We start from the raw sequence: 113048 nt of genomic DNA, 5'->3' as shown, positions 1-113048 counted from the left end.
GCTCCTTTCCAGTAGCTTTGTGGGAAAGCCTTTAGATTTATTAGCAATTGTCTCCAGGACTTATTTTTCACATGCACATCACATCACGTTAATTTGTTGATCATTCACCAAGAAGAAAACCCCTTTCTGTGTGCACAAGAGTTTCTCAAATTGTTCTCCACCCCCCACATTTAATCTTCCTGTTTGCATTGCCTCTTAGAGTGCCCAACCATAAGCTCGGATTAGTAGGGGAGATGTGGTCCACCAGGTTGTTTTGTGAGGCCACAAAAAGAGTTGGCCTAAGTTGGCCCAAGCGACCGACTGCTGAGGACCTCAGTAGACCTGGGAATGTGGATTCCAAGCCCTGTAAGCATCCTATGTGAAACCTGATACCCTTGTCCGTAACCAGGGGTGGCCAACGGTAGCTCTCCAGATGTTTTTTGTCTACAACTCCCATCAGCCCCAGCCATTGGCCATGCTGGCTGGGGCTGATGGGAGTTGTAGGCAAAAAACGTCTGGAGAGCTATCGTTGGCCACCCCTGCAATATACCATTTGTTAGGAATGACCCCCTTGGAGGTGTAGATCAACTGGCCAATGTCAGAACCCTTTGAAAAGGCCAAGTCATGAACACATGAACATATGACTACTTAGAGTGGCCGTTGTTCTTCAGGGTCTTGGGCAGAAGTCTTTCACATCACCTGCTGCCAGGTCCTGGGGATTGAGCCTGGTACTTTCTGCACACCAAGCAGATGCTCTGCCACTGAGCCATGGCCCCTCCCTGATGTCTGCCACTGTTAATGTCAAGTCAAATAGTAGGAGTCCGTCTCCCTGTTCCATCCTGACATCCCTCTATCAACATCTTTCCGGGCTTTACTAGCCATGTGGAATGGCTGCATGCCACATCCTGTCCTGGCCGTTTTGTAGTTGGTGGGGCCATGGAAAGGAGCTAGATTCTGGGCCACAGCCTCTTGCCTCACAACCCATCCCCAACACCACACATCTTTCTTAGTCTTTCAATTACCTTAGCTACTCTCATGCCCACAGTCCTTTCCCCCCAGCAGGTTGAATCTTCTCTAAAATGATGTCAGCAGGGCATTTTTTGTAGCAGGAACTCCTTTGCATACTCCTGATGTAGCCAATCCTCCGAGAGCTTACAGTAGGCCCTGTAATAAGAGCCCTGCAAGTTCTTGAAGGATTGGCTACATAAGAGGAGTGTGGTCTAATATGCAAAGGAGTTCCTGCTACAAAAAACTCTGGATGTCAGGATATAAGGCAACCACTAAAGTCTTTGTCTGATTCTGTATTGTGTAGCATCTTCCCCACCATGCCAGATGGTAGCTGGAGGGTGAATATGATTTGGTTAGGGTTGCCAACATCCAGGTGGGGCCTGGAGGTCTCCTGGAACCACAACCTATTGTTGGACATCAAAGATCAATTCCCCTGGAGAAAATCGCTGCTTTTAGAGGATGGACTCTGTGGCATTGTGTGTGTGTGTGTTATTTCAAAACAAAATAAAAAATAAACAACTGGAACAAATTAAAACCATATTAAGTACTTTCTGTTTCAACACCCCTTGTCAAAAGAGCTCACATTTATTCTGGGCGATAGCCTTACTTTTATCACCCAGTGAAATTGCTGTATCTCCAAGGCACTATGTGGAGAATATGTTTTTTCCTGAAATGAAACAGGAAAGACACCAGATTTCTTAGTTTGATGCCATTTTTTATTATATAACATCATGAATGAAGATGCTTCTTCCTCCTTCCCCCCCCTTTCTGATGTACAAGAAATGTGCTCCAAGACCATCTTACACTAATCAAAGTATTTGCTGTTAGTGGTTTAGAGAATTTTCTAAAAAACAGTCTGACCCATTAAAACAAGCAACTACCTTATCATGTGCATTTGTTCTCCTGCCATGTTTTACAGAGGGAAAGTGAAGCCGCCTTCTTCTGATTCTTATTCTTGGCCCTCCCCGTTTGAATTAAAGATATATATCCTGCAGACAAAACTCCTGTTGCCTCTAATGTAAACTTTCTAGGGGATTCTGTTTTCCTCGCCACTGCGCTTGATTTGTGATTTCAATAGTAAATTTTGCAAATAGTAAATGTTTGCAAAAAGCAAAGGTAGTCCCCTTTGCAAGTACCAGTGGTTTCCAACTCTGGGGTGACACCACATCTCGACGTTTTCATGGCAGACTTTTTATGGGGTGGCTTCCATTGCCTTCCCCAGTCATCTACACTTTCCCCTCAGCAAGCTGGGTACTCATTTTACTGACCTGGGAAGGATGGAAGGCTGAGTCAACCTTGAGCTGGCTACCTGAACCCAGCTTCTGCAGGGATTGAGTGAGTTTATTTTACTTGATTTATACCCCACCTTTCTCCCCAGTGGGGACCGAAAGTGGCTGACATAATTCTCCTCTCCCCCCCTTTTATCCTCACAACAACTCTGTGAAGTAGGTTAGGCTGGGAGCTTGTGACTGGCCCAAGGTCACCCAGTAAGCTTCCAGGACAGTAAGCTTCCAGGAGGATCCAAAACTGGATCTCCCAGGTTCTAGTCCAGTGCTTTAACCACTACACTTCACAGTAACAAGAAGCTGAAGGAGTTGAGTTTTCAGGACCACAGCTCCCCAAGCTTGCTGAAGAGAAGGAATTGCTGCTACAAGTCTCCATAGAATATCAACAGGAGAAAGAGATGCTATTGGAGAGGGCAGGGCAGTCACAGAACTCCGACGCACCTGGGGCTGGCGCCACCTGAGCATTTATGAACTGGGCAAGTATGAAGAATCAAGGGGGGAGGAACCTGGCCAATGGATTGAAGCTTTTAAAAAGCCTGCATGGAAAGATTATCAACAAACAAACTGAGAGATTAAACAATTAAAAACTTTTGATGGGAGTGCCGCATTGTTGAAGCACTCGTTCTGATGTTATGTCAGAAGGATGGCAAAGTTAATTGAACATTAAATGCAAACCGATTCACCACAAAAACAATATGTAAACCATTGGTTTCATTGGTTTAAAGCAGGGATGTTGAACTCATCTGACAGAAATAAGACCTTGTCGGGCCAGGCCATGCATGTCATAAAATGTAATGCCAGTTAGCGGAGATATAAAGTTTATAAAGGGCACAGACAAACAAAATTAACGATTTTTTTAAGTCACTTAAAATAAAAGATCCTTAAAAGGTTAGCACTTTTGCAATATTTTGTTTAATTAACAGTTTCTAATAACTGACACCTCTTGCTCTGAATTATTGCATCAAAGTTGGGAGAGAATGTCTGTACTGTAGCAATCTTGAGTAGGCTGTTCAGGTGTTTTTCAGGTTTGTGTTTGTAAGTTGCAGACCCACTTTATTGATTTATTGACATTCATTACAGAAATCTCCTGGTCAATGCTTTGAGCCTAAGACCCAGGGGAAAACATGAAGTGGCTGGGCATTGCGAGCTTTTGCACATAAGTTGCTTCATGTGCTGGTCAGCCAATGGAGATATAAAGACTTTGCTCTGTACTCCCAGTACGATTGGGCAAGCCTGGCAGAGCAAGATGTGATGCAGAAGGATGGAAGCAGATGACAGTGAGTTGCTTGTGGGCCTGATAGGAGCCCTCCAGGAGCCTGATCTGACCCCCAGGCCACATGTTTGAGACCCCTGGTTTAAAGTATTCTGGAAGAACATAAACATGGCAAATAGTTTGGTATGTTCAAACTTTTTTTTCAAAGAGGGTGCCAAGTGAAGAAGAATAGATGCTTTTGAGATGTGGTGCTGGAGAAGAATCTTGAGAGTCCCTTGGACTGCAAGAAGATCAAATCAGTCAGTCCTAAGGGAAATCAACCCAGCCTGTTCCCTGGAAGGTCAGATGCTGAAGCTGAAGCTCAAATACTTTGGCCACCAAATGAGAAGCGAGCACTTACTGGAGAAGATCCTGATGCTGGGAAAGACAGAAGGCAAAAGAAGAAGGGGACAGCAAAAGATGACATGGCTGGACAGCATTACTGATGTAACAAACCCAAATTTGAGCAGACTTCGGAGGATGGTGGAAGACAGGAGGGCCTGGCGTGACTTTGCCCATGGGGTCGCAAAGAGTCAGACTTGACTGTGCGATTGAACAAAAAAGTATGATTACCATCAAGGAGAAGTTTCCCAGCCACTTCGGGTATATCTGTTTTGCTTCCCAAGCAGAAATAGAATGAAGACAATCTAAGTCGGAATGGGAGAACAATTTCATAAACCCTTCATTCTCTGACAAAAAAGTAGACTACAACTGAAGTAAGGAAGAAGAGAAATAAAACCACAGGTTGATGCCAATACAACCTGCTGTGTTTTCTGTCTCTTTGAATATCAAGCACATGAGTTCATGAGAGCAAGTAATTTGTAGAGTATTTGGATTACACACCAATTGACATATCAGGAATTTGCACGTTAGGAGATATGCAAAGGGCCAATGAATAGGAGCATCCATTTCACCATCTCTGCTTTGAGACCTGCAACATGTAACTGGTGAAGTTAAAATGCTGGTACTTATCAGGCTCATAGCCGCAAGGGGCCTGGGGGGGGGGCACTGCCCCATGACTTCTAGGTTGCCCCCCCCCCAACTTCCATGGGGGCCTCTAGGGCACTGCCTGCTTCCCCCCTTTTTTGCCTCAGAAAAATTCTGGCAAGCCTTGCAGTGGATGGGAAAGGGTGCCCCTCGATTTTTTAAAAAGTCCCCCAACTTTTACAATCCTGCCCATGCCCCTGTACTTATGGATGCAACTGAGCATCTACAATGTGGGCTCTGCCCAGCCTGACCTCACATAGTAGAAAGAAGTGCCCATCCTGGAAACAGAAGAATTGACCTGGAGAAGAGCTTTTCTTTCTCAACAGGAGTGGTTGCAAGAGACAGTCTATGGCAAGACTGCAAACGATTTCTGGGAGGAGGTGGAAAGAAAAGCAGCTAGTTCTGCTGAGCTTTTTCTGAACTGAAGTCTTGAATATTATTCAGGTCACTGCAATTGCCTGGCCTGAGTTGCCCAGACTAGTCCAAGCTAAGCAGGGTCAAACCTTGGTTAGTTCTTAGGTGGGACATGGGAGACCACCAAGGGAGTCCAGGGTTGCTATGCAGAAGCGGGCAATGGTAAAGCACCTCTTCTGTTGGAAATCCCACTGGGCTTGCTGTATGTGGGCTGTGACTTGATGGCGCATACCACCACCATGATTATCTGATGCCGCTACTGACTGGGGTTTCTGTTCAGTGTGAGCAGGCCCGTAGCCCCAGGAGGGGGGCTGTTGGGGCCCTGTCCCCTGACTTCCAGACAGGACCCCCTGACTTCCAGGAGGCAGTCTGCTCTCTCTCTCTCTCTCTCTCTCTGCCATGGCTGAGCCGTCAAAGCATCACCAGTAGCAGCCGAAGCTGGGAGAGCTGGGTAGGGCACAGTGCACTGCAGCAGCAAAAGCAGCAGGTGGAAAGGAGGGAGGCAGAATGGTGGGAAGTGGAGGAAGCTGTGTGGAGTGGGCCGGGGTGGGGGTGGGGAGGGGATGGATGGCGCTGCTGGCTGCAAAGTGTTGGGGTGGGAGAAAGGGAGGTGGAAGGGAAAACCCTCTGCTCGCACGCAAGGTGCAGTCTCTTCTCAACTCCAAAGTTTTAGGGTTGGCTGTTTCGACTTGGCCCCTTTCGGAGCCTCCAGCTTTTGCCTCCACCCCAGAAAAGCTTCTGAGAAGCAGCAAGCCCTGCCGTGGATGGGAAAAGATGCCCCCTGACTTTTAAAATCCTGGCTGCAGTTCTGAGCGAGGGGCCCTCTTTCTTGGCGTCTCTGCTGAAATAACATTTGGAAACTACTCCCTGGGGAAGAGGAAGCCCCCCCCCCAAGTATTGTTGAGAACCATCATCTGCCAGCTGGTCTCATCTGTTCTGCTGCTCTGATTTATTGGAACTGTTTTATGATGTTTTAATTCTGATGTTTGTTTTTACTGTTGTAAGCTGCCCTGAGCCCACTTGTGGGATAGGGCAGGGTATAAATTAAATAAGTTAATTAAATTAAATTTTAAATTAAATCAAATCTTCTTCCAGGAAGGTGGCATGTTAGGACATTTGCTAGGACATTTGTGCTCGTGCTAGGACATTTGCCACTGTTAAGGTTGCCAACCTCCAGCTGGTGGCTGGAGATCTGTTGGGATTACAACTGACCTCCAGGCAACAGAGATCAGCTCCCCTGGGGAAAATGGCCACTTTGGCAGGTGGACTCTATGGCATTATACCTCATTGAAGCCCCTCCCCTCCTCAAACTGCACCCTCCTCAGGCTCCAACCCCAAAATGTCCAGGTGTTTCCCAACCCGGAGATGGCAACCTTACCGACAGCATCTCTACAGGAACGATGAATAAGACTGTGACTTGAAAAGGGCTTTTCTGCACCACGAGTCTCATAAAACTTGGGGAACGTCTTAACATCTTCTCCAGTGCGTGTTGTATCTTCTGTTGTTATTAAATCCATCTCTGTTGCACTACCAAGGTAACCCTCCACATTTAAACAAAGTCCTAAATGTCCTAGCAGAGGTTTGGAGCAGGAGGGAGAAGGAAGCAGACCTTGGTCTGAGCTCTAAGGTTGACCTTTTGTCAAGATCCCTTGTCATTTTGCTGTTTCTGTATACTGTGCATCGCCTGTGTAAAGTTTGGGAGGAGGGAAAAGAGCACCTGCTTCGTAACAGACATGAGCATCTTTCTACCCTGGAGATATATGTATGACCAGGGCTTCAAGGTCATTTTATCTGCCCACTGTCTGCTCTGTGAAAGAAGCTGGTAGGAAAACAGTTTGTAACATTTACATGGGCTTTTGCATTGCATTTTAAGGGGCTGCTTCATGGCTCTAGATAAGTAGTTCTGACGCTGACATGCATGCTACTAATCTATCTATCTATCTATCTATCTATCTATCTATCTATCTATCTATCTATCTATCTATCTATCTATCTATCTATCTATCTATCTATCTATCTATCTATCTATCTATCTATCTATCATCAAGGCAACTTTCTGGTAAAAGGTAAAGGTAGTCCCCTGTGCAAGCACCAGTTGTTTCCAACTCTGGGGTGATGTCACATCATGACGTTTTCGCGGCAGACTTTTTACGGGGTGGGTTGCCATTGCCTTCCCCAGTCATCTACACTTCCCCCTCGGCAAGCTGGGGACTCATTTTTCTGACCTCGGAAGGATGGAAGGCTGAGTCATCCTGGAGTCGGCTACCTGGACCCAGCTTCTGCCGGGATCGAACTCAGGTTGTGAGCAGAGAGTTTGACTGCAGTACTGCAGCGTTACCATTCTGCGTCACGGGGCTTTCTGGACTTTCTGGACCCACTTGAGGATAGTCCCAGAGCTGACACTTTTGGTGAGAGGATGCCTTGGAAGGCCACTGCAAACATCTCCTCCTGGAATTAGGTGAATGCTTTCTCAATTGGGCAGAATTAAACTTTGGAGCAACTGTTTGAAGTAGTATATTGAGATGTGATTATAGGTCCACAGATGTGATGTGCTTCTTAATGAAATTGTGTTCTACTCATCTCCCCTTGCAGTCACTCATGTGTTTGCAATTCAGACTTGTAACAGCGTTCGATTTATGCATCCGCGGGAGTGTGCCAAACACAAAGTGTTTTATGGTTTTATTTAATCTTCCTTTGCAAATGTTCTCTCTGTGCATGGCTGGAAAACGACAGACATTCTGAGATGCTGGTGAACACAGTTCCTAGACAGTAGAACAGAAAACCTTCTTTTTCATGGTGTGTGATGGGTGGGATGGGGGGGCTCTTGTAGCAAAATTTGATGCCCAATCTGGGTGGCGCTGGACTCATGGGACCTCGGAAAGAGGAGCCAGGAGAATCCTACTCTGACTTACATTGGGGAACGGGTTTTTTTATCTGGAGAGAAACCGTCTTGGATGTTCAACAGGTTTGCTGAGATGGTCCGTGTTTATTTTATTTATGTCTTTATACCCCGCTTATTTTCCCAGTGGGGAAGCAAAGCAGATTACATCCTTCTCTATGCCTCCATTTTATCCTCTCAACAACTCTGCGAGGGAGGCTGGATTGAGCGAATGTGGCCGGCCCAAGGTCACCCACCCAGCTTCCATGGGACAAGTGGGGATACGAACCTGAGTCTCCCATCATCTTCACCATTGCCCCAGACTGGCTGTCCTGTTCCTTTAAGAGTTGGGGGGAAGGCTGAGCAGACTGTGACGAGCTGAGTGTTGTGTGTTGTGCAACTCGTAAAGCTACAAGACTCCCCTCAGGACCACTGCCTGGCCCCCTCCTGGTGTTACACTTTTTGTGAATTCTGCAGGTACAGTAGGACAGCTCTGTTGCAAAAAGCTTCACAAAATTACTTGGCTAAATTATCAGAGACCATGGTGTACTTACTGCATACAGCTTGCTGTGGGTTGGATCCCATGGTGCAATCTTATATTCTTTAATGTGTGTCATGTCAGCACTTATGCATTGCTTGAGTTCTGGGCGTTTGTTTGTTTTTTAGACACACGGCTGGTTCCACAACCCGAACCCTATTCCATTGTTTCTTAAGTGCCCCCTCTTGTAGACTGTCTTGGTTCATTCCGTGTAATCTGCCCCGGTCATTTAGTCCCAGTGAGAAAGGTGGACTGATAAAGAAGGTAATTCATAAATATGAATTGAAGGCAGCCTCCACAGAGTGCTGCATTCACAGAGGAGAGGGTGTTGGAAGGTCCCGCCATCTCTGGACGCTCTGCTCTCCCTCGCACAGGTGTCTGGAGACACAGGTGAGGTTGGAGCACGCTGGTGCATGCTGCTGGGATTGGGAAGCAGCAGAAATCCCACCTTAGAACCAGCCCAGAGAACTCGGCTTGTGCCCCCACGTCTGCCTGCCCCCCATCTCCTCTCTCGTCTCGCTTCTCCCCCAACCACCACGAAGAACAAGAGAGATGCCCAAGGCTGACAAGGAGGCGAAGGGAGGGGGCCTCGTTTGGAAGAAACGGATAAAAGGGTTAAATCACTCCCCGCCCCCCCCCGCAGGAGTTGAGCTGACTTTCTGGCTCCTCCCCAGCCCTGAGTGGTGGTCGTGCTGGTGGGGGGGGGGCTTCTCCTCCTCCTTTTTCCCGGTCTGCAGGTCAATGCGAGGAGGCGAGAGAAAGTTCGCGGGGGGGGGGGGCTCCTGGCCCTGTAATCCCGTGTCCTGCATGGTCCGGCAAGCCGCCCCGAGACCCTGCCGGGAGCCTTGGGCAAGAGGCCCCCAAGGCCGGAACAAAAGCCCAGGCGGGGTGAAGGGGCGCGGCCAGCGCGGGGCGGGGGGGGGGGGGAGGAGAATCCTTCCCGAGGATTTGGATTTCCAGGGGGTGGGGTGGGGTGGGGTGATGAGAGCGAGCAAAGCAGCCCCCCCCCGTCGCCTCCCCGAGGTCAAGCAAGGAAACTCTCTGGGGGGAGCCTGGCCGCCGCCGCCCTCGCATCCCCACCCCCTGCGAGCGGGGGTCGTCCTTCCAGGCCATCGAGGGCTGCCCAAGAGCCCCCCCCCCCCCGCCCCGGGTGGCTGGCTGGCTGGCTGGCTGGGAGATGCTCCCGCTGCTCCGGGCCCCTGTTGCAACCGCCTGGCGGGAACCGGAGAAAGAAGCGGAGCTCTCCAGCACTCGCTCCAGGGACACGCAGAGAGAATTCTCTGGTAGTCTATGGCACACGTCAGCGAACGGCTGGAGGGCTCTCTGGGGAGGGGAGGCATTGCCCCCCCTTTCTAGCACAGATGTGGATAATAATAATAATAATAATAATAATAATAATAATAATAATAATAATAATAATAATAATAATAATAATAATAATAATTGCTGTTATTATTAATAATAACATTGTTGCTTTTTTATAGCAGGAATTCCTTTGCATATTGGGCCACAGACCCCTGATGCAGGCAATCCTCCTGGGAGCTTACAGTAGGTGCTGGAATAAGAGCTCTGTACGCTCCAGGAGGATTGGCTACATCAGGGGTCTGGGGCCTAATGCGCAAAAGAGTTCCTGCTGCAAAAAACACATTATTATTATTATTACTACTACTACTACTACTACTACTATTTCTGTTATTATTTGTAGTAGTGTTGGTATTATTATTGGTATTAGTGGTATTGCAAGGATTGCTTCATTTTAAAAGAATTAAAATGTGAAGTGAAAACTTGGCTTCCATATGAAAAGAGGGGTGCGGGAGAACAGGCCTGGATTTCCGAGCGGCTTCCTCCTGGCCAGGTCTCCTCGGCGCCGAGCCCCCTTTGGGTCAGCGGGCCTCCCTCCCAGGAGCCGGGATCTTGGGCTGCAGGAGAACTGGCCTTTTACTTTTTCTTTTTTGCTTCAACGCCTCCCTGCGCGGCTCTTGCTCTCTCTCGCCCACCCACCGCCGCGGGAGCTGAAACAGGGCGAGCATGTAAATGTTTGTGTCGGTGGGTTTCTTAACGTGCAGTGGGAAATGTCTCTTTTCCACATTTTTAGCTCTTTTATAGCTCCAAGTTGGTTTCCTTTATAGCTCCAAATTGGCTTCCAGCGCAATAATGCTCGACACGTGTCGTTATGACAGCCTTTGAATAAATAATATAATTTATTCCACCCATTAGATCGGAGTCCAGGACCGCCTTCGAGACCAACGAAGGTTGCAGGGGGGGTGGACTTTGGAGAGCCTGTTCTCAGGCTATCCCCCCGATGTCAACGTTTCCTCACGTAGGAAAGGCCCTGGCCCCGAGGAACATGCAGTCGAGGGAGGAAAGCGAGAGAACCAAGCATCGACTCAGGTTGCAGCCAAAGCGACATTCAGGGCGATGGCTCTCCAGGGGACTCCGCGTGGCTTTGGGACTTGAGGGCGGTGGGTTCCCCATCCCTGTTTAGCCCCGGGTTCTTGCTGGGTGGCCTTCCGCGCCAGACCTTGAATCCTGTCCTCAGACTGATTTTCCACTCCGGAATCACAGAATCATCTCAACTCCCGGGGTTGGTGTCTGTGATTCCAGGATTCAAGCGTGAAATGTCAGTTTGCGGCCAAGGCTGAGCCAGGAGGAGTCGACCTCCAGCGCAGAACTCCGGGGCGCCAAAGGGAAGGGCTTTGCCACCTGCGCGGCGATGACAGCAAGTTGCCGTCTCTTCCCAGCCCCCCCTGGGCGGGAGTCCCCAGCAGATGCCGTCGGAGAAAGACTTGCGCCGTTAAGATCACCTGCTTCATCCACTCCCCCCAAACGTCCCTTCTGCTACGGTGGAGCCGAGGGCGCCGGCCTTGCAGCTTGGCCACCTTCCCCAGATTCTTTCCAGCCGCCGCCGCCTCCCGGCTGGGCCCTGGCGCAAGGGGCTTGCGGGGTTCTGGCAACTGAGGCCCTGGCTGGACCTCTCGGTCTCCAAGGGGCGCCGCGGCTGGAATCTAAAGCTGCCTCCACCCGGCGGCTGCGGTCGCGGCTCCAGCGGCAGAGCGCCTTCTTTCGGGGGGGCGGGCGGCGCACCCAACCTGCTCGGCCTTCCAGCGCCCGTGGGAGAAGCCCCCCTGCATTGGGGGTCGCGCTCAAGCTGCATCCGGAGGCCCGCCCCATAACTGCAGCGCAGGCCCCCCAACCACAAGCCCTTTTATTCCCGAACCACCACGTCGCCGCGGAGGCCGCGGCCAAACTCCCGACTCTTCTGCCCGGGAAAGGCCCCGCTTCCCCGCAGCCCGTCCGCTTTCCCTCCCAGAGCTCTGCAGGGCTGCTTGGCTTCAGCCGGGGCGGGGCGGGGGGGGGGGGGGCTAGACGGGATGGGGAGGGCTTGGAGGGAGGACGAATTGGAGGGGGCGGTCAAAGGCGGCGGAGGCCAGGAGGCCGCTGACACGTCTCGCCTTCCCAGGGGCCCTTCTAAGCGGAGTTAGTGTGAGCTAGCTCGCGGTTATGTAGCTTCCTGCTCACACTTTTCTGTCTCCGCTCAGGAAGGCTGGCCCCGCAGCCAACTCGCTGATGCAGCAGCTCACAAAGTGGGATTTTTGCTCAGAAGACGCCGCAGCTTAGAGGGAGCTTCCTTGTCTTGGGTCTGGTTTGTGGCTGGAGGGTGAGGACCGACCCCAGGAGCAGAGGGAAGGGGGGGGGCGGCCGGGCGCTCGGAGCTCCGGAGCCACCAGTCCGGTCCCGCCGAAGGCTGCAGCGGCCTTGCCCGGCAGAACAGCCCGACTGCGGCGCCAGGGCTTCGTGGGGGCGGCCTGGGGGTGTGCCCGGCCTCCCGCTCTCCAGCGGCGGCATTCCAGGCCAGACCCCCCCCCCCCCCCCAGCGCTTTCCCCCAGCAGCGGCCCGCTCCGTCCAAAGCCGGGTTCCCTCTAAGCGGAGTGAGCGCCAGCCAGCGCACAGTTTTTTAGCCTCCGCCTCACGCATTTCGGTCTTCGCTCAGGAAGGAGGCCCCAGAGCGCACTCCTTGATGCAGCAGCTCCCCACTTCCACGCCGCTCGCTCACAAAGTAGGATTTTTGCTCACGAGGCTCCGCTGCGGAGAGGGAACAAGGGCCCAGAGGCCAAACTCCCTCGGTCAGGCGCCGCGTTTCCTTTCGGGGCTGGAGAGGGCTCCGACGGCCAAGGGCTCGCATCCTCAGCAGCGCCGGGAAACCCGAGGAGGCCAAAGCGGTCTGCCCCACCGCCGCCTCCGCCCTAGCACCGCCCCCAGAGCGGGGCTCCGGTGCCCCAGGCGGAGGACGGCGGGCCCGGGCGCAGCGCTCGGTGTAGCCCGCAGGTCTGCGCGCTCCCTCCCGGCACCAGCGGCTTGCCCGCTCCCTCGACCCCGGAAAGCGGCCTGCTGGTCCGGGCTCTTTTTTTGCCTTGGCCTTTCTGGACTTCTATCCCCCCCTCCCGGGGCCGAGGGGAGGACGCCAAAGGCCCCAAGCGGGGGCTGCCCAGCACCGCTGCGATCATGAAGCCACGAAGTCACTGCCAATAAAACGGGGGAGAGAGAGGTGACGAGGGGGGGGGGGACTGCCGCCGTCTCCTTCGGAGTCCCCCCTCCCCCCCCACGGGGGTTGAGAAGGAAAGAGGCGGAGCAGGACCCGACGGCCAGGCAGCTCCCTGGCCCCAGTCCGAAGGCGGGCGGGCGCGCGGGGTGGGGGGAGCGACCTGAAATGTTCCCCTCCCCGGGAAAGAGGCGAGAAGAGGCTGCCTGCAGGCGGAGGCCGCGGCCCTGCTTTCGACGGGACCCCTGCCCTGCTCTCCGTGGCCAGCAAGGAGCCGTCTTTGGGGCGCCTCCTCCCTATTCGCACGAGGGAGCTTTCCTGTTCAGCCTGCCATGATGGCGGCCTGTTGAAGAACCGCTTCAAGCCCAGAAAGCCCCAGATCTCCCCGGTCGCCTCCCTTCCAGTGTTCCCTCTAAGCGGAGTGAGTGTGAGCCTCCAGCTCACACATTTTGGTCTTAGCTCAGTTAGAAATGGCCCCAGAGCAAGCTAATTTGTGCAGCAGCTGCCCACAAAGCAGAATCTTTGCTCGCAGGACTCCGCAGCTTGGAGGGACAACTGCTCCCTTTCCCAGCGGGAACCCGCAGAAGAGAGCTCGGAAAGGGATTCCGGAGCGCGACAAGAAGAAGAAGAAGAAGAAGAAGAAGAAGAAGAAGAAGAAGAAGAAGAAGAAGAAGAAGAAGAAGAAGAAGAAGAAGAAGAAGATATTGGATTTATATCTCGTCATCCACTTCTAATCTCAGAGTCTCAGAGCGGCTCACAATCTCCTTTGCCTTCCTCCCCCACAACAGACACCCCGTGAGGCGGGTGGCGCTGAGAGAGCTCTCACAAAACCTGCCCTTTCCTGGACAACTCCTGCCAGAGCTATGGCTGACCCGAGGCCATTCCAGCAGCTGCAAGTGGAGGAGTGGAGATTCAACCCCGGTTCCCACAGAGTCACAGATAAAAGCCCAGGCACTTAAATCACAGCACACTGGCTCTCAGAGCGCAGCAGTCGCGCCGCTGCCCGCCCGAGGGCTCTCTTGGCCCAAGCCGGCCTCTCGCTGCCCTCCGCTTGCCTGGCGGGGCCCCCGGGCGGCTGGAAGGAAGAGGCCGGCCAGAAGCCCCCTTGGGGAGGGACGGGGCGGCGAGGGGGGGGGTGAGGGTCCTTCAGCAGCCAGCGCCCCCCCCCCCCATCGCCGCCGCCTCGGAATCAATCCCGGGGAGTTAATTCGAAGCGCCGACAAGTTGCTGTTAATTTAGTGCGGGGCGTCGGGGCTGGCAGGAGGCGCGGCGGGCTCGGCCGAGCCTCTCGGGGCTCATTAATCAGCGAGCTGCGACGGCCCGGCTTGATTACAATTTGCAAAAAAATTCATTAGCGCCGCGGCGATTGACAATTTTTCTCCCTGCCTGTGATGTGACTCATTAGGCAGCCAAATGAAAGGCCCGCGACGCCAGCATGACAGCCCCCCCCGCCCCCCCCACCGGCGCTTGTTTGTCTTCCTGCCTGGCCTCCCCCCCCCGCCCCCGCCTCTTCTCCCTTTAGGGGCCCCGGTGGGGGGACCGCGGCAGCCCCCGCCCCCAGACACACACCGAGGCCGCCGCTGGCTCGCCCCCCTCCCCCCCCCCGGTCGGTCTGCTGGGGAAAGAGGGGAAGGACTCGCCCCCTGGCCTGCCCAGATTTTTGGGACGGGGCGTCCGGTCAGATCCGCAAATGCACCCAGGAAAGGCCCGGTCCGGTTGCTTCTGGGCCGCCACCCAAAGCAGAGGAGCCCAACTTTAACAAAAAAACAACAAGCACACACACAGCTGCGCTTTCGGGGTCTCGCCGTCTCCAACCGGCGCTTTCTCCCTGCCCTAAAGTCCCGCCGAACCGGAGCGAGCCGAGAAGCTCCGACCAATTTTGCAGTAGACCTTTCATCCTGGTTTAGCCCTGGCCCCAAACTGACATCCCACACTGAAATCAGAGAACCCAACTCTAGGACTCCCTGATGTTAGTACAGAATGTCAGTTTGGGGACAGGCTGAACCCAGCATGAAAGGTCGAGCGCGACACTGGTCTTTGGGAAGCGGCCGCGGGGGGGGGGGGGTGACGGACACGTGTAGGCTCCGCCCCATCCAGATGACCCCTCCAGAACCCCAGAGCTGCAGCCCGGGCCTCCCCCTCCCCTCCCCACCCACAGCTCTGCCCCGGCCTGGCCTGCGCCCCTTCGGGAGGCCTGTCCTTTCCCAGGCACACCACCCAGGCAACACCCGAGTCGGGGAGCATCCCCACGACGCACCGGGCCGCTTCCCAGTCCCCCCAGCAGGCCTTTTCCAGCCAGTTCGTTTCGGGTGTAGTTTGGGGAGGGCGAGCGGGAGGGAGGCGGTTTCAGCGGGCCGGCGGAGGGGCCCCGGCAGCTTCGACTCTCCCCAGCTCAACCCCCCCCTCCCTCCAAAAACTCCTGGCTGGTCTCTGCGGCCCCAAATGGAGCGATCCTTGCTGCTCTCCGCCCGGAGTTGGAGCGAAGGAGCCGGCCTCGCGTGGCTGCTCTCCAGACAAGGCAGGAGCCCGGCGGCGGGAGGCCTCGCGCTCGCGGGATTCCTTTTGCTTCGGGGCTTTTTTTTGGGGGGGGGATTCCTTTGACCTCGGCGGGGCTGCCCTCCTTGCCCCCGGCTCCCCAGATCGGGCCCCATCTCCCAACTGCGGCGACGGACTGCTGCGTTTTCCGTTTGCGCCGGGCCGGATCAGGCGGGGACGGGAGCGGGCCGGGCTCTGGCGGGCGGCGCTACTCCCAAAGCGCGGCGAGGCGCCTTTCCCGGCCGGACCTCTCTGCGGTGGCCCGACTTCTCTTCCATTTGCGCCCCGCTTGACCCCGCCGGCCGCATCTCAAGGCCGCCGCTTCCCGCCGCCGCCGCCTTGGCAAAGGGAGCCCAGCCGCCCAGAGACGTTTGGCGGCGGCGGCGCTTCTCCCGGGAGCCGCAGAGGGGTCCGGCCGTTCTTGGGCGCGCAACCCGCCGCGGCTGTTTCCTGGGACGCCCGCCCGCCGCCTCCTGCTTGGCACGCCCCGTCCCCCTCCCCAAGTCACCTCCTGGCCCGCCCGCGGGAACCGCTTGGCCCCCTCCTCGGCCAGCCCAGACGCCGGGTTTTGCGCGCTTCGGCCCGGCCCGGCCCGCCAACTGCCCCTCTCCACCCAGCCCTGCTCCGGCAAACTGCCCCGAGCCATCCAGTTGGCCTCCGAAGGCAGACGAGGGCAGGCCTGGCCTCCGCAGCTGAGCCCAGCGGCTCCCTCCTCGGCCGCTCCCCCGAGCACCGGCCCTGGGCTGCCGCTGAAGGCCGAGCCCTGCCGAGCGCCGCTCCGGCCACGCCGCCCCCCGCCCGCCCGCCCGCCCCTCCGGCACCGGCTTGGCTCGCTTTCGTTTTCGCGTCTCTTTATTCACAACAGAAAACCGGGTTTGGTTTTTTCCGTTTCTCGTTTCCCCCCATAACTTAAGAAGAAAAAAAGCAACCCCGAAACCAAACTACATTTGGAAATAAATTAATGCAAACACAACCGAGGCGGGGGAGGGGGAAAGTCGTGCGCTTTCGTTGCGGGAGAGATGGCTTGCAAGAGGCCGCCGCCACCACCGTGTCCCAAGGAAGCCCAGGAGGCAACGAAAGCCAAGCCGCAGAGCGCCGGGGGCGGGGAGGGCGGCGGGAGCGGTGGCAGGAGGAGGAGCGGCCCGGCAGCCCCGCTGCTCCGGCCCCCTCGGCGCCCTCTTCCCAAGGCCGCGGAAAGAGTCCGCCCCCGAGCGAGCCGGCGAGTCCCGGCAGCCGCCGGCCGTGTCCAGAGTCCGGGTCAGGGCCGGGCTTGCTCCAGCTGCTGGTGCTGGCTCCGGATGGCGAAGCGGCTGACGTGGACGGGGATGGGCACGACGATCTTGGGGTTCCGCGAGGGCTCGCCGGTCTTGGAGTTGGCGTTGCCGGCCTTGACCCGTTTCCACTTGGCGCGCCGGTTCTGGAACCAGATCTTCACCTGCACCTCGCTGAGCTTGAGGGCGTGCGCGATCTGCGAGCGCTCCGTCAGCGACAGGTACTTCTTGCAGTGGAACTCCTTCTCGAGTTCCAGCAGCTGCTCGCTGGTGAAGGCCGTGCGCCGCCGCCGGTTCTTGCCCGTGGACGTGGCGCTGTTGGCGGCCGCCGCGCTCGGGCCGCTCTCCTCCAGCCCGTGGCCCGCCTCGTCCTCCTTGTGCGCCGCCTGGCCGCCGGGCAGATTGTCGTCGGAGCTGTAGTCCAGGTCGCTGTCCATGGAGAAGCTCTCGTCCTTGCCCTTCGCCGCCGCCGCCGCCGCCGCCTCCTCCTCGCCTTTCGCCTCGTCCTTCCCCGACGCGCCTCGCACGGCCCCTGCAGCGGAAGAGACAAGCCAGAAGGGCCCGGTGCCGCGTTACTGCCTGCCGGCTCGCCCGCTTGCCCGTAGGACGCCCCGAGAGGGGACGGCACCGCGCCCGGGGGCTGCCTGGCTACCCTCCAACCCCGCCCGCTGCGAGGAGGGACTTCCAAGGCCCGGGCAGGCCGAGGGAGCCGGCGAGCGTTGCAAGCGCCCCAGGCCCCTCCTGAAACCATCGGGCAGCCCTTCCCCAACCCAGGCGGCGGCGGGCCAGGGGGGCCCAGAGAGCAGCCCCCTCGGGAAGGGCTCCGGCAGCGCTCCCGCTTGGAGAGGCCGCCGCCGAGGTCGCCGCACGCGGGACGGGGCGCCGGGGAGAGGCTCAGTGGCCGGCCCCCGCCCGCTCCCTTGCGAGGCCTGCTCGCCTCTCCCTGGGCCTGACTTGCCAGGCTCCTGGCGGCTGGAGGGGAGGCCAGCGAGGCGGCGCCTGCGGGGAGCGCGGAGGCCTGAGGCTGCGGGGGGCGCCTGGACCGTCCCGGGCGGAGAGTAGGAGCCGCCCCCCCCCGCTGCGGGCCCTTCGGGACGGCCGTTCCCCCCCCTCCCTCCCCCGCCCCCCAGTGCCCGCGCCCGGCCAGGGACTCACCGAGGGAGGCTTGGACGGCCTCGGCGGCGGCGGCGAAGGCCAGGAGGGAGCCGTCCTTGGCCAGGAAGGCCTTGCCCTCGTCGGCGTCGGCCTGGGCGGCGTCGGCCTTGTCGAAGTTGGCGGGCGGCGGGGCGAACTTGCGGGCGGCGGCCTCGTGGTGCTGCTGGGCGGCGGCGGCGGCGGCGAAGGTGCCGGGCAGGCTGGCCATGAGGGTGGAGGTGAGCGCCATGCCCTGCGCCAGGCCGGAGCAGAAGGGCAGCGGGTGGGCGGGCGGCGGGGGCGGCGGCGGCGGCGGGGGCGGCGGGGGCGGCGGCGGGAGGACGACGGGCCGGTAGGGCATGAACATGGGGTAGCCGGCGTAGACGAAGTGGGCCGGGCTGGGCGGCGGCGGGCTGCCGATGAGCGCGTCGATGCTGAAGGCCGTGCTGCTCCCCAGAGGGCGCGGCATCATCCTGAGCGGCGGGGCGGCCCGCATAGGGAGGCCTGGACGGGGCGGGAGGGCGGCCGAGGCGCCGGGCCCCGAGGGCTCAGCCCGGAGGCATCGCGCCCGCCTGCTTCCTCGCCTGCTCGCTCGCTCTGCCCGCCTGCTCCGGCCGCCCGGCTCCCTGGGCGCAGTGGCGGCCCGCTCGCCTTTGAATCGCGCTCTTCTTTCTCATTCACCTTTTGCCAGCCGCCGAGCCGGCCCCGGCCCACGTGGGCGCCGTCCCGCCTCGCCATTGGCCGAGAGGGGCTGCGGGGAGGGGGGCGCTCGGAGGAGAGAGCTCGGCCCCGCCCCCGCCCCCGCCTCCGCCCCGCTCCCCCCTCCGCGCCCCACAACCCAGCCGCGCCGCCCACGCCTCCCGGACTCAGGTGGCAGCCGCCCGCGCCCTCCCCGTCCAGCCTCCCTGCAAAGCCCCCCTCCCCCGGCCCGGCTGAGGAAGGCGCCCGGGCGGGGGCGGGGGGCTCTTCTCTGGCGCTCCGGGAAAACTCCGCTGCCTCCACCCCCGAGTCCCCCCTCCCGCGCCCCTGGCCCTCCCCCGACGGGGAGTCCCGCCAAGCCCAGCCGGTCCAGCCAGACGCCCCCCATCGGCCGGCCCCGGGAGCGGCGGCGGGGCTTGGAGGAGGAAGGCCGCCGGGCGCAGGTGGGTCGCCGGCTGTGAAGGGGGGGGGCGACCCGGGTGTGGGGGGGGGGCGGAGTTGCAGGCGGGCAAGTGGAGGCCGGGTGGCTTCGGCTGGCGCCGCTAACAAAATGACCATCCGGCCGCAAGACGGCGGGCATCTCTTTACGCGCTCGGTTAATTGGGAAATGAAGAGCGGTCGATATTTCTGGAGGGATCGATCCGGCCCTCTGGAGAGCCCGGCGCTCTCTCGCTCCCCTCCCGCCCCCTCCCGCCCGGGCTGCTCCTTGGGGGTCCCACTTCTGGGCGGGGCCAGGCGCGCTGGGGGGCCAGAGGGCATCGTTGCTTCTCCTGGCTGCAGGAGGCCTGGTGCCCCTCCGAGGGCGCAGCCGGCCCTGGGAAAGCGAAGAGGCGGCCTGGGACTTGCCCCCTCGGCCACGGGGCCCGGCTCCGATCGCCAGCCTCTGGGGAACCCGCGCTCCCTCCCCGGCCCCTCGGGGGCGCGCTGCCGGCGCATCTGGGCGCAGCTAGGGAGCCGCGACTTGCCTCCTGCCCGGCGGGGGGGGGGTTGGCTTGCCCCTGTGGCCCCGCTTGCCTTCTCCGGCGCCCCCAGCGCCCCTCCCGCGCCCCCCGGCACCGCCTCGTCGTCCTCGGCCAAGCAGCTGGCCGCCTGCCCTTCCCGGGGACTCCGCTGGAGCCGGACTTGCCTTCCCGGCGCTGCTTCGGGGCGCCCCGTCCTTTGGCGGCGAGTTGTTGGCTCGGGCCGCCTCCTGCCTGGCGAGGCAGAAGGCCCTTCGTGGCGCTCCAAGCCGGCCTGCCAGCGCCGGGCGGGAGTCCCACAAAGGCCTCCTTGTGTCGACGCGAGAGACTCGCCGCAGCGCCAGCAGCGGACACACCAATTTGCCAGAAGCGGCCACTCGCTCGCCATTTACAAAAAAACCGCTTTTATTCACGCTTTCCTTTCTTTTTCTTTCAAACAAAACAAGAAAAAGGAGAAGAAAAAGGCAGCAGCAGCAGCAGCAGCAGCAAACGCGAGGGAAGCGGCGGTCCCCGCAAGCCCCCCAAATCGACTCCATGCGGCTTCCCCAGCGAAGGCGGCCTTCTCGCTCGCCTTTCAAAAGGCCTCGGGCAATTATGCCAAGAAGTTATTCAGGAGCGCTGCGGCGTTAAAAGGGACCGAGCCTGCGCCTCTGCCCCCCTTCCCTTCCCTTCCCTTCCCTTTCGGCGGGCGGGCGGGCAGGGCCTCTCCTGTGTGCGCCTTTCAAAGCCCTTCCAACACGACGTCTTTCTTCAGGACAAAAGGCAAGGCCGGGGGAGAGGAGGGGGAGGGGAGGGGGAGGCAAGGGGGAAAACACCCCCCAACTTGTAAATTGAACGTCAAGGGAACTTTCCACAATTTAGAGCCCATAAATAATGGCGCGGGGGCCAGGCGAAGAGGCAAGCCCCTGCCATTAAGGGCGATTTCCCAAGCAAAGATCAAGTGGTTTTATTAAAAGGAATAATAAAAGCGGGAGAAGAAGCAGGAGAAGAGGGATTGATTTGCATTCCTCTAATTTGGGAGGGTCTTTAAAAACAACAACAGGCCAACGAATTTCTTTTGCTCGAGCCGCGGAGGCGAAGGAAACGAATGGCCAAAGAAAATAACCCCTTTCACCGATTATTTCCTCTCTTTTTCCGCCCGGGTGGCAACGCGGCGCTCCCTCTCTGGCCTCCCTTTCTCCCCCCCTCTCCCTCCCGCGGCCTTTTCGCTGCCTCGCCACCCTTCTCGGCCTTCCTCCCCGCCTGGAAACTTGGGGGGGGGGGCGCCTGCGGGGCAGTGCAGTCTCCAGGCGGCGCAGCGGCTTGGGGGGCGCGCTTGGCAAAGGGGCCTCGGGGTTTGGGCGAGGTGCGTCTCCGGGCCGGGCTTCTTTGGGAGTCAAAGGACGGAGCGTCCGTTGCTCTGCCTTGGGCTCCTTGACAGCAGCTCTCCCTCCCCCGCCATCCCAGCCCCGAGTCCCTCCGCCGGCTCCTTCCTTAATGGCTGGGGTGGAGCCGCCGGAGAGCCCCCGAGGGAGTGACCCTCCTGCCCACTAGTCACGGATCACTCTGCCCCCGCCGCCCTCCCCCCCCCTCGCCGACGGGGCCCACCGGCGTCCCCACAGAGGCGCCCAAGCCAAGGCCGGCGGGGGCTTTGCTCTTTCTGAGCCGGACGGCGCGTCCGTCCCCGGCCAGGACTGGTTTGCGGGCCGCTCCGCTGAGCGGCGAAGTCTGCGGGGCTGGAGGCAGAAGCGACCTGCCTGGGGGCTGGGCATGGTGGGGGGAACGGGCAGCGCCGTCCGCAGGAAGCCTGGCGGATTGGGGGGGCGCTTTGGCGGGCACCGAGGAAGCCCCTGCCGCCCCTGGGCCTCCGCAAGCGCCGCCGCCGCCTTCAGGCTTGCGGAGCGCAGGAGCCCGCCCGGCCTCGCCCTCGCCCTCGCCTCCCCGCCCCAGGGCAGCCAGAAGGAGCCCGAGCGCCGAGCTGGCGTCCCCGGCAGGAGAGGAGCGCTCGGCCCGCTCAGAGTCTCGGGGGGCGGCTTGGCTGGCGGCAGAGGAACAGGCTCGGCGCTGGGGGGGGGTTTCTCCAAGGCGCTGCGGACGACCCCCAACTCCCCCCCCCCGCCGGGGTCTTTGTTGCAGGCAGCAGTTGAGCCGGCTCGGCGGGGGGGGGGGGGAGCCCGGGATCCAATCCAGGCCGGGGGGGAGATCAAATGGTGGGGAGGCGCCGGCCGAGCCCCCCCCTCCAGCCCTGGCTCCCCAGAGCGTCTGAAGCGGGGGGAGGCGCCCCACTAGGCCGGCCAGGCGACGGGCAGCCCCGCGATGAGTGATGGGCCGCTGGGACTCCCTCCTCCTCCTGCGGGCCTGGAGGCAGCCGCGGGGGAAGCGGCAGGCAAGGAGACCAGCAGCCGCCGCCTTCCCTTCCCTTCCCTTCCCCGGAGCCGCAGGCAGGAGGGCCCGCAGGAAGGGCTCCGGGGCCGGCGGGAGGAGAGTCCAGCTGCCCCAGGCGCAGCACCCCGGGGCCGGGGGAAGGACCGCGGCGGCGGCCTCCCTGGGTCTCCCCCTGACCGGGTCCCGGCTGCTCTCCGGACCGGCTTCCCCGCAGCCTGGTCGGGCGGCCCAAGCCAGCTGGGAGGGAGGCCCAGTCTCGGCGCGCCTCGAAGGCGCAGAAAAGCTCAGCCGGCGTCAAGAAGGAAGGAAGGAACTCCTGGAAAAGGAACTTGTCTGCGCTCCGGCACTTCGGAGTCCTCTGTCCCCGGGTCTCTCCTTGGAGACGCTGCCCCGACGTGGGGGCCACCGCGGACGAACTTCCACCGCTCCTAGGCTGCTTTCGGAGCCCTCCGCCCGGCGCCCCGCTGCTTCCCTCCCTGCCTGCCCCCCGCCTTCGTCTTCGCCAGCCTCCTCCTCCTCCTGGGCCGGGGAGGGAAAGCGCGCCCGGCTTTGGGCTCCGCCACCCGCGGGAACCTCGCGCGCCCCCACCGGCATCGCTGGCCTTTCTGGCCCTTCGGATGCTGCTGCCGGGCGGGAGCGGGCTGGGGAAGCCTTTCCTCTGGCCTTGCACCCTCTGGGCGCCCCGAAACCCAGCGGCCTCCAAACCACCCTTCAGCCCGACGCCCCGGCCCCGCCCCGGCTGCTCTCTCCGCCCCGAGGTTGGCGCTGCCCTTGATCCGCCCGGAACCCACTGCGACCCTTTCCCCGCTTTTCTGTTCCCAGAAACCCCGAAGGCTGTCTGGCAAAGGCGTCCGGGGAACCGGGGCAGAAAGCCCTTCTTTGCACCGGGTTTGATCCGCAGGTCCCCTTCTGGAAGGGAGGAGGGGGGAAGGCCGGGCAGGGCAGGGCAGGGCAGGGGGGGCGGAGGGGAGAAGGCAGCAGGCCGGGGGTGGGGAGGGGAGCGCCGCCGAGGAGGCAGCAAAAGGGGCCGCCCTTATTGGCGAAGGGCGCCGTCACTCTCCCGGCTTCAGCTCAAACCGCCAACCACCCCCCCGCCTTCCCCCCCCCAGGGACCCCCAGAGCAAAAGGCAAAAATCCCACCAGCTGGCAGCACCCACCGCCTCCTCCCCGAGCAATCTTTCTTTCTTTCTTTCTTTCTTTCTTTCTTTCTTTCTTTCTTTCTTTCTTTCTTTCTTTCTTTCTTTCTTTCTTTCTTTCTTTCTTTCTTTCTTTCTTTCTTTCTTTCTCTCTTTCTCTCTCTCTTTCTCTCTTTCTCTCTTTCTCTCTCTCTCTTTCTTTCTTTCTTTCTTTCTTTCTTTCTTTCTTTCTTTCTTTCTTTCTTTCTTTCTTTCTTTCTTTCTTTCTTCTCCTTCCTTCCTTCCTTCCTTCCTTCCTTCCTTCCTTTCTTTCACCATCTTCCTTCTTTCTTTCCTTCCTACTTTCTCTTTCCTTTTTTCTATCTTTCTCTCCTTCCTTCCTTCTTTCTTTCTTGCCTTCTTCCGTCCTTCCTTCCTTTTTCCTTCCTTCTTTCTTTCTTTCTTTCTTTCTTTCTTTCTTTCTTTCTTTCTTTCTTTCTTTCTTTCTTCCTTCCTTCCTTCCTTTCACCATCTTCCTTCTTTCTTTCCTTCCTACTTTCTCTTTCCTTTTTTCTATCTTTCTCTCCTTCCTTCCTTCTTTCTTTCTTGCCTTCTTCCGTCCTTCCTTCCTTTTTCCTTCTTTCTTTCTTTCTTTCTTTCTTTCTTTCTTTCTTTCTTTCTTTCTTTCTTTCTTTCTTTCTTTCTTTCTTTCTTTCTTTCTTTCTTTCTTTCTTTCTTCTCTCTCTCTCTCTTTTTCTCCTCTCTCCCTCCCTCCCTCCCGTCCTTCCTTCCTTCAAGTGTTTTTTTGGGGGAGAGGCTGGGGGGGGGGCAGTACAAGGCAATTATTTCATTCCCGTTTCGGCAAAAGCAGAAGCCATGTGTGCAGCCTCCCCCCCCCCGCCCTTGTGCCAGGGCTGGGCCTGCTCCTTTTGCCGAGCGGGAGCTGCCTGGCGGGTGGGGTGGGGGGGGCGAGGGTTGGGCTGCTGGGGAAGCGCTGCTGCCCCCCTTCCCCCGTGGGCCGGAGCCGGGCGCGGGGACAATGAGCCTGACCCGCGGCTTTGGGGGCCGGGCGGGCAGGCCAGATGGCTTTGGGCTCCCCCGCCGCCTTGGGCGGTGGCTCGGAGCAGGGGCGCGCCATCCCCGGCAGGGGCCCGGCGTGGACAGCAGCAGGCGGCCCCGGCTGCGGGAAGGAAAACCGCGGAGCAAAGTTCCTTGGGAGCAAGAAGCGCCGGAGCCTGCCAGAAAGGAGGCAAGCGCGGAAGAAAGAGCCGCGGTGGGGAAAAGCTCCGCACTGCTTGTGGGAACTCCTTGGCGGAAGGGGCCTCATCCACTGGGAGCGCCCGGGCTTGGCTGGCGGCTGCAGAGGCTGGGCAAGGCCTGGATGCCGCCCGAGCGAGGCGCGGCAGGCGGCGCAAAGGGCAGGGCCTCGGGGCTGGGGGCCCCGAGGAGGGAGGGAGGGAGGGAGCGGCGCCTTGGTTGTTGACGGTCCTCGGAGCAGAAGGGAAATACCAAAAACGTGCCAAGTTCCCAGGATTTTAAAAGACTTCGCTGAAGCATTAAAGCCCTTGCCTGAATTGTGCAATTGGAGCAACACCTGGTACATTCGTGGCCCGGCAGCAGAAGGACCTGGGACGGCTGACAGCAGAAGGACGTGGGCGGCTGACATAAGGATTCTCAGGAAAGGTAAATGGGAAACTGCACCCCCAACCGCAAGGGACATTCACAGCAAAGTGACCCCCAAGGGAGCGCTGTTCACAACAGAGGAACCTCCGGTTAGTCCGTTGTCTCGAGAACAGGCCAGAGATCCACAGCAGCCTCTACGAGGCACGGGGCATGCTCAGTGTGCGCCTGGCCCTGGGATCCGAAGGTGTGAATTCAAGGGAGCCGTAATCGTTCCCTGTTTTCCCAGCTGAAGGAGGGCCCTAGATCGTGCTGCCCTTTGAAACAGAGGCCGTGAAGACGGGATCATAGAACAGAAGCAGAATTCGGTTTCCCCAGAAGTGAAAAGAAACTGGTGGTCTGTTAGGTCCCTGGATACTAGGATGGGAGTGGAACCCAAGAAAAGGAATACGGTTTCTGCACTTGCCATAGTAATGATGTGGGGACCAGAGGTAGCAATGGACCAGAACATATCACTCCCTTAGCAAATGTAGGGTGGGTGAGTGGGTTTTTGGTTTTGCAGTGAGGAATAACAAATTGAACCACTTGTAGTGAGGAATAACAATTTCCAACAAATTGGGAGTGGAACCCAAGAAAAGGAACACAGGTTTCTGCACTTGCCATAGTAATGATGTCATGGATGTCATCTATCTGGATGCTTAGATTCTGGGAACGGACAGCGCAGGCTTGAATGTGTTCTGCCAGTGCTATGAAATATCTTGAGAACCAGGGCTTTTTTTGAGCAGGAACTCAGTCCTAGCTGGCTCGATGTCAGGGGTGTGTGGCCTAATATGCAAATGAGTTCCTGCTGACATCGCCATTGTTTCACACAGGGCTTTTGGGGTAGAAAAAGCCCTGCACGAAACAATGGTGATGTCGGGGGGGGGGGTGTGGCCAAATATGCAAATTAGTTCCCGCTGGGCTCTCTCCACAAAACCCCTGTGTGGAACAACGGCGATGTCAGGGGGTGTGGCCAAATATGCAAATAAGTTCCCGCTGGGCTTTTTCTTCCAAAAAGCCCTGTGTGAAACAATGGTGATGCCAGGGGGTGTGGCCTAGCATGCAAATAAGTTCCTGCTGGGCTTTTTCTAAAAAAAAAAAAGCCCTGTTGAGAACAGTATGAATGTTCTCTCAATTAAACCAAGAGAAAAGAAGAAAACAAACAGAATTGAAGGAAACATTGGAAGACAAGCCTCTTCACTGCTGACTGTTTCCTGTTGTTGCCTACGTTTGCTGTCATTGCTGTCTGCTAAATTGTCTGTTATTGCTATTTGCATTTATTGCATTTGGATGGTGTGACTGGCCATGGGTGGGGCGGGGTTCTGGAATGGGCTGAATGCCTGGGATGTTGTGGCTTTTGCAAGCCAGCTAAGCTACATGCCTCTTGCTGGGGAATCACCAGGCCCCCTCCTCATCTCCTACCGCAGTACCATATTTACAGTAATGCTGATGTGAAGGCAGGGAAGACCCCATAGATAGGAAGGGGTGGACGTTGCCCAGCCTCAGGGCTTTTTTCTGTAGCAGGAACTCCTTTGCATATTAGGCCACACACCCCTGATGGAGCCTGATCTTAGTACAGGGCCTGCTGCAAGCTCCAGGAGGACTGGCTACATCAGGACTGTGTGGGCCTCATAGTTCCTGCTACAAAAAAAGCCCTCCCCAGCTTCCTCCTGTCAATTCTATCCCTCTGCTCCAAGAGGTCATTGGGAGAACCCACTGGCTGAAGAAGATTATGGTCTCCTCCTGACCCATCAATTCTCCCTGTATTTCCCCACATTTGTTATCTTGTGTGTGTGAGCCAGAGGCCATGCTGCCTCCGTGGATTCACTTTATTTTACTTATGTTATTTATAGTCCACCTTTCTGAAGGCAGAGGATATCGAGTGAGCATGCCCAGCCAACAAAATGGGACTCTCCATAAGCAATGCAATATAAGATTAGGGTTGTAGAAGTCTGGAACCCACCAGAAATCTCAACGGCTGAACTGAAGCAAAGCTGAAGGATTCACATGACATGTTAAACAGTGGAAAAAATTACATAGCAGGATCCTTCTTCCAGTACCCTTTTATAGCAGTGCACAAGCCACCAGCCCTAATCATTTATCCATAGTTAGGTTTTACTGACTGACCGACCGACCGACATTATTTATGGTCTGCCTTTCTCACAGGGATTGAAAGTGGATGACGTATAGCGAGCATGCTGAATAAAGCTTTGTTGGTCTTAAAGGTGCCACTGGACTCCAACTTTGTTACATAGTGAGTCAGTACAATTGACAAAATGGGACATTCAGTGACCAGTGTATTAGGATTTTGGAAGCCTGGAAGCACCAGAAAGAGGTGAAGCAGAGCATAAGTATTCATTAGGTGGCACAGAAATTGCATAGCTGAGCTATACACAGCAGCCTAGACCAGAGTACCTAATCATTTCTCCAAGCAAAAGTCGTAAAACCATTTTGTACCAGTGCAGCCCTATTCCCCACACAGGAAAGCCCTCTTGGATTGTTCAGTTTTGCATTGTTTGCAGAAAGCCGGGTGGGGGGGTTGGGTGGGCTTCCTGACCTTCTTGAGCGGGCTATTCCAGGAGTGGGGGGGGGGAGGGGGGAGAAAGCCCATGAAGTGAATAGCCCTGTTTCCTGGGAAGCATTCCTGCCTGCCCCTTAGCAAATGCAATCACATGCACCATGTTTCCATGTTTTGCCTACTCATGGACAGTGCTGGATTAAACCCCAGGGAGGCCTAGGCAGTCAAAATCTTGGAGGCCCCCTTGCAAATTATCTCAGAGTCTGAGTGCCCACCTCATCACCCACAGCCCCCGCTGCAGGGGAGAGGCAGAGAGAGGCAAACTTGGTAACGATGTCAGGCAAGTCGGGCAGAGTGGCTCAGTTGCTGGCTGCATGTGCAGGCTGGGAGGTCTGCAAGCAGGGGGGAAACCAAGGGGGAAAAGCCAGCCTGGGGCCCCTAAAGGCATGGGGGCTCATACGTCAGCGCCTGCTTGGCCTAATTGTTAATCCTGCTCATGGACCCGCCTCTCGGTGACAGTGATGGCAGCAACGCATGCACACTTTTCCGGCACCCATGCAGCTACAGATAGCTGCCTGGCAGAGCTGTTCTGAGTGGGGAAAGGGCTTTTCTTCCTGAAGCTTTCTGAAGATGTTGGCAGCTTGCTGGGACAAGTTTCTGAGGCATTTTGCTGACAGACCTTCTTGCCTCCATGCTCCGGGCAAGTCCATCAGAAGTTCAATAACAGGAGGCTCCAGAAGTCCAGTAGGGTCATAATTCATTGGAGAAGAGCCTCCAGTTGCAGATGGGATCTGCTTGAGAAATGTATGTTGGAGGGCAGAGTACCTCTAATTCTCACTAGGGAGAAAGCTGAGCAGCTGGGGGGAGGGAAAGGAAGGCAAGTATAAGGCTTGAACTGCTGACCAATCAGCTCTCCAGGTCTTAGGGGATGTTCCACTCTCCTTGAAGAGTTGGACCTCACCTCTCTTCTTTAGGCTGGCCTTCAAAGGTAAGCCAATGGCTTTGACTTCCACCAATGGAGAAGGCAGGCTGTGGAAAGAGGAGGATGGGGTGAACCTTAAACCTCTCACCCTTTTCATGGCTGAGGCCTGAAAACAATCAATTATGGGGTCTGGTGGACAGGGCATTGGACGACAGGAATTAGGGATGCCAGCCTCCAAGAAGGCACTGGAGATTTCTGGTAATCGCGACTGATCTCCAGCTGACAAATATCAGTTCCCTGGAGAAAATGTCCACTTTGTGGCATTCTTGCCCTGATGAGGTTCCTCCCTTCACTAAACTGTGCTCTCCCTGGGCTGCACCCCCCAAGTCCCAAGAAATTTCTGAATTGAGCTGGTCAATCTAGGTGGATGGAAGCCTCAAAGAGAAAACTGAAATTCATATAAAACCCAAAGCATGTGAAGGGAAAAGTTCTCTCACTCTCCCTTCCCTTTGCTTTTTCTGAGCAAAACTGTGAAGAAACTTTTTACCAGATTCTTGTCCTCCCTGCCTCGCCATGGGCCTGCTGCCAGGCACCTTTGCTATGAGACACCCAACTATTTATGAATCAGACCCGCCAAAAGGAGAAGAGGAAGAGGAGGGGGGGTTGGGTTCAATGTTCCCTCCCAGCAGTAGAGTCTTGTGATCAAAAATTATATTTTGTGAGCTACTGGCATTAAAGTTGTGAGCTACTGTGTAAATTATTGTGCTCTGGGGTCATCTTCCCTGAGCTAAGACAAAAATGTTTGAGCTAGAGGTTAAAAATCTGTGAGCTAGCTCATACTAACTCAGCTTAGAGGGAACACTGGTTGGATTTATACCCCACCCTTCACTACCTGAATGAGTCTCAGAGCGGCTTACAACCCCCTTTCCCTTCGCCTCCCCACAAAAGACACCCTGTGAGGTAGGTGGGGCTGAGAGAGCTCTGTCAGAAGCTCCTCTTGAGAGGAACAGCTCTGTGAGAACTTGTGACTGACTCAGGGTCACATCAGCAGCTGCAAGTGGAGGAGTGGGGAATCAAACCAGGTTCTCCCAGATGAGAGTCCATGCACTTAACCACTACACCAAACTGGCTCTCTAGCTAGTTGTATTTTATATATTTACCTTTTTTAGAAATTAGAAATTTAAAGTTGTTAGTGCATAAGAGGAGATTTGGATATTTAAAATACATAAAAAAATAAAATGATCTCCTACATGCCATAGGTCAGTGTAACTTATTGTTTATTTATTCAGTGTAACTTATTGCTTATTTACAGTGTGACTTCATTCATTCATTCATTCATTCATTTCTATTTGTATCCTGCCCTCCCTGCGAACAGGCTCAGGGCAGCTAACAGCATATTAACATCATAAAATACAATAATCTATTATAAAATAATATTAGTATAAAACATTAAGCAATTATTAAAACCATAATATATAAAATTAACTTCTTTGGTGCTATATCTGCTGATATGTAATGTATAAGATAAGCAGATAGATGGACGGCGTCCCATAGTTCTTCATGGTTTCTCATAGTTTCCAGATATGCTGATGACCTAGGTCAGTGTCTCACAAAAGTACAATGATCGTCACATAAATATATCTGGCTTCTATTCATTGCTTATTTGCTCAGGAGTCAGTCCCCTTGGTGGGCCTGATTCATAGAGAAGGGTGCCTAGCCCAGCCACTGGGCCTTTCCCTTGTAATCCTGAGCTGCAACAGTGGCAAGAGAATGTGAGGATTGCAACTCAAGCCCCGTCTCTTACTTCTGTCCGCTCCTGGATTTCTTCTCCCCAAGGCCTGAGCGCTTACAACATCAAATTCGGTAGCTTCTCCACTCCCCTGACAGTTTTTCAATTTTAGAAAAGAAAGACACGTTGCACAAATGTTGTGTTAGCCGTTCCCTCATACAAAACCCCAAAGTGATCGCTGTTGCTGTCCGTCGCCCATTCCCTCGGTGGTTTTCTGCTGAATCAGACAGCGTTAAATGGTTGAGGTCTCTGAGCAACACAGCAGAGTGATGAGTCTGCAGAAAGACTGGAGCAAAGGTTGCCTCCACAGGAGGAGCCCAGGATTCCTTTACGAAGAGGCTCTTTTTCAGTGGTGGGAGCATTAGTGACTATTGCACACACAGCTTTTTAGCCAGTGTAAATTATTCCCCATGGGATGTGTCACTCTGCAGCCTGTGATTCTGCTGCTCCCTTTGGGCTCACAGACAATTTCCCTCCCTTGAGCTCAGTAGACTGTGACGCTGAGTCTTCACAGCCCCACTTGCAGCAGGTTAAAAGAGCTTGGGGGTGCTCATGGACCCAGTCTTGCTGTCTGAGAAGCAGGGCGGCACAGTGGCCAAGAGGAAGAGAAGACTGGATTTATATCCTGCTCTTTACTACCCAAAGGAGTCTCAGAGTGGCTTACAATCTCCTTTTCCTCTTCCCCCCCTCAACAGACACTCTATGAGGTAGGTGGGGCTGAGAGAATTCTGACAGAAACTGCTCGAGAGCAGAACAGCTCTGTGAGAATTTGTGACTGACTCAAGGTCGCATCAGCAGGTGCAAGTGGAGGAGTGGGGAATCAAACCGAGTTCTCCCAGATAAGAGTCTGCACACTTAACCACTATAGCAAACTGGCTCTCAGAGTGCCTTCTCTTAGCAGCATCTGGTTTGCCAGTGCCAGCTCTTTGCCCTGTTGTTGGACTTCCAGAGGAATTAGCAGGCCACTGTGTGAGACAGGATGCTGGACTAGATGGACCCCTGGTCTGATCCAGCAGGGCTCTTCTTAGGTTTTTTTTTTTTTAATTTTAGTTCTCTCCTTTCTTAGATGTAGTTGATCTGGCCATGCCGGTCTGTGCTCCTGTAGTCTCATGGTTAGATGTAACAGCCTTGGGTTGCCCTTGAATATAACTCAGAAACTGAAGCTGTCCAGAAGAAGATGAAGAAGATATTGGATTTATATCCTGCCCTCCACTCTGAAGAATCTCAGAGCAGCTCACAATCTCCTTTACCTTCCTCCCCCACAACAGACACCCTGTGAGGTGGGTGGGGCTGGAGAGGGCTCTCACAGCAGCTGCCCTTTCAAGGACAACCTCTGCCAGAGCTATGGCTGACCCAAGGCCATGCTAGCAGGTGCAAGTGGAGGCGTGGGGAATCAAACCCGGTTCTCCCAGATAAGAGTCTGCACACTTAACCACTACACCAAACTGGCTCTCCAGAATATGGCAGCCCAAATATTGTCAGGGTCCAGCAGGTGGAAACATATGCTGCTCATCTGAAAGTGGTCTGTTACCTGCCAGTTTGCTTCTGAGATCAACAGGGCCAGATTAACAGTTAGGCCAAGCAGGCACTGGCCTATGGACCCCCACTCCTTTAGGGGCCCCAGGATGGCTCCCCCCAGTTTCTTCCCTGCTTGCATTCCACACCTGCATGCGCAGCTAGCAACTGAGCCACTCTTTGCCCGATTTGCCTGGCGAGGCTGCTGCTAGCGTCGTTGCCAGGTTTGCCTCTCTCTGCCTCTCCCCCGCAGCTTTGTCAAAGGGGTTTTTGAGAAGGGGCCTGCAGGCTGCAACAGGGGCCATCGGCAGCAGGGCAGGTGCTCAGACTCTGAGATAATTTACGAGGGAGCTTCAGAGATTTTGACTGCCTAGGGGCATCCACAGGGTTCAATCCGGCGCTGGACATCAATTCAAGGTGCTGCTTATGATTTTCAACTGCCTCGGGCCTGCATATTTTGCCTCATCGTCTGTGCTCCCACGCACACACCAAGGATGGGCTTCAAGCAGCCACTTGCTAGTTGTTTCCCACCTGGCACTGGTCGAAGCTCAGGCCTTTCAGAGGAAAAGGTGAGGGGGACCCCCCTCTCTGGAGATCTGCAAAAGGCACTGCAAGCCTGTTCCGTTTCCTAGGGCTTCTGATGACCTAAGGGCAGCAGGAATCTTTGGGGGACAGAGGTAAGCATTTGGGGTTTGTTGTTTTATTTGAGTGGGTTTTTTTTACTTTGTACAGTTTTGATTATTACTGTGAGCCAAGAGGAAAGGCAGGGTAAAAAACACCAACAACAATACTGCTCGGCCCCCAACTGGCTGCAAAGTAGCAAGCAAGCGGACAGTTGGGCCTACCAGAGAGAGAGCCACCCCATAAAATGAGACAGTGCAAGACAGGCTGAAAAAGGCCCTCACAGATGCCCTCCACCAAGCAGCCCAAGTAGAGGACAGCTAAAGATCCTCACAGCTGCTTTCCCCAGGCCTGCCATTCACCTCAGGGGGCTGCTTGGGATTGTCATGCAAAGGAAGGGTAAAGGAGAGTGCAAGTGTGTGTGTGTATGGGGGGGGGGAGGTTAGGAGATAGAGGAATGCTGGTGGGAGGGACACTTTAAGCTTTCCTTGAGATGCGCCAGGGAAGAGGAGGGGTCAAAATGAGACACTGGAAGGCAGGCTGAACAAGCCCCTCACAGATCATCTGCATCACGGAGCCCAAGTATGTGCTCGGGGTTTTTTAAATGCATAGTTTGCTTTTGCTTCTGCTTGTGTGATGGCTTGTTTGTTTGTTATGTAGAAAAAGCTCAGCAGGGGCTTGTTTGCATATTAAACCACACCCCCTGATGTCACCCTTGTTTCACACAGGACTTTTTTTGTAGGAAAAGCCCAGCAGGGACTTATTTGCATATTAGGCCACACCCCCTGACACCAAGCCAGCTGGGACTGCACTCCTGCTCAAAAAAGGCACTGGTGGGAAATGTCAAATCACAGCCGGCAAGAGATGTTCAGAGGTGGTTTGCCATTGCCTGCCTCTGCGTGTACCTTGGGCTTCCTTGGGGCTCTCCCATCCAAGGACTAGCCAGACCGACCCTGCTTAGCTTCTGAGATCTGATAAGATTGGGCTGGCCTGGGCCATCCAGGTCAGGGTTCAGTTTGTGTGGGAGGCTGTAACTGCCGCGGCATTTTGTCTGAGTTACTTGTTTTCTAATTACTAATTTTTTAATTTTTTAAAGATTTATTTCTAGATGGTTGATTTAAAAAAAAACTCTTTCATGATCCTATTCCTTTTGCTTTATGGATATTTTATTGTGATTTGGATTTGATTTTAATTGGAAGCCTTCCCAAAAACTATGAGGTGGAGGGGCAGAACTGAATACTCCATGCCCACACTATTTTAGGACTGAATTTCTCAGATGTCCCAAACTCCTATAATGTGTCCCAAAGGTGTATTGGGGAGAAAAGATCTCCCATAGCTGGGTAGTGGTGGTATCCCCTGTGGAGGGAAGGCCCAAGAGGACTTCATAGGTGGCCAAAGACCTCATGGATCCTCCCTCAGTGGACTGCTTTGAGGGAGTCCCTTACTATTCCCAGTAAATGGAGTGGAAGCTTCTGTTGCTACACAAATGACAAAGTGTTCCATGAGATCCTAAATAGATGATCTATTGCAGCAGTCCCTAACCTTTTTGGCACCAGGGACCGGTTTTGTAGAAGACAATTTTTCCATGGACTGGAGGGGTGGGATATGGTTTCTGGATGATACAATTGTGCATTTTATTTCTATTAGTTTGGTGTGGTGGTTAAGTGTGCGGACTCTTATCTGGGAGAACCGGGTTTGATTCACCACTCTTCCACTTGCAGCTGCTGGAATGGCCTTGGGTCAGCCATAGCTTTCACAGAGTTGTCCTTGAAAGGGCAGCTGCTGTAAGAGCTCTCTCAGCTCCACCCACCTCACAGGGTGTCTGTTGTGGGGGAGTAAGGCAAAGGAGATTGTGAGCTACTCTGAGTGGAGGGCAGGATATAAATCCAATGTCATTTATTATTATTATTATTATTATTATTATTATTATTATTATTATTATTATTATTATTATTATTATATTGTAATATATAATGAAATAATTATACAATTAATGGCCCAGTTGCTAACAGGCCACAGACCGGTACTGGTCCACGGACCGTGGGTTGGGGACCCCTGATCTATAGTAAATATACATAGACAGGTGATGGCAAATGCCATCAGGTCACAAATGACTTATGGCAACACCACAGAGTTTTCCAGGTAAGATGTGAACAAGGTAAGATTGCTGTTGACTGCTTCTGCACTGCAGCTCTGAGCATTAGGGTTGCCAGGTCCACCTCAAGAAATATCTGGGGACTTTGGGGGTAGAGCTAGGAGACTCTGGGGGTGGAGCCAGGAGCAAGGGTATGACAAGCACGACTGAACTCTGAACGGAGTTCGTGCCTTTTTAATGTCTTCCCTCCATTTTGAATTATTGAAGGATTGGGGTACATCTTTTGGGGCTCAAAAAACAGAACCCTCTGGTCCAACCTTCCCAATGTTCCCTCTAAGCTGTGGAGTTTTGTGAGCAAAAATTCTGCTTTGCGAGCTACTGGCATTACATTTGTGAGCCACTGCATAAACTAGTTTGCTCTGAGGCCATTTTTCCTGAGCTAAAAATGTGTGTCAGGGGTTAAAAAACTGTGAGCTAGCTCACACTAACTCAGCTTAGAGTGAACACTGGTGGCGACCCTAAAATGAACTGAAGATTGTTGCACACGCAGCTGATCCCTGGAGATCCAGGACCCATGGTGCATGGAACGAATTTGACTTCATTTCGTTCACTTGCTGTATTACTTTGCACACGTTGCCCATTCATCACAGTAAGCCAGAGAGAGTGGGGCTGTAGAAAACTGTGCATCCCCTTTACTCCACTCCTTTAAAGCTAGCAGGGAAGACTTAATTGGCTAGGGTGCTTAGCACCCAGTTATAGGCATGTCCAGTTGTTCGCACAACTGTACATTGAAGAGGCGCACATCACAGTGTAATGTTTCTGTCTCTCATTGTGCAACTAGCATAAGCTTAATGACATGCAATTTCTACTTAATTGTGTAAGGAACCAACGAGAAATGAGATTCTATGTAGCCAAAGGGCAAAACAAAGGACAATGCATTTTTAATGGTTCCCATCCAAAGGGCCATTCTATACCAAGGCTCTTTTTTTTTTTTTGGCACCAGCCTCTTGGGCTTGCTGATCTAGTACTGGGATGCTGATGGTTCTGGGAGGGTGAGCAGAGGGACCTTCAGAAAAAATCCTTTGGTGGTAACAAGAAAAAGGGCCATATTTTTGCTTCTCTCTCTTTTGCTGTCAAGTCTCAGTCAAGTTATGGCGACCCTGTAGAGATTGTTGAGAGGTGGTTTGCTGTTGTTTTCCTTTGCATTGTAACCCTGGACTTCTTTGGATAGCCACCCAAGTATGAACCAGAGCTAACGCTGTGTAGCCCCCAAGATCAGGCTGGCAAATTCCACTGAGTGAGTTGATTTGACAACAATCATAGTGACCAGGGCTATTTTTGTAGAGAAAGCCCAGCAGGAACTCATTTGCAGGTTAGGCCACACCCCATGACAAGCTAGCCGGAACTGCATTCCTGTGTGTTCCTGTTCAAAAAAAGCCCTAATAGTGACCCTTTGCATCACTTACTGCAAACGATAAGGTCACTTTCAGGGTGCCAAAGAGTTGTCTGGATAGGTGAGATTTAGTTGTTTGCACAGAACTGCGGATTTAAGGACTTCCAGTGCGCAGCGGTCAAATAATGATCCGGATCCCCATAGCGTAATCTGTGCCCCCCCCATTATTAAAACTCCAACTTCTTCACATTTTTTCTTGAACGTTACCATTTAATGAGGAATGATGGACTAACACACTGAATGTAATGAATTTTAATAATATGGAACATTTGCAGACTGTTCCTTGATGACCTGGATCATTATATCCATGTGCAAAGAAATCCCTACATTTGCAGTTTTGATTTTTTTTTTTAACAAAAAGCTTTTTAAAAAAATCTTACATTTGCACACGACCTCAGCAGGAAAAAAGGAGCAATCCAAAACAAAGTCAGTCCAACACAGGGTTAACTCCCTTGAAGTAAGCGTTACTCAATGCAACAGGATGGAAGACATCCAGGATCTGGGTACACAGGGCTTTCTCTGAATTTAGTTAATATGCGTGCATAGGAGAGCAGCAAGAAGCCTTCACTTCCATATAGTGCATTCCCTCACATTTGGAGACCTTCCCCTGGCTCCTCAGAGCATGCTCAGTGGCTGTCTCACACTACTTGGGTGGAAAGCTTGGGGTGACTTCAGTCACACCATCAAGGCCTGGAGTGTCAAATGTGCGGCCCAAGGGCCGGATCAGGCTCCCAGAGGGCTCCTATCAGGCCCCCGAGCAACTCACTGTCATCTGCTTCCTTCTCTTTCTCTTGCTTCCTTCTGCATCACATCTTGCTTTGCCAGGCTTGCTCAATCGCACAGAGAGCAAAGCCTCGATTTTCTCCATTAGCTGACCAGCATAGGAAGCAACTTATGTACCAAAGCTCACAATGCCCAACCATTTCAAGTTTTTCCCTGGGTCTTAGGCTCAAAGCATTGACCATGAGATTTCTTTAATGAATGTCAATAAATCAAAAGTAGGTTTGCACAGCTGAGCAACACCTGAACAGCATACCAAGACTGCTACAGCACAGACACTGTCTCCAGATTTTGATGCAATAATTCAGAGCAAGAGGTGTGAGTTATCAGACTGTTAAATAAACAAAATAATGCAAGAATGCCGTTTTAAGTTTTTAAAAATCTTTGTGTTTGTCTGTGTCTTTTATAAAGTTTATATCACCATTACATTTTATGACAGTCTCATTTATGTGAGATCCAGCCCTTATAACAAATGAGTTTGACACCCCTGATCTAGCCCATAATATTTACTCTAACCATCAGCAGCACCTTAAGGTCTCCAGTGCATCAGGAGAGGGACTGTGGCATAGGGGAAGAGCCTCTGCTTTGCATGCCGAAGGTCCCAGGTTCAATACTCAACATCTCTGGTTAAAATGGACAAGGAAGTGATGTGAAAGACCTCTGCCTGGGCCCCTGGAGAGCTGCTCCCAGTAGACAATACGGACCTGGACAGACCAAGAGAATGATTCGGTGTAAGGTAGCTTCATGCATGATCAGGATCTTTCCCAGCCAAGAACTGAACCTGTGTTCTTCTACACCCAGATCTGGCTTGAACAGTGGACCATGCCCCTCCAGAACACTTCCGTGATTCTAAAAAACAGATGCTTTATCAATTGGGCACTGCCTTGCGCTCTTGTTTAGCCTGGAGTTGTGGGAGAGATAGCTCTCCAGTGTGCCCACCGTCTAGAGGGAAAGAAGAGAAGCTCTCTGTGTGTGATGTCCACTTCACTTGGAGAGCCAGTTTGGTGTAGTGGTTAAGTGTGCGGACTCTTATCTGGGAGAACCGGGTTTGATTCCCCACTCCTCCACTCGCACCTGCTGGAATGGCCTTGGGTTAGCCATAGCTCTGGCAGAGGTTGTCCTTGAAGGGGCAGCTGCTGTGAGAGTCCTGTCAGCCCCACCCAACTCACAGGGTGTCTGCTGTGGGGGAGGAAGGTAAAGGAGATTTTGAGCCGCTCTGAGACTCTTGAGCAGAGGGCGGAATATAAATCCAATTTCTTCTTCTTGGGACTCCACACTGCTGAAATTCATATATATATGTTTTGCATGAAATTCCAACCCTTGAAAGTTGAGTCCAGCGGCAACTTTAAGGTATGAGTTTTCATAACTTTGTCAGATATAATGAAATGGATATAATGAAATTCTTCCATTTCATTGTATCTGAAGAAGTGTGCCTGCGCATGGCAGCTCTAACTTTGTTCTACTGCTTCAGACCAACATGGCCACCCACCTGGATCAACCAGGGTTTTTTTTTGTAGCAGGTTTTGGTTTTGGGAGAATAACTACATTGTTCTAAGATTGTGCACACTTTCAAGCAAGCAGAACTCTTCCAGAAGCCAGGTGGGAAAGCAGCTGGGTCAAAAGGGATTCTGGTCAATGAAAACTCATGATACGATAAACATGTGCTGGCCTTTAAAAGTACAGTTACTTGTTAATACAATATAGATATTGCAGGCATTTAGGTAGTGCAATGTAACAAATAAAAATTGTGCAAGATTACGGAAGCATATAAACAAAATGTTAGTCAGAAGAAAAACATGTTTGCTTTTATTATTGTTATTTTTTGCAGATGCCAGAAACAAGCTGCCAATTTTTCCCCCTGGCTGGGCCTTACAATTACACATCTGGAGGAAATCAGCAAAGGCAACAAAATGGGAGTCAAGTTGCACCTTTAAGACCAACTTAGTTTTATTCAGAAAGTAAGCTTTCGTGTGCTCTAAGCACACTTCATCAGACGAGGAATCTGGTACAGTGAGCAGAGCCACACATAGCTCATAGGCAGTGGCTCAGAATGCAAAATGGTACAAATTTAAGATCCAATGACAGAATAGTAAAATTATCTGGTAGGCAGGGAGAAAGTTCAGCTCCTCCGTGTTTCTTGTAACCAGGGGTGGAATTCTAGCAGAGGTTGCTTTGCATATTAGGCCACACACTCCTGATGCAGCCAATCCTCCAAGAGCTTACAAGGCTCTTTTTTGTGAGCTCTTGGAGGATTGGCTACATTAAAGGAGCTCCAGCTAGAATTCCATCCCAGAAGAAAAGCTCTACCAGCTCCGCGTCTCATCCAGCCAGATGTTCTGGGGAGCTCCAAGGCTCACTCATAGTTCTGTGAAATTCTGGCTGAGGACTTGGTCATCTGGGATTTCTCACTCAATCAAGCCAACAAAGGTGTAAGTGCGGAGCAGGAGAGGTGGGAGGCATGGTTCCTGGAAGGGGCTCGTTTTCACAGGGCTGTAAGGGAAAGTGAGAGGCACCCTCCAGCAATACAGTCTTTCCAAAGGGCTGCCAGAGAGCAAGAGGGATCCAGATGCTCACCTTGGCCTCAAACCACCCCTTAATTCTATCCTGCTTTTCCCTCCAGTGGGGATACAGAGCGGCTTCCAGTGGAGATACAGAGCGGTCTCCAATCCTCCACACTATCCTCACAACAATACTGTGAAATCAGTCAGGCTGGCCCAAGGTCACCCTGCAAGCTTCCATGGCAGAGGGTGGATTCGAACCTGGGTCTCCCAGATCCTAGTGCAACACTCTAACCACCTGACCACACTGTGTGTCTTTGTGAGGCATGGCAACTGCAAGACACCCCCCCCCCTGCCCCGTAACTCTGGGAAGCAAGGTTAGCCCACTAGGTCTCACTTCCCCACCAGGGCTGGCACAGGAAGGGGGTGGTGACTGCAGAAGGGCATCTCCTCCTGGCTAGGCCCCACCTGCCTCTTCGATTGAGCACAGTTCTCCCTTGCTCTTGGAAGATGGGGGCAATCTCCAGGGCTAAATCATCTAACCAGGTTCCAGCATGGGGGGTGGGGAGAGGCCCAAGGAGCTGAAAAGCAGAGAGGGGGGGGGAGAGGAGCAGCTGTTGGGGCTGGCATTTGGGGAGGGGGTCATTTTTGAGTGGGGAGTCTTTCTCCCCCTGCAAAGCAGATGCGGGGGGGGGGATCCTATGGTCAGCCCTGGGCAAGATGGGGAGCTGCAGGAGCAAATTGCATTTTTGTAGTCAGGGGCCGGTGGAATGGGTTCGGAGAAAACCCTCTGGATCTGGGCTTGGGTTCGAATTTCACCCAGCCGGAACCCCGCCCCCCGCCCGGGCCTCGGTGGTCGATCGGGTTCTCCCCCCTGGGCGCATCAGCCGCCCCCCCCCCTCTCCGTTCCCTTCCTCTGCGAGGCAGCCATCGAAGCCGGCGCCGTCTTTTTCAATTAGAGCGGGCGAATTCAATCAAAATTCCATAGATTAGGATGAAATGAGGCGTGGGTCATTTACAGGGGGATTTAATTGCGGAGCCATTAGACAAATAGTATATTTGCCATTCGCGCTCCATCCATCACCGCAGACGTCGGGGCGACGCTCCTGCCCGCTCTCCCGAGGCCCCAAAGCCCGCCTGGCTCGACGGCGTCTACGAGGCCACGATGCCCGTCATCACCGTCAGCAGGGCCGTCGAGGGAGGCTGCCGGGGCTTAGCGGGGGGCTCCGAAGGCCAGGCCAGGCCCCCCTGGAGGGCGGGAGGAAGGTGGCTCGAGGGGGCGCCTTTTGGAGCTGCTCCCAGCCCAAATCAGGGGGCAGCGGCGAGGACGCCTGGGCAAAGCTGCCCAGCCCCGGAGCCCCCTACGCGCTCTCTCCGAGGGCCTCTGCCTCCCTCCCTGCGGGGACCCTTGGCTCCCCGCCGCCGCCCCGCTTCCCCCTGGGGTCTTCCTCTTGCCCGTCCGATCGCAGGGCCGGGGGGCGTCGAGCCCAGCGGCGGGAGGGACCCGAGTCTTTCAACGCCCCCCTGATTTGCTCGCCGCCCGGCAGGGGGAAGGCAGGCAGGGCTTGTGCCAGCCGGATTCCCTTTCGCCGCCGGAAGAGACTTTCCGTGCAGGTCCCCGCGGGTGCGGGCCCTTCGGGCGGCCAGCTGCAATGCCGGGTCTGCAGCAAAGGGCATCGCCAGGACAGCCCGGGAGGGAGGGATGGTGGAAGCGGCTGGGCGGGCGGGCCTCGGCGGTGGATGGCGCGTTGCAGCGTCCCGCTCCCCGGAGCCTCCCTGCCGGACTCGTCCCACGTGCGGGGCTGGGGGCGGCTCTGCTGGGGCAGAAGCGCCGCCCTCCCTCCTTCCCGCGCCAGCCAACCGCAGCGGGGACTCCTCTGCAAACGCCACGGCCGGGGGACAGGCGCCACCTGCAGTCGGTCTTGAGGAACTGCGCGGACATGTGCCCGCCCCCTTCCTGGAGGAGGCAGCTCGCTTTCAACTGCTAAAGGCGCAAAGGAAAAGGGTTCTGCCCCGGGGGCTCCATACGATGTGACTTCGCTCCTGCTCCGCCCCCCCCCCCCCCCCCGACGCCGTACGATGCTACAAAATTGGTTATATTTTATGAATCTTTAAGTCGCTTACAACGCACAGGCTGCAATCCCACACATTAAATAATGCATTTTAGTGCCCTTTCCAAATGGATTTTACTGTGTGAACTGGCTAAATCCAGTTGGAAAGGGCACTGAAGGTGGATTGAAAGTGCATTATTTAGTGTGTGTGATCACAGCCACACGCAATCAAAAACGAATTTAATTCTTGCACTTAAGTCCTGGCTACTCTTCAGGGATCCCCAATGTGCACCTTGGACTGCCGACTGGTATTGGCTCTGGGTTGGGAAATTCCAGGGGATTTGGGGGTGGAGCCCCAGGAAACCAGAACTGGGGAGGGGAGGGATTTCCAGCGGTACAAATGCTGCAGCGTCTGCCCAAGGAACAGCCATTTTCTCCAGCGGAAGTGGCCTCTGTAGTGTGGAGATCTGTATTCTGATCTTTGTCAACTGCCGATGACTTGTCATTCCTGGAGATCTCCAGGTGCTACCTGGGAGTTGGCAGCCCTATATCACTGCCAAACAAATTTAGTGTCTATTGGCCTGGCTGTGGCTGCCTGCCTTCTGGGAAGGCACGCCCCCCTCCCCAAGCTTAAAACAGCCACTGTAGCTGGAATAAAAGTGGCTATGTAAAAAAGACAGAAAACTGCTCCTCTTGGAAGCCACCCCCCCATTGTTCACTGGATGTAAAACACGTTCAGCTGACTCCCTCTTGCTTTCTATGTATGTCAAGGCCAAAACACCTGAGTCACATTCTAGCTTGGGGGTGTCAAACGCATTTGTTATGAGGGCCAGATCTGACATGAATGAGACCTTACCAGGTCAGACCGTGTGTGTCATAAAAATCAGCATCTTTGAGTAAGGGTCACCCAAGCCGGCTTACCTCCCACTTTGCCACTGGATGTCATCATCAGTGTGCGTCCCAAGGGTTCCATAGGAGGGCACGCACGCATGCATGTATTCCGCACAAAGGTTGGTATCACACACACCTCTCTGAAATGTTCATATCTGCAATCAATTCTATTAAACAATAGTTTGCCCGTTTTCATTCTAGTCTCAGTGAATTCCCTGACTCCATACTGTGGTGGTGGAAGGTACTATTAAGTCTCAACAAATTTATGGCGACCCTGTAGGGTTTTCAAGAGGAGACATTCAGAGGTGGTTTGCCACTGCCTGCCTCTATGTAGTAACCCATGTGCCCACAGCCTTTATAACCTATTTGTGCTGTGGTGGAAAAGAAGTCAACAGATTGTGTTCTGCTTAGAGTTGCCAAGTCCAATTCAATAAATATCTGGGGACTTTGGGGATGGAACCAGGAGCAAGGGTATGACAAGCATAACTGAACTCCAAAGGGAGTTCTGGCCATCACATTTAAAGGGACTGCACATCTTTTTAAATGCCTTCCTTCCATAAGAAATAATGAAGGATAGGGGCACCTTCTTTTGGGCCTCCTAGAATTGGACCCTGTGGTCCAATCCTTTTGAAACTTGGGAGGTATTTTGGGGAGAGGCACTGGATCCTATACTGAAAATGTGGTGCATCTACCTCAAAAAACAGCTCCCCCAGAGCCCCAGATACCCGCGGATCAATTCTCCATTATTTCCTATGGGAATAAGTCTCCATAGGGAATAATAGAGTTCCCAGCAGACATTTCCATCCCCTCCCCCCACTTTCTGTTGACCTCCAAACTGGGGGATCCTCTGCCTCTACCTGGAGATTGGCAACCCTAGTTCTGCTAACTAGAACACGGCTCACCATTATAGGATTAGGAGCAAAATGCCGCTGGACCAGATATTACACAAAATTTTACGAGTTATTGTACCTTTGCGATCCATGTCAAAAGAAACCGGTTTCAAACAATCCATTGTCACAAATGCATGCCTCTCCCCAAGTCTATTAAGTTTTTTAAAAAAGCATTACATTTGTAAAACATTTATACCATGGTCATAACAATCAACCCAATGTTTTATAGTTTTGCTAATCCATTTGATTGTCTAAAGGCGGGAGGAGGGTCAGAGGCAGCTTGTGACTCAAGAGTCAAGGTTGCTGTGTGGTGAAAAGCAAGGAGTGAAGAGCAGTATCTGCTAACCTGAACTCTAGGGACAAAGGTGTCCTAGTTGGGGTCAGGAGCCATGGGAATCATAACAGCAAAGGAGAGTGGGTAAAACATGGGTTTTTGCAGAGTGGGTAAAACATATTTTTACATGTTTTACCCACTCAGCGTATTGCAGAGTGGGTAAAACGTGGGTTTCAATCAGTGTTTAGCCTTGCAGTGTGATACAAAAGAACAGAGTATTGGGTGAATCCGTATTCTGCAAAATAACTGCATCTCATCATGAAATGCAGTTGCTGATCTTTCTGCACTGCATCAATATATCAAATATTCTCCCAGAATGAGCTGGGAGAAGCAACAAGATTTTCTCTGTCTGACATCTGCAGAGTTTTGCCTGCTCAGAACATGTTATAGAGATTCTTGGTTCCACTGATGCTACATTGCTTAGGCTCATAAACTTCAGAGTCACAGAACCTTTATTGGCATAACAACAACAGTATCAAATCAAGGAAGCAGGAAAAAAGGTGGTTAATTAAACATTCTAAACAGACTTCTCTTCTTATAAGCACAGTAAAGGATGTTTGCCACCACTTCAGTGGTTTCAGCCTTATTTGAGGCTAGTAAGCTTACTATCTTGCTTTCATCAGATTTACTCTCCAGGGATTGCAATATAGGATCCAAATAAGATGCACATAAATCACAGTAGAATCTACAGGATAAAAGTACATGGTCTGTTCCTTCAGTTTCCTTCAGCCCACAGGGGCATAGCCTATCAAAGAACGGTATTTTTTTAAACCTCCCATATAACATGGCAGAAGGAAGCACATTAAAATGGGCTAACATAAACACTCATAAATAATTTTGCTGCTGTGAACTCAGTAGCTGAGCATACTGATTCTTTCTATCTGCGTTGCTGTATGGGTTTTAGTCCAGAAAGAGTGGATTCTTTTTTAAATCTTCCATTTGGAAACCACTGGATTGTTTGGGCTGCTATGGGATTCTGAGGAGGTGCTGATGGACTTCCTTGCCTTTGTTCTGCTTTCTCTTTTGTAAGAGCCAAGCCATCTTCATTTGCTCTTGATGGTGGCTGAGTTTGCAAACATCTCATTTATTCCATCCACAGGGTGCATTGTTTATACGTGGGATACATTACAGATTGGCTTGGAGAGAGCTGGAGTCCAAGACAAAGAGACATGATTGAGCTATATATCTATTTGTACACACACGCACAAACTGTTCAGCATTTAAACACATACAGTCATAACAATTCTTTATGTTTTAAGGTTTATTGCTATTGTGTGGAAGAGCTTTGTGTTCCTGTTCTGTTTTTAACTTTGCTTGCTTCATCAAGGACTAAGGCATTCATACCTGGGCTGGGCCTAATTCCTAAGCTGTGGCTAGATAAAATTTGCCCTGACCTGGATGGCTCAGCATAGCTTGATCTCATATAGATCTCAGAAGCTAAGCAGGGTCGGTCCTGGCTAGTCCTTGGATGGGAGACCAACGAAGTCCAGGGTTGCTGTGCAGAGGCAGGCAATGGCAAACCATCTCTGTTCATCTCTTGTCTTGAAAACCCCATGGGGTCACCTTAAGTGGGCTGTGACATGACCAGATTGTCGTTGGGGGGCAACAGTGGGAGGGCTTCTAGTGTCCTGGCTCCACTGGTGGACCTCCTGATTGCACCTGGTTTTTTTGGCCTCTGTATGACAGTGTTGGACTGGATGGGCCATTGGCCTGATGCAACATGGCTTCTCTTATGTTATGTTCTTAAAATCTGTACGAAGACAGCAACCACCCAACAGGAGGTGACTTCCGTTTAATCTTTAATGTAATTTGGGAGCAGGTTCCATCTATTCTGGGGTACATCCTCATTATTTACTCTACAAGTTTGATAATCTGATTGCTGTACGTGGCGAGACTTCCTCCCACTCTTAAAGTTCAGCTGCAACAGTTCATGGTGGCTCATCAGGTGCAAAGGAGCACCCCACAAAAAAGTAATCTTCAGTGGAAGGGAAGGTGCTCAAAATTCTCAGAGATTTTTTGGTGTCGGAAATGAATGTCTCAAGGAAGATGAGGGAGCAAGATCTTGGAAGCTATGCAGGCTTGGTCCTGGTTTGCACTTGAAAGGGTTTACACCAAGGCAGTCCAGGGGCACTGTGCAGAGGCAGGCGATAGCAAAACACCTCTGAATGTCTCTTGCCTTGAAAACTCTATGGGATCACCAGGCCTCGGATTCAGCAGGAGCTCAGAGGAACGCAGCTCCTGAACCTTTCTGAAAGTTCCACCTCCTTCTCACCTTGTCCATTGAATAGTAGGTGCAGCTGCATAACAATCCCTGGATGAGCTCCACCACCTAATTTTCTACAAAATGACCCCTGGGGATTGCCATAAGTTGGCTGCGATATGATGGCCTTTTTCACTACCACAAAATCAGTTTGGCTGATTTTTTTAAAATTAAAACTTGTAGAAAAGATTGTCTGTATAATATAGTTCATTCCCACTTTATTAGCCCTTTACAATCCAATTCTAAACAGTTTATGAACTCAATAATCACTGACCTTTTACCAGAGACCAACATATCAACAGCAAATGCTTTATTCTGAAATGCTCCCAACCCCTTACTATTCATGCCCTATGCTGTTTATATTGTACTAATAGATCACTGAAGAAGAAATCTATGAAGCAATAAGCAACAAACCAGTGCGGCTGCAAAGTAAAATGTACACAGAAAAGCCATATCATAAAAAGAAAAGCTTTGACTCTCTGTAAGGCCATACCCTTGTATGAACGCAGAAAGCATTTTATTTATAGCAGAAGTGGAAACCATGGGCAGACAAGCAGCGAGGTCTGTTGTACATCAATGGAGACGAGTCAGCAAAAGGACACAGTACTGAGATTTGGAGGAGGACTGCAGAAGGACCTTCAGAGAAGGACTCCCTCTGGTTCCAGCAGAAGGTAGTTTCGCAAGGACTGGGGCACAGAGAGCAAGGGAATGAGACAATGGCATCTCCCGCCAAGCCTTCGTCTGATGGTGCAGCGACACAGATGTTGCAGGGTCCGCACTGTGTACATCTGACGGAAGAGGGATTCGTAGAAAGGCTGATATCTCTGAACAGAAACAGAAGGTCAGCTTGTGAGGCAAGGCACCCGGAAAGGAGGTTTCACCAGAATAAGGAGGCAAAAGGCATTTCTAGATAGTTGGTAACTGGTGATTGTGTTTAGCAGTGCCTCATTTTGGATGATGAGGGTTTTTTGTTTTTTTTAAGGATGATTGACTGTGATTTTTAAAATACATAAAACCTGTCAGCGCTTTTAATATCCAAAGGTATTCACGGGGCCTATAAGATGTTCCACCAGGCCTTTGGGTAAGGTGGTGGGCGTTGAACCATCTTGACCTCTCCTGCTTTCTGGTACCTGTTCAGTGGCCAGATACTGCTTATTATGTGTGGGGCACTGTTGTACAACAGGGTACCACCACCATCTGATTAAAAATGATTACAATACAGGCTGTTTACCTTCGCCTGTGAAATGTTGAGGGAGATTTGGGTTACTGGTATTTTACTGCTGCCTTATTTTAAATTGTTGAACTGTTTGATTGCTGTATTTTATTGGCTTTACTGTAATCTTACTGTGTTGGGAGCTGCCCTGAGCCCACGTGGGGTAGGGTGGGATATAAGTTAAATAAATAAAATTCACAGGAAGGTGAATATATAAAGTGGTGCCTATGGGCACCATCGCATCCATCAACACCTTTCCAGGTTCCCACCAAGTATTTTTAGAACATGGGGAGGGCCAGGTGGGGCTTTTGGCAGATGAAGGTTTCTCATCAGCCACTGGGGATTTGATTGGTTGTGCAGATTTAAAAAAAAACACTGCTTTGGCAGCAGCTGCCACCACAGTACAAGAAGCTTCACAGTGTGGTGTGACTGAAAGTAAACTGTGGCAGTAGGCTTCCCAACCCTCCCGCCCTGGCGGGGGACCCTCAAATTTTTAGCCTCCTCCCCCGCTCTTAAAAAATCTGGGGGCGGGGGGAGAGAGAACATACCTGTAGGCATCATGTTGTTTTACAGCTTGGGATCCGTTTTTAAAATGTGTCCCTTTAAGGCTGCACAGGAAACAGGAATGGCCCCTCCCTTTCTTTTCCTGTGCAGCCTTACTTTCGTTTTCACAGTGAGCAAATTCTGCTGGAAGAAGACCAAGTACGGTAAGTATTTGTGTGTGTGTGTGTGAGAGAGAGGGAGGGGGCAGGGAGGGGGGATTCCCTGGTATGGAGGCCCTCCCCCCCTTTAGAAAGTGTGGGGTGGGGAGGGAAATGTCTACTAGGCACTCTATTATTCCCTATGGAGAACATTCCCATAGAGAATAATAGGGAATTGATCCATGGGTATTGGGGGCTCTGGGGGGGCTATTTTTTGAGGAAGAGGCACCAGATTTTAGTATAGCAGCTAGTGCCTCTCCCCAAAATACCCCCCAAGTTTCAAAAATATTGGACCAGAGGGTCTAATTCTATGAGCCCCAAAAGATGATGCCCCTATCCTTAATTATTTCCTATGGAAGAAAGGCATTTAAAAAGGCGTGCTGTCCCTTTAAATGTGATGGCCAGAATTCCCTTGGAGTTCAATTATGCTTGTCGCATCCTTGTTCCTGGCTCCATCCCCAATGTCTCCTGGCTCCACCCCCAAATTCTCCTGGCTCCACCCCCAAAGTCCCCAGATTTTTCTTTAATTGGACTTGGCAACCCTATGTGGCAGCCATTTTGTAGCTGATTTAACTTCCTGTGACAGCCATTTTGTGGTTGTACCTACCGTGCTAAGTCAGAATTCCAAAAGTGCCTGCAGGTTGAAAAGGGCTGGGAACCTGTGCCCTAGATACAGTTCCTAATGCCTCCTCAAATGGTAGATTAAATAAGCCCAAATATCATAGCAGGGAGGACTAGGGTTGCCAAGTCCAATTCAAGAAATAGCTGGGGACTTTGGGGGTGGAGCCAGGAGACATTGGGGTGGAGCCAGGAGCAAGGGTGTGACAAGCATAATTGAACTTCAAGGGAGTTCTGGCCATCACATTTAAAGGGACCACACATCTTTTAAATCCCTTCCCTCCATAGGAAATAATGAAGGATAGGGGCACCTTCTTTTGGAGCTCATAGAATTGGACCGCCTGGTCCAATCTTTTTGAAACTTGGGGGTTATTTTGGGGAGAGGTACTGGATGCTATGCTGCAAATCTGGTGCCTCAACCTCAAAAAACAGCTCCCCCCCAGAGCCCCAGATACCCGCGGATCAATTTTCCATTATTTCCTATGAGAATAAGTCTCCATAGGGAATAATCGAGTTCCCTCCCCTCCCCCTGCTTTCTCTCTCTCACTCACACACACGCTTAACTGTCTCTGGTGCAAGTTGGCAGCCGTGTTGGTCTGAAGCAGCAGAACAAAGCAGGAGTCTCTGGTGCCTCCACAACAAGGTCTGGAAAGTACAGGGGCTACGCTGCTCTTTTACACGCACACTCACTTGTCCAAAAGGAAAGCAAAACAAAAAGAGGGGCTGCACTCTCAGGAGATCTGCTGTTGCTAGCCCTTCCCCATGAAGTACTTCTTGCTCCAATTTAAAGGCACAAACACAATTTAAAACTATACCTGTTTGCAGGTCCTGCCCAAGATCTAGAGGTACAGGGTGGCTGTAGGGGAGGAGCTTCCCGTGCAGGCCAGCTGGATGGGGAAAGCCTGTAAAACCAGGAATTCCTGGCTGGGACCTGGGGATTGGGAAGCCTAAGGGGAAGGGAAGGGGCGAGGAGAAGCTGCTGCGATTGGGGCTGGGTGGGAAGGGAAGGGGCGAGGAGACTCTGCTGCGATGGGGCTGGGTGGGAAGGGGCAAGGAGAAGCTACTGCGATTGGGGCTGGGTGGGAAGGAAAGGGGCGAGGAGAAGCTGCTGCGATGGGGCTGGGTGGGAGGGGAATGGAAGGGGCGAGGATAAGCTGCTGCGATGGGGCTGGGTGGGAAGGAAGGGAAGGGGCGAGGAGAAGCTGCTGCAATGGGGCTGGGTGGGAAGGGAAGGGGCGAGGAGAAGCTGCTGCAATGGGGCTGGGTTGGAAGGGAAGAGAAGGGGTGAGGAGAAGCTGCTGCGATGGGGCTAGGTAGGAAGGGAAGGGGCGAGGAGAAGCTGCTGCAATGGGGTTGGGTGTAAGGGGAAGGGAAGGGGTGAGGAGAAGCTGCTGCAATGGGGCTGAGTGGGAGGGGAAGGGAAGGGGTGAGGAGAAGCTGCTGCTATCTGGGCTGGGTGGGAAGGGAAGGGGTGAGGAGAAGCTGCTGCGATGGGGCTGGGTGGGAAGGGGCGAGGGGAAGCTACTGCGATGGGGCTGGGTGGGAAGGGAAGGGGTGAGGAGAAGCTGCTGCGATGGGCCTGGGTGGGAAGGGAAGAGAAGGGGTGAGGAGAAGCTGCTGCGATGGGGCTGGGTGGGAAGGGAAGGAGCGAGGGGAAGCTGCTGTGATGGGGCTGGGTGGGAGGGGAAGGGAAGGGGCGAGAAGAAGCTGCTGCAATGGCATTGGGTGGAAGGGGAAGGGAAGGGGTGAGGAGAAGCTGCTGCGATGGGGCTGGGTGGGAAGGGAAGGGGCGGGGAGAAGCTGCTGCAATCTGGGCTGGGTGGGAAGGGAAGGGCCGCCATTTTCCCCCCGCTTCCGGATTTTTTGCGAACGGGAGAGAAGGCTCCAAATCGGGGGTCCCCCCTCCAGGGCAGGGGATTGGGAAGCCTAGGGAGGACCCAGGGCTTTTTTTGAGCAGGAACACAGAGGAATGCAGTTTTGGCTGCTTGGCACCAGGGGTGTGGCCTAATATGCAAATAGTTCCTGCTGGGCTTTTTGTACAAAAAAAGCCCTGGGAGGACCCATCTAACAAAATCTGAGTTACACAAAATTAAGACATATGTTTGGGAGTACCTCATCTAAGTACTGATTTCCTCGCTCAGCAGTGCTTTGGCCATAAACTATGTGCTTTGGTGACACAAAATGGCCCTCTCTCTCTCCCTATCTTGGTTTTTTCTATTGCTTCACAGAGATCTAGTATGATGTGATGAATCCCTCAGGCCAGTCACATTTCCTCCCTCTGTAAGCCTAACCTACCTCACAGGTTGTGGGGAAAATATTTGTCTATTTGCATCCTGCCTGGAAATCTGTGGCAAAAAGCTGAGATAGCTAAAGGTACTTAGTGGAAAAATATTAAAGGGCTGAAAAAAAACCACTTTGTTATTAGAGATCAGTCAAAAAAAGGAATTAAGAAGGCTTCAGTGGTCTGGCAAGAAGCTACTACAAGGACCACCCTAGAAATGTTGTGCCACTTAAGGATATAGAGTGAACCAAGAAAGAAAGAAAGAAAGAAAGAAAGAAAGAAAGAAAGAAAGAAAGAAAGAAAGAAAGAAAGAAAGAAAGAAAGAAAGAAAGAAAGAAAGAAAGAAAGAAAGAAAGAAAGAAAGAAAGAAAGAAAGAAAGAAAGAAAGAAAGAAAGAAAGAAAGAAAGAAAGAAAGAAAGAAAGAAAGAGATTCTCCTCTTCCTTTTCCCAAGCACTGATGGCTTAAGAGATACCCAAGAAGATGAAACTATCTAAAGTAATTAAAGCTTGTGAAAGCAGCTATCAAGGGTTATGTTGACTTTTGGAATACAGCAATGGCTTGTATACAAAAAAGAAGATCCTGCAGGGGGCAGCAAGCTCCAGCTAGGCAGGTCTGTAGGGGAAGTACCTTCTTTCTAAGTGGCTTCTCCTTGTCTGTCTGCAGAATGTTAGTCTAGGCTTTTCTACTAGAACAGTCCAGAAGTCAGTCAGTCAGTCTTTCCCCCACTCCATGGTGTATTAATTCCTAAGGATCTAGAGATTTTTGGAGAGCATCCTGGGGGGGTGACAGGATTTGGGAATGGAGGGACCTCAGTAGGGCACAATGCTAGAAAGCATTTTCTCCTGGGAAACTAAGGTCTGTCTTGCTGAGGTCTGTCATCTGGAGGTTAGATATAATACCGAGAGCTCTCCAGGCCCACTTCTAGTGCCTCTAGTCTTCTCACTGTCTGCATGAGAGATAAGTGACATGAACAGGGACTGGTTTGGAGCCCCTGAACCGCTGTTTGGGAAAGGCACCTTCCTCAAACATTTACTGGACTTTTGTCCAATTTGGTTCAACTGTTTGGACTATTTAAACCTAAAAGCTGAGTGACATGGGTCCACAGTTCACCTCTTTGATTTAAATGGCTGCCAGCCATTTCACTGATGGGTTTTGTTTCACCCTGCTTCCAAGTGGGGGAAAGCAAAATGAACTGATGAAATGGCACCCAGCGGTTAGGTTTAAATGGCTATTAGGTTTAAATGGCACCCAGCTGTTAAGTTTAAATGACTGCAAGCCATTTCACCAGTAGGTTTTGCTTTCCTCTGCTCCCAAGTGTGTGTGTGAGAGAGTGAAATGGACTGCTGAAATGGCTGGCAGCCATTTTGGCCCAACAGTTGATGGTTCACCTGTCCAGCTATTACATTTAAATGGCTGCAAGCCATTTCATCAATGGGTTTTGCTTCTTCTTGCTTCCAAATGCCAGCCATTTAAACCTAACAGCAGGGTGGGTCTTCCCATTAGCTATTAGGTTTAAATGGCTGTGAGCTATTTTGCTTCCTCCCACTTGGAAGCGGGGAAAGCAAAACAGATGGGTTAAATGGTTGTGAGCCTTTTAACACTTCCCTGGTGATTTCCCCCATCCTCCCAGCTGCAGCTCACCGCAGCTAGGAGAAAGGGGGAACTGAACTCAGTTTGGTTTAGGGTTTGGTTTGGGGGCCACCCTGAACTGAGCCAGTTTTTTTGATTCAATGCCCATCCCTAGTGGTGGGTATACACAGTGGATGCTGGTATCTGCCCCAAACTCTTCAATCAGATCTGCTACTAGAAATTCGTCTGGATTTGACTGAGTTTAGGTCACATAATGGAGAATTTCAAGGGAACTGGGGGAATGAAAGAAGAGATGTATTGTGAAGGGCTAGAGTACTAAAATGTTAGCCTGACAAATAAAAATGCTCTTTAAAGATGGGAAGTGGATTGTTCTGAAAACAGGAGAGATATGGGGAAAAAACCCTCAGCTCAGAGTGAGACTAGATGGGGTAGGGTGGTGGAACTTCAGCAACTGCCTAGAGGAAGAGACCCAGATTTGAACTTCCACTTCCACACCATTCAAGTGGTAAATATTTGTCTAGAGAGACATAGCATCTGGAAGCCCCACATGGCTTGAGAAGAAGTGTTCACTGTGATTTTCAGTTATCAGTTCTGGTCACCTTAGAGGAGGGGAAGGACCTTGGGGAGGGGAAGGACCTTAGCAGAGAGGAAGGGTGTCAGACATGTGACCTATGAGGTGCATCCAGGCTACACGGGGCTCAAATCTCGCTATGAGGGGGAGGAAAGAGAGCGAGAAAAAATAGCTTCAAGACCATTTAGTTTAACGGTAGGTAAACCATTTAGTTTAATGGTAGGTAAATATGACTAATATTGTTAGTTAGTTGAAGACAGCAGTGGATTGTGGAAGGGGTGAAAATGACCCTCTTACTGGATAACTGCACTGCCCGTGGGCAGGAAATTGGTGTGTTAGAAGAGGCTGTTTGGAAAAATGGTCCCTAGGGTTTCCTTCTGTCAATTACAATTTTTCAGTACAAATAAACCAATAAATTCCTACTAAAGGTGATTTCAGATGTTGAATGGCAATAGCAGGTGAATGACAATGATATGCAGAGGGATAGTAAGCATGGAGATACAAGCACTGGTAATGAAAAAGGAAACCGAGGTCCCAATTCTGTCCAGGAAGATTCAGTTCAGAAGGATGCAAATAATAAATCTTGGCACCAGGGGGTGTGGCCTAATGCGCAAATGAGTTCCTGCCGGGCTTTTTCTACAAAAAAAAATATCCCTGGGTGAAACAATGGTGACATCAGGGGGTGTGGCCTAATTTACAAATGAGTTCCTGCTGGGCTTTTTCTACACAAAAAGCCCTGAATTTTCGTGTAGAAAAAGCCCTGACTGCCGAATTGCAATTGATAATGAAGCTCAAGACAATGTATCCTCCTGGATTGAACTGAGAGCTTGTTTTCCTGTTTCATTACCAATGTGGGTGATTATCATTTGGCATCTGAAATCACTCCACTCTCCAAGATATAAGAACCAATCCAAGTATTCTCATTCCTAATCAGGGTCTTTTTGAAATAAATCCAGATAGGAACAAAAAAAATCCAATCTTTTTTTAAAACAACTTTTCAGAATAAGCCAAAATAATTTCCTCAAATGTACATTGTGCTTGTCAGAAGAATCCACGCACGCACTCGCCCTCCCTCCTTAAGGAGAAAGGAATTTCTTCTGCTTGTACACAAAAGTTTATACCTGGACTAAAATGTTGTTGGTCATGAAGCTATTTTCTCTCGCTCTCTTTCCTCCCCCTCCCTTCCTCCCCAAAAGAGAAGGAGCAGCCCTGGAGAAGGAAGCAGTTCTTTCTGTGTGAGTGAGTAAGTGAAAGGATTGTCTTTGTATCTCTCCCACACAAAGCAGGAAGCAGCCATAGAGCTCCCTCTCTCTCTCTCTGGGGCGGGGTGGGGGAGGGGGGGGAAGCAGAAGGAAGTTGCTTGGGAGACAGATTTGAGCCCTGTGTAGGCTGGATGCACCTCATAGGTCACATGTTTGACACCCCTCCTCTCTGCTAAGGTCCTTCCCCTCCCCAAATCTCACCCTCCTCAGGCTCCACCCTCTGAATCTCCAGGTATTTCCCAACTAAGACTTGACAACCCTTGTTGAGGAAGGAAAGCACCCTGAGATCCTGGAGAGAATTTTGGCTGCCAGCAGACAGCTATAGACTCCATTAAGAGGATCAGTGTTCTGGATAGTTGTATTAGTAGGAATCATAGCTCCTACCTGCTGTGTGCAAAAGGAATTTCTTCTGCAAATGTACACAGTGGCCTTCCCTTAATCAGTGGAAAACCACAATCACTGTCTGTGTATCTAGGAACCTCCAGCATGGCATTTTAAAAGAAAGGCATCCTACTTGCTTGCTCTTTCCATGGACAGCCTCATCATCATAAAATATTCTGTGACTGTAGTGATACACTTTAGCTTTTTTTTTACCTGAAAATCTTCCTTAGGAATAGCTTCAACCCACTTCTCAGAGATGGGCAGATGAGGGTAGGAATTGCAAAGGATTTCAATGATCTCTGGCACGGAGGCGCAAGATTTCAGCACCTAGTGTGGAAAGAATCAGGTATACTTAAAAAAACCCACCAAGATTATTCTGGTCTACATTTTCCAGCTTCTGCGTTCTAACAAGATCAGGGTATATCACATCATTCCACATCTGTGTGTGTGTATGGGGGGAGGATAGGGGATAGCAACCATTCCTGAAGCTGATTCCTGATCTGCAGATTAATAGTTTGTAAGCCAGAATGAGATCTGCACAAGACCACAGAAGATATTCTAGGATGCCTTCTTCCCCATTCAATATTGTTGGAGATTTAATGAGGGCTGGATTTGAGAAGAGGGAGACATCCAGTCACCTTAGACCTAGAGAAGCTGCTTCAAATACAACGGTACATTTGGTTCTGGAACGTGGCCAGATATTCCTGTGAAGTGGCAGCCGTGTGTCAAAGTGGATTTGGCAACAAGCCCCTGGGAACTGAAATGCATGGTCTACATTATTTACAACCTGATACTTGAGTAACAGATTGTGGGAGTTTGTTATTATTTTTAATGGAGTGATATAACTAACTGGATAAGTTGGTTAACAGCCCTGACTTGGATGGTCCAGGCTAGCCTAATTTTGTCAGATCTCAGAAGCCACGCAGGACTGGCCTGGTCAGTACTTGAATGGGAGACCACCAAGGAAGTCCAGGGTCACAATACAAAGGCAGGCAATGGCAAACCACCTCTAAATGTCTCTTGCCTTGAAAACCCTGTTTTATGTTCTTATAACTGATAAAAGGAAGTACTTCTTAGAATCATAGAGTTGGAAGGGACCTCTAGGGTCATCTAGTCCAACCCTCTGCACAATGCAGGAAACTCACAAACACCTACCCCTAAATCCACAGGATCTTCATTGCTGTCAGATGGCCATCTAGCCTCTGTTTAAAAACCTCCAAGGAAGGAGACCTCCCGAGGAAGTCTGTTCTTCACCCATAGGGTGATTAACACATGGAATTCACTGCCACAGGAGGTGGTGGCAGCTGCAAGCATAGACAGCGTTAAGAGGGGATTGGATAAACATATGGAGCAGAGGTCCATCAGTGGCTATTAGTGTATTGTGGAACTCTCTGTCTGGGGCAGTGATGCTCTGTATTCTTGGTGCTTGGGGGGGCACAGTGGGAGCCCCACTGATGGACCTCCTGATGACACTTGGGTTTTTTGGTCACTGTGTGACACGGTGTTGGACTGGATGGGCCATTGACCTGATCCAACATGGCTTTTCTTATGTTCTTATAACCTTAAAGGGACTATCATCAGCCAGCTGTCCATCACCAACTTAATAGTAAATACAACTGGAACCCGTGTCTATAGTGAGCTATACGTAACAACCACCGAAAGCAATGAAACTCTCACGTAAAACATGTATAAATGCGTTCTTTTAGTGCAAACTAAAGCGAAACACAACTTAGGAACACTTAAATGCTTAATGATTGAAATTTCCCCACACAAAGTCTCACACAGTCTCTTAGAAACAAGCTTCTTCAAAATAGACGTAGTAAAGATGTGGGTGGAATCTTTGAGTTTGTTAGTGTTCCACTCATGAAGGCACAGAGAGAATAAGGAACCACTTTTGAAAGGAATCCTCACGGTTTTGCTTATCAATACTACTTCAGCCTCTTTCTCCCGATGTTATACAGAGAGCCGGTAGCAGCAGATGAGAGCATGCGTTGATCCATGTTGTAAAGAATTGAGTTGTGGCTCCATGTAACGTCGGGAGAAAGAGGCTGAAAAAGTATTGATAAGTGAAACTGTGAGGATTCCTTTCAAAAGCGGTATCAGAAGGGGATATCAGCCTTCTCAAGGGCGCCAGACAGTTTAGTGCCGGCCCTGCTCCCCATACGCCACCCCCAAAATCTAGAATTGCTCGACCTAAAAATGACAACCCTAGTCATCTGCAAGGTCATAGGCAGATTTCTTTCTCTGCTCTGGTTCATGAAAGACTTTACCCAGGGTTTTTTTGTAGTAGGGACACATTTACATATTAGGCCACACCCCAATGTAGCCAATCCCCCTGGAGCTTACAAAAGACCCTGTTCTAAGAGCCCTGTAAGCTCTTGGAGGATTGGCTACATCGGGGGTGTGGCCTAATATGTAAAGGAGTTCCTGCTACAAAAAAAGCTCTGGGTTCACCTAAGGCAAGGGAAAGGTCAGTAAAAGCAATGCTTGTTCTCTCCTACAGAACTTAGATTCAAATCCAGTAGCCCTATGGATGAGAGGTCCATCAGTGGTTATTAGCCACAGCGTATTGTTGGAACTCTCTGTCTGGGCCAGTGATGCTTTGTATTCTAGGTGCTTGGAGGGGGGGGGCACAGTGGGAGGGCTTCTAGCCCCACTGGTGGACCTCCTGATGGCACTTGGTTTTTTTGACCACTGTGTGACAGAGTGTTAGACTGGATGGACCACTGGCCTGATCCAACATGGCTTCTCTTATGTTCTAGCCCCTGAGAGACCAACAAGATTTCCAGGGTGCAAATGTTCAAGAGTCAAATCTCCCTTCATCAGGCTCTTGAAAGTTCATACCCTGAACATCTTGTGGGTCTCCAAGGCATGACCAGACTCCAATCAATCCGTTTTACTGCAGCCCCACCCAGCTTCCCTTTGAAACGACAGAACTCAGATACCTTGATGAAAGCCGTCGGCCATATTTTTGGGGAGCCGTGGTTCAGCAGAGTCTGCACTGTGCGGTGTGGTCTCAGCTCTTGCTTGAAAGCTGCTGTCTGGAGGACGCAGGAGAGCGGTGACGCCCCATTGTAGTCCAGGGCGTTGACGTCTGCTTGCTTTTGCAGTAGGAGCAGAACCAAGTCGTGATGGGCATTCTTGCAGGCCTTGTGAAGCGGGGTCTTCATTTCCTCATCCACAGAATTCACTTCAGCTCTGTGCGAAAGCAGCAGTCGACAAACCTGCAAATAGCTTTCTTGGGTCTCCCTTTCCTTCGCTTCTCTGCAGGTGACGCCGAGTGCTGTCTCCCCCAGACTGTTCCTTGCATCCACCGTAGCATCATTCCTGAGATATAGGTGGGTGTGCTCATACAGGCCATGCTTCGCTGCAGTATGAAGAGGAGTTTCCTGAGTCTCTTCACTGGGCTGGTTGACCAAGGCGCCAAAGGTCACCAGAGCTTTTGCACACCTTCAAAGGAGGGACATCAGAATTACATGGGCAAGAAATGGAGCGGACAAACATTAACCCACTAGTGGGTTGCGTTGCTCTATTCCTGCTTCTCTATGCTTTCCTTTAGGATGCTGCGTAGTTCTGCAAATATTCCTAAGGGCAGGATAAGAGGCAAAGGCAGGATTAAAGCACAACTGTGAATGAAAGTTTGTTGATCAGAAGAAGAAGATATTGGATTTATATCCCACCCTCCACTCCAAATCTCAGAGTCTCAGAGTGGCTCACAATCTCCTTTATCTTCTTCCCCCACAACAGCCACCCTGTGAGGTCGGTGGGGCTGAGAGGGCTCTCACAGCAGCTGCCCTTTCTTTTTGTGTAAAACAATTTTTATTATTCAGTAACATTAATCAGTTATCATCCAAAAATGAACATCAAAAATATTGCATCACATTTCCCATCTCCCTCCCCCCTTTCTGTGACTTCCCCGGTGCAGTCTACTTAAAGTATAAAAAAATTAAAAGGTAATATTAACCTTTTAAGAACCTATTTTAAAAAAACTTATAACTATAATAAAATACAAATAAGAACAAGGTTACTTATTACTATTATTATCTATCTTGATTAATAGTCCATTTATAGTATTATTATACTTAATTCTTAGTGTTATCTTAATTATAGTCCATTAAACCCAGTCCTTATAAGCAAAGACACTATATATTTCCATAATTCTGCTTTACCTATAGTCCGTATTAAAATAATAATAATTTGATAACACTTTACATTAAAAAAAAACATTGTTAAAAATCACCAAATGTCCTTTCACCTTCCACTGTTTTTCAACATACTTTTGAAATTTCTCCCATTCCTTGTTATACTTATCTATGTCAAGTTCTTCTAATGTTCTAGTAAGCGTGTCCATTTTGCTCCAATGTATAATTTTCATAATCCAGTCCCATTTTTCTGGTATTTTATTTTGCTTCCACAACTGCGCATATAATGTCCGTGCAAGCACAACCTCTTTCAAGGACAACCTCTGCCAGAACTATGGCTGACCATGCCAGCAGGTGCAAGTGGAGGCCATGCCAGCAGGTGCAAGTGGAGGAGTGGGGAATCAAACCCGGTTCTTCCAGATAAGAGTCCACACACTTAACCATTACACCAAACTGGCTCTCAGAGGCTTACCAAGTGTGTGTCCCTTGAAATCAATAGTTCACTTTGTTATTGTTTCAGAAAATAATTATAAATAATAAGGGCTTTGTTGTACAATGCTAAAAAAACCTGAAATAAGCAAATTCCAAAGCAAACTGATTTTGAATTTGAGTAATGTTTTATATTGAATGATGCAGAAGAAGAAGAGTAGATTTTTATACCCCATTTTCTCTACCTTAATGTATCTCAAAGCAGCTTACAGTCTCCTTCCTGTCCTCTCCCCACAGTAGGCACCTTGTGAGGCAGGTGGGGCTGAGAGAGTTCGGAGAGAACTGTGACTGGCCCGAGGTCACCCAGCAGGCTCCATGTGAAGGAGAAGGAGTGGGGAGTCAAATCTGGTTCTCTCAGTTTAGAGGCCGCTGCTCTTAACCACTACAGCACATTGGCTTTCCCATTCAAGGGTAGCCCATTCAGCACAAAATCTCTCCTGTTCCTAACTCTGCACCCCCAGATATGAAGAATTCCAAGGCAACTTACAAACATGCAGGACTTTTTTTGAGCAGGAACACAGTTCTGGCTGGCTTGGTATCAAGGGGTGTGGCCTAATACGCAAATTAGTTCCTGCTGGGCTTTTCCTACAAAAAAGGCCCATGTGAAACAATGGTGACATCAGGGGTGTGGCCTAATATGCAAATGATTTCCTGCTAGGCTTGTTTTACCAAAAAAGGCCCCGCAAACATGCTTATATGCTCTTAGTCATAAGCTTGAGTTTGCACAGAATATGAATTATTTGGGGCCTGAAATGCTCCAGCAGCTGCAAGAGGGTGAAGAGCTGCTGAAGGGACTGTCTTGGAGCCATAGCTCAGCGCCCCAGAAGATTGCACTGTGGATTTCTGTTCTCTGTCATAGGGTTGCCAGCCTCCAGGTGGGATTGGGGTTGTGTACTCTGGGCTCAAGAATATCTGGAGATTTGAGGGTGGAGCTTAGGTGAGTGGGGTTTAGGAAGGGGTGGGATCTTGGTAGGGTTTCATGCATGCCACCTCCCAAAGCAGCCATTTCCCCCAGGAAAGTGGAATAAGTGTTTTAAATAAATAACTACGTGATTTATATTATCTGGAGATCAATTGCAATTCTGGGAGATCTCCAGCCCCCACCTAGAGGTTGGCAACCTTAAGTGGGGCCTAGAGATCTCGTGGAATCACAAGTGATCTCCAGAGGCAGAGATCAGTTTCCCTGGAGAACATGGCTGCTTCTGAGGGTGGCTTCTGTGGCATACAGCCCTGTGATGCAGAGTGGTAAAGCTGCAGTATTGCAGTCCAAGCTCTGCTCACAACCTGAGTTCAATCCCGGTGGAAGCTGGGTTCAGGTAACCCAGCAGGAACTCATTTGCATATCAGGCCACACCCCCTGATTCTCATAGGGTATAATGGTGAATTGATATGTGGGTATCTGGAAGAGCTGTTTTTTGAGGTAGAAGTGCCAAATTTTTAGCATAGCATCCAGTGCCTCTCCTCAAAACACCCTCCAAGTTTCAAAAGGTTTGGACCAGGGAGTCCAGTTCTATGAGCCCCAAAAGAAGGTGTTTTATTTCTAATGGAGGGAAGGCATTTAAAAGGCGCACGGTCCCTTTACATGTGATGGCCAGAACTCCTTTTGGAGTTTAATTATGCTCCTGGCTCCACCCACAAAGTCCCCAGATATGTCTTGAATTAGGCTTGGCAACCCTAATACATGCCAAGTTGTCCTTCCTGAAGCCCTCGAAGAAGCACAAACCAAACCACCTCTTCCCTTTCTGTCCATTGTGTTGTACTGTCACAGGGAAGTGCAGACAGTGGCTTCTTGAGAACTAATGAAGAACACACAGGCACACTCCATGGAATCCTGGAACTTCAGTGTATTTCCAAAAGAAACAGTGGGCAGAGTGATAACTGCAAGATCCTTTGGGATCATTGCGTCATGTTCACTAAACTGCAGTTGATGCTTTGCGCTCCTGTAAGGAAATGTGGCTACACTTCCTTCCAGGATTCCGGTTCTTCATTCTAGTACCTCCAGAATGAGGGCAGTTCTTCATACTAGTACCTCCAGAACGAGGGCAGTATGCCAAGACACAGCTGCTCTGGCCATTTTCCTGAACCTGGGTCTATGGACACCCGAAGATGCATTTCCTTCAGTGCTGCTTAGTCCCAAGCGTTTTCTGAGTAAGCAGTCGCTTGGGTCAAAGAGACGGGGGACCTTTTCTGTCTTCATGATCTAACTTCACAGTCATGGCTTAAAATACCTTCTGGCAAACGCAAGAGGCTGAAAGATAAAGCAGTCCACAGCCATGTCTTTGGTACAAGTAAATGAATGTGATAAGCAAGTCTAAATGAATCAAAGTGACTGTTGCTTCGATGAGCAGTTAGCACTGCAGTGGAAGGACCTGGTTGACAGAGTCACACAGCAAGGTCAAACTCTTCAGAAGGCAGAGAGCAGGAGAGTTACTAGAGAAGGCCAAGCCAAGCGGCTGGGTTCGGCTTCATTTCCAGCAGGTACTTGGCTTGGTATGAAGAGAGGCGTTGGGGATCACTGGCTGCGGAAGGGTACTGGCCATGCAAACATTTGCATGAGTCGCTTTTCAGACAGGGCAGCAACAACAAGTGCTTTCCAGTAACCGTAGCTGACAGCAGCAAGTGTGCCACCCAAAAGAAACCACTGTGCAATATTCTCCAGGTAGGATTGCCAATCCCCAGGTGGGACAGGCAATGGAAGTTAAACAACTGCTGTGATGATAAACAAAATTTATTGTAACTGTTTAAAAACCTTCATATATTTCAATGCTCCACATTTTAAAATTTACATACTTCATACTGTAATAAAAGTCCAATCTAAATATCCATTCATATATTTCATATTGTAAATCTTGCATACTACATGTTGTAATAGAGGTCCAATATTAACATTCCCATATTGCAAAAAAAGTCTATGAGCACCCGGATATAAGCCCATTTCATCAGTAGACTTCCTCAGGAGTAATGCTTTTCTATGTTTTTTCCAGGTGTAACAGCCACTAGTACCAACCAAATGTTCATGAGCCTTCTGGAGTTTGCTGGCCTATAGTCCTCTATGTATATATTCAGCAAGCTGTTCTTTAGATGGCCATTTGCTCTTATTTTCTTTATAATTAATTTTAATGTCGAGCAAGCCCCTCTTTTTGCAGCAGTACTGTGCCTATCCTGAATTCAAAACTTCTTAGAATTTACTGGCCCCCGGTTTGGAGGCCCTCCCCCCTTCAGGGTCATCAGAAAGCGGGGGCGGGGGGAGGGAAATGTCTGCTGGGAACTCTGTTATCTATGGAGACTTATTCCCATAGGAAATAATGGAGAATTGATCCGCGGGTATCTGGGGCTCAGGGGGGGCTGTTTTTTGAGGTAGATGCACCACATTTTCAGTATAGCATCCAGTTCCTCTCCCCAAAATACCCCCCCCCCAAGTTTCAAAAAGATTGGACCAGGGGGTCCAATTCTATGAGCCCCAAAAGAAGGTGCCCCTGTCCTTCATTATTTCCAATGGAAGAAAGGCATTTTAAAAGGTGTGCGGTCCCTTTAAATGTGATGGCCAGAACTCCCTTTGGAGTTCAATTCTGCTTGTCACAGCCTTGCTCCTGGCTCCATCCCCAATGTCTCCTGGCTCCACCCCCAAAGTCCCCAGATATTTCTTGAATTGGACTTGGCAACCCTATCTCCAGGAAACCTGGACCAACCCTGCCATTAGACAGATTAGGTGATTGCCTAGGGCGCTGGCCTTCTGGGGGAAACAAATTGGGCACCCCCATGTGACTCAGTAACATTATCAGTGCAGGGGGGACACTAGAAGTTAGCCTTGCCTAGGGTGCCAGATAGTCTAGGGAACACAAAACTCTGCTCTGGCCATTCTTTTGAGACCAAAGCTGGGGTGATGTGGAAGCAAACTAGGGCACAGCTGAATGCAATTACTTTCTAGGTTTGTCTTCCACACTTTTGCTTAGTCCGGAAAGGCCTGGATACCCCCTTTGTCCCCAGGGCCGGATCTAGGAGGGGGCAGAGGGGGGTGCTTGCCTCGGGTGCTGACGGAGAGGGGGCGCCAAATTGTGTATGGAGTTTATTGTGTTCTGTGGGACCATAAAATAAAATGGCCCATAAGGGGGCGCCATTTCTTAATTTTGCCCCCCCTCAAAAAACATGTAACTCCGGTCCTGTTTGTCCCTCAGCCCCGCCTCCTGTGTCACTTGGATGCCTCCTCTACCAACCAGCAGGGCAGACACTGTCCCCCTGCTGCCTTCAACCACCTCCTGAACCTGACGGATTTCAAGAGTCTCACGTAATTAAGGGTAGAGGCTGAACGCTCCACCTTGGATGCTGAGCTCCCGAGAGGCTCTGCAGGGGGCCTCGTGAGTGGAAAGGGGCTCCGGTCTCTTTTATCTGAAGGAACCAACCTCATTAATTTAAAAATAGCCCAGGAAAAAAATAACAGCCTAGGATGGAATGCCCTGACAACCACTAGCGGGAAGGGAGCGGGGCCGTTTACTGGAAAGGGTTGCTGGCTTGTGACCCTTCTAGGCTGCTGAGAGCTGGGAAATAAGAATGATTGACTTCTGGGCACTTGTCTTTTCAGAACCAGAGCAGTAAAGAATGGATCACTTTCTGTGGTTGAAAGGTCAGGAAACAGCAGGGCATTTTTGGTAGAAAAAGCCCCAGCAGGAACTCATTTGCATATCAGGCCACACACCCTGACATCACCAATGTTTCACACAGGGCTTCTTTGGTAGAAAAAGCCCAGCAGGAACTTATTTGCATATCAGGCTATACCCCAATGTCACCATTGTTTCACACAGGGCTTTTTTTGGGGTAGAAAAAATGCAGCAAGGAACCCTTTGTATATCAGGCCACACCCCCTGACATCACTATTGTTCTACACAGGGCTTTTTTGGTAGAAAAACCCAGCAGGGACTCATTTGCATATTAGGCCACACCCCCTGACATCACCATTGTTTCACGCAGGACTTTTTGGGTAGAAAACCCCCCAGCAGGGACTCATTTGCATATTAGATGCTCCTAGAGTGGCCAGTGTGTGACATCTTATTCTACATGGGAAAGCAGGAGGGAAGAGGATTTCTTGGGGAACCATCTATGGCTCCAATCCAGTTTGGTCCCTCTGTAGCTACATTACATTTTTTTTAAAAAAAATTCCATAGGATCCACTCAGCATGTGTTCTCCAATCAGGGCTTTTTTTGTAGCAGGAACTCCTTTGCATGTTGGGCCACACACCCTTGATGTAGCCTATCCTCCAAGAGCTTACAGTAGGCCCTGTACTAAGAGTCCTGTAAACTCTTTGAGGATTTGCTATGTCAGGAGTGTGTGGCCTAATAGGCAAAGAAGTTCTTGCTACAAAAAAGCCCTGGCTCTCAGAAAGGACCAGTTAGGCACATTCAAGGAAGAAGTGGCCAGCAGCTGGGCAATCTCAGTGTAATCTCCACATAGAGAGATAGGAGATTTCTGAATACCAGATTCTTAGAAAAACGGTAGGAGAAGGCTTTTGGCTTCCTGGCATATTTGTCAAAGGGAGCTAGCTGCCCACCGTGTTGGGCTCCCAAGTTCCCGGGCCGGACGGAGGTTCTCCTACCCTGGAAGTTCCCAACTCGTTGGCCCACCTTGGGCCAGTGGGGCGATCCTCCCCCTACGTTGCTGGTGCAGTGACATCACTCGGAAATGACTTCATTGCGCCAGTGATGTAACACACTGGCCACTCTAGGAGCTGTCAGCGAAGGTTCATTGAAGTTCCCAAATAAGCAGATTTGTTATTTGAAACAAAGTTGCATTTATTGTATACTCTGAAGTAACTCCAGCATGATAGGAATTGGAACTGATGGCGAACAGTTCAAATCACTGGTATTTAACATTCTACATCAAAGCAATAGTTTCTAACCCCATTCCCAAAACAAAGGCTGCTTTTGCATGTGAGAATTCTCACACCGCTCCCCCCTTATCTTTTCCGTTGGTGGTTACATTTTCCCGGCGGCAATGTCCTTGCTGCCTCTAGGGAGGAGGTGAGAATCTGGCGGATACTTTCTACTTCAAAGAGGGTTTGGCAACCTTTGATATTCCTGGGAAGCTACTCTCTACTCCCCCCCCCCTCTCTACCCCTCTACAGCCTTAGGTTAGTGAGCATATCTAGGCATTAATCAATATGGTTAGTAATCAGCATTTGGCAATAGTATCAATGAACAGAGCCTGACAGGAGCATCTGGGAAAACTCTATGGTTTTCCCGGATGCTCTAGCAATTTGGGAGGAAAACTCTATGGTATCAAATTGCTAGAGCATCCAGGAAAACCATAGCGTTTTCCCGGACACTCCTAGAGGCAGTGGGGGATGCGACAACCCTACCACTGTGGGAATGCTGAACCCCTTCAGTTTCTGTTGGGTTCCCAGCTAGAGTTGCCAGGCAACCATGGCGTTTCTGCTGATTCCTAGAGTGGAGTGACCACTAACATTACTTCAAGGTTTTCCCCAGAAGTGATGTCACACTGTTGGCCTGATGACCATTTTTTAGAAAGAGGAAATGGGGGCTGGCAACTGTACCCCCAGTGTGTGTCCTTTAACAGTAACAGTGTCATCTAACAGTGACAAGTGGTAGTTTGTTACAGTGAGACCCAGTAGCACCTGGGTATAGCATCTCCTGACATGCAATGCTATCTCTCAATTTTGTAATAGCTTCAGGTCCTTTTGGATGCCAGTATGGGTTCAAGCCAAATCTTGAATGTGTAGTCCTTAAAAAGTGTAGACTTGAAATAAAGCACTAATTTTATTAAAGATCTTCCCATAAATCTAGGCAATTTAAATGAGTCAAATCCTTTCCCTCCTCTATGGGTCAGTCAGGAACATGTGAAGTGGGGGCATGGCCTTGAGAGTGGTGAGAATTTGCTTGTAACTGGTTTTCCTCTGAGAGGGAGGAATTATCTTGTAAAAGCGAAAAGCAGTTGTCATCTCCCATTTTTAAACAAGATGGCTTCCACATTTCTTGCCATGTTATTTCATTTATTTAGAATGTGTGTTTAAAACATTTATAACTGCCTTCTTACCATACATAACTCAAGGTGGCTTACAATGTAAACAAAGCAATAACCATACAAGCACATTTTTTAAAAACCCCACACTTTTAAAACCACAATTTAAATAGAAACATTCAATTGATCAAATGCCATCTTAAATAAAACTAACTCAACTCAAACTAACAGAGGAGAAGGGTTGTGTTTCTTTTCTATAGGTTTTGGAGGAAGTGACAGCCTTGGCAAGATTCCAGCAACCTCCAAAGCTCATCTTCTTGTTAGAATCATAGATTCATAGAATCTTAAGAGTTGGAAGGGATCTCCAGGGTCATCTAGTCCAACCCCCTGCACAATGCAGGAACTTCACAAATGCATCCCCCACCCCATGTACATCCCCAGTGACCCCTTCTCCATGCCCAGAAGATGGCAGAAATCTCCAGGATTCCTTGCCAAACTGGCCTGGAAAAAATGTTGACTGACCCCCAAAGAGGCAATCAGCACTTCCTTGGTTGTGTAAAAAAGAGCCACAAGAACTAAGCACAGATGTGACCCTTCCTTCCCTTATTCTCATGATTTGTCTAATTCACAGAATCAGCAATGCTGTCAGATGGCCATCTAGCCTCTTCTTAAAAACCTCCAAAGGAAGGAGATCCACCAACTCCCGAGGAAGCCTGTTCCATTGAGGAACCGCTCTAACTGTCATGAACTGCTTTAATTGTCTTCAGCATTCTCTAATGGGGATCAGATCCTTTTGGAAACAAAAATCCCTGTTCTGATTTCCCTAGAGGCATCTCACTCAGTTTAAAATGCTTGCATTCACTATCCCTTGTCAAAACCCAATGGGCCCTTAATTTCCCCTTCCGACTTCTATACTTCTGCAGCAGCTTCCCCCGTGTTTTGTGGAAGAGTGCCCTTTCTGAGTTCAGCCTGACTCAGAGACCCTGTTTGGATCTTCCTCTTCTTCTTTGCCCTGTGGCACGGCCAAAGTGTAGAAACAAAGAACCTTTTCTCCCCCTCAATTCTAGCTCCTACAAAAACCTGTGTGAATCTCCTTTTCTTTTTTTTAATCATCCCGGCTTTCGCAAAAAGAGTGCAGTGAATTTGCAGACTTCTCTTACCCCACCATGTTAATTATCACTACTATAAAAAGAAGGTCAAGGAGAGGAACTCTACTAAATAGGGCGAAGTTGGCATGCATGACTCCTAAAGTGAAGGAGACAGAAACGAACTTTGCTGGAACTTTTTTTAAAAAATAAAAGTCTTCAAAAAGCTTCTAGATTAAAGCCCCTATATCTTTTTTTTTTTGAGGGGGGGGGGTTGAATTCTCATGGAGTCTGTAAGTTGAAATGGTTGGAAGGAAGCCCAGATCATTTTAAAAAAAAAATACTAGGCACTGAGAGGTTCAAAGGTTTTAAGTCCTGCCCCTATGGTGAATTACAGACTCTATGGGAACACAGAGGAACATGACACATTGGTGTTCAGGCCATTGTCACAAAGAGGGAGCCAAATAAAATAGCTCTCTATGTAGGTCAATGACCTGCTCTTTATTGTCAGTAAAAAATTAAGGATGACCTCAAATCCATTACTCGGGGGGAAAAAACAGGGGAAAGTTATGTTCCCTAATCAAAAAGAAAATGTTTGTTACCCAAAGCTTGACCTCTTCACTATATAGCTTTGGCACAGGTCTTTGCTGTGGAAAAGCAGTGGTCGAACCCTTACAACCCATCTGAAATATCTGCTAATTTTTGATCCTTCAAGGTAGATGGCTTAGTTATTGTAGAAGTATCCAGTCGTGTTGCTGTAGTTAAGGGACTGCCAGAATTTCCACTATAAAGCGGCAATATTCAAGGACATAGAGTTGGCTCAGCTCTTTCAACATGGCGTCTGTGATTGATGCACCTGGATTATAGAATGGCAGTTCCAGTGCCATCCCCCCCCCACACACACTTGTATAAAACATGATGTAAATCAACAAAGATTTCTTCACAGTTGGACAGCCAGAGATGGGTTCAGTCAGGCTTCCATGAAAAAAGGAAGGTTCCTTCCTTTACAACGTCAAGAAGCATGTGCCAAATTTATTCCGATGCCCTCTAAGATATAATGCACCAATATCACATGTTATAAGGGACAGCTGCACTTCTTCCAGAGAACTTTGTACTTTGGGGGTGGTGCCAGGGAAGCACATCTGCCCTTTTAGCCCTTTCCCCCCGAATCAATGTTATTTGATAGCAAGGTTTTAAATTTTCTGATTGAGCTGATTAATTGACTGTAGCAACCTGGGTTTTAACAAGGCAACGACTCTGCAAACATTCTATGAGCCCTGGATTTGTTTTTTCCCCCCTCCCCTACAGGTGTGTTAAATTTACAGTGCCACCATACACTTTTACCTGTCAGGCTACAGGACCCATAGGGCAGCCCCACATTAGAGGGGGTATTTGATCTGCCCAGGGCATTTTTTGTAGCAGGAACTCCTTTGCATATTAGGCCACACCTCCCTGTTGTAACCAGTCCTCCACGGTTCTTAGTACAGGGCCTACTGTAAGCTCTTGGAGGATTGGCTACATCAGGGGTGTGTGGCCTAATATGCAAAAGAGTTTCTGCTACAAAAAAAAAAGCCCTGGATCTGCTTATGCAAAAATGGGTCACAAAATCTTGGAAGCATCTCGGAGTTCACATCCCTCTAAATGTTGATACCCTCTCTTCCGTTAACCGGACAGAAATTTCTGACTCTATCAACTCTCTTCTAACCTACTCTGGCAAAAAATTTTTCACTCTATTGGAACGGATCTACCTAGTCAAGTCTTTGATCTTGCCTAAGATAGTGTTTTATTTGCGCGCTGTCCCTCTATGTATCCCGGCATCTTTGCTGCATAAATGGCAGACTCAAGTGAATGGATTTGTATGGCAACATCGGAAGCCAAGGCTTAATTTTGCGTCTTGCAGGCGTAGGGTGGCCATAATGTCTGAAGGCCAGCCAGGGACACCTTTTTTGGGGGGAAGGTAGGGGTGCGCGTGCGCAGAGTGTGCGCGCCGCCGGAAACAGGAAGCGACGTCACTTCCGGCGACGGCACTTCCGGCAATGTCATGCCACCGCCGGAAACAGGAAGTGACATCACTTCCTGTGACATCATTTCCCCCGCACCACCTGCCGGAAACAGGAAGTGACATCACTTCCTGTGACATCATTCCCCCAAATGACATCATTTCCCCCAAATGCCACTGCCGGAAACAGGAAGTGACTTCACAGCACTTCCTGTGACGTCCCCAAAAATCCCCCAAATATCACCGCCGGAAACACCAAGATTATTTATAGAGAGGGAAAGGGGGAAATAAAGTTAAATAAAACTCTTTTTTTACTTTTTTCAAAGTGAGAAGACTAGAGAGAACGGGTTCCACGCTGAGAAGCCAGTCAGATTCCAGTGAGATTCCAGTGAGACTGTGCTGCATAATGCAGCTCGGGGGAAGCGAGCTAGACTGCTGTTCTTTTGAGGGGTTACAGAGTGTTTCGAGCCCGTCCCTGTGGCATCGGTCCCATCGTTGTGGGACTGGACTAGACAATACTGACTTTCATGGACCCAAGCACTGATTCAGTGTAAGGGAGCTTTGTGTTTGTGTCTTCTGGTGCAATTTTGTTCTCAGATCCTGTATTTACTTCATCAGTATATGGGATAAGGCACTTTCTCAACTGTGCTGCATAATGCAGCCTATTTATTTTGTCCTGTTTGCTCTGTTGGCTCTATCTGCGCCACCTTCATCACTTTGGGGTGTGGATCCCCCAGTGGGGTGGTCTCCCGACTCCCTCCGCCAGCTGTTTCTGATAGCCCTGCGCCCCCTCTTTCATTTGATATGTGTCCCGTGCGGGTGCCACCCTCCCGCCGGGAGATGCCGCAAAATGAGCCCCCTTGAGGCTTATGGCGGCAGGGCTCGGGGGAAGTGAGCTAGACTGCTGTTCTTTTGAGGGGTTATAGAGTGTTTCGAGCCCGTCCCTGTGGCATCGGTCCCATCGTTGTGGGACCCAGGGGGCCGGCGCAGCGGCACGCCGAAGCAGCCTGTCACTAATAACACAGGTCGAGATGCAGGACAGGAACCCGGAAGTGACAGACAGGCTGCTTTTGCGTGCCGCTGCACCGGCCCCCTCCCTCACTCGCCGCCTTCCCCGCCCGCGCGCGCGGCCCACCGCCTCCGGGGCTGGCTAAACCGGGACCTCTAATGGTCCCGGTATAGCTAGCCCGGGAGGTGGGAATAGGGGGCCAGAACCGGGACATTCCCGGGTGCCCGGGACGGTCTGGCCACCCTGTGCAGGCGATCTACTTCGAGGGGTGGTTTAGCGGTCTCAGATATCGCCAGATATCATGATGCTATCATCCTCTCCACCTTAATTAAATATTACAGGCCTTCCTATGTGGCAGACTGGAAGCTGATTGAAAACTCCTATCTTAAGACCTCTTCTTTTCAGGAGGAGCTCTGGGGCATCTCTAGACGGGCTAAGTCTTCTTTTTCTTCCAATCCTTTTCTAGCTTCTCTCCTGCAAGTTTGGCCCAAACACTGCAACCTGCTAGCCCCCCCAACTTCCCCCTTAGCCACATTTGTCGGTCAACCCTGGTTTACTCCAGGTTTCAATAAACACTCTTTCACATCATGGAAACAGTTGCGGCTGACCCGCTTTGCTGATGCCCTCTCCAACGGGGTTCTGAAAGATAAAGTGACCTTGGAGGCAAACTCTGAAATTCGACTTCCCTGGTTGGAGTACCTGCAGCTTAAGCATTTATTAGACACTCATCACTTTAGCCCTTCCCTGTGGATTCATCTTGGGGAGTTTGAGAAATATTTGTATAGTGACAAAGCCCCTATTAAAGGATTGATATCGAAAATTTACAAACTGTTACTCCACTCCGTTGACACAAAACCGCACTCCTATCAAGGGGCCTGGCACCGAGATCTGGGCACCGAGCTAACTAAGGAGCAGTGGCAGGTTATTTGGGGCTCCTCCATATATAAAACGAAGGCACTAAATGTGCAGCTTCAAGCCATTAAAGTTCTCACACGCTGGTATATGACTCCAGCACAATTATCACACTCTTCCTCTACTTCACCTCTTTGTTTTAAGAACTGTGGCCAGAGAGGCACATTTTTCCACTCCTGGTGGCTCTGCCCCGTCATACAAAGCTTTTGGAGGCTAATTTACCAAGAAGTGCATGCCCTCACCTCATACTCTCCACCATTCACGCCAGAGTACGCTCTTCTGAACCTTGTAGGCGCCTCACGCGCTCCTGACCACACAGAAGAACTAGTTTCACAAATGTTCGTAGCAGCTAAATTCGCAATTGCCCTGATTTGGAAGCAACAAACTCCTCCTTCGAGACAGGCATGGTGGCTGAAATTGTGGGATTATTTTGTCTTAGATAAGCTCACCTATGATATGGATCCTCGTTGCTCCTCCCAAACCGCTTCCCTAGACTTTATGTGCAAATGGCGTCCCTTTATTGATAAAGTCTCGAAGGACAGCAGGAACCCTAATGACTCATACCATGCTATTTTGACGTCATGTCAACTAATGTTGTAATTAGCCTTTAATAGCTAACGTTGTATGTTTCCATTTCCCTATTTTATATTGGTACATGCTACACATCTGTTGATGTCTCATCACTATTGTACCTTGAACTTTATATTAATAAAGCTTTTCAAAATTTAAAAAAAAAGGGGTCTTCTCACCCACTGAGGGACCCCCACCCTGGGCCGTCCAGCCACTTCTTTCATTGTGCAGCAAAAAAGAAGCAGCAGTTGTGGTGTCCCTGCTGTCTCTATCCACTAGAATTTTTAAAATGCCAATAAAACAATCCAGGGGGTCCAATTCTTTTGAAACTTGGAGGGTGTTTTGAGGAGAGGCATTGGATGCTATGCTGCGAATGTGGTGCCTCTACTCAGAAAAACAGCCCCCCCCCAGAGCCCCAGATAACCGCAGAACAATTTTCCATTATACCATATAGGAATTGGTTTCCATAGGGAATAGTGGAGTGCCCAGCAGACATTTCCCTCCCCCCCACCGCTTTTTGATGAGCCTGAAGTGGGGGGAGGACCTCCAAACTTGGGGATCCCCTGTCCCCACTTGGGAATTGGCAACCCTAAACAGGCATACAGAACCTTGTGCAGGTGTCTGGTACAAAGCTGCAGAAGGACAAAACCCTTGCTACTTACCCCAAAGAGTTGTGGCTGGTGCAGAGGTGCAAAGGCACTTGACCATCGTCGTTCAGAATGTTGGGGTTGGCTTTGTGTTCCAGCAGAAGCTCCACACAGTCAACGTGTCCTCCTTTGCAGGCTTCGTGCAGTGCCCCCTGCCCCCCTGGGGCAGCATTGGGGTCTGCTCGCCAGAACAGCAGGTGACGAAGGCAGGCGGTATGGCCCAGGCTGGCTGAGATGCAGAGGGGATTGGTGAGTTCCCGCTTGTATTCTAGAGACCACAGGCCTGGAGCAGGCGGGGGTTGGATGTGGGAGAAGGGAGGAAAAAAGGGGGGAGAACATAATGCATTATGCAGAGTTGACACATGACACAAATGAAGCTGCCTTATACTGAGTCAGACCATCGGTCCATCAAGGGCAGTATTTTGTTCTCTCTAAGCTGAGTTAGTTTGAGCTGGCTCACCTTTTTTAGCCTCTGGCTCACACATTTTTGTCTTAGCTCAGGAAAAATGGCCACAGAGCAAACTAAATTATGCAGTAGCTCGCAACTTCAATGCCAGTAGTTCACAAAGTAGAATTTTTGCTCACGACGCCACAGTTTAGAGGGAGTATTAGGGAGCTTAGAGGCAGCAGTGGTTTGGAGTCCCAGGCAGAGGTCTTTCATAACACTGCTTGATCCTTTTAGCTGAAGATGCCAGGGACTGAACCTGGGACTTTCTGCAAGCCAAGCAGAGGCTCTGCAACTGAGTTTTAGCCCCTAACCAATAGAATTTTTAAAATGCCAATAAAACATTCCAATTAAAACAGCCAGGGCATAAAAATACTTCAAACAAGCAGAACAGTAAAAAAAAATGATATTAATAAAACAGGCCTCAGGCTAGGAGTAGACGATAACCAGTGTTCCCTCTAAGCTGAGTTAGTGTGAGCTAGCTCACAGTTTTTTAGCTTCTGGCTCACACATTTTCATCTTAGCTCAAGAAAAATGCCCCCAGAGCAAGCTAATTTATGCATTAGCTCACAATTTTAATGCTAGTAGCTCATGAGACCGAATTTTTGCTCACAAGACTCCACAGCGGAGAGGGATTATTGATGATAACATAACCGAAAAGAAACCCCTTAGATAAAAACCTTCATAAAAATAAATGCTGTGGCCTAGTGCCTAAAAGAAAGTATGATAGGTGCCAGGGGTGTCTCAAGGGGGAAGGGATTCCAAACGCTAAGCGCCACCACTGAAGAGGCCCCCGCCCCAAGTCCAGTCACCACCTGCCTCTACAGAGAGCAGGGCTTATGAAGAGGAGGAACTTAACTGGCCAGATAGACAATAGATCCAGCCCTTCAACTTGTGCCTTCCTCTTCCCCTAAGCTGCTCTTAGGCATCTGCTTCTTAGGTAGGGTTGCCAAGTCCAATTAGGGTTGCCAAGTCCAATTCAAGAAATATCTGGGGACTTTGGGGGAGGAGCCAGGAGACTTTGGGGGTGGAGCCAGGAGACATTGGGGCGGAGCCAAGAACAAGGGTGTGACAAGCATAATTGAACTCCAAGAGAGTTCTGGCCATCACATTTAAAGGGACAGCACACTTTTTAAAATGTCTTCCTTCTATAGGAAATAACAAAGAATAGGGGCACCTTCTTTTGGGGCTCATAGAATTGGACCCCCTGGTCCAATCGTTTTGAAACTTGGAGGGTACTTTGGGGAGAGGCACTAGATACTATATTGAAAATTTGGTGCCTCTACCTCAAAAAACAGCTCCCCCAGAGCCCCCAAAACCTCCAGATTAATTCCCCATTATACCCTATGAGAATTGATCTCCACATAGGGAATAATGAAGACGTTTCCCTCTCCTCCTCCCTCCCCCCCCCCTTTCTGGCAACTGAAGCGAGGGACTGGCCTTTCTACTCACGAGTTGCTGCCAGCTTCTTTACAGCAGCAGTCACACCATCCCAAAGTGGAGCCTTGCAATCAAGCCTCCGGAGGTGCAAAGGCACATGGTCCTTTGCAGGCGGGGCTTCTCTCCTCCCCCCCCCCCCCAGCCAGCTGACTGGGCGCGGGAAGCAGCTTGCGAAAAGGAAGAACGGCTGCTGCAACGGGGCTGGGTGGGAAGGGAAGGGAGGAGGAGAAGCATCGGGCATTGGAGTCCGTCAAGACCCGCCTGCGTTCGGCAGCCACCTCCACCCGCTCGCTGGCGAGCCAGCCTCCCTTCTCAAGATTTCCCTTGCCAGGCTCAGCACCTCCTCCCCGGACGACGCAAATGCTCCTTGGCGCCATTCCCCCCTCCTCCCCCCGCTTCCAGAGTTATGGAAAGCGGGAAAAGAGGCTGAAAATCCAGTATTCTCCCGCCAGGGCGGGAGGCTTGGGAAGGCTAAGTCCAATTCAAGAAATATCTGGGGACTTTGGGGATGGGGCCAGGAGACTTTTGGGGTGGAGCCAGGAGAAAGGTTGAAACAAGCATAATTGAACTCCAAAATGAGTTCTGGCCATCACATTTAAAGGGACCACCGCACACCTTGTAAATGCCTTCCCTCCATTGGAAATAATAAAAGATAGGGGCACTTTATTTGGGGGCTCAGAGAATTGGAAACCCTGGTCCAATCCTTTTGAAACTTGGAGGGTGTTTTCAGGAGAGGCACGGGATGCTATGCTGCAAACTTGGTGCCTCTACCTCAAAAAACAGCCCCCTCCTGAGCCCCAGATAACCTTGGATCAATTCTCCATTATACCCTATGGGAATTAGTCTCCATAGAGAATAATGGAGTGCCCAGTAGCCATTAACCCCCCCCCCCACACACACACTTTCTAATGACCCTGAAATGGGGGGCCTCCAAACTGGGGGACCTCCTGCCCCCACTTGGGGATTGGCAACCCTATTCTTAGGTGAGAGTTGTTTCTTAACTTTAATGGTTGAAGTGCCTTCTGACCATTCCCCAATAAGGAATGGTGCCGTCTGTGAACCCACCACCATCACTGCAATGGTGAACGCTTGTTCAGAGGCTGAGAGTGAGAGGCATAAATATGTGAGGCTGATCATAGAGTTCCAGCCACGTTTCCCTCTTTGCACGGATGGCTGTGGGTTTCCCTTTGTGAATGCTGAATATCTGAGCTGTTGAATTATGGCACAATAAAGGCTGAGCGTTTCAGTGCCATCCTAAGAACAGTTTCTTGGTAGCAAGCCCCATGGACAAAAAAGCACATAAGTAGGTTCCTGATCCCACTGCCTGAATTCTCTCTTGAAGCTAAAATCACTAAACTGAGGCTTAGGTCACATTGTAAGAAGACAAGAATCACCATAAATGACATTAATAATGCTAGGAAAATTTGAAGGCATCAGGAAATGAGGAAGGCTCAATATGATATGGATTGACTCAGTTAGCAGGGGTTTTTTTTCTAGCAGGAACTCCTTTTCCTATTAGGCCCCACACCCCTGATGTAGCCAATCCTCCAAGACCTTACAGGGCTCTTCTTACAGGGCCTACTGGAAGCTCTTGGAATACTGGCTACTTCAGGAGGGTGTGGCTTAATATGCAAAGGAGTTGCTACCAAAAAGCCCTGGTAAATAGGGTTGCCAGCCTCCAGGTCTCAGCAGAGGATCCCCTGGTTTTGGGGGCTTCTCCCTGCCATGGACTAGTTGGCCAGAGGGGAAACCCCTCCCCTAAACAGGGACATCACAGCATGATGTCCCCGACACAATTATGACAAGTGACATCATTACATTGGGAAAGTCGTGTGTGGGATAGTCTAGTTTTTGAGCAATCTCTATGGCTTAAGCCCAGTTTAACCATAGAGTTTGTCCAAAAACCAGAACATCCCCTCATGACATCCCCGCCCATCCCCAGAAGCCCCCCAAATCCCCTTGCTGGACCAATGAGGGAATAATGGAAGCCACAGCACTCAGTCTGCAAGACTCAAACAAGACTGTTAACGATAGGACATTTTGGAGGACTTTAATTCATAGGGTCGCCAAAGTCAGAATTGAGTTGACGACACTCACACACACGCAAGCCCCATTGAATAGACTTGCGGAGGGCTCTGAGTCAGCTTGCTTAGAATTGCTCTTTGTATGTATATGGAGGGCAGCAGGATATGCTCTTTAAAGAAGGTTTTGGAATTTGCTCATTAGGTGCACTTGGACTTCATCTATGAAGAACAAGAAAAGCTCAGTGCAATCAGACCAAGCAACCACCAGACGTTTCCTGCTTCACCGCTCTGACAATGTGAAAAAGGGGCTACGGAAAAGGGGGTAAAAGATGGATTGAGCTGCTCTCAATGCATCATGCAATTGTAAAAGATCACTGGCACCTTATATTCAACCATTTCAGATTATTTCGACACCTTCTGAAGCTCTGCATGTGCCACCAAGTGCCCTTGCATGAATGTGATAGGGGCACACTAGGCTTTTCTTCTCCAAAAGCTTCTTGAGGTTTGAAAAGACTTCTTGAAGATTGTTAACCAAGGGTAAGCCATGGGAGATACAGGAGCAACAATAAGAATATCCCCAGTGAATACACATCAGTGGTCCGGATTTTCCTTTACAGAGGTGCCTTCTTGAAATGAAGGAAGAAATTACTACTGTAGTGAGCTATGGACTTAACATCTCCCCAGAGGCCACACTGAGAAATGTGGACCAGGCAGGGTACCAGTCGCTGGCTGGCTGCATCCCATGCAGATATATACCCAACTAGGGCCCATGGCACCATGTAATAGGCAGTAGCCAGGCTTTTGCCTAGGTTGAAAGAGATAAAATGGAAATGCTTACCCTGAGTCCCGAGACAGAACTAAACTGGTAACCAGAGCAGAACCCCTTCCCATTGTTCAAGTTTTTCCAGAAATAATTTCCCATTTTGTACAAATAATTCCTATTCTTCAAGGTATTTTGTACAAATAACTTTTCCTGATACTTCTTTGTGTCAAATATGAATTAGGCTCAAGTAAAATGTTCTCCAAGTTTAAAAAGATAAAGGTAATCCCTAACCCTGTGCAAGCACCAGTTATTTCCGACTCTGGGGTGACGTCGCATCATGACGTTTTCACGGCAGACTTTTTATGGGGTGGTTTGCCATTGCCTTCCCCAGTCATCTACACTTTCCCCCCAGCAAGCTGTGGACTCATTTTTCTGACCTCGGAAAGGTGGAAGGCTGAGTCAACCTTGAGCCGGCTACCTGAACCAGCTTCTGCTGGGATCGAACTCAGGTCGTGAGCAGAGAGTTCGGACTGCAGTACTGCAACTTTACTTTACTATATGTCATGGGGTTCCTCATATTTTCAAGTTTACCTTCTGGCTAAATAATTAGTGATTTGCCACAAATGGATGAACCCTTCAGAACCCTTCACTTTTACTTTTTAAATAGTTTTTATAGTTGTTCGTTAGGGTTGCCAGCCTTCAGATGGGGCCTGATCTCCTGCTTTTACTACTGATCTCCAGCTGGCAGAGATAATGGCTGCTTTGAAGGGTGGACTCACTGGAATTGTACCCTGCTGAGGCCCCCTCCCCAAACCCCGCCCTCTCCTGGATCCACCCCCAAGGTCTCCAGATATTTTCTAACACAGTCTTGGCAACCCTAGTTTTGATGCTACCTAAATAACAAAAAAGGGAATGTTTTCCCTGTGTAAATTGGCTGACATGGCTGTCAGAGCTGCAAACTAAACAGAATTATAACTTGGCTATTTTACATAAACTTTTTCTGAAGGTGTTGCCACACTACAGAAGTAGATTTTCTGTGCTACATTTTATACTGATTGTGTAAATGATTTGGTTCTTATGGGGGTGTAACCATGGCGGAATGCTATAGTATAAATTGTATTCCACTTAATTTATGATTTCTTCCTGTACCACATGAGCAGGAATGGAGGGGAGAAAGTAGGGCAGAGCCTCAGCAAACACAGGAAATTAGGGGGCAGTGCCTGAGGAGTTTGGGAAGAATGTGATGTCACTTCCAGGTTCAGCTCTAGGCTGCCTCCCATAGCCTCAATGGTCTTTAGAGATTACGGAAGGTTCCTACAATATCACTATGTACAGACCATTTTTCCCCTTCTCCTCTGTTCCTTGGGAGTGGGAATTTGGGCTTGGAGACAGGTAAATCTTCACCCTGAGAAAATGGGCACTTTGAAGGGTAGACTCCATGGCATTGTACCATGCTGAGACCCCTCCCCTCCTCAAACCCTGCCCTTTCCCGGCTCCACCCCCAAAGTCTCCAGGTATTTTCCAACACAGACCTGGCAACAATATTGGCAGCCCTACAACAAAGGCTCAGTTGAGTTCATGGAAACAAAACTGGATGAGGCCTGCTGAGGGCTGTTAATCCCTTTCCCTGCATCTGAGCCTTCATCAGGAGCCCTAAAACCAGGACTATGCCTATTTCTGGGGTGAGGAAGCCTTCTGTCAGGCCTGTAGCTATGGTGCCCTCCTCCCCACTTACTACCATGGCCCCAGACAGCAGCCTAAAGGAGTCACCTCTGCCTATGGTTGCCAATCTCCAGGTGGGGACAGGGGATTCCCTGGTTTGGAGGCCCTCCCCTGCTTCAGGGTCATCAGAAAACGGGGGAGGGGGGAGCAAAATGACACTGGGCATTCCATTATTCCCTATGGAGACAGATGCCCATAGGGTATAATGGAGAATGGATTTGTGGGCATCTGGGGGGGGCTGTTCTTTGATATAGAGGCACCTAATTTGCAGCATAGCATCCAGTGTCTCTACTCAAAACACCCACTAAGTTGCAAAAGGAATGGACCAGAGGGTCCATTTCTATGAGCCCCCCAAAAGGTGCCCCTATCCATTATTTTCAATGGACGGAAGGCATTAAAAAAATGCACGGTCCCTTTAAATGCGATGGCCAGAACTCCGTTTGGAGTTCAATAATGCTTGTCACAACATTGCTCCTGGCTCCACCCCCAATGTCTCCTGGCTCTACTCCCAAAGTCCCCTGCTATTTCTTGAATTAGACTTGGCAACCCTCCCTCTGACCCTCCCCCATTTGCAGAGTCTGAAGGCATCCTTTGCCATGGGGTCTCCTCCAGTAGGAAGGCAGGAGCTGCTCTGCCAGAGACACCTGTGGGAACAGGGAGTTCCACAACCCCTGGCTCCAGAGGCACACAGACACAGCCTGCGGAGTGTGGGGACACCACTGAGGAAGGCCTGCCTGGGCACTGCCCACTGTGCATGCCTCCATGGTTCAGAGGTCATGGAAGTTCTGCACAGCCCCCACAAAGGCAGCCAAAGCCTGCAGGAGCATCCCCACCCATAGCTGGCCAGGGCCAGAGGGTCACACTGAGGGAGGCTGCGGGGATGGAGTGATGCTGGCTCAGAAAGCCCTGCAGTGGAAGGCCTCCCTTTCCCTTTCCTTGTCGTCTGAGGAGTGTTCCAGCTGCCATGGCCCTGATGGTAGCCGGGATGTGGTGGGCTCTCTTTCCTTGGAGGTTTTTAAACAGAGGCCAGATGGCCATCTGACAGCAATGAAGATCCTGTGAATTTAGGGGGAGGTGTTTGTGAGTTTCCTGCATTGTGCAGGGGGTTGGACTAGATGACCCTGGAGGTCCCTTCCAACTCTAGGATTCTATGATTCTATGATGGCGGCCACCCAGGGACCAATGCCTGCTGCCCATCCTCCTCCTGGGCCCAAGTGAGGCAGGAGGCCGAAAGATCTGTGTGGGGGCTGAGCTGAGGAATTCAGTGCCCTAGCCATTGAGGAAAGTGGGGTGGGGGTCTGGCTGACTGGGGTGTGTGTGAGACAATCTGTAGGTGTGTGGGGGGGTTCCCCCCCAACATTTAAAATCCCCTGATGAAAAAAAATGTTCTTGCTATGCCCCTGCCTTCTGAAATCCTCCCCACCAAGATAACAATGCTGAAATCCTTTGAGTAAATTCTCGTATGGTAGTTAGTCCCGATCAGGAGTGACCAAAGTTGCTTAATGTGAGAACCACACAGAATAAACACGAGATATTTGAGAGCTTCAAGACATGAACATCAGACGTTTGAGGGAGGGAGGGAAGGAAGGAAGGAAGGAAGGAAGGAAGGAAGGAAGGAAGGAAGGAAGGAAGGAAGGAAGGAAGGAAGGAAGGAAGGAAGGAAGGAAGGAAGGAAGGAAGGAAGGAAGGAAGACAAATAGATGGAAGAGGGAGGGAGATGTGGAAAGAAAGCAATACCTTCTCCAAGCCGCTGGCTGGTTTGGCTTGGAGAAGTGATTTAAAGAGACAAATGCCTTCTCTAAACTGGCTGATCCAGTGGTGGAGGCTTCAAGAGCCACATAACATCTGTGAAAGAACCACATGTATCTTCTGAGTCACAGTTTGGCCACCTCTGGTCCAGAAGAGTCCACTGCTCTCTTGCTCTTTCCCTGAAACTGGCCAGCACTGAGGTGAGCAGCAGCAAAGTAGGTTTGGGGGTCCTAGGGAGAAAGTGTACAGGGCCCTCCTCTGCTCATGCCTCCCTTTACACCCACCAGCCCACATGCCTGTGCATCCTTCCTCCACCCTCTTGCATGTCCTTTCACTGCCCACATTTACAGAAGCCTGTATTGTGATTATACTGGGCAGTTTGCATGGCCAGGAGCATGCATGGTGAAGTGCTCTCCAGCAGCAATGCCTCCCCCACCAGGGGCTCCTGTAGCTGCCCCATGTCAGAGTATGCTGACACTGGCTCTGAGAATTGGCTTGCCAACCTCCAGGCGGTGGCTGGAGATGGCCTACTATTACAACCAGGGCTTTTTTTTTGAGCAGGAATGCAGTTCTGGCTGGCTTGACATCAGGGGGTGCAGCCTAATATGCAAATAAGTTCCTGCTGGACCGTTTCTACAAAAAAGCCCTGCGTGAAACGGTGATGTCAGGGGTGTGTGGCCTAATATATAAATAAATTCCTGATTATGACTGACCTCCAGGTGATAGAAATCAGTTCACCTGGAGAAAATGGCCACTTTGGAAGGTGGCATTATACCTGTTGAAGTCCCTCCCCTTCCCAAACCCTGTCCTCTTCAGGCTCCACCCCCCAAATCTCCGGGTATCTCTCAATTCGGAATTGGCAACCCTGCCTGAGAGGCACATTCCCTACTGAAACTGCTTCTGCTCCTAATGCCTACCAAGGTTGTTTGGGTTGGTCTCTCAAGACGGTTACCAGCGGGGTAAGGTGGAGGTGCACAGAGCCAAGGTTAACTGAACTGGACTGAAGTTTCTTAAGAATGGGGCACTTAAAGGGGGGGGCTTACTATCCTAAACTGGGATTAGTAAACACCTGTTTCCATCTGAAAGAGATCTTAAGCTCTTGCCTACCTGACAATCCAAAGGCAGCCTGGCTTTTCACCTGCCACTCCATCTCGTTTTTATTGATCTCAAAGGTCATGTTGACATCTTCGTAGTACTGATCTATCATGGCTTTGAGCTTCTTCAGATCTCCTTTGACCAGCAATTTATAGTATTTATCCACAGGGGCATGTGCCTTCCCCCAGTGCCCCGATCCCAATTTCCCAAAGATTTGTAACTTCTCAAAAGCAGAGCCCGGCAGCCCTTCCATTGTGTGGCTCTGCAGCTGATTTAAATCCCAAACCTTCTCATACAGATCAGTGGGATTTTATAGCATGCATTATTTGCATTGTCCTGATTGCACCGTCCAATTGCATTCTAGTTAGGGCTCCGACCCTGCTTATTTTTAAAACTGGCAATAGTTACTTGATATAATTGAAGTCACGTGGACCACTAGCAACAGCAACAAGCCCTTTACTACAATGATTACAAGCAGGAGTATATATAGACAGATAACTCATGAGATTGTTTTGTGTTGGAATTTTTGCAGGAAGCACTATTAATTACAAATAGCAGCTTGTCAAGGAAGCAGACACATTTCTGCAGTGAACCTCTGCTATAATTTAAATCTACGCAACATAGATGGATCCATTTCAAGGATTCGATGCATTCCTTTAGCATTTCTTTATCTTCAGCACACTGTAGTCTTAAGTGCTTTCTAGAACCCAAATGTCACTTTCATGTCCTTGCAGTCAAAGTCACTTTTGTGGTATATTCTACCTATGAACACTAGCATTCAATCTGCATTGTGTCACTACATTCAAGCGTTAAAGCACTGAGGAAACAGCTCACTCACTAGTACCTCTTGGCTGCAGTAGAAACTTATAGTGGGTTCAATGCAACGAAGAGGCGAGGTGGTAGTGATCACAGCTCTTTTTATCCAGCATAGTATAGGGCTGCACACTAAGACTGAAGACCCGGCCAACGCGGTCAACTTATATACACTCAAGGTTCCTGCGCTAGCCTGCTATTGGACCATTCAAACCAGCAGGAGACCCGTGATTGGAGCAGGGCAGCAGGGATTTGGATCATACTGTCCATTGTTCCCGAGTCCATAAGCTCAGTCCTACAGGCTCCAATGAGCCAGGCAAGAACACCCTTAAATATACACATTTCTGATCACATATACAACATCACTCTACACATGCAGTCTAGAAACAGGTGCAGTAGAAATGGTGGTAGAGAGTGCCATCAAGTCTCAGCCAGCTTATGGCGACCCTGTAGTTTTTTCATGACCAGAGACATTCAGAGGTGGTTTGTCCTTCCCTGCCTCTGCCTAGCAATCTGGACTTCCTTGGTGGTCTCCCATCCAAATACTGACCAGGGCTGACCCTGCTTGCAAGATCTGATAAGATCCAGGTCAGGGCATAGTAGAAATAGACTAGTTGGAGACCAAGTCCTATGAGGAAAGGCTGAAGGAGCTGGGGATGTTTAGCCTGGAGAGAAGGTGGCTGAGAGGTGATCACCATCTTCAAGGGCTGTCATATGGAGGATGGTGTGGAATTATTTTCTGTGGCCCCGGAAGGTAGGGCCAGAACCAATGGGTTGAAATTAAATCAAATTTCCCAAATGCAATTTTGGGCTGTATCAACAGAAGTATAGTGTCCAGATCACGTGAAGAGATGGTATCGCTTTCCTCTGCTCTGGTAAGACCTCACCTAGAGTATTGTGTTCAGTTTTGGGCACCACATTTTAAGAAGGATATAGATAAGCTGGAACGGGTCCAGAGGAGAGTGACGAAGATGGTGAGGGGTCTGGAGACCAAGTCCTGTGAGGAAAGGCTGAAGGAGCTGGGGATGTTTAGCCTGGAGAGGAGGTGGCTGAGAGGTGATATGATCACCATCTTCAAGTACTTGAAGGGCTGTCATATAGAGGATGGTGGAATTGTTTTCTGTGGCCCCAGAAGGTAGGACCTGAACCAATGGGTTGAAATTAAATCAAAAGAATTTTTGGCTCAACATTAGGAAGAACTTCCTGACCGTTAGAGCGATTCCTCAGTGGAACATGTAAGAAAAAGCCCCCTACTTTTCATACACATGGACATCGTGATCACTAGTATGGTTGCCAGAGTGCCTGGAGTTTTGACTTGCACACATCTGCTCTAAGAAGTGGACTTTGCCCACGGTTTCTAAGGCTTATGTGGATACTATAAGCCTCAGCGTTGCAGCAGCATTCTACATCCCTGGATGGGTGTTAGCCAGAACTACAGACGAGCTTCCAGCTGCTCCTTGTGTGCCCAGTCTTGGCCGCTGCAGTGGAAGAAGCCACACCACCATGAACTGTACAGGCAAACAGTTTCCAGCCTGTTTCCATAAACCAAAGGCTAACACCACCAGAATCCATCTTGTTTTCCTGACTCCATATCCAACAGCTGCTTCAACTTCTGCATAAGGCAATCAAGCTTATCTTAGGCGTGGATCCTGCCAGACCGCCTAAGCCTTTGTCTATCAGAACTCAAGACAAAGACTGGTGCCAAGAAGAAGACTGAACAAGAGGAAGACCATCTTCAGCCAGAGCAAAGTTCCTTTGTGTAAACCGGGTGTTACCTTAGGTAGCAATTTGGCCATCTATTGTCACCTTTTTAGATAAGTTTGGTAAACTCAAGCACACCTCCACCCAGTAATTTCCCCCATTCTTTTCCCCATTTTGGAGCCTCACCCTGGTCCATGGCAACCTGAAAGTCCAACCAGGTACCCCTGGACCAAGCTTGTTCATTGGTCAGTCATGGGCACCCAATTAGGTGCCACCAATTAACTTGCTATTGGCTACTGCAGAAGTCCAGCCCTTATGGTCACTGCAGAGCCTCCCCTTTTCTGAGGTCATGTACCAGCTGACCACCTGTCATCCACCCCTGTGCCTCCCATCCCCTGAGGGTCTAAGGTAGTCTATTTAACCTCTGACCCAGCTCCCCACATGTGTGCATCTAGCAGTACCCCGGTTCTGCTGTCTAGATCCATCCCCGATTCTGGCCACAGTTTTGGGTCCATTTTCCCCATCCTCTATCATCGCCATTGGAGCCTTCTTGAAGACTACGATCAGTAATCATCACCCTGTTGGTCTATCCATGTGTTGTCTCTCTCTCTCTCTCTATTTTTCCTAGGACTGTATATGTATGTTTCATGAGTACATTGCCTTGTATGTATGCCTATATTTTCTAGAATAAAGTTTAATTGTTTTACTTAGAGTCCCTAATATTTTTAAGCATTAATTTCTGGACGTGGAATCCTGTATACACAGGTAAAAGAGCCTGATTAAGCCAGGTGCCCACCTGACAATTCCCCAACCTTGTTTTGAGGGCATTTTGGCTTACAAACAGGCTTCCTCGGGAGGTGGTGGGCTCTCCTTCCTTGGAGGTTTTTAAACAAAGGCTAGATGGCCATCTGACAGCAATGAAGATCCTGTGAATTTAGGGGCAGGTATTGTGCAGGGGGTTGGACTAGATGACTCTGGAGGTCCCTTCCACCTCTATGATTCTAGTTTTGACCCAGAGAGAACTCCAGTTTTCTGGGTTACGCCTCTGAGGATGCCAGTCACAGTTGCTGGTGAAACATCAGGTCTCACAATGCCAAGACCATGACCATACAGCCCGGAAAATCTACAACAACCAATGGACTCCAGCTGTGAAAACCTTCGACAACATAATTTCATCAGGCCCTGATCAGGATGGATTAGAGGTCCCCAACCCTCTAGGTTTTTTTCCCTATCGATCATAGAATCATAGCGTTAGAAGCATAGAGTTAGAAGGGACTTCCAGGGACTAGTCCAACCCCTTTCACAATGCAGGAAATTTACAAGTACCTTCCCTCCCCACAACCAATGATCCCTGTTTCATGTCCAGAAGATAGCAAAAAACCCCTCCAGGCAGGGCCTGTCATGCCACTAAGCAAACTAGGTGATTGCCTAGGGCACCGGCCTTTTGGGGGCGTGGAATTGGGCGTCCCCCCATGTGACTTGGTGATGTTATCAGTTCGGGGGGGGGGCGTACCAGAAGTTAGCCTTCCCTAGGGTACCAGACAGTCGAGGGCCAGCCCTGCCTCCAGGATCCCTGGCCAAACTGGCCTGGAAAAAAATTACTTCTTGACCCCGATGTGGCGATCAGCATTTCGCTGGGCATGTAGGAAAGGACCACAAGAATTAATCACTGATGCAAGCTTTCTTGCCCTCCTTCTCATGATCTGCTTAAGGTCACAGAAACAGCATTGCTGTTTGAAAAATGGCCAGGGAACTAAGTCCACCAGCAACATGAATAGAGAACAGTTGCTCTGAACCACAATTATTTATTAATTCTTAAATCCATACACACAACCCCCCGCCCCCCCAATACCAATTTACTATAGTATTGTTCACCAAGGACCCTCACAAGGGTTGTTTGCAAACAGCCCGAACAAGAGCTAACATGGGCAATATATCCCTTTTGCGCTGTCAATCAAGAAAGTGATGGACTTGTCAAGACCGGACCCCACATGCACTAATCTTTGTTCAAAGTTAGTTTGTTGTCTGCTAGATGCTCCAGACAGCTTTTCACCCAGGATGAGGGCTAAGGCTCCGCCCAGCCTGGCAAGCAGTATGTTTAGACTCTGTCTGGTACTCATGTCTCTTGGAATGTAAGCTGTTTTTCTAGGCAAAAAGGCACAGGCAAAGCAATGCCTATGAACAGCTAGGCTGCAAAGCCTTGTGGGAAGATGAACCAAAGAAAGTCATAGGAGGCTAATCCCTTTTGAAAGTTATTTATGTCTGTGGCCATCATCACTCGTCAACAGGTCTCATCTGACCTGGTTTGAAAGTACCATATTGCTCACTCATTTCATCATAAATCCTTCTAAAAAAAAAAAAAGGCTATCTCATGATTGCAGATTTCCAAAAGTTGAGTTCTACAGAGCAAGAAAAACAAGCCAAGAATGAAATACCACAGATTAAAACCCAAACCCCTGCTGATATTCCTGCACAGCATTTAAAGGCAGAAAATGCCAACAACTTCTGCTTTCTAAAAGTGCGGAGGGCTGCAGTTCAAATTCAAAGCAAGTCTGGATTGCAGCAGGTAGCTGCAAGCAGAAGGAAAAGGAGTCTGTGGCCTTGTGGGGTTGGGTCTCATACGTAGTGGGAGGACACTTACCCTATCTGTATGCAGGCACACTTGCCACAAGCGGGGCTGCAGAAGAGCCCTCTTGGCTTTTGAATGGTGGAAACTCTTTGCCCAGTTCCAGAATTCATAGCTGCAAGTTGTCCTGGCAGACTTGTATCTGTTGTAATGTGTAGTTTGGTCCTCCGACTAGAATACTTTTGTCTTTGGGAGGATGTGAACATAAGAACATAAGAGAAGCCATGTTGGATCAGGCCAACGGCCCATCCAGTCCAACACTCTGTGTCACACAGTGGCAAAATTTTTTATATACACACATACACTGTGGCTAATAGCCACTGATGGACCTCTGCTCCATATTTTTATCTAAACCCCTCTTGAAGGTGGCTATACTTGTGGCCGCCACCACCTCCTGTGGCAGTGAATTCCACTGTGGTTCTTTCTCCACCTGGTGAAGCCGTTCTCTTCTGGCAAGTGCCAAGTGGAATGTGGCTGGGCAAGAGTCAGCGGCTAGAGCCATGTGAGATCACTCACAGTGAGTGACAGAACTCCCCCTTTCCTCCACCCAGAGCTTTTTTTTTTTGTAGCAGGTACTCCTTTGCATTTTAGACCACACCCCTCTGATTGTAGCCAATCCTCTGAGAGCTTACAGGGCTCTTCTTACAGGGTCTACTGTAAGCTCTTGGAGGATTGGCTACATCAGGGATGTGTGGCCTAATATGCAAAGGAGCTCCTGTTAGAAAAAAAAAGCCCTGCCTTCACTATATTTGACTTTGGAACATACATATTTTTTTAAAAAATCTGTGAAGGATGATTACTTTGTTACTGCTCAGCTCATGCACATGAATGTTACTGTAGTCCATTTCAAAGGAAAAGGCTGGCCAAACTGGCTGATTTTCACCTCTCCCTGCCATTTTGCGAACTATTTGTAATATTCTTGTTCTTGGTGAAAGGCATTCTTCCCCCTCTTTGTCACCGAAGTGCATGAGAAGCAGATTCCTCTGACGCAGGGAGGATACAAAAGAGGGGCTGCTAGACAGGAACTGGTGTAAACAGGGAACTAAAGAGCACATTTAAAAAAAAAAAAACAGGATAAGCTTATAGGAGACTAAAGCTGAGTGTGCTTCAGTGGCTCCCTTCTCCCACCCTCCCCGCTGCCCCCAATCAATCCGGGGGATGTAATTTGCTTGATAAAATTACGTGTACTAATTATGCAAATAAGCAACTCAATTAGCATGCCTGGTCTGCATAATTTCTCTTTCCTATTGAGCATAAAGGTGCTCTGGGAGGGAGGGGGCAGTGGAAGGTCACCTTTCTTGGCTGCTTGGCCAGCTCAGAGGTCCCAAGAATCGCTTTCACTCTCTCTTCTCCAGAAGTTCTGTCACACTTACGGTATGTGGTGGAGGCGGCTGTGGATTAACCCTCTGTGCTAACTTCTTCCAATAATGCAGTGAGCTAAGTTGACTCAGGCTTCCGTTCATCCTTCTGAGGTTGGTAAAATGAGTACTCAGCTTGCTGGGGGGAAGGCAATGGCAAACCACCCAGTAAAAAGACTGCCAAGAAAATGTTGTGATGCAACATCATCCCATGCACCTGGTGCTTGCACAGAGGACTACCTTTACCTTTAATTACCTGTATGGGGGGCAGGTACAGACTCTACATGTGTAAGCAAGTTTAAGATAGGTGCAACGTTTTAAAGATGAAGCCAGACGTAATAATCTAAACATGCTGCAAATGCCTTGAACAACATTTGCTCTGTTGAAAACGGCCTGGGAACTGAAAACACAAACCTCTTCTGCCCCTCTTAAAGTGTTGACCTGTCTCCCCCCAGGCCATGCAGCTTTTCTCTTTCTATGTTGTAATGTACTGAGTTACTAGACTTGTAGAAGGCAACATGCTTTATTGGCGAGTACATCACAAAGAGAGCATGGCGGAGCCGGGTCCCCGATTATATACATCTCCCAGAACAACCCTCTTACCTGGCCAGGTCCAATCCTGGCCAGTTAAACTTCCCACCACAGATCTTCATAGGCAGAGTGTATTTACGTCCTTACATCCGGTGACCTGCGGTCTCCTACTGGTCACCTCTATGAGCACGCATGTGCGTTGTGTTGTGAATTCAGGGGCCGAATTGCAAGACACAACACTCCTCCCCCCCCAGTTCAAGAAACATAGTCTTTCAAGTAAGCCAGTGCCCTTTGTTCCTTACTCGACCTCCTAGGTTTTATCTGGGGAACTGGAGTGGCTGCTGTGGCTGCGGGGGCCACCGGTTCCTCGTTGTGGGGTGAAGCTAGAAGAGTGCTGTACGGTGCCTGCAGCTGCTCTGGGACCTCTCCTTGCACCCCCACGGGGGAGGGGTCACTCCAGCTGTTGCTGGGCTCCTCTGCCCGCAGAGCTGGCGTGGCTGGCATTGGCTGGGTGGCCTCTGGTGGTGTTACTACTATTACCCGCTACCTGCTCCCCCGGTCTCTGCCTGTTCTTCTGGCATGGTGCAGCTGCGCAGCTGATCAATGTGCCTCCTCAGGATCTGGCCCGCCTCAGACGAGACCTTGTAAGAGCAGGACCCAGTGACCTGCAGCACCCGGGCTGGTAACCACTCCCGCTTGCAAAGTTTTTTGCATAGACTGGATCCCCAGGAAGGAACCCCTTGGTGGCTTTTCTTGTCTCGGGGAAATTGCAGAGGTCCGCGGCCTGGTCTGGATGCAACCTATCTAGCCTAGTGGTCAACTTCCTCCCCATGAGCAGCTCTGCTGGGCTTAACCTGGTGACTGGGTTGGGGGTGATTCGGTTCCCAAATAGGAAGGCTGTCAGGCGGTGGTCCCAATCCTCCTGTACTATGCGACTCAGGGCCTCCTTGGTGGTGTGCACCATGTGCTCTGCTTGGCCGTTGGTGGCTGGATGGAAGGGAGCGGACCGTATGTGCTGGATGAGGTACCTACTCAGGAACTACTGGAAGTTCCGGGAGGTAAAAGTGGTCCCATTGTCCGTGACTAAGGTCTCAGGGATCCCATGGGTGCAAAAGACCCTCCGTAGGGCTCTGACCATGGCCGCGGTGGAGGTTGAAGCTATGGGGATCACCTCCAGCCACTTCGTGTAGGCGTCCACCAGGATAAAGAATATTTGGCCCTGGTATGGCCCTGCAAAGTCTAGGTGTAGCCGGGACCACGGCACACGATTGGACTCCCAGTGGTGGACGGGGGCGCTGGGTGGATCTGGCTGGGACTCTTGGCAGGGTAGGCACCTTCTAACCCACCCCTCTATCTCTTCGTCCATCACTGGCCACCATACATAACTACGTGCCAGGGCCTTCATACGCACCATCCCCGGGTGCATCTCGTGCAAGGCTTCGAGCACTTGCTTCCGAAGTGGGGGGGGGGGAACCACCACCCTGCTACCCCAAAGAATGCACCCCTTGTGTATGGACAGCTCTTCCCGGTGAGATGCAAATGCCCTGAAATCAGCATCCAGTTTGCCCGTGGGCCACTCCCTTCCCACCCAGTCGAAAATGCGTGTGAGGATGTGGTCTCTGCCCATGGCCCAAGCTACCTCAGCAGCGTGCAGAGGTCTCTCCGGTAGATTCTCCAGTAGCATCACGTGTTGGGCGGGGGCTGGGTCGGGGTCCTTCGAGGGCAGTGGAAGGCAGCTGAGTGTGTCTGCATGTCCCATTGCTTTACCGGGGCGGTGTACTAGCTTATACGTGTACGAGTTGAGGAACTGGTTCCACCGCAGGATGCGCTGTGACAGAATTTGCGATGTCTGGTGGTCCGGGGCGAGGAGGCCCAGCAGCAGCTTGTGGTCTGTGGCAATCGTGAAACACCTGCCGTAGAGGTAGTCATTGAATTTGTACACGCCCGCCATGATTGCCAACGCCTCCTTGTCTATTTGGGCATAGTTTTGCCCCGTGGGGGGGTCAGGATCCTAGAGTAATAGGCCACGGGGACTTCCCTCCCATCCGGAAGTTGGTGCCCCAGGACGGTGCACACCCTGTACAGGGAAGTGTCGCAGGCTAGAATTACTGGAAGGGACTCATCAAAATGGTGGAGCACCGCATTGGAAACCAGGATGTCCTTGACTGCCTGAAAAGAGGCGGCCTGCTTTTTTCCTCAGACCCACAGGGCGTGTTTATCGAGGAGCCTATGTAAGGGCTCTGCGAGGGCAGCTTTGTGGGGCAAGAAGGAATGATAAAAGTTCAAGAGTCCCATGAAACTTTGTAGCTCCGTCTTGCACTTGGGGGCTGGGGACTATTGCCCTGGTCTTGTCTGCCGTTGGGTGTATTCCCACAGTGTCCACTACAAACCCCAAGAGCTCCACCCTCGGCACCCCGAGAGAGCACTTCTCCTGCTTCACCTTAAGTCCTGCCATTTGAAAGAGGCAGAGTACCTCTCACAGACAGCAGCTGAACTCCTTGACGTCTGGGGCGGCGATCAAAACGTCATTGAAAAAAGGTTGTACTCCGGGAATCCCTGTAAGGAGAGAGTCCATTATGCTCTGGAGTCCTGGAGCCACGCTAACCCCAAATTGCAGTTGCTGCACCCTGAAAGCTCCCCTGTGCGTCACTATTGTTTGAGCCTCAGCTGTCTCGGCATCCACTGGGAGCTGCTGGTATGCTTGAGCCAGGTCCAGCTTCCCAAAAACCTTAGAGCTGGCTAAGGATGCGAGAACATGGCTGACCACTGGGACGGGGTATGGGTTGTCCTGGGGCACTTTATTTATTGTGCATTTATAGTCTGCGCATATGCGCACGTCCCCATTTTGCTTCACGGCAGTGATTATGGGGGTCTCCCATGCTGCGTAGGATACCGGCTCTAGCACTCCCTGGGCCACGAGGCGGTCCAGCTCTGTTTCTATTTTTGGTTATAGAGCGAACCTTCAGCCTTATTGGTCTCACTTGAAGATCGAGCTGTACAGTGATGGGAGGCCCCTTGTAGCACCCCAGGGACCCATCAAATACCTCTGGAAATTCCTGGCACACATTTTCAAAATTGTGCATTTGTATCTGCTGCACCCCGACTATTTGTATGCCCAGAGGTCTAAACCAGGCCAGCCCCAGTAATGTTGTGAGCTTGCGCTTGACCACGAGTATGTCCAGTACACCCTTAAAGTTCTTGAACTCTACCCTCACAGTGGCCCATCCCAGAATCTGTATGGGGTTTTTCTGGAAGTCTTGCAGGATGAAATCAACAGATCACAACCAGGGCCTGCCATGGGGGCAGAGTTTTCTGAGGGACTCCTCTGAGATTATGGAGATGGAGGATCCCGAGTCCAGCTCCATTAGGCAGGGATCACCCTCAATTCGAACCGACACCCTGACCTTATCCGGGGTGGCTAGAGCCAAATTCATTACCTGGATGCTGGTCGATGCGGTCGTGTGAGCATCGATTGAGTTGTGGTGAGTGGATTGGCGCCTGTGGTTGGTCTTGGCCCTGCAAGCACATGCAATGTGGCCCACTTTTCCACAGTTCCTACAGTCCACATTGCAATAGGGGCAGTCCTGTCGCTTGTGTGGGTCTCCACAGCTGGCACACTTTGTGCTGGTGGGCCTCTCTGTAGCTCATGGCCGGGTGAAAGATTTCGGCCTGCTTCCTGGTTGGCGGCGGAGCTGGTGTGCCTCTTCCTCCTCGGGGTCGCCCGACACCGTCTCCTCCTGGTGGACGGCTTCCGCTTGAGGGCTGGGGTGAGCCTTAGCGGCACTCTCGAATGCGGTGGCTTCATTGAAGGCGAGTTGGAGGGTCAGTTCTTCCTTTGCGAAAAGCTTTTGCTGCAGCCTTTCGTCCCAGAGGCCCCAGTCAAATCGATCCCTCAGGGCTTCCTCCAGCTTGTCGAAGCTGCGGCTTCCCGCGATTTGGCGGAGAGTGGCCAGGTAGACATCGGCCATCTTTCCCACCCCTTGATCTCTCTTGTGGAACAGGAATCAGCAGGCGATGATGGATGGCTGGGGCGAGAAATGCCCGGTCAGGAGTTTGACTATCTCCTCGTACGTTTTTGCGGTGACCTTCGTGGGGGCTGCGTGCCTTCTTCGTCCCCGGCCAGGTCGGCGATTTCCCGATGGAGAAACTACCTGGCTAGTATCCCATCCTCGTCGCCAGTGTAATGTACTGAGTTACTAGACTTGTAGAAGGCAACATGCTTTATTGGTGAGTACATCACAAAGAGCATGGCGGGGCCAGGTCCCCGATTAGGTACATCTCCCGGAACAACGCTCTTACCTGGCCAGGTCCAATCCTGGCCAGTTAAACTTCCCACCACAGATCTTCATAGGCGGAGTGTATTTACGTCCTTACATCCGGTGACCTGCAGTCTCCTACTGGTCACCTCTGCGCGCACGCGCACGTGCTGTGTTGTGAATTCAGGGGCCAAATTGCAAGACACAACATATGGGTTTAACAGGGAATGGAAAAGGCTGTATGAATGTCAAGGAATGCGGGGTGTGCCTTCTGTGAACAGATGGTTGGATATAGGCTGTTATATCCATCCTAAAACATTATTTACATTTGCCACTTAAAGCAGGGGTGTCAAACTAATTTGTTATGAGGGCCGGATCTGACATAAATGATTGTTGGGCCGGGCCATGTGTGTCATCAAATGTAATGCCAGGAAGCAAAGATATAAACTTTATAAAAGATACAGGCAAACAAAATTAATGGTTTTGTATCTCTCCCATGTGATCGGGCAAAGGAAGCTCTGGCTCTTTCCTTTCCTCCCTAGGGGAGGAGGAGAGGGCGGAGCCTCAGAAAATAGAAGGAAGAGAGGCTTGGTTCAGTACCTGTGCTGTGCAACTGAGAGAGCCTGGCAAAACAAGCTCTCCCTCCTCTTTCTCCCTGAGGAACCTCAGCCAATGGAGAAAATAGAGGCTTTGCTCTGTGAGATGTAAGGTGGGCGTATATCAGCAGGAGGGTTGGAGAGAGGATATGATGTGTGTGTGTATGATATTGGCTGCACCCCTACATCACTTCTGGGGAAAACCAGGAAGTGACATAGGGTAGCTCTAGGAAACTAGAGAGCTTTAGGGTAGCTGTAGGAAAACCATAGAGCAGGGGTGTCAAATGTCTGGCCCATAGGCCAAAACCAGCCTGCCTAGAGCTTTAATCAGGCCTGCAGGGCTCTTTTCTTCTCCCTCCTCTCCTCACTATTTGAAGCTCCAAGGCTGATAAAGTTCCCTGCTCTTTCAGTAGCCTTGTCTTTGCAGGCTGCAGCAGGAAGCAAAGCTGCATGGGAAATGTGGAATGGATTTTCCATTAATTTTATTTATTTATTTATTCATTCATTTATTCATTCATTCATTCATTCATGATTTGTATCCCGCCCTTCCCACAAGTGGCTCAGGGCGGCTTCCAGAAATTGGTCAAACATAAAAATTAAACAATTTTAAATATATAAACAATTAAACATTTAAAACAGTTAAAACCTTAAAAACCAGTAAACTTTCCAATTACATATAGAACAGACGTCTGGCCAAGCTACATTGAGTTCTCATCTTAGCTAGGTGTAGGCTAGCTGGAAGAGGGTCGTCTTACAGGCCCTGTGGAACTGAACAAGGTCCCGCAGGGCCCTCACCTCCTCCGGCAGCTGATTCCACCATGTAGGGGCCATAACGGAGAAAGCCCTTTCTCTGGTGGATTTCAAGCGGGCTTCTTTTGGCCCAGGGATAGTGAGGAGATTTTGTGTTCCCGACCTCAGTACTCTCTGGGGAACATGTGGGGAGAGACGGTCCTTCAGGTAGGCAGGTCCCAGGCCATATAGGGCTTTAAAGGTAATAACCAGCACCTTGTACCGGACTCGGTATATCACTGGAAGCCAGTGCAGAGTCCGAAGACCCGGCCGAATGTGTCCCCACTTTGGGAGACCCAATAACAGCCGGGCCGCGGCATTCTGCACCAGCTGCAATTTCCGAGTTCGGGACAGGGGCAGCCCCATGTAGAGGGCATTGCAGTAGTCCAACCTCGAGGTGACCGTAGCATGGATCACTGTTGCTAGGTCGTCGCGCTCCAGGAAGGGGGCCAGCTGCCTTGCCCGCCTAAGATGAAAAAATGCGGACTTGGCAGCGGCTGCTATCTGAGCCTCCATCTTTAGGGAAGGCACCAATAGCACCCCCAAGCTCCTGACCCTGTCCGCCGCTGTCAGCGGCGCACCGTCAAAAACTGGTCAAAAACTGGTTAATATTGCTGTGCCCAGATAAATAGGGCCTAGAGATCTTAATGGAAAATCCATTCTATGTTTTCCTTGCAACATTGTCTATGTTGCAGTGTGTTTCAGTGGGGTGGAGATAGGTTTCACCTTTAGCATTCCTATGTAGACAACTGAAGCTCATGCTTCTGGGAGTTGCATTCTTGCAAATAAAGGGTTGATGCTTTGAGCCAACTTGTCTCTGCTGAACGGACTTGACCTAGTGAGTACTCTAACCTGGAAACCCAAAGGTGAAGGGGGATATTACACTTGGAGAGCCATTGCCAATCTGAGTAGACCCCGGGGTGGGGGTGGGGTAGAAGCTTGCAATGCCATTTCATTGTTTTCTCAGGTTCAGAGCATTTTATATTTTTTATTTTCTGCTGTGATCCTTGTGCTTTTCTCTGATGTTTTATTTTTATGCTTTTTCTTGATGTTTTATTTTAAAAATTGCATTTCCATATCCCAGTATTTCCCCACCTTTTCATTTTAAACAAAATATTTCAAGAGTTTTAAGCATGTTTGTATTTTAAGTTAAAAACAATATATTTAATTGTGTGACTGTGTCCTTTATAAAGTTTATATCTCTGCTACCTCACATTGCATTTTATGACACACATGGCCTGGCCCCAGGCTTTTTTTGTAGCAGGAACTCCTTTGCATATTAGGCCACACACCCCTGATGTAGCCTTGGAGCTTTCAGGGCACTTAGTACAGGGCCTACAAAAAAAGCCCTGCCTGGATCCACAAAATTGCATTTCTGTCAGATCCAGCCCTCCTAACAAATGAGTTCAACACCCCTGCTCTCTGGAGACCTTAGAGCTACCTTATGGCACTTTCAGAGCTAGTTTGGTGTAGTGGTTAAGTGTGCGGACTCTTATCTGGGAGAACCGGGTTTGATTCCCCACTCCTCCACTTGCACCTGCTGGAATGGCCTTGGGTCAGCCATAGCTCTGGCAGAGTTTGTCCTTGAAAGGGCAGCTGCTGTGAGAGTCCTCTCAGCCCCACCCACCTCACAGGGTGTTTGTTGAGGGGGAGGGAGATAAAGGAGATTGTGAGCCACTCTGAGACTCTGAGTGGAGGGCAGAATATAACTCCGTCGTCGTCTTCTTCTTCTTTCAGATTTTCCCTGGAAGTGATGTAAAAACGAAGCCAACCTTGCTTTTCCTTTTTTTAAAATGGCTACCAGTGGTAGTCTTCCACCATGGCAGGAGGCCTAGAAGCCCTATCTTCACCATTTCTGGCATTATGGACAAAGGCTGCAAGGGAATGCTCAAGCGGTGTTTGACAGTCCTTTGTCACACCTTAATGGAAAATCCATTCCACGTTTTCCTTGCATTCCAGTGACACTCCTTTGAAGCACCCAGATCTGCTGGGAGGGAAGCTGGGGATCTGTTTCCATTGACAAAAGGTCGATGCAGACATTTGATGCCTATGTTCCACTCGGAAAGCACCACCAAGCCATACATACCTTATAATAAAAAGGATTTTGTTTTCATTAGGAAATCTAAGTTAAGACCATTGCAATGCAGCTCAGACTTTCCCTGTACAGGCATGGATTGCAAATTCTTTTAATCCGCTCCAGCCACTGGCTCTCTTTGGCTAAAAGCCAAGAACTGAGGGCTAATGCATAGAAAGGGATGTCATATGGAAGGCCCTTCCAATGGCTCCACATTTGGCATGAAGGTTGTCTCCAGGGGGCAAATGATTTATGCACCACAGCTCACCATTGAAGGTCAAGAACTTCTCATACCTCTATGTAGCAGCCCTGGCCTCTTTTCCTGCCAAGGCCATGAAAGTCCAGAGCTTCTTTTAAGTGGGTTCTCTGGCATGCTGTCCATTCTGAACTGATTTTTTTTTAAAAAGAATAAATATTTTTAAAGGTCCCCTGTGAACTCAAATGAAGCAGAAGGGCAACTGAAATTCCCTTTCAATATCAGCCTTGTACCCTTGCCCTGCTCATTTCCCTTTCAGAAACAAAAGCCTGCAGCTTCTTAGATCTAGCTTTAGTGTAGTAAGACTGTTATCCTAGCCCAGGGGTCCCCAACCTTTTTGAGTCTGTAGATGTCCAATGCATAGTTATGGGATGGGGGAGACTTGTCTTGGCAGTAGTATGTGTGAAAAGGATCTAGGGGTCTTAGGGGACCATATGCTAAAAAGGCAAATGCAATTTTGGGCTTTATTAACAGAAGTATAGTGTCCAGATCATTTGAAGTGATGGTATCACTTTATTCTGCTCTAGTAAGACCTCATCTGGAGTATTGTGTTCAGTTTTGGGCACCACAATTCAAGAAAAATATGGACAAGCTGGAACAGTTCCAGAGGACGGTGACAAAGATGGTGAGGGGTCTGGAGACCAAGTCCTGTGAGGAAAGGTTGAAGGAGCTGGGGATGTTTAGCCTGGAGAGGAGACAACTGAGAGGTGATACGATCACCATCTTCAAGTACTTGAAGGGCTGTCATATAGAGGATGATGCAGAATTGTTTTCTGTTGCCCCAGAAGGCAGGACCAGAACCAGTGGGTTGAAATTAAATCAAAAGAGTTTCCAGCTAAACATTAAGAAGAACTTCCTGATCGTTAGAGCAGTTCCTCAGTGGAACAGGCTTCCTCAGGAGGTGATGGGCTCTCCTTCCTTGGAGGTTTTTAAACAGAGGCTAGGTGGCCATTTGACAGCAATGCTGATCCTGTGAACTTAGGGGGAGGTACTTGTAAATCTCCTGCATTGTGTGTGTGTGTGTGTGGGGGGTTTGGACTAAATGACCCTGGAGATCCCTTCCAACTCTGATTCTATGTCTTTGGAATTCTGACACAGTGTGCTGGGCACAGCCACCAAATAGTTGCTGCAAGAGCAGAGCCAACCACCAAGTGGCTTACCTTCCATCACACTATGAAGATTCTTATGCTGTGGTGGCAGCTGTTGCCTAGGCAATGTTTTTAAAAATCATTCACAGTCCCATTCACATTCTAAAAACACGTGCCAGGAGCCAAGAAACGTCAGCCTGTGCAATGGTGCCCATGAGCACCAGGTTGGGGAGATCTGTCCTAGCCAAATGTCTGAGGTAGGTCCCTGTCTCCTTCTTAGGAACATTGGACCGTCCTCTTGAGCTGGGCCTTGGCCTGCTTCAGCCCCAAGCCTGAGGTGTTGCAGTGCGGGCCTAATGGTGTTCTAGGCAGAAGCGACTCTTGATTTCAGCTGCCCAAGGAGACAAAAAACCCAGGAAGCCTCAAGATGTCCAGACCTTGGCTGACCAAAGTGAAAGGCAAGTCCTTGTGAATCTAGGGTCAGGGCCAGCTTGCCCACTAGGCAAACTAGATGGTTGCCTAGGGCGCTGGGAGGTAGGGGGCTCCAGGAGGTAGGGGGCACCGCCCTCCCTCCCCACCACCGCCACAAGCCTGCTGCTGCAAGCCCCTTCCCTTCACGGCGCTGCTGGCAGCAGGGGTTTAGAGCATGCATTGATCCGTGTCTATAACAATAATTACTGTGGCTCCAAAAAACACTGAGAAAAGAGGCTGACAAAGTGTGAGACGGGCGAAACCGTGAGGACTTCTTTCTATATGGTTCTTTTTCTCTCTATTGCAACATCACAGCAGAATGTTTAAGGACTCCACCCTAAAACACTTACTTATGGACTTGGTTAAGGCTGGTTCCTATAAGTAAAACACTTACTTATGGACTTGGTTAAGGCTGGTTCCTATGCAGAAACGTTTAAGTGTATGATTTGGGGGAGTACTAACATAAAAAGTCTGCTGTGAAAATGTGAAAGCAACATAACCCGAGAGTCGGAAACGACTGGTGCTTGCACAGGGGACCTTTCCTTTTTCCTTTCAATACCTTATTGTTCCTTTGTTCTTCATTTTGTCTTATATTTGCACTAAATCAATAGCATGTACACACAATGAGAGTGTGAATATTTATTGTTGACCGGTGATTTGATTATTTTCCTATTTGCACACTGGTGCCAGTTATTTATATTGTATTTTCTCCAGGAAAGCTGATCTCTAAAAGCTGGAGATCAGTTTTAAAAGCAGGAGATCTCCAAGCCCCACCCAGAGGCTGGCAACCCTATGTGAATCCCACAATCACTGGGTGATTGTTCTGGTGTCCTGGCTTGACTGCTGCTTTCCCAGAGGGACAAGTAGGATAGGTGCTAGAGTTGCCTAAGTGGGTCTCAGAGATCTCCCAGAATCACATCTGATCTCTAGACAACAGAGATCAGTTTCCCTGGAGAAAATGACTGCTTTGGAGGGTGGACTCTGGCATTATACCCTGCTGGGGTGCCTCCCCTCCCCAAACCCCATTCTCTCCAGACTCCACCCCCAAATCTCCAGGAATTCCCCAGCATGTAGTAGCAACCCAGATCACCATGGACAGCACTGCAGCACTTAAAACAGCAATGGCAGCGCCTTTCCTCCAGCATGAGAGTTAGTGACTTCTTCCAAAAATAACTTTTACCTGCTTTGTTTACTAAATGCTACTGTTGCTTTTTGAAGTGGAACTTGGAAGCATCCATACAGTAAAGTCGAAAACCCCGTCCTCTTCGTGATTACTGCATTACGCAAGGATGAGATTTTTAACTCATCACTTCAGGTGACATCTCCCCGTGACGTTCTCATGCTTGTCTCATGGAAACAGGAAAGTAGGTCTGACGTGGGAGACAGGCTTTCCCATTCCCCAAAATAAATAAAAATACAGCAGTGCAGTTCTCCTGAATACAGTCTTCATTCCCTTATCCCCCAGCAGCTGGCTGCGCTTCCACTTCCACTCTCTTTCACACACACACACTCACACACAAAGCAGCCAAAATAAACACAGTTTGGAAGCACACACTTTGTGGTCTCACTGGGGCAATTTACTTACCATGGAAGTTGAATGCTGTATACTCAACCAAGTTCTCCAGTCTAATACAGGGAAACTGGAGGTTCTTTCTATTTTACTGTGCAAACAACTTCTAAAGGGACTGTAAAACCAATGGAGTGCCTGGGCTGCTTCCCTTCCCTTTCTTACAACAGCCATGTTGTTCTGTAGGCTTGCCCTGCCCCTATTCAGCCTGGGGCTGTAGATTTAAAGGCACACATGCCTTTCAAAAAGAAAGCCCTTCCCAAGTCTTCTAAGCCTTCATCGGTGGAAAGACACATGGTGGCTGGGAGCAGGAAGGAGCCTGCTAAACTGGGGATTGGCAAGCATATCCTCCAGAGCTGAGGGGCTGGCTACCTTCTTCTCCCTCCCTCCGTTGTGTGTGTGTGTGTGGGGGGGTGCTGGGTGGGTGGTTTTCCAAGGCTGCTGTTTCCCTCCAATTTCACCTCTGCACCATTCCCTGCCTTTAGATAGATAATCCCCATACTAACATGCTACTTTCCCCAAATCCAAATATTCTTTTTTTGAACGAAATATGCAAATTGAGAAAATTTATGTCCCAGAACCGCATTTACGCTATTCATTTCCATGACTTTCTTTCAGCCCAAGAGTTTTTCTTACTCATGGTGGCAACTTTTGTTAAAGGACAAATGGGAATGCGCCTAAGCAGGTCTAAAGGTAAAGGTATCCCCTGTGCCAGCACCAGTCGTTTCTGACTCTGGGGTGACATCGCATCATGATGTTTTCATGGCAGACTTTTTATGGGGTGGTTTGCCATTCCCCTTCCCCAGTCAGCTACATTTCCCCCCCAGCAAGCTGGGTACCCATTTTATCAACCTCAGAAGGATGGAAGGCTGAGTCAACCTGGAGCCAGCTAACTGAACCCAGTTACCACCAGGATTGAACTCAGGTCATGAGCAGAGAGTTTGGACTGCAGTACTGCAGCTTTACTGCTCTGCGCCATGGGCTACTCAGGTCTACTAAGCAGGTCTACTCAGAAGTAAATCCCATTGTATTCAATGGGGCTTCCTCCCAGGCAAACGCTCTTAAGATTGCCACCCATTTAACTCAACAAGCCCCATAAAAGCGACAGCACAACCCTCAAGATCGGGGTGGCCAAACTTGCTTAGCATAAGAGCCACACAGAATAAACACCAGATGTTTGAGAGCCACAAGACATGAACATCAGATGTTTGAGAGTTGCAAGACGAAGGAAGGAAGGAAAACAGATGGGGAAGGGAGGGGAAAGGGAGAGGTTGAAATAAAACAACTTTAAATGCATTCTCCAAGATGGCTGATGGGGCAGTGGGGGCTTTGAGAGCCACAAAATATGTATGGAAGAGCCACATGTGGCTCCCAAGCCCCAGTTTGGCCACCCCCACTCAAGATGAACCAGTTTGTATCTACTTAAATAATCCTGTTACCTACTAACACCAGAGGGTGCAGCTGAGCTGTGGGGGATTTCATCCAGTCATCGTTGGAGAGTTCTATGGTGGCGTCCACATGCTTGACTTCAGCGCGGAGGATATCTGCCACGGCCTCTTTATCCCCAGCTTCCAGTGCTTTCTTTAATCTTGTAACCAAATCAGAGTGGAGTGGATGATCAGGGATATGGTCCAAGTGGGGTTTTGGGTAATGTTTGGGAATCATTTCCCTGTCCTAGGTAGAATTCAGCTAGCTGCAAATGAGACGGAGGTGCAGCTTGCTAAAAATAGAATGAGCTTGGCTCCTCTTTCACCAGTGGGATTAGCAGAGGGGAGTGTGTGCATGTGACAGAGAGAGAGAGAGAGAGAGAGAGAGAGAGAGAGAGAGAGAGAGAGAGAGAGAGAGAGAGAGAGAGAGAGAGAGAGAGCGCTGATGGAATCATTAAAAAGAACCATAATGCACCCTTTTTAATGTAGAATTTGTTACAGAGAAACATGATGGAACATTTCCTCCCTAAGGACATGCAGGAAAAGTGCTGCTACATTCACATGAAATTGTGGCTATGCACTACCATTTCCTGGACTGTTTCCTAACACTGAACCAAGTCTGGCAGATTAGGTCTCTTATAGGGTTGCCAGCTCTGGTTGGGAAATACCTGGAGATTTTAGGGGTGAAGCCTGTGGAGGGCAGGGTTTGGCAAGGGGAGGGTCCTCACCAAGGTACAATGCCAGAGTCTTCCCTCCAAAGCAGATATTTTCTTCAGGAGGACTGATCCCTATCATTTGGAGATCAATTGTAATAGTGGGAGCTCTCCAGGTGCTACCTGGAGGTTGGCAACCCAAAGTCATTAGTGATTTTTTTCCTATAATTCCACTGACATATGAGGTGGCAGGTTTTTTAAAATCATGTTTTAGAAAACCTCTTAAGGTTAGATTCAAGCTCTTTCACAACTTGAATTTCTCATTCCTTTTAGCTCTCTCATCTCTGCCCAGCTCCTCAGTTCTATCCCAAATGTTACTAGAGAGAAGTGTTCCCTCTTAGTTGAGTTAGTGTGAGCTAGCTCACAGGTTTTTAGCCTCCAGCTCACACATTTTTGTCTTAGCTCAGGAAGGATGACCTTAGAGCACAATACTTTATGCAGTAGCTCACAACTTTAATGCCAGCAGTTCACAGTTTTAACACCAGTAACTCACAAAGTGGAATTTTTGCTCACAAGACTCGGCAGCTTAGAGGGAACATTACTAGAGAGGCAATGTTATTTTACACAAGCTTATATGTGGATATGAATAACTGATTCTTAGAGCTGCATTGTGTATTGTCAATGCTGAATTCAAGAAATTAAAATCTAATTATAAACCCTTTTTCGGCTGGAAAATTCAAAGTCCAGAATGTGAAACCTAATTGTTAGATTTGTGAATCTTTTTGTGAAATGCAGAGTCTGTGAGGCCCAAATGTAGATGAACGTACTTATTTCAGTAAGGAAATTAAAACATGGGCACATACCTGGAATTGTTTCAATTTCAAAATTCAGGACTGTGAAACTATTTTTTGTACACAGGCATGGTGTGGTGGTGAGAATGTCAGACTAGAATCTGGGAGACCCAGGTATGAATCCTCACTATGCCAAGGATGCTCAATTAGTGACCTTGGGCCACTCACACTCTTTCTAACATCCCTCACAGGTTTGTTTGGGGTTAAGATGGAGGACATGTCAACCATTTTGGATCTCCACTGGGAGAAAAGGTGGGGTATAAATGAGGTAAATAAATAAGTAATGCAAGTAAGAATTTTCAATTGAAAATCAAATTACTACTTTTGAAGAGACTGTATATTCTCAGGTGCCAGAATAACGTTTTAGGAGCCAATTTGTCAAATTTTTGTGATTTTAAAATTGTAATTCAATTCCCTGCACACACCTACCTAACTAAATGCTTGTTCTTCATAGTTTGGGAAGTATGATGGCCCCATCCACATCCCTCCCTCAGAGGCAAGATTTTCTCTCATTTTTTCCTGCCCTTTCTGACTGAGCAGCCCTAGTGGTCTGTTTTCTTCTTTCCTGAAGAGCTTTGTCCCACTCTGTGTCAGTATGATATTTTACTGCTGTCTCAGCAGAGGAACCTGAGGGAAGGATCAGGATCACTTTTTAATTTAAACCACTGAAAATGGCACCTGAGAAGCTTTAAAATTCAAAATTGACTGAACATTTTCTTCAACATAGAGGAGAAAGTTCAGGTGAAATCAGGGGTTGGAATTTCTGAAGTAACTCAATATAGAACTCTGAGGTAAAACCAGTACATGCACAGAATTTGGTTCTCATGTTTCAGGCTAATGAGAGTTTCTTAAGGTATTGTCAGAGCAATTTTGAGCTGCGCCTGCACTGCAGTGGCTGCCCCCTGTGCAAACTTGGTGCCACTAGTTGGCTAAGGGCCAAATTATACTGTGGTGGAAGGGGGGAAGTTTGGCTGCTTGCGAGGCAGTGCGCATGGTGATTCTGCTGCAGTGTGACCTCGCAGTGTACTGTCAAGGCAGGGGCAGCATGAGGGGAAGGGCACTTCAGGTCAGTGGGAGTGGCCAGTCTCGGGGCAGATGCTGTTGCATGTGACAGTTTGGGTTGGGGAAGGACATTTTGGGAGATACTCATTCTCCTCTCCTACCCCACCCCCTGACAGAGACTTGTGCCAGTGAGAGGCATGTGGTTGCAGTCATTTACTTTCTCAGTATGTTAGCAGCATATTCTATGTGCAAGCCCCAACAAATACTTTGAGCCCAACCCCCTGCAATGGCTTCCCCCACTCATGGAACCCCTGTGACCCAGTTTCCCCCCAATGCTACTTGCGCAGATGCCTTCCCCACCCCGGGTGCCAGAAGAACCTTGTCTTGGAGCAAACACTGAGTCAGGAGCCTCATCCATGCACTCATTTCATTAGTGATCTTTTCTCAGTAGGTTGCATCATTCCCCTAGTCTCCATTCCATGATCACGACAACCCCATGAAGTTAGTTAGGCTGAGGGCATGCATCTGGCTCAAGGCCACCCACATAACTTCCATATATAAGTGGGGAATGGGTTCTGGTACTCCCTGGTCCAGCCTCACACTCTATCTGGCATGATAAACCATCTTATTCACCCAGACCATCCTCCACCCTCTTCCCCCTTCATACAGAAGCAGATGAGGTGAGTGAGCCTTCCCTCTGAGGCACTCCCATGGTAAACCCACAGGGAAGTGGCAGGATGGGGAGGGAGTGGGGCAGGGAAGGGTGCGGAGCTCCTGTCATGTAGCAGAAACCAAGCAGCAGAGACAAAGTCAGGGCACAACACAGACTTTGCACTGGAATCCATGGCAAGGGGTGCTGCTGCTGTCCTCTTCCACTTTGGGGACTGAGGATGCCTGGCATGGCAGGAGCTGAAGTGGGATAGCATCCCAAGTGGAACCTAGAAAGGCTTGCCAGGCACAAAGCTCTGCTTCAAAAGGAGGGCTGGAACAGCTGACTGGGTAGAGTGCGCAGAGGGTGGTAGAACGCACCTCACCCACAAGCCTCTCTGTTGAATTTCCACTTGCAAGACAGGCAAACAGAGTCATAGCAACCAGGTGCGAGTGCCATGCCAGCCTATTGATTAAAAAGCAAATCTTGCTTGCCACTTACTAGTGCATAATGCTAAATGGCCTAAAACTTCTGGTTGCCAGACAATCTTAGAATCTGGCTACTCTACATACAATGCAGCAGGGCTTTTTTTTGAGCAGGAACGCACAGGAACGTAGTTCTAGCTGGCATTATGTCGGGGTGTGTGGCTTAATATGAAAATGAGTTCCTGCTGGGCTTTTTTTGTAAAAAAACAATGGTGCCATCAGGGGGTGTGGCCTAATATGCAAATGAGTTTCTGCTGGGCTTTTTCTGCCCAAAAAGCCCTGCAATGAAATATGATAATTAATTAATTCCAGTACCCAACTCCCTTCTCTTGAAACACCAGTACTTGTCTTAGTTTATAATTGACTCTTAAGGTCTCTAAAGGCAGTTTCTAACCACACCAAACCAGAGATCTCTGCACTCTTCAGAGCTGACTCCCTGTTTGACTGGGTAGGGAAATTCTCCTCTCATTAGAAGATCTGTCCCCTTTCTTTGGTGCAAATGGGATTCTCCATCTAACTACCCACTAGTCCTTGCCAACTTTCCCCAGTTCTCCTGTCTGTGTTAAACCAATCTCAGTCAGGGCTGAATTCCAAAACTGTCAGTACTCAACTCTTCTCAGTTAGGGCTGAAATCAGACTGAATTCTCCTCAGTATCCATTTCAGAAGTCTTTCTCTGCTTAGCTGATGCTAACCAATCACTTCTCTTGGAACAGCCAGTCACTCAAGGCTTTCTGGCGCTGTGAAAAATTAACCCTTCACAGTCCTTTATCTGTTTGCACAGCACTTCTAATTTTTTTTAAAAGTTCAGTCCATTGCAGCAATGTTATGCCATTTGTTCACCTACTTTGTCATGACTATCGCTGGCTATTAACATGGCTAATGGCACAGGGCTATTCTTGGTGCAACTGGCAACAGACCATGATCAGTGATCAGCTTTGGTCTACTCTGTGTCCTGCTTGATTACTTTGTCTTTTTTTTTTTAAAATGGCTTTTGCTGTCATGATTTCAAAGCATGCGGAAGAGAAATTCCCTTCATCCCTGACCATGGCATAGAGGAAAGAGCTGGGCCCTCTTCCCACTGTGTTACACTGTGCCTCCAAGACAAAGAAAGTCACACTGAGTAAGTTTCACTTGAAAGTCCCCCAGTACAGAGAGATCCTCACTCTATGGGGATGGAAAGAGGAGAGAGCAGAGGCATATGCTTGCCCTAATGGAGGAGATGAGAGGAGTCATGCCGAGGAACGGGGAATGCGGCCCTTGATGCGGGACCCTCCCACTTCAGATGGGAGACTTCACAGGTAGGCTCGTACTGTGATGTCTCAGTGAAAAGTAACCTTCATCTAGCCTCGCTGGAGGAACAGTGGTGCCAAATGAATAATTTGGACTGACTTCTTATGAGACTTATCCACACAACATAAAATCACAGTTTTTCTGGTGGGGGGAAATGTTTAAAGTCCATTCCACAAACCCTATTAAGCATAACCAGCTCATTTTTCAGTCCCATCAATGTAAATCTAAATCATCTGAACTGCTTTGTGAACTGAGGAATTCACTTCACAGCAGTAAAGCTCTCGACAGTGCTGAACGGGACTGTGGCATATCCAGAGAGAGATCACCGATGGTGTTCACCAGCATGGAATAGGGTTTGAGTGTAGCCTTTCCCTCCATTTGGCTCAATTTATTTAACTTCTGCACTACTTTGACATCATTTTGCAAGATACTGTACAGCTGAAACTCTTGGGCCATTTATTGTATGTGGGTCTAACTTTAAATTTCCATAAGTAGTTCTTTTTTGTACTCAGTTGATTTAGAATATTTAGCAACTGTTTGGTTTTCTTCATCAAATTTTCAAAATTAGAACAATATTATTTGATCAAAGTGAACATTAAGAAGATTAGCTATCTCGCACTTGAGTTGATGGCTCACAGATTTATCAGATTGGTAGTTCTACTGAGAATGGATGATATGCAACCGGTTCCATTCAAATGCAAAGCAGAAATCACATTTTCAGGTGAAACTCTGAATACATTTGGCCAGATTCCTTGGAGTGCTGTTTCATCCCCAATAAATTCCTGTTGAACTTTGGAAAAGAGGCATAAAACATTTAAAATAAAGAGAAAAAATAAAGAAGGGTGTTGAAACACAGAGAACAAAGCTTGCTAATTTTGTTTGAAGAGATTTATGATGAAGGATCTCTAATCTATTAAATAAATATATATGGATTGTGGCTCCTTGAAATGACTTATTCCATTACTTCTCAAGACTTTGAAAATGATTTGCCCTCATTCATTAGTGAGATCACTCATGGCATAATTTGACTAAAACAGCTTTATCAAAAATACAGTTGTTAATTTTCTGCATTTTCTTCTTCATTTATTTATTTAAAATATTTGTTAGGCGACTTTCTCCTATGCAGAACTCAAGGCAAGCTATAATATATATATATATATATATATATATATATATATATATATATATATATATATATATATATATATATATATATATATATATATATATATATATATAAGAAAAACATCACAAAAACAATTACAAAACCCTATTTAAAAACGCAGTTTAAAAATGTCATCTCTGCCAATAATAAAAGCTAAATCAATCAAAATGCAATCCTAAATAGAACCAGGGGTGGAATTATAGCAGGAGCTCCTTTGTATATTAGACCATGCACCCTTGATGTAGCCAATCCTCCATGAACTTACAAAAAAGAGCCTTGTAAGCTCTTGGAGGATTGGCTACATCAGGGCGTGTGGCCTAATATGCAAAGGAGCTCCTGCTAGAATTCCACCCCTGAATAGAACTGTCTTCAACTGTCTCCTGAAGATCAACTATGGCACACCTCCCTGGGGACACAATTCCATAATTGTGGGGCAGCAAAGGGAAAAATCCCTCCCTCCTGTACTCAACAAACAGCTTTAATTGGTGGGACAGTCCTGGGGGGTATCTCCCTGTGACCTTAACTCTTGGTTGGGAACATATGGGAGAAGATAGTCCTTTGGATTCCCTATCCCAAGCCATTAGGGCTTTAAATAAGCTAGAGAATGGAATAATTTCTGTTAAACATCATTCTGGAGCTTTATTGGGCAGTCTCTGCAGCAGCGATCTCCAGTGTTTCTAGACACAGGAGCTACCTTTAACCTCCATTTACCATACAAGATCCAGTTTTAATGTTTTTATCATCAATATATACGCTTAGTTACAAACATGTTGGCCTAGTGTTATACACGTGATTCCACAGGTTGTTTTGGTGGCTTTGTGTGATGATTGTCAATCCTCTCCTGAATAGAGAATTGTGTGTAACCAAGAAACGGCAGCCTCCACAAACTGAGGAGGCATCAATGGAAGTCTGGGATGGCGAATGCTTCTAACAGTAAGCCCCACCCCCCTGACCTAATCTAGAATCAGAAATCACCTGCTGCTGACAGGTATCAGCATAGAATGCTTTGGAAAAAAATAGTTTAGAATTCTTTTAATTATCTTCTTTGGGTACACGTATGGCTGATTTCTGAGAGGGACATTCTCACACTTTTGGCTGTTAAAGAGGGCAGGGTTTTTTTGTTTTTGTTTCCAGGATTTCTCCCCTTCATCAGCACAGCCCAAACTTTGCATTTGTGTGACACATTTGCAAGCCCTGCCTGAGGAGCAGTGGGTGAGATTTCCCAGCTGGGGAGAAGAATCGGAATGCAGCATCCACCATATTGTTCTGCAAATGGCACACATTCCATTCCAGTTCCCAAGTCAACTGCAGCAATCAAGGAGGGGATAACAATGCAGCAGCTGCCAGTTCTGAGGAACACAAACCATGTTGGTGCAAAACAAGAAAGAAAGAAGTGAAACAGAAACGCACATTTTAATAGTCAAGTTAAAATAATAACCGGGGGGGGGGTCCTTTGGGGAGAGACAATAGCATTCTTCCTAGAATACATACAGGTCTCATAGATCTATTCTGCTAATGGTGATATTTTCTCTTGAAGCAAAGAGCCTTCTTTTGATATGGTACCCGTCATCAGTGGAATGATGCTGGAGGGATCCGATCCTTGAGGAGCTGTGCTAGTTCGTGTTCCTAGCCTGTGATTTCCGAGCTTCAGTGGTGCCAGTACAGATTGGTTTTCCATCTGATCTTCTGATTGGCTGAGAGCCTTATGTAAGCACTTGGGTCAAGCCAGTCCTTGGAATTCAATGGTTTAGTAACTTGGACACTAAGGCCAGATGTTTCTACATGTACATTTCTTTAGTGAACTATCTTTTTTTGGCTCAAGAATTAGCGTACGGATAACGTGTAAAATGAAGGCAGTGGTAGTATTTAGCTGCAGAAGAATGCAGTACTGCACTTTGACATGGGGCATCTGAAGATGTGTTATGCTAGCAAAGGTATACATTCGTAGATCAAAAGGCAGGGACATAAAGAAAAATAAATAAAATAAAAAAAGAGATGTCTTTGCTCACAACTGCCACCTGCTTCTGAGACAGCTAAATAACAAAGGTCTCAGAATGGGAACCCCTTTAATGCACCAGTCTCTCTCTCCAAGACTGACAAGATTTGCATTCTGTTAGTCAGGTTGGAATAGAGTTGTTTAAGACTGTTTTAATTCAGGAGTTTCCCCTTCTTATATCACTTATCTGGCCCTGACTACATCCAAAGCCTACCTACATGATACTTCTATAGATAAGCTGACCACCAGACCAAGTCTCATGTGATATAAGAGTACTTTCTAATAAATGCTATTGTTGCCTGTTTCCTGGAGGGAAACAACATACTTCAGCTACCCTCTGTTTTATGGATTGTAGCACCTTTAAATGCCTTCAGGAAGGTGTGAGTGAACTCTGAAGGTGTTCAAAAGGCTTGCAGTCTCTTTAAACACTTCTCCAAGCAGCGAGTTCACCCAGAAGGTGTTTAAAGGGACTGTAATCCCTTTATTCAAGTAGATCCAGTTCACATTCAGGTTGCAGATGAAGAGAGAAAGAAGCCTAATCTAAAGAGTACTTTCCCTGTCACAAATGAAGTCACTATATTTTCAGGAGAGCAATGCAGAGACATGTGTCTCCATGGAAGGCCATGTGAAGAGACAGTGAGAGAACAAAGGGGGAGACGGAGAGGAGAGGTCAGAGGGCAGCTTTAGGTTAGTTCCTCAGCTGGAACTCCCTTCTTGGCCCATGATGAGTGTCTAAGATCCAAACACCTGAGCCTGCTCCGGCGGGGAGGGCGGGATAGAAATAAAAAATTATTATTATTATTATATTATTATTAATGAGTTCTATGCTTGGCTTTCTGTTATGCCATAACTCATAAGCAGGGTTGTGCATCTGTGTCCACCTGAGCCAAAAATGCACACAAAAAATACTTTATTGGTATTTTGGGGGTATATATTGGCTTCCCAAATGTTTCTGGGTTTTCTCAGGAAAACAAAACAAAATCCTGAGAAAATTCTTGATGTATTCAGGAATTTTGGGTAGATCTGAAAACACCTGATAGGCAGGAGCTGTATGTTTGGCAGACTTATGCAGTCCCTTTAAACTTTAAAGGGACAGCAGAAGTCAGCCTGAGAATCAGCCAGGGTGATGGGGAGCTGACAGCTCCCCTCCACTTTGGCTGTGGCTGGCTCCTCGGTTTGCTGCAAGAGAAACCAGCCCTAGATCAGCTGGGTCAGTGGGGAGCTGAGAGCTCTTCACTGGTGCCCTTCTGTGCTGCCTTCTCCTGCCGCCTGGCTTAAACCATAGGGCAGGAGAAGGAGCAGCCCAGCTAGGATCAGCTGTGCCTGCAGGGAGCAAATTGCTCCCCACAAATGCAGCTCCGCTCTGCCTTCTCCTGCTGCCCAATTTAAACCAGGAAGCAGGAGAGGGCAGCCCAGCCGGGATCTGCATGCAGTGGGGAGAGAAGGCGGCCCAAGATCAACTGGGTAGGTGGGGAGTTGAGAGCTCCCCGCTGGCACAGCTCTGCGCTACCGTCTTCTTCTGCCCTAGTTGCTCACCCCAACCATTTCCCCCTGGTCTATTGTGTGCAGAATGTAATCTGGATTTTATTTGCAAGATAGCAAATAAAATGATGGCACTGTCCACGTCTCTCTAGCTTCAAAGATCATTTGGCCAAATAGTGCCTATTCTTTCCTAATCACTCCACTCACTCACTCACTCACTCACTCACTCACTCAGAGAAAGCGAGAGAGAGAATACCACATCCCAGGCCTTTTCTGTTTCAGCAGGATCGTGGAATACATTTCCTTGGAAGGAATCTTCTCTTCTGTCTGTCTGCCCCAGTTCCTTCTTCAGATGATGCCTTTTCTTGCTCAAGAGGCAAGCGTTCTGCCTTCCTACGTCAGGGATGCTAGAGCCATTCACTGACACTGAGACTAGCCCTGACAGATCTTGGATAAGTACCCCCTCTCTCACTTCCTTTTTCTTCCTGGCCCGGCCCCTTTGCCTCTTAAGCATTCTGCTGGCTGATAGTGCAACTTCTCCTGCGCATAAATCCTTATGAAGCTTTTTGTACTCAAGTGTTGACCTCCGGATGATAGTGGTGCTTGCAGCCTGCAGGTCAAAGGCACCCTCTTGCTGTGCTTCTTGGCTGAGAAAGTCACCTTCCTCCCTTTAAAAATCAAGCAATTGGGCAAACCGAATTGCAAGCTGGCAAAAGGGTCAACCTGGGTTACAAAGGGCCAGCGAGAGATCACGTTGCTTTCTTTCCTCTGAAGAATGCAGGAAAAAGACTCACCGGGGCTTGTTTGTTCTGTAGGAGGAAGAGCCCCATGTTTGCAGCGCATCACAAATAATACATTTGCAGGTTCTGGCACTTGCTTGATGAACTCTGGTCACATCTTATGTTTAGAGAGGAGAGTCGTTGGGGAATTAAGCTGGAGCTGTATTCCCCCCCCTCCCACCCCTTTTGATTGGCTCTCGAGAAGAGTTCTGTCAGGCAGCAGGGTGGCTGCGGGCTGAAGCCATCTTTATAGAGCCTTTCATTTCTCTTATTCCCTCTGGGCAGCAATCAGAATTGGTTGAACCCCAATGCTTCTGTCTAGTGTCACCTACTCACTAGGAGGACAGGTCAATCCGTTAAGGCACTCCAACTGCTAGAACTTACAAAAGCCAGTGCTGGAGAGGGGAGAGCCCTTCAATGATTCGGGGGTTTTAATACAGCCTGTTACCTTAAGTAATTTTTAATCACAGTGAGAAATGATCCGTTTTTATTCCTGAAAGAACAAAAAACATGGCTCGGCGCCCTCTGCAAATAAAAGAGAGCGCTGCATAGCACAGCGATGATTTGCAAGGCTAGACAGACTCCATAAGGCTTTTTTTAAAATAGACTCCAATATTTCGAGTGCTTAAAGAGGAACAAGTATGTGACCGTTTTTGAAGTGCTGATTTTACAATAGACCCCGGCTGAGCGCGTTATAATTTGCTACCAGAAGTTCCAAAGTACTAGTACTTTCAATAATGAGACGAGAAACCCTAATATGAGGCTTCTGTATTGTGTCTAATAAAAAAGCGGGGAAATGTGCTAATTTGTCGGTCCTGTTGTGGTGGGTAGCCTTGGAGGCTTTTGAAACACCTTACTGACTTATGAAAGATTAAGGAAAAAGTGACATTTGCTACTAGCGGAAAAGTCAATTATAACATCCCCCCCTCCCCCTTTTAGAAACTTCCTGGTGCAGGATGGACGTTAATAGAACAGTCAGCTTCACTTTATATTAAAAAGTTTTGTATTTGCTTGGGAGAAAAAGACATATTCTGTTTTCTTAATGGGTATTTAAACAATGAGCTTTGCACGCAGAACACCGCGCTGTTCTGTTCGGCGTCCTTTGAGGTGGAGAGCTAAAACGGGGATCTGGAGCAGCGCTCAAAGAGCCACAGTTGGGAAGGAGGACAGGCCCTCATGCTGCCGATTGATGCGGGCTCCTGTGAGAGTTTACGTGAAACAAAGACAGGCCGGGAAGAAGGAATACATCTGCATAAAGAACATGGAAAACTGGCTGGAAGCCCTGCGGGCAACACTGTATCATTATTGGCAGCCTGAAGCACTGGATCACAGACAATAAGGAGTATCTTTCAGCTCCTCTTTCTTGCAAACAGAGATGCAGCTGAAGCTTGGAAAAGATGGCTACCGAAAGGCTGGACGGATGGAGGAGAGCTAGGTTCAAATCTCCCTGCACCCATGAAGCTCACTGGGTGACCTTTTAAGGATGCCAGCTTCCAGGTGGGACCTTATTGTCTGTGATCCAGTGCTCCTCAAATTGCAACTGATCTCCAGAAGACAGATATCATTTCCCTGGTGAAAATGGCTACTCTGGAGGGTGGACTCCATGATATTATGCCCTTTTGAGGAATATGTGTGTGTGTGGGGAGCGGTTCTGTGGAAGTCCTGAAAAAAATTGTGGGGAAGGTAATGGGATGGATGAGGGCCCCTGAACTGAAGCTCAATCCAGACAAGACTGAAGTACTCTTGGTCAATGGAGAAGCTGTTCAGGAACTGGAGAGACAGCATGAAGGAGCAGGTTTGTAGCTTGGTGCTGCTGCTGGATCTTGGCCTACAGTTGGAAGCAAAGGTCTCCTCCATGGAATATAAAGCATTTTACCAGCTTTGGCTGATGTCAGGTATGGTCCTTCCTAGAAAAGGTTGATCTGGCTCTGATCACATCCACATTAATTACTATAATGAGCTCTATGTGGACACTCTGGACACTTCAGCTGGACCAAAACACAGCAGCCAGGAGGTCTAATACAAGAATTGTAGCTGCTCTTTAGTGAATGATCTACACTGGCTGCCTGTTTGTTTCTGGGAACAATTCGAAGTGCTCTACTCAAGAGTGGGTAGAGGCCCCTCACCTTTGGAATCGACTTCCTACTTGAGGCTTGGCTACCACGTATAGTAGGTACCAGGCCCCAACATTTTTCTTCACTCCAACTTTTAACGGAGGGGTTTCAT

The 113048-nt window shown here is 49.7% G+C and overlaps 2 protein-coding genes across 3 annotated transcripts; both read right to left on the bottom strand.

Moving 5' to 3' along the window:
• Positions 1–16676: 16676 nt before the first annotated feature.
• Positions 16677–18353, bottom strand: GBX2 (gastrulation brain homeobox 2). The gene is made up of 2 exons (XM_060257880.1): positions 17845–18353; positions 16677–17221 (listed from the first exon to the last, which is right to left on the bottom strand). Exons 1-2 carry the CDS (start codon positions 18317–18319, stop codon positions 16677–16679), a joined length of 1020 nt encoding a protein of 339 aa, XP_060113863.1. The 5' UTR covers positions 18320–18353.
• Positions 18354–45448: 27095 nt separating this feature from the next.
• On the bottom strand, positions 45449–100740 carry ASB18 (ankyrin repeat and SOCS box containing 18). 2 transcript variants are annotated; one of them, XM_060257903.1, is made up of 6 exons: positions 100482–100740; positions 80929–81051; positions 71694–71961; positions 56801–57305; positions 54069–54182; positions 45449–46060 (listed from the first exon to the last, which is right to left on the bottom strand). In XM_060257903.1, the coding sequence occupies exons 1-6, from the start codon at positions 100705–100707 to the stop codon at positions 45875–45877; spliced, it is 1422 nt and encodes a 473-aa protein (XP_060113886.1). In that variant the 5' UTR covers positions 100708–100740; the 3' UTR covers positions 45449–45874. The 2 variants fall into 2 exon arrangements, with proteins under 2 accessions (XP_060113886.1, XP_060113877.1); XM_060257894.1 differs by lacking the exon at positions 100482–100740 and having other exon boundaries at positions 80929–81242.
• Positions 100741–113048: the final 12308 nt, after the last annotated feature.

This window comes from Heteronotia binoei, chromosome 1, assembly GCF_032191835.1.
Source record: "Heteronotia binoei isolate CCM8104 ecotype False Entrance Well chromosome 1, APGP_CSIRO_Hbin_v1, whole genome shotgun sequence".
NCBI classification, from domain to species: domain Eukaryota; kingdom Metazoa; phylum Chordata; class Lepidosauria; order Squamata; family Gekkonidae; genus Heteronotia; species Heteronotia binoei.
The sequence above is the reverse complement of the archived record's forward strand: the minus strand, read 5'-3'. Positions and strand labels throughout refer to the sequence as shown.

What these genes read in the sequence shown, in the direction of transcription:
- ASB18 (XM_060257903.1), bottom strand. Translation starts at nt 100,707, where the DNA reads ATGATTCCCAAACATTACCCAAAACCCCACTTGGACCATATCCCTGAT. An exon ending in GGCCGACGGCTTTCATCAAG is followed by an intron (nt 54,183 to 56,800) that starts GTATCTGAGTTC and finishes TTTCCACACTAG; the next exon opens with GTGCTGAAATCTTGCGCCTC. An exon ending in TTCCTAAGGAAGATTTTCAG is followed by an intron (nt 46,061 to 54,068) that starts GTAAAAAAAAAG and finishes GTTTCTGTTCAG; the next exon opens with AGATATCAGCCTTTCTACGA.
- GBX2 (XM_060257880.1), bottom strand. Translation starts at nt 18,319, where the DNA reads ATGCGGGCCGCCCCGCCGCTCAGGATGATGCCGCGCCCTCTGGGGAGC. An exon ending in GGCCGTCCAAGCCTCCCTCG is followed by an intron (nt 17,222 to 17,844) that starts GTGAGTCCCTGG and finishes CTTCCGCTGCAG; the next exon opens with GGGCCGTGCGAGGCGCGTCG.